The sequence below is a fragment of the Lytechinus variegatus genome, chromosome 4 (genome assembly GCF_018143015.1).
Source record: "Lytechinus variegatus isolate NC3 chromosome 4, Lvar_3.0, whole genome shotgun sequence".
Lineage (NCBI taxonomy): Eukaryota > Metazoa > Echinodermata > Echinoidea > Temnopleuroida > Toxopneustidae > Lytechinus > Lytechinus variegatus.
Window position 1 is genome coordinate 43,392,165 of NC_054743.1, and position 117,599 is coordinate 43,509,763.

Sequence of the window (117,599 nt, forward strand, 5' to 3'; positions counted from 1 at the left end):
TTTTTAATTTCCCAATGATTACTAACTACTAGTATTCGGTCAAACGTATCTCCATCTTGCTCTTGCTCCGTGTACATGGGCTTCCACGTAGTCATACAACGTCGCGTGTCAAGCTAGTTTGAGAGTAACCACTCTTCGTTATCAATACTCTTTCTTTAGTGATGATCACTGCTCAAAAAGTGGGTGGTTCCCTGACCCCCCCCCCCCCACACACACACCCATCACTCATTTTTTTTTTACATATTGGATATCCTCCCAAAAATGATAATGACATGTCCACACTTTTGGAATACAATTAGGATAAACCTAAACCCCAAAAAAGGAAAACTTAAATCTAAACATGATAAACGCGGCAATAGGCCTGTACGATCCTACAGTTGCTTGCTTAAAACATTCTTGCTTTCTTAGCAGTCAGCTTAAAAATCACCACCATTTAACATTTACCAAAGTACAGAACTAAAAACCACTCCATGGCGGGTGCCGATCACGGGGACCCCCCCCCCCCTCCGATATTTCAGGTGGGGAATTTCCTGCGGTATATTCCCCGAAAATTCCAGGTTGAACATCATAATATTTTTATAAGATGAATCATATGACTAGTATATAATAATAATGATAATAACAACAATAATAATAACCATAGTTGATGGTAGGGATATCTATCATATTTTCTCATTATAAATTACTATTGAGATTGTTTGTTTTTCAAAAAAAAAATCATATTTTTATTACTGTTTTATGAAACCATTCATTTTTATTACGAACAGGTGGATAGAGAAAAAAAATCATGATAACTTTTTTTTTTAATTCACCCGAGTCCGCAACCAAGCACATGTGATGTGGTCCGGTTATATACCACACTTTTGAATATCACTTCATTTTTGTTAATTTTCTTTATTCAGGTTAATGATGATTTTAAAAAAGCGGAGAACATAAAAATTATCATTTAATGATCTGTAGGCTATACTGAAGAGAAATAACCATTAAAACAGATAAGAAACTTCAAAATGGCTCATTTTCCGTGTCATTTTTTTTTATTAGCTCGCGCGCTTCGCGCTCGCCTTATACTTATGAAGGACCTTGTCTTGTAAATATACTAAAATTACTTAAAATTCGGTCATAAAGACTACCCCCACACACACACACACCTATAGTGGCGTACAAATGGAGCTTGGGCCCCCGCTTGGGCCATGGTCTCTGAGCTCGATCAAAATATTCCATGGCCAAGCAAGAACAAGGAGAAAAGAAAGAAAGGAAAAGAAGAAGGGTCTAATGTAGGCCTAAATTAAAGATTTTGTATGTATTAAAAATGAAGGAGAGGAAGAAGAAGGAAAAAAAGAAGAAGAGGAGGAGGAAAGAATAAGATGAAAGTAAAAGAAGATGATGAAGAAGAAGAAGTAGAAGAAGAAGAAGAAGAGAAGGAGGAAGAGAAAGAAGAAGAAATGGAGGAGCTAGGAGGAGGAGTAGAAGAGGGAAAAGACGAAGACAGGGTGAAGAAATGTGCACCAAATCATTCTACCCATCATTTAAGACAGGCCAATACTTGATTTGTATAATGATAGGTTCAATTAAGTCATGTATTTCATAATGATTAAAAAAAATCTAAAATCTTTGTAATCCATTATCTTTAATTTCAAACACTGCAGAATGTTTATGTATGTTTCTGTTTATAGTATAGGCCGACTTGACATTTCAGTTTCCGGAAATTGCATAGTGTTTTTTTTTGTTTTGCTTTGTGTTTATTTTAGAGCTAATTGCAAGGGCGCCGTCTTATGGTCGAATTTTTTTTGAAAAATAATGCCCATTATGAATGTGATTATGGCAAAGAATAAAAACATAGAAAATCAAACCCGAGGTATTCCAGCAACCTTTATCGATTGATCAATCAAACTTGATAAATTTGATCAATACATTAACTTACGACCCACTCAACCAAAGGTTTATAAGCAAAACACCCTAGGGGTGGATCTATTTCAAACATGGTCGCCTTTGCAGCGCGGGGGGGGGGGGGCAAGGAGGCAGTCGTCCCCCCCCCCCCCCCGAAAATTTTGAAAACTTACAGTTTTTTACTGATCATTTTCACAAAATTAACCAAATGGACGCAATCCTTCAATTTTACAAAATGCAAAAGCGCCTCAATGACAAGCCCAGGTTTTGAGTTTTTTTTTTAAGTTTACACGTGCTCCCCCCCCCCCCCCCGCTTGGAAAAAAAATTGCGTAAGGCCATGATATCCGATTTTCCAATCGTCTGCTCCATCGAAAAGCAAAGAGCCTGTTATAGAAAAGGGAGGGGTATTCGTAATTAATGATTGCAGTTAATTGATTCTTCATTTTCACACAACAAAATAAGGTATTCACACAATCATGTGGACAGTCAAGTAGCTATTCCCGGAACGTCAATTGGCCCACTTTCAGAGCCCCATGCAGCTGATCATTCATTCAATAAATCAACCAACCAATCAATCAATCATCCAACCAACCGATCCACCAATCAACTAACCAATCAATCAGCTATATATAATCAAACCAACTAACCAATCAATCAAGCAACCAATCTATCAAGCAATCAATCAACTAATCAATCACCCAACCAACCAATCAATCAATTGACCAACCAACCAACCAATCAATCAATCACCCAATCAATCAATCAAGCAACCAATCTATCAACCAATCAATCAACCAATCAAGCAACCAACCAATCAATCAATCAATCACCCAATCAATCAACCAACCAATCAATCAATCAATCAGCCAATCAATCAACCAGCCAACCAATCAATCAACCAACTAACCAACCAATTAGTAATATATCCATCCATCAATCAACCAACCGATCCATCAATCAACTATCCAATCAATCAGCTAATCAATAAAGAAACCAATCAATCAATTAAACCAACCAATCAATCAACGAACTAATCAACCAACAAATCAATAAACCGCTTGATCAATCAATCAGTAAATCAATGAACCAATCAATCAACCAATATTAACCAATCAATCAAATAATCACATAATAACTCATGCAACCTGTAACAAGAAGAAACCATCCAATCAACCATCAATTAACCAAATAAATAAATCAACCAACCAAATAGAACAATCAATCAATCTTCCAACCTATCAATCAATCAATAGACCAACGAAGTCATAATCAATGGAGGGGGTCAAGAACTATGAATTAAATGAACCTATTGAAATACCTAATATATAAATAAATCAGGACTTCTGCTCATTAAACGAATATAAAGAGAAACAAACAATAGGTAGGGAGGGAGTTGTATAACTGTTAGAAAAGTTAAGCATGAAGTGAATGAAATAGAATAGGAAAAAGTTACCTAGAAGATATAAAAGAATTTTGATATTTTTCCAATAATGCATGGTTAATTTCAAGTATTTGTATCAAATTAGGTCAAAGCTATATACTGAAAGTATCTTTGAACTGTAAGCATTTTGTCCATTCAACATCTGCTAATGCAATCAACAATGAGAGAGAATGGCATTTTTGCGTGTGTTCTTGCAATCGCAAGTGTCAATTCCTAAAGTCAATGTATAAAAATACAAACACCCATAACATTTCATTAAATTGGCTTTAATTGTTCAACAATAAACCTCTTTCTCATATTTCAAAGAATACAAATTATCTACATGTACACAACAGAAAATATTGGAGCTCTCAAAAAATAATTTAAACTAGGTAAGGAATGTTCTATTTCATTTCTCTAAATCAAACTGCAGTATATTACAAACCAATTCATTAATATGTACAAAATAATAGGTCTGGCAGGGGAGAGGGATACCGAGGCTTGCGACTAAGACACAGAGTCATCCAGAAGAAAATGCATGAAGAATGAATACCCAGATTTGTGTGTCCAGACAGTTTATGTACATCTGACCAATTTAGAGATTAGAAATGGCAATGGGAAAATGTTTATATTTCAGAGTATTCTCGGCTGTAATTGTTCACCAGTTCTTTTAATTTTGTTTATCTGGCGGTAAAATGTACATATGCTATGCCAGTTTAAATCAAAGAGAATAATAAATCCTGAATCAGGATTTATATGTAGTTAATTCCTTCATTCTTTCTTTCTGGCATATACACTTTGAAATGACACCAAAAATTATACAATAGTAAACTAAGATATCCATTGGATTTTTTTTTTACTGTTGTTCTTCTGGGTGACCTTCAAGAAATGTTAACCTTGATATTAACTGTTAAACTCTTAATCAAAACAGGAATATAAAATGTATAAACAAGTGAATACTACAAAAAAGGGAACAAAATTACAAGTTTTGAATTTTGCAAATTCATGGATTGAATGGGATAGATCTTATTTATTTGGGGCAGTTTTTTTTTAAGGCAATTTTTTTCTGGCAAATATTAGTCTCGAGATCTGACACCGAAATCAAACCCCTCACATTGCTGTACATTGGCAATAAAGTGATAAAAGAGATATTTAACAAAAACTGTTGATTTCGCTCAAAATGGGAAAGGAATAGCATTTCTCATATGAGTACAGAGAGAAATTAACAAGAAATTCATTCAACATAGAAGACAAGTACACTAGGCCCAAATAAGATATAGCTTGCCGATTAATTGTAGAGCCGACCTTTACGTTTGATGATATACAAATAGCGAATAGGCATGAGTGCGATGGTGCGAGATTTCGCATGAGGTGAAAGAAAGATGCTCTATTCAACGAGGCGTTAGCCGAGTTGAATAGAGCGTTTCTTTCTTTCACCGAATGCGAAATCGCTATTTGTGTTGTACAGCGCCTCGGAATCTAGTGAAAATTTGAAAAAAAACATGAGTTTCCCCTCCAGTAATCTATGAAAAGGGAGCAAAAATATTGAAAGCGAAAAGCAAATCCCACAAGCGCACATGATCTTGGACAGCATTGTGCATTTAGACAGCGGAATGTACGCGCATTTTACTCCTAAAGCCGTGCAATGGTACATTTTGGATGGTACGTCTTGTGTGCAACGGTACGAATGTGTGACATTCAGCCTCCCATTTGATCGCGTACAACAAGCTAAGTAGGCGTTGTACAATACAAAATGGTCAATGAAATCAGACCAATAATCAATCATTGATCTTTAAAAGGTCAAGTCCATCCCTGAAAAAATCTTGATTTAAATAAATAGAGAAAAATCACACAAGCATAATGCTGAAAATGTTACTAGTATTCAAATTGAATTCAAAATAAGTTATATTTTAAAGTTTCGCTTATTTATCACAAAACAGCTATTGCACAACTCAGTGATATGTAAATGAGGATTGATGATGTCCTTCACTATTTCTTTGTATTTCATTATTTGAATTATACAATATTTCAAATTTTACAGATTTGACAATAAGGAAAAACTTGCCTGAACCGTAAAAATAATAATTCCACATGTTAAGGGAAAAATAAAACTTTGTTTCACAGGACAATGAGGACGAAATTAGAATATTTCATATTTCACATAATAAAATACAACAGAAATAGTGAGTGATGTCATCAGTTCCCTCATTTGCATATCGACCAGGATGTGCATATAACTGTTTTATGAAAATTAAGCAAAACTGTAAAATATCATAACTTTCATATTTTACATCCGATTTTGATGAAATTTTCAGTGTTGTGCTTGTTAGATTTTTCTCTTTTTATTTAAAAAAAAACCAAGAATCTGTTGGGGTGGACTTGTCCTATAATCATACTACAGGACCAATAATTTTCATATAAAATTGGTAGTGACTTGCAACCTCTTTCCATTTAGAGGGCAGGCAAATTCACTTCTGACCTGGTAATGTCCTCTTATCCATGTAGCTCTCTTAAGTTTTCTTCTAAGACCTGTTCCTGATCTGTTTTTCTGATTGTTGGCTTTAATATTCTTTTAAAATCCAAATTAATTTTTGTGGTCCTCACAATATAACACAAAATAATAAGTGACTTTAAATATATAAAGGCAAGCATTTCTATGCAAATTTAATAAAATCTCAATCATTTATGTACAAATATATTTACAAAATAGGGTAAATTATCTAATCTATAATATATTGCCACATACTATAAATGTACAAATATTTCAACAAATCAATTGAAACAAAAGATTTGAAAATGATGTAAGTTACAACAAGAACAAAAAAAGGAATAAAATTTTGATATTTTCTGAGGCACCATCCATCAAATTTGAAAGCCCAGTCGGGTGACCATTTGCATGGCAGTAAAAATAATTCATATCATTTAACACTGGTGTTCCCAAATGAACTTTCACATCATTTCCCAATTATGTACAAATTATTTTCAAACTGAAAAGTATACAAGATAAGTATTATCAAGATGCTGATGAAACATAATTAATATTGCACTGTAGTTATCACCTGAAGACACACACTGGTTTTCAAAACACATCAAATATTTGTTTAATGCTGTTGTTGCTGTTGTTTTTAATTCCTTTACAGGTACAAATTACGATAATAAAGTGCATTTTTTTTCTCCAATATTTGCATCATGTAACTAGGAGGAGAAATTCATTTTTCTTCAATGAATGAAAACAAGATCAAAACAGGGGAATACTGTACACAAGGAAATAAACTGAATGCTTCCTGTAATATTCTAAATGCATAACTTAAGGTGGATGTGAAAATGAATGATTCAAAAAATTTGTAATTGTTTTTAGCAAACTTGAGAATCAACCTCAACTATATGGAAATCCTTCAATGACATAATTTATTCTACGAAAAATTTGTACAATGTCCTTCGGAAACAGAGAAGCACAACTGATATTCAAGAAAACAATGAATGTATGAATATACATCATATCTAGAAATATGTCTGAACAAACGTGCATTTGCTGGCTTTCCAGAGTTGTGAATGATCGGATTGAACGCAACTCAGGGTCCCGTCTTACAAAAAGTTACGATTGATCTGATCAACCACAAGCCAGCAACATCAACATATAATTGACTTGTATAATTGTTCTAAATGTTTTCTAGATATGATTTATATTCCTACATTCATCATTTACTTGATAATCCAGAATACACCTCTTGTTTACAAAAGACCATTGTGTAAATTCTCTGTAGGGAAAGCTATACCATTGATGGATTTCCATATATTTGAGTTTGATTGGATAAATAACAACTCTTTTTAAGACAGGACCCTCATATATGTGAAACTAAACTGAAAGGATGGAAATAATGCATGCTTTGCATGTTCTGGTCTGAAAAATTGCTTTCACTTATCCAATCATATGACTTAAGAAGATAACTGTACATTTTACAGTTTGGGAAAAAAATCATTACACCACTTTCCTACCAAGCTCCCATATGGTATGGCCTAATGATTATTTTCCAAGCTTTACATATCATTGAAGAATGGTAAACTACACAGCAAAATTTTAAACCAGGTGGGTGTTTCATTTAGCTGTTCATAAGATACAATGACTTTATGCACGACTGGTAACCTTTCTCATGCCAAGTGATATATCCCTAGACAATTGAGTTAGGACCTAAGATTCTGTTCAAGTCGTGCGTAATAGGTGTAAGTAATTGTACGAACAGCTTAATGAAAAGCTCACCAGAAAGAATGAGTTTATCCTATCCATGAATCTCTTTGGTACCATACCAGGGTCCAATTTTACAAAGACTTGCAATCATGGTAACTTTGCTATCATTGTAACTACCATGATAACAGGGTTTAGCAGCCAATCAAAACCCAAGTTTTCCATGGTAGTTAGAAACAATTGCAAGCAAAGTTACTATGAGTCTTCATGAAACAGGCCCAGAACCAGAGCGGGAAGTGCACTTATTGAAAGACTACACACACCATCAGCCTTCACCTCATGCAAGCATTGTAAGTCCCTAAACATTGACTATATTCAACATTGAACTTTTGAAAAAACAAATTTTGCATAGTGTGTATCATGCTAAGGGCATGATACACCTTATCATGTCAACGGCACTTGTGGCATAAATTGTACAATTTTGGGAATTATGTATGATTCATAAAACACTCACTGAAGCCTCATTCAGGTGCAAAAAAAATCCCCCAACATTGCATCAGGAATAGACATATGTTTTCACCATAAACGTGTGAGTACAAACAAACTTTTAAACTTGATAGCTAAAGCTCAAAGTATCAAAGTAGGCACAAAATTATACTTCCGGTTGGTGAATAATGAAGTTGTCCTCAACATTACAATAGCGAATCAGTAGCATCATTGTATAGGGTACTGTTGCTTGAAGTTCCGCTCACGAAGTCATTACAATTGTTGTTATTATTGGCATTGTCTTCATTATTTTTCAATTCCTTCTTGTGCAGATTGCGATACATCTTGGCCATCTTGCTCAGTTTCCCAGTGCACTCGTCACTGTTGCTGTTATTGGCATTGCTCACACTGCTTGCAGGCATCTTCATCCCTGCAGTTGGAGACATCACCTGCTTGGTGCGCGGTGTCCTACCCGGGCTGATGGCTCGATTCTTGGAAGAAGGGCCAGGACTGGTGCCTCGCTGAGGTTTAGTGGGACCGGGACTGGTGCCACGTTTTGTCGGGCCTGGACTGGTGCCTCGCTTGTTGGTCCTGCCTGGGCTAGTGCCACGCTTGCTTGGGCCGGGACTGGTGGCTCGTTTGGCTGCAGCGGTAGCGACGGAAGAAGAAGAAGATGAAGAGCTGGAGGAGGATGAGGAACTCCTGGAGGATCCGTTCATACTGAGGTTTTGGGTGGAGGTGCTGTGTTTAATTGGGAGCTTAGAGGATCCACCTCCAGGAGGGGAGATCCTGTTGGAGCCAGGAGATATCAAACGGGATTGCTTGTTACTGCTAGCCTGTGATCCAGCAGAACCTCTCCGCTGTTTGATTGGAGAACTGCCATCTAGGGGAGAGAACAGAACCAAGAAATTAATTTTTTTTATTTTTAGTGTATACATTAAAAGTGTCAACAACAACATGTAAAACTAAAAAGGCTTCCTTTCATTACTTTTATACAGGACATGGGGTAATCTTCCAAAACAGGGGTACTTTTTCTCATCTCCTAATATTAAAATGAAAACTGCCCCTTTGTCTATTGATATTTTTTTTTCAACTTGGGGAATCTGCTAATCTTTCTCAGGAAAAAGTAAGGTGAATTAAGGAGTATTTATCATACATTGTTTGCCTCCCCCTTTTGAAAATTGATAATCTCTTAATGTACCAAACTTTCATTCAGATTTCAATGCAAGCATGATGAATACATTGCAGTTAGCAAGACATCAACTTAGGTGTAACCTCCAATTATCTTGTAGAGCATGCAAGTGCTAAGGTCTTTCTTCCAGTTGCATCATATTTATCATGCTTCCTCTAATGCCTTTTTGCCAGGTGGGAAACAATCAGGCAGGTAATAAAGTAAGCACCAGCCCTTATATAAAATCTCAATTTCTCAAAGAAATAGGAAAGGGAAAAGAATTATGGAATTCGGGAGAATCCATTTTTCAGGGAAAACACAATTCTTAGTACCAAAATAATTTGAAATTCATGAATATCAAAGCAAAATCCAATGAAAAAAAAGATGTGCATCAGTGAATTATCTGCTGAACAAACCTGTTTGAAGTGTTTAGCATGTATCTGTCGAGCTTTTCATTGTGTATCATTATGCAGCGAGTACATAATGGCAACTTATACATGTTTCCAAGATTTTTACTATTTTAACTCCTTTTCCATATTATTGTTACTTGTAAGTCATCAAAGAAACACAGGATTTGTTGTTCAGAACATCCCAGAATATAGGTTTTTTGCATTTTTGAAAACTGGGGACCTTATAATACTTCTGAAAAACCCCACCTGCTTCCGATTGCATCTCCAGCTCATCCTCTGCTTCCAGCTGCTTCTGAAGGTAAAGATTAGGCTCGGAGCCACTTCTCTTGATCTGGGGTACCTTGCTGCCCTTCTTCCCGGCCTTGATGCGCCCCTTACAGGCGCTCTGCCCCCCTCCGCTGGGGCTAGATAGGGTGGTTCCACCGCTCTTGGAGCGAGACCTGGCAAAGAGAGGCTGTTGAGGCTGGCTGTCAGTGGATGGGGATTCAGGCTTTGTCTTATTCTGAAAGAAAGATCAATAGAGGTACAGTGACCTTAATGTTACACTCTTGACATCATTTCTTGACAAAAACACAAATTTTGTAAACTGTCTGATGTTTTATATTTAAGTCAGACTTCTATCAAAGTCATCCCTTTAAAAAACAATAATAGGTAGGGCTTTTCTTACTTCAGTTTGGGCAGCACAAAATGACATCTGCTAGAGTTACACATACTTTTTGTGAAATACATATTTATAATCTTAATGTCACATCAGCCACCTTTGTTCTCCAAGGGGAAGCTCACCCTCACAACAAGTTGACTTTAAATTCAATAATAGCACAAATATTACAAAATTCCTGCATAGTAGTTTAAAAAAAACACACCAAAGAACATCATAGTTACGAATATGATACATATTTTTGCATTGTAATGTCACATGCAGGTGTAACCAAAAATATCGTTTCATACTTCTATGCTCAAAAGTTAGTGAACACCACAAAATGCACTCCTTCATGCCGAGCGTTGGATAGAGACAACAATACAACAATGTTCGGTGGGTCCAGAGAAACAAACTGTAATATTTCATCATCTGACTTCACAATATCCAACACACCTTTGAATTATTTATTTTCTGGACGGGTTCACTGACTTTTCAGCACCACTGTACATGCAAAAACTGCCATGGGTTTGACAAAATGCATGTATTCATATTAGCATGCCACCAAGTTAGTACCGGTCTTTTGTTTAATATGAGTATTTCAAGTGTGAGAAATGAGAACAAAATCAACGTAATCCACAGGAAAGGTAATGACTGATTGTAATTTGCATTGTACACACATGTTGTGTTTCAATGCCAAGTACAAATCTGGGATAGGTAGTTTCGGAGTGCATGCATACACTAAATGAATAAGCAGCTTTAAACTTCTACCAGAGGGGTCAGAGTCAAGTGGATCCCACACTCTATTCAAAGTGATCAAAACCCGGGGCCAGTTTCACAAAACAGCTAATTTGCCATTGTCAGTGGCAACCAGCATGGTAATGTGGCTCAACAGCCAATCAAAATCAAGGTTTCCGTAGTATTTGCAATAATGAAAAACTACATGTACCATCTTTGCATGAAGCCTTTATGAAATGAGCCCCAGATGCAAGTATTCCCAGATAATATCAATCTATACAGGAATTTCGGAATCAAGAAGGGAGTAACTTATTCATTAAGACAAGAAATGCATGGAGGCATCTGTATTGTGAATTAGTTCTGACTCCTGTCACTTAATCAGAGAGGTGTTAGGATTCAAAAACTACTCCTGGAGAACGTTTCATGAAAGAACTTGAAGATCCGACAAGTCCTGTTTTATCCGACAGTTACCATAGTAACAATGCTTCTCAGCCAATCAAAATCAATGAAAGTTATCACATCTGACAACTAGTTAAAACCTTTTTTTTTTGGTTGTCATTTTTTTTTGGGGGGGGGGGGTTACGAAGAGACGTAATTTTTCTCTCTTTTTTTGGTGAAAACCTTTTTTTTTTTTTTTTACATTTGCTTGTCAAATTTTCATTGAACTCTACCCCCCTCCTTCAAAAATCCTGCGTACTCTACTGGTACCACCCCTGCAGGCACTGTATCGTTTTCACTGGAAATGGTACTGGTCATATTGATTTTATTTTTCACACGTCATGGTGCCAATCTGACGTAATTTAGCTCACCGCAAAATTTCCATTCGGGTACTAGTCTCCACTAGTGGCGTGCGATTGAAAACAATGGCTCTACAAATCTGTTGTTTTAACTTGGCACTACAAAAATGTGAACCTTTGCTTTCAAGTTACATACTCATATTACATGTAGATTCAAGAAGGGTACTAATATGGGAGACACATTTGTTCATGCAACAATTGCTACAGGCTTTATTTCTTTGCAATAGGGTTTTATGTTACGTTTAGGGCAGGGTGCTACATATCTTTTTAGGAGCAGTTTCCGGTCGTGCAAGTGAATTATCAAATAGTTGGAATATGCTTGCCCCAAAATCTTTTTCACTTGCATGTAAAAATCCTTGAAAAAAAAAGTTTTACCTCTTCAAAAGTAAGTATTGCAGTTTTATAAACCATTGACCTTTTTTTCTCTCTTTTGACATGAACTGATGTACCTTGTTACTGCATTTCTTTTTCCAAAGTGAGTTTATCTTGCCCGCCATGACCAAATTTAGGGTCGATAAATTGTATAGACCCTAAGTTTGGTCATTCTACTGTGAGAATTTTGCTTGCCCAATTCGGGCAAGTAGCGTTGGTCTTAACTTCAAAACACTTGCCCGATTCTAACTTTTACTTGCCCCAGGCAATCGGGCAAGTGTTAATTAGCACCCTGGTTAGGGTTAGGTTTAGGGTATGGTATAGTGATAAATTCAAAGTTGAAATTTATAGTTATTCAATAAGTGTGTGGAATTCATAAAGGAGCAAATATCATGAACCACTAGTATGATATAAATCTGGTTGAGCAGTTTAATTTTTTTCAAATAACATAATGATCTAACACTGACTAAATATTGCATCAATCTATTATCTTAATATTTATTGAGTTCTATTATCTTACTATTTATCAAGTTATCAAACATCTTGATATAATTAAGCCATCTTTTCATTCGCATTTAAATCACAATCCAAGGCCTTGAAAATGTTGGAGGGTGTGAAACAAAAATATCAAACTAAGATTAAAGTCTCTGGCAAATCATGTATCCCCAAAAATGTACAATTGATTGAATATGGTCCTTTTTCCTAACAATTCTGAAGTTTCCTCAATCAGTATTCTAGGCATCCTTGCCCTCTACATCTGTTCCATCCGACAACACACGAAAAGGGCATAACTGTGTACAAAGGCCAGTCAAAGGATAACAAGAAAAGTGGTATTTATAAGCAGGTTCTACTGCTTGTATTTGCATTCCTTTGGTATACACCACAAGAAGAACTGTATTCAAGGGGACTAGATAAATGCAGCCTTTAAAACCCGATGGAAGGCTGATGAAAGTATGACTGTATATTTATATCCTTATGCATAAGGTCTGATGCTACTGCACGACCGCTCTCCCCGGAAGTTCACAGCTTGGGGAAGTACGGGAGATAGAAAGATGTTAGGATTATCACAGTATTTGCTGTATGACTATAGGGCTCAAGGACACAGAGCCGACACCTTGCAACACAATGTGGCAAAAATCAATCTCTGCAGCATCCCCTTCAGAAAAATAATCAATAGGAATTCTACAAGTCCTCATAAATATGCTGTATGCTGAAAATAATCCATGCTTGGTCAAGTGGCATAATATTTATGATTGTTTCACCTTGCCATATCTGTGGCTTCGTTTGTTGTTTCGTTATAAAGACGGAGCTACAGTATATTCAAAGCAAAGGCTTGACTGGAATTATACATGTGTCCTCATAGTACAGTGATGTGGATGTAGGGTTATCAGAGATAATTTGCTGGATTCTTGGAAATTGAATAGAAAGGTAATTATTGGCATAAGAGGAGAGGAGAGAGATTGGAAAAGTATTGGTCAGGTTGAGGCCATGATGGAGTACAAGGATCTGGGATTTGTCCTAGTCCTCTTCCTCTCGATCTGCCATGGTGGGGGGCTGCCGGGGGTCACAGGGCAGTGGACCAACTTTGCAAGGGGCAATTTCTTTCAAGATAAGTTCTGTGAAATCTTCTGCCCGAAAGACGACACTCGGCCAAGGCTTACTTTAACGGACGAACAGATTGAGACCATTCTCAACAGCGAAGAGGTGAGGTTTAAACCAGTGGGGGTCCTGTAACACAAAGCTTAGCAATCGTCATAGAAGAATATCTGTATAATTGATTGCACTGACCACAATGTATAATCGATCATGAAAATGAAGCATGTGATTGATCGTTAACATTTGTGTTACAGGACCCAGGTCATAGTTCCATTCTGTGGTTTAATATTGAACGAGATTAGCATTATCTAATGAGATATTTCGCATATTATTTTGAATTGTGCTTTTCATTAGATCCATTGTCAAGCATTAACGTGTCCATTAGTAAATGGTATTTTACAGTTGGTTGAGAACATTGCAATTGCAATATGCATTCTCAGTAGAAATGCAATAAATACAAGAGCATTTATTGAAATGCTATTCTTATCACCTGGTTTAGGCAAATTCTGAATCCTATCCTAATCGAAAAAAGAAAGGTTATTTGAGAAAACTTGCCAATGAAATAACTCCAAGCTGGTCTATTCAGACGATGAAGTTACTTGAAAACCTTGATATTTGATCAGCTTTCATCATTTGATTTTTGCCAAAATTTGAATTTTTCTTTCATTTTTATCCTTTGAAATTTAAGCATCATAAATTAATAAAGATTGCTAATGTGTACCTTTGAAGCTAAATGTACATAAAACATTACCAATCTTAGGATTTATATCTTAATCTAATATTCTACTCTGTGTAGAATATCGCACTGACTAATAAAATGAAATGTTGACATTCAGGATTTTTTTACATATAAGCTTTCAAACTTGTAATTGGCTGTAATTGTAAAAGTACAGAAGTAGTGGATATATAGAAATTTGTAAAGAATGTATGTCCCAGTGCGCAAATATCAATCTTTTATCAATTTGGCCACCCTAACTCTATGCCAATGCCATACAGATTATCAAGATGCTGGAAGAAAACCCAGAGCTACTGCATGGTGATGAAGAGCTAGAAGGGGCCTGCGTGATCCAATTCAATAGAGACCAGAGGGACTCCATACTGGCCCAGTACGGGGGGTTCTTCTCCACCAGGAAAGAGGCAAATGAGCTGGAGGAAACAGCAACACGGGTCAACGTCCCTTCAAAGCCACTTTTAGACCCGGCGGATCAAGAGAAACTGGACGATTTTCTGGAGAATAATCCGGGAAGAACAGCTGATGAGGATGCAGGTGCGATGCGAATGAGTGCGGTACCAGAAGTCGGTAAACATTTTCATTGATAGAATTCTCATGACATGCAGTAACACATTTCTTATTAAAGATGATCATAATACTCAGGTTTCTTCATGGGAAAAAATAATGTGTAAAAATGAAGGAATGCACAGGTATATACATGAAGGCACTTTTTGGAGGGGGATTTGTTTTTGCTTTCTAAATCTCAAAGTAACATGGTTATGTTTCCTTTAGAATTTCACATTTCTGCTTCAGATTTTTTAAACAATTTTTCTTAGTAGCTTTGTCTTCAAAGATACTCTCAATGAAGTAGAATGTAAGTGTGCAGGTAAGTTATTCCACAATTTGGGACCACATCCTGTGAAATCCGCTCTTTATTTTTAAAACTACTCTTGGAAAAAATATCAAACGATCATTAAAATGAGGATGATTTCCACAAATACATGAGATACAAGATGTTTTTAAACCTAAATTCTGTAACTGCAAAGTCTCTGCTCAAGCTTGTTAAAGCTCTGCAATTCTTTCATGATTCATCTTCACCAGGTACTTCTGGTGAACAACAGGAAAAGACCCATGACAGTATCTTGAGTTATTACAGAGGTAGCAGTAGCAGTGGCAGTGGCAGCTACGAATGGAGTAATTCTGGCTCTTCTGGTAGCAGTGGAAGCGACTCAAGGCGGCGGAGAAAGAGACGAGGTGCTAACACTGTTGGGGATTCCCACAAGACACTCAAAGACCAGCCTCGAGATGTGAAATTGCTAAGTGATATCAGCGTGAAAAATTCAATAAGGTTGGGTTGGTTTAGCATATATGTGCATTCTATTAAATGTATCCGTACCAAAATAAAAAGTTCAAGAAGACAACCTTTGGGCCCCATTTCATAAATTTGCAACAACAGTTGAAAGCTACTAAAATTGTTCAATCTGATTGGCTGATAGAAAATTTGTTATGGAAATCATGCATTTGTTAGTATATCAAGTCTTTATGAAACAGGACCTTTGTTCTTTGCTCAAACAACTATTCTTTGCACCCATGAGTGCATTGCATGTTCCGCAGCGTTCCTGATGGACGAACCCACAGGTCATCCTTGAATTCAATGAGATATTTTCTTAGAATTTTAAATGGTGGGAGGTGTGCAATAAAGCTGCAAACAATTTCTGAAGTGTGTGCATATCATTTTCGGAAAAGTTTAAATAATGTCAAAATCAAAACACACACACACACTGAAATCCGGTCTAAATGAAGCATACTTGAATATTCCACCATGGAAAACTGTTCCTGGAATGTTCACAGAGGAAAATGGATACACCATGTGCAGGCAAGTAAAGATTAAATCATTCTAATGCAGAATATCATTTTGAAAGTCTGCATAAATTGGTCTACTCTTAATTTGAATAATTGCCTAAAGTCAAAGCAATATTCTTGACCAAATTGTGCAGAGCATGTGTCATTCAATGTCGTCTAAGCCAAACATATTTTTTGTGACCAGTCTAAAAATAAAATGACTATAATGGGCAAATTCACATGTCCTTGCAAAGTGCAATTTATAGAAATTGATTTGTTATGAAAAATCAAAGTCTGGAAACAACCATCATTGTGGTTGGTTTAAGCAAGTGTGCGCCTAACAGGCTGCTTGAAATGCTATGAATCCAGTGACCAGGTAATAATTGTAAGTGCTTTGAGCAGTCGTAGATTTATAAAGCGCTACACAAATGCCAATTATTATCATTATTATTATTATTCAGGAAAAGATCCCTAAGGAGCAGGACCCGGTCAAATGGTGCAGCTCGAGTCAAGAGGGGCCCTACTTCTGCTCCTCTGTGTGAAAGTATAATAGATGCAAAGGCCATTGACATTGCATTAACATCGGACAATAAGCTGGTACAACTTCCTCAGGTAATAGTACAAACATTAGCTAACAAGTGGAATGCCTCTGGCCGTCTCACCTGCATCACGCAGTTCAATATAGCAGCAGTGCTGACTTTGAAAACTACTCTAACTCGCACAAGATGTTTAGTGATATATGGTTACTCTTATGTCCACTTTTATGAACTAGACCAATAAACTTACAGAGATATGATGGTTATTCAACAAAAAAACCCAACATGGCCAAAGTTCATTGACCTTACACGACCTTTGACCTTGATCATGTGACCTGAAACTCGCACAGGATGTTCAGTGATACTTGATTACTCTTATGTACAAGTTTCATGAATCAGATCCATAAACTTTCAAAGTTATGATGGTAATTCAACAGATAACCCAATTCGGCCAAAGTTCATTGACCTTTGACCTTGGTCATGTGACCTGAAACGCGCACAGGATGTTCAGTGATACTTGATTACTTTAATGTCCAAGTTTAATGAACTAGATCAATAAAATTTCAAAGTTATGATGGTAATTCAACAGATACCCACAATTCGGCCAAAGTTCATTGACCCTAAATGACCTTTGACCTTAATCATGAGACCTGAAACTTGCACAAAATGTTCAGTGATGCTTGGTTACTATTATGTCCAAGTTTCATGAATCAGATCCATAAACTTTCAAAGTTATGATGGGAATTCAACAGATATCCCCAATTCGGCCAAAGTTCATTGACCCTAAATGACCTTTGACCTTGGTCATGTGACATGAAACTCTAATAGGATGTTCAGTAATACTTGATTAACCTTATGGCCAAGTTTCATGAACTAGGTCCATATACTTTCTAAGTTATGATGTCATTTCAAAAACTTAACCTCAGGTTAAGATTTGATGTTGACGCCGCCACCGCCGCCGCCGTCGGAAAAGCGGCGCCTATAGTCTCACTCTGCTATGCAGGTGAGACAAAAACATACATAGGGATGAAAAAGCCCATTCTTTACAGGGAAACATAACACAAGGCTTTGGGCAAAATCACCCTGAAATTCTCAAAAAAACCCTAGGAAATAAAAAAAGAGCCGAAAAATCTCCCTTCCCTACAATGTTAAAGCTTATAAAATCTAATGTTTTGGATTTAGGCAGTAGTCGGTGAAAAGTAGCCCCTGAAAAAAAAGGTGAGGCCCATTTGCCCCAAAATATCAACAAAATATCCCTTGAGCACTATAACAGGACCCCTATGATTTTCAATTTTTTTTATTGTTGATACCATAACATGGTTAAAGATCATTTACCCCCAATAGAACCCTTTGAATTGTTGATTTAAGAATGAAACACGGTTCTAGAAATCTTCATGCATTTCAATGCAAAAACTCTGTATCAAACACATGTTACTCACAAGCAGTTATTACTTTAGAACCCAATGGCTGGGGTAATATGTGCAGAGCTAGAGACACCATTCCAATGCAAGAAATCAAGATGGATCATCATTATTGACGTCACTATTATAGCCTTCCAACAATTTTTTCCTTGACAGTTCAGCGAGATTGGACTGAACCAGTGGTTCCTGACGGAAACCTGTAAATACCCATATTCCCTGGTCCATGAGGATGTGGGCTGCTACAGTACAACCCGCGGCCACAAGGCCCTCGCAGTGGATCTATCGGTGGACCCCACGGAAAACAACTCCACGATCTTTGAGGGCATCATTATGGTAGAGAGCTGCAAGGCTTTTATTTCCGGAGCAGAGGAAGTAAATGTCCAAGAGGGTACCAGCAGCAATAGCAGCAGCACTAACAGCACCACCACCTAAAGTCCTCAACTTCTCAAATCTAGCCAGGTTCCTTCCCCATAATGCATTGTTCTCAGCAGTGTAGTCTTGTAGTATATAATTCACTACTTAAACCATTCGTATCACAGTAATTATGTTTCCAAGTATGATTCAAACATGTTCTTCTCATGAACATTTTGGTTTCTCTATACAAATAAGGCTTATTTATTCTCTGTATTATTAATGGTTATCTCAAAAGGTTTATTGTAGGACTAGCAATTAAAGGTCAAGTCCATCTCAGAAAAATATAGGGAAAAAATCAGACAAGCATAACATTGAATATTTCATCAAATCAGATGTAAAATAAGAAAGTTATGACATTTTAAAGTTTTTCTTATTTTTCACATAACATTTATATGCACAACTTGGTGACATGCAAATGAGAGAGTCGATGATGTCTCTCACTCACTATTTTTGTTTTTCACTGTTTGAATGATATGATATTGTAATCATTACAGATTTTACAATTAGGACCAACCTGACTGAACCATAAAATGTTAAAGTAATGGTAGCTTGACATACAATGATAAAATTAGAATATTTCATATTACAAATAATAAAATACAAAAGGAATAGTGAGTGGGCGATGTCATCAATTCCATTTGCACCCAACCATCATCTGCATATAACTATTTTGTGAAATTAAGCATGAAGAATGTTGTAAATTTCTTATTTTGTAATTTGCATCTGATTTTGATGAAATTTTCAGTGATATGCTTGTTAGATTTTTCTCTTTTTATTCAAATCAACTTTTCGTTGGGATGGACTTGTCCTTCAATAACATGCCAATGAGAGACCACTCAGTGTTGGTCAGTTTGCTGCCCCTTTTAACGCCAATACATGTATATTGATATCCTCTGCTGTAGGCATACATAGAGGTCTGTTCGAAGGATACAATCAATTTGTTGGAATCATTTTTATCATACTGTCAGGAACAGGTGCAATTCTGCAACATGGCCCATTGCATTGGTAGCATACAAACCAATCACTGTCATATTCTAGAGACAACGCCTGCAGAAAGAAATCAAATCAATCCTGAAGAGACCGGGGGCTGATTTATCCTCCCCCCATAATAGGTTTTTGAATAAATCTGTATCACAAGAAACTCTTGCCAGGAAACTTAATTACTGTTTTGCCCGGATACATTGTTTCGAAGTTACAAATAATATTGTAATTGTATGAAGGACCAAAAACTACTAAAAGATGTAATTTAATGCAACACAAGGTAAAAAATGACATGGGTAAAAAATGAGTTACAATTCATGTACAACTCAAACAAAGCAATAAAATATGAAGTGACTTAGGAAGGAAAAATACTAATGTGTATTGTGTGATCTTTGAATCAATCAAAATTGAATGAAATAGAATAAAACTTGACTATGGAGGCCTATCTAAATTTGAATCTTGATCATTTGCATTTGGTAATGATTTGGATTTGGACTTGACTTTTGATTTTGAATATGATTTTCATCTTCATTTAGAATTCAATTTGAATAATTGGATATAAATGTAAATTGGAAGTGAAAGAGAAATTGAAAATGAAATAAAATTTGACATTGAAAGTAAAATTGATACTAAAATTTCAATCAATGTCATTGTCTATGATAGACATCAATTTAAATTGGATAGGGATTATGATTAAACTACATGTACATGACTTGACTCGGAAAGCGGTGTGTTGGTAAACTAGTCATCTTCTGTAGATCTATTTGAAAAATACCTAGGTCCTGTAACATGAAGGTTAGTGATTAATCATACACTTGATTTTCATGATTGATTGTACAGTGTAGTGTAGTCAATGCAATCAATCGTAGAAAAATGCCCTATGATCGATTGCTAAGCTTTGAGGGGCCCAGGGCTCTGTAACATCATGGAGGTAGGAAGGATGGAGTGACAACGAAATGCAAATTTTTTCACGTTGCTTTCAATTTCTTAAGAAGTACAAAACAATACACAGGTTCACTATAGCCCTTGGTTGGAACTTGTCATGCCACCAGTTTCATGGAAAAACTGAAAAGTGTCGTTTTAGAAATAGATAATTGTGAATATTTCCAATTTTATTTGATCACAAAAGGTGGATATTAACCACATGACGAAATATATCTCAAAGTCGTATTATGTCCTGAAATTGGGTGAAAGATTGCATAACAGTTTCAAAATAAGAAAAAACATCAGAATTTGACAATTTGTAAATCAACATTTTACAAATTTCCACACACTTCCTCATTATGAAACATGTTGAGATTAAAGGTAAGTGCTAGTATTGGTAATAATATCAAAATGAGTTCGTACAGAATCCAATGAAATGACTACCAAAGTGTCTGTTTGTATAAATAAAACGCATTTACCAAAAGATTCTGGAAGAAATTGTGTAATTTCCGAGAAATCAGCAAATAACCACAGGATTCGGGTAGAGCGTCGGGCCCGACGCTCTAAGCAATAATTATACATTGTCCCACATGCGCTTATCTGTGTTGGTGATCTTTGGTGTGAACATTTTTTCAGCGTAGATTTCAAGATTCACAAAGTTCAGTTAATGTATCTGTACCAGATCTAGATCCTTTGATGATATACTGACAATTAAGCCTGGTTTTACAGACTTTCTCATGAAATCAGTGTTTACTGCTACTGGAATTTCTCTTTAATTACAGTCGCCCATTTGTGATGCACCCAGTCAAGTAATTTCAAATCCTATTTCAACAAAAATTGCAACATTTATTTTGCTTTCCCCGTAAAAGTTAGCAATGTGTCTGCTCATAATATCTGACCAGAGGCAGCGAAAAGTGACCATCATTACAAAGGCATATTTCCTATTGTATCTGGCCAGTAAGTCTGTAGTTAGGTAGGAATCTTTTGTCTACAATCTGCAAGAATGCAAGAAAGAGTCAATGAAACACATGCCCAACGTATTTTATCTCTGCAGCATCAAAAGTGGCTTTAAATGAAACAAATGAGATGGTACTTGTACTCCTTCCTTTTTTAACCTCCATGGTAACATAAAGATAGCAATAGACTTCTATGATTATTTGCATAGAGTATTGTGTATGATCATTCGTAAAATTCAGCTCCGTGATTACCGTAATCACTAAGCTTTATATTTTAGGGGGCCAAAGACTACATTCAGGACACAAAGAAAAAGGCATCTGCATCAATACACACACATGATGGACCAAGTCATGTCTGGTGGCTGAGTTAACCCATGAGCCAGGTACCCCTAGTAAAGTTCACCCTTCTTCTTCTTCAGGACCTTACCACAATAAAAAATATCCAGGGGTTGTTTCACAAACAGTTAAATGTCACCTTGAAATCATCCTTGGTGCCGACAAACGCTTTCATAATTGATATGCTGTAGCGCGCATCCTCTGAGCATAATTTGATCAATGCTTTGATGCATTTTATACCACATGCAACTACAAATTATACGTTATATCTTTATGAAACACCCCGGGTTGGGTTTACCAGTGAACCTATCTAGAAAGGGATTAGTGGTCTAGTATTCATGCTCAACAATGCGACATTCAAATTTAAGACAACTTCTCTTGCAACAAATGTTTTCATTCAATCTTAGACTATTCATGCATCCTATCAAAAGTTAGAGCTACAACTTGAACAAGAATTCTCAATCCATCTTTTTACTGCCATCCCTCAAAATTTATCATAAACAAAACACGGAATATGGGAATGCCGCCTGAAAAGGACATACAGGCCTGTGTTCTGAAAAGAGGTTTCAATTGTACCATGGTACATGACCATGGACTACGCAGATGTTTGTGTCCACAATTACGCTTGTTCCGTCGTGTACACTCAGAAAAGTCCAGTTATAAGTGTGTACTTTTGGCAGAGGGGGCTATATTCAAGCTTGAATGAAGTAGGATAACACAAGAAATATGCATAATCCATGGTTTTGTACCACGGTCAAAGTCAAACTTCTAAGAATACAGGCCAAAATAACTTTATAGCAGGATTCATCTGTGCTGTGTATCTTTCATGGCAACATTCTTGTATTTCCAAATGTGTTTTAGAATGAGGATTAAACATCTAAGTTCATGCTTTTGCATTCAGTACGGTGCCTTAAAACCATTCTATCCTACTGTTCATTTTTTTACATTGATTTCCATCTAGTTGAGTGTTCAGTCAATTTGCATGTTATTGAACGTTCATGTCATCTGGGGCCCGTCTCACAAAGAGTTGTGAGTGATCTGATCTATCACAACTATGGAAAGCCATCAACATCTAAAATACATGTTTGTTCAAAATAATTACTACAAATGATGGTTATCCATATATCATCTGTTTTCTTCACAATACAGTATGCTTCTTTTTGTTTTCAAAGGACATCAAACAAATTTCTGAAAGAAAGAAATTATGACATTGTTGGATTTCCATATACTTGAGATTGATCAGATCAATTGTAACTCTTTGTAAGACGGGGCCCTGGTCTGTAGCTTTGTTATTAACCTGTAGCAGTGCATTCTTTAATTAAAAAAAAAAAATTATTTCTTTTCATTAAGAATTCCTAGAAATAGTGAGCAATTTATCATTTTGAAGCTGGTATGTAGTCGATTTCTCTCCTTTTAAACTGTTTTGTCACATAGTTTGGGGCTTTGTGTTACAGTTAGTTATCATTCATTTGCTGAATCAAGCTAGTTTGATCTATTTTCATGCCAAGATTGAATTCTGTATCACGAAAAGGGAAAATCCAACAGCCACATATATGCATATGTACCATATCCATGGAATAGTCTGTAACAATACTGGCTGTACAGAGATCAATGTGCAAACTAAAGACAAGTTCATAGCTAAAGGTAGTAAGCCTACGACATGCGCATTCATACAAATGCACTGGGTTTATGATTCCAATTTGTGATACTTTATCATGCATTGATGGTGTTACCTGGCCATTGCCATTTCCATTTGATCCATTTCCCCCCAGGACTCTTCACGATCTCTAAGGATGGGGTACTAGTGGTACGGTGGACACCGCCACCAAGCCTCAAGAAACCTTTGGTTGGAGAGGGTACTCGGACCATCGGAATCCCTGACCCACCATTACTCCTAGACTTGTGCTGCATCATTGGGGAGTTTATAGGGCTGAGGATTGTCTTGATGTTGGTAGGTCGTGTGGCTCTGCTTGGCCTATCATCAAATTTGTTCTGTTCTGTGCCATCTCCTGCTTTGGAGCGGCTGTTCGTCTTGGCTTCCTCGCTGTGTTTGGCAGAAACAGGAGCCTCTTTTGGTTTGGGCTTGTTGGGCTTTGGAGCCAGAGAGAATGAGACAGTCTGCTTGGAAGATTTGTTGGAGGAAGCACTGTGGTCGCTAGGAGATGCTTCATCTGAGGACATTCTGCTGTCTTCAAGGCTTGATGAACTCACCACTCTCTTAGCTTTGCCCTCACCCAATCTCAAATTGACTGTCCTATCTTCACTGTCATCACAATCACTCACAGGCAAGGACTCTTCAAAGTCCACTGAAAAAGGATCATGACCTACACTCACCCTGTGTGATTCATCCATTTCGCTTATCTCAGTCATTGTATTTGCACCATTACTGCTGGCTGATTTTGAAGTGAAATTGGCTGCCAGTTTGGACAAACGAGGGCTGGGTTTGGGCTTTGGACTTTTGACAGGAGCATCCTTCTGTTCAGACACAACTAACAACTTTTCTGAGGTGGCAATCTCTGTTATTCCTGTTGGGGATTGAGGGTAGGGGATCCCACCCTGGAAGTCAAAATTAAACACTGTTTCTTCTGTCGCTTTCGTGGAGGACTGTTCAACTATTTTAGAAGATTCAGCAACACTCCCTAAACTCTGATTTGGCTCTGACCCATTCCCTGCTGATTCAGGCTGAGGCGTGCTTTCTTTCATTTGTAATTCTGAGTTGGAAGGAGAATCAGTGTGTGTATTGTTCTTATTGCAATGTAAAGATTGATTATTGCCACTACCCTGTGAGTCCCCATTACACAAAGGGTTTATGCCTGAGGTATCATCTAAACCCTGAACACCATTACACTTGCTTGCTTCATTTACATTTTCATTCCCTATACCGGCTTCACAAACAATACCTTTCTGACACTCACCCGACCCCTCTTTCACTATCTTAGACAAACCCTGCACATCATTTGCTTTCTCACCAATATGTCCGTCTACTAAGCTACTTTGCTTAACCACCAGTGGACCTTCCTTTTGGGACGACACTTCAAGTTGTTGGACAGGAACAACTTCAATTGCTCCACCACCTCCATTTTTCTTGTCTTCCTCAATGGAATTGGCTCCTTCCACATCAGGACCAACATCAATAAGAGCAATGATGGCCATCTGGATAGCAGTGTCAATTATCTGTTGACTCATCTCAACTCCAACAGACTTGGCAATGGCCACTTTCAAACCGTCCTCAAGGTCCACAACTGAGGGCTCAGCATCGATGTCCGTTTCTCTTTTTGATTTGACAGAAGCAGGCTGCATAACTTGCTTTCCATTCCCTGCTTTAGTAGATTCTCTTGCTGACTTAGCATCATTCTTTGCATTCTGACTGCCGATGTTGGACTTGTCCTTCAAAGCATCTCCTCTGCTTGAAGAGCCACTGGATTTCTTACTCAAAGACTTCTTGGGGGAGTCCTTGGAAGCTTCAGAGGAAGTCTTTGAGCTGGATTTCTTTTGGTTCTCCTTGCTGCTCCTCGGACTGGCTACTGGACGTTGCTTTGCTGGACTTGTTTTCTGAGTTTCTGCAGGGGATGCCTTCTTGGCCGGTGGAGATTGAGGCAATGTCACCTCGGCTGTGTTTGAATCATCAGACTCAGTGTTTGGTCCAACTCCCCGAACAGAAAATCTAGAAATGAAAAAGCACCAAACAAAAGTCATTTGCAAGTCTGTGTAGATATTAAAAGAACCTATACAACCTTAACATTTTATCTTTCAATTTGAATAGATGCAATACAAAATATAAAATATAGAATTAATGATATGTAAATATATTTAAAGATTATTTTAATCAATGAGCTCAGTCCTGTACAGATAATCACAAAGAAATGTAAAAAAAAAACCTTCAATGGATAAATAACATTCAACGTACATTAACATATTTCATCAAGATAAGATCCTTGCCAAATACATTAGTTTGTGATGATTTACTGAGATAAACCAAACTGTACAGGACATGAATATGACTTATTGAAAGGGTTGGACTTACAATTTAGGTTCAAATTCATTTCATACAATTCTTTTAAAACCATTCAACTGAAGAAAAAAACAATATAGAAAGAATGAAAAAAATATTAACATACATAGTTGTCCAAACAAATCAATACAGCTGATCAAAAATGGGACAGAACTGCAGATACTTTGGCCTTCATATCAGAACCCAAATTAATTATAATATTGTACCTCAAATGAAAAAAACACATATATATTTAACCAAATATAATATAAATAAACACTGTAAGAGCAACATGTGCAAAATGGAGAAGAAATAGACTGTGAAATGTTCCTGACCTGTAACTTCCTGGAGTAAGTCCTCCCAGGATGGCCTGAGGATAGGGCACATCCATCACTTCCCTGTGATTCTCCCCTAGCTGAATGAAGAGCTTGTAACCCTTGATAGGACTGATGAGCTGCCTTGCCCCGCCCTCCTTCTCACCAGGCATGGACGACGGCTTCCACTTCAGGGCAATGCTTGTATCGGAGCGAGCTGTGGCGACTAGCTCCGTGGGGGCTGTTGGCTGTAGGGAAGACAGGGAAAGGGTTACACAAGGCACAGTACTATCACCCATCATTATCTGTAACTCTTAACTAAAAAGAAGGGGGTCCGGTAGCATATGTGAGCATTGCTTGGTAGCATATGTGAGCATTGCTTTTGAAAGAACAATATTCAGTAAGGAACTGGATCGCTTTTGTGGTAATTCATGTATGGATGAAATGTGGGTTGTAGAAAACGGAACGGTTCATGTTATTGTATTTAAAAGCAAAGTTCATATCAAATTCAAAAGTTTGGGATATAAATGAAGTGAAGTATTTTGGCAATATCTTTTAAGATCTCGGACAATTTCAACATGTTTTCAATGGATTAAAAAAAATACAACATGACGATTACCTTTGGTTCAGCATCTTCCTGGTCCTTCTCATCTGGTAGGAAATGTCCAGCCTGGATTACTGAAGGGGCAGCTTGAGTAGCCTGGTTGGTGGCATCTGCGTTGCTGCTTCCTCCACCTGCTCCTGCCCCGTTACCTGCAATACCTGCCTGCTCCGACATCCACTTTGCTGCGCTGATTAGAAGCTGTTGCACATCTAATGGATGCAGACCTTCTGGAAGGTTGTTCAGTGCCTGGTTGATCATCGCTCCCTCCCATGGTGCAGGCAGGGTGACCCCTTGAGTCGCTCCAACGCTACCAGCAGTAGCTGGTACTGCGTTGTTGGTATTGATATTTCCCGGTGGGCTCTTCTTCCCATCCGAGAATGGCTTGGAGGTGATCTGAGACGGACTTGACTTTGATGCTACCAACAAGGGTTTGTCTTTGGATGAAGCCTGTGAAGGTGGCTGGGTGAGCGATTGGTCTTTAGCAGGAAGAGGGGTGGCAGGGAAGGGTGCGGAAGGAGATGAAGGGTTGGTCACATATCCGGAGGTGATGAAGGTTGTGATGCTGTTAATCGATTCCTGAAGGCGACCAACCTGTCTCAAGAACAAAGAAGTGCTAAGATAAATTCAACTTGCACACCACATGAATAACATATTGACAGAAATTGTGACAATTTTTTTTTCTCAAATATCAGATAGAGGCAATACTCTCAATACAATTCATTGAATTCACATTTCAAATATGTGCACCAACAATAGGAATAAATGAAGTAAGCAAAAGATAAAGGTGATTTATAGAATATGACTACCGGTAAGTCTGCACTTTTGTAATGCTCATAGAAGTATCAGTTTTATTCAATTAATTCCCACTATCCCCATTTCCTGAAAACTTGGTAAATGCTAAAACATTGATCAGATATAGAGCATTTCATAAAACAAATACTAGTAGATTCTCACTGACCATTTGTTATAAACTACTAAAATCCTTGTATCTGATTGGCTCAGAGCAAAATAATCAGTGAAAATCACTATTTCTCATGACATATTCCTAATGATCCTACAATATTCCTTGATCGGATGGGTGTTTCATAAAGCTGCCTGTAAGAGCGACTTTACGAATGACTGGTGATCTTTTCTTGTAGTAATGGTATAAACCAAAATGTTCATAGGCTATGGTTAAGCACAGAAGAAAGGTTCTAAACAAAACAAATGGAGATTGTCCACAAATCTGCAATTCTGAAGCATGGTAGCCAATTTGAGGATCCCCACAGAAAGTACAAGACTTTTTAAATGTCCATAACTTGATTATTTCATAACCGATTTTGATGAAATTTTTACTCATTTTACTCTTTCCAATAAAATTGGATCTCTTCTTGGGTTTTGTTTGATAATACCTGCTTCTGTAAGCTGCTACAGGTCTTCTCCAGTTGGACTTCCCGTACGGTCGAGGCAGGCGTGTCAAAGAGATCCTGGGCATCCTTGAACTGGGATCCTGGACCACTGGGATCACCCTGGGAGGGTGAGGGGATGATGGAGGGAGTGGTAGGGGGTACAGGGAGGGGTCCACCAGAGGGGGGTACGTCCCTGCCATCCACATCTTGCTTCCACTCCTGCAGGGTTTTCACCTACACAATTGAATTTAGAGTTTAATGAGCAGAGAAGGGGATATTTCATAAGAAATTAAGACTGACTAAAAGTCACATTTAAGTTTCCAGTTGTGTTTTGTACATCATAAACTGCATCGCTGCATTGTTCTAATCATCTTCAGAGGAGAAGCACTACTGCATATTAATCAAGAAGTTGCGAGTTAAATATCATCTTCTCATACGCAGATTAAGTTGCACACAACTCTTTGAGAAACACCCCTTGGCATACATAACAGAATTGAAACAAATCACATGTGATTTGTTTCAAATCACATTACAATTTACCTGTATATTAATCATGAAAATGTGTATTGAATATAATGTACACACACATGTAGGCACTAAGTGTGACTTTGTGACTCACAACTTACATTTTGTGAAACAATGCCCTGGTATGTATAGTGAAACTGAAACAAATTACACTATCCTACATGTATGTCTTGTGACTGTTTCAAATTATTTTTAGTTTGATTCACAATTATACATAACCACAATCTGAGAATAATAATAATAACGCAATTCTTGTATAGCACATATCACATTATGACATAGTATCTCTACGCGCTTCCAAAGGACTTGGATATAATTACCCTGGCTTTAGCCCTCACCTGGAAACTCAACGCGAACAAATAATTTGCAAATTGAAAAGCAAACTTGAGAAGCAAATGTGTATGACAGTATGTACACGTTTACACATGTACATTATGAGCATTCTGAATTTCAGAATTATCTTAAATAGAAAATATAAAAATTTGAAATATTGAGACATGATGGAATAAGCAAACTCTACAATATCAGTACATTTTTGTAATTGTATTTATAAAAACAATGAGAATTAGGGAAAGTATAAAAAGTTGAATTGACAGAATGTGATAAAATTATTAACACCACAAATCACCACTTTTTTGTAATTGAAATCATAAAAATTTTACTATGGTTCATTAGGAATTGTTCTCTTCAAAACAAAAGATTTTCAAACAGATGAGAATGAAAGGGTCCAAAAGAGCCCGTATGCCACTAAACATGAAACTCCATGCTGAATATGAGGATGGAATCAAACACCACAAAATAAGTTCTTGAATTCTTTTACTATGTATTGCTTCATTCTCAATGATTTTTGTGTCCAAGGCAATACCACTGCATGCAATGCAAATATTTTTTAATCTAATATTCTAAGAGTCAAAGAATCAGGAAAGCAGCACGTAAGAGTGTTTCAAGAAGCAAGGATCTGCAAAATATTGTTTACCAATTGATCATAGGGGTGATTGCATAATTGACTATTGTGCATGATCAATCACAAAAATCAGCTCCATGTTCAATCACTAAGCTTTAATGTTACAGGGTCCCATATAACAAAGGTTATTGATTAATAGTACACTTGATTTTCACGATTGATTGTACATTGTAGAACATTGTTCTACGATCATTGCCTAGCTTTGTGTTACGACCCCTGGTAGTACAAGTGTAAATGGCGATGTAAATAGAAGATAAACTCCATGTGCACCATAATTATCAAGAGATCACTGCTAGATACGCTAATTTGATATCACTCTGTAGGAAAAGGGGTACTAAATCTAGGCCTAGGTGGGTCCTTGGGGAATTATTTAAAGGTCATGAGTGCCTAACAAGATTATATCTGCCAGAAATTATAATTAGGGATCGATTATATATAGATGGACTGCGGCTTGGAGGAGCAGTAAAAATGTTTGTGGCCATTTCCCCCCTGAGAGTGAAGGCATTTCCTGGACAAGAGTCAGCAGTTTTGGGTTAGCACTAACCTCTCTGTTACTCTCTCAATCTCTTTTCCTCTATTTCTCAATTACATGTATTTTTCCTCTATCTCTATCCATTTCTTCCCCTACCCAAATTGGGAATAGGAATCAACTCTTCATCACTCTCTCCATCTCTTCTTTTCTTCATTTCTCCTACATTTCTCTCCTGTCTATCTACCTTCTATCTCTCTCTCTCTCTTTTCATTATACTTCCTTATTCTCCTTATACTTCCTTATGTTCTTTCTGCTTCTCCTCCTCCTCCAACTATCATTCTGTCACCCTCCCAAAATTAACAAGCGATCCCCCCAAACTCCCCTCCTCCACTCTCTCTTTATATCCAACAAACAACAGCCTCCCACCCCTTTCTCTCTTACGCTCTCTGAAGTGCTTTACCTGATTCCAAAGTAGTTTCAGGGCCTCCATTTGCAGTTCTCTTAGATGTTTCTCTTGTTCGTACATCTGACGTGTCCTGCACACATCAACAAAATTCAAAGGGTAATCTTAACATGGTACATCACATTGGGTCTGGTGATGGACATACACGTATGTTGAATGGTGGGATTGAAAATGCAAATGTGCTTTGGGAATGTTGATTCTAGAGTAAAAGCACTTCATTGAAATAGTGAATTCGAATCAATATAAGATTGGCAAGGATATCAAACCTAAAAATTGTTTTGAGGACAATATCAATTCTAGTTACTCACTCCCGTGGATTTGTGAAGTGTAAAATATTTGGCATGCACAAAAGTATAGTCTGTATTGACATCTGAATGATGAATTAAATATGTTCAAAGCAGATGCTGAGAAAGAGAGGAAAACCTGTTCAACACAGTTTTAATGAACAAGAGTTCATAGGCCCTGGCCACGTCATACAAAGTTATGCTTACGTTTTGCTTTTATAGCAATCAGAATTCAGATTGGAGAAGGGTTACTAATAACATGTTATATTTCATATGCTGGTAGAGCAGTTTCACAACTCAAATGGCTACACATTATAAAGAAATGTTATTTTTATTATGAATACCATCCTAAATTAATAGGGCTAATTAGCTTATTAAAACACTTTAAGATCCAAGTGACATACCTATCAAGCTCCATGTTGAGGTACTTGATATGTTCTTCCACCCTCTGTTCTTGCATCTGTTTCTGGGCGCGGCCAGCCTTCTCGTCCCCTTTGCGGGCGTGGTGGCCCCTCCAGCTGGCCTGTATGGTGCTGGCGGCCCTGTCCTTGCTCTCCTCCTTACCCCCACCTGCCCAGGCCTCCTGAGCGGTCATCTGTTCCGCTTCAGGTCTGCTAGAGAGATTAATGACATTGAAAATGAATAGAGTAAAATAATATTCATATTACGGATATTGTTGACGATGGTAATGATCAATGTGATGGTGATATCAATGATCATAATGATGATAATGGTGGTGATGATGATAATTATGAATTACGGATAATGATGATGATGATGACAATGGCCATTACAATGATTAGGAAAATGAGAATGTATATTACACAGGCTTACAATATCAGTAGGGCATACTTTTCCATGTACATTAAAGCAGAAACGGGGAAAACAGAAATGGGACAACAAAGTTCCAAGGCCAGTCAAAAGAGCTTTTACATCAATGGCCTTCCTGGCTTTGGAAGTTAAAATTACTAGTAATTTTTATCCCTCTGTATGTATGCTCAAACATGTTGTTTCAAAATATTACAGAGGACTTAAATCTTGAGGCACAAATATTGAGATATTTGTTGGGAGCAAAGAGATCTTGGAATGGTCATTACATTTTGGTGGGAAAAGATACTCTTGCTACTCCATCAGATCTTGGAAGCGCCTTGAGAGATGGTTCTTCTAAAATTTCATGAATACAAGCAGTCATTCTTGTATAATGATTCAGGTCTTTATTCTACTCATTAATGAAATCTAACTCCATTTAACTTCTAATTTACTGATATTTTCCTAATTCAAATAGCCAAATGATATGAAATTTCAACCAATAATCCCTCTCTCCTCTCCGCTTCTTTCTCAATCATAGAGAGTGTTATTTCAAAGAGAACACACAGTCATCATATGATTAGCTCTCTCTGCTTTCCCTTCCTCTCAAATAAAAAGTGTTATTCCAAAGAGAGCAAAGAGACGTCATGTTATCACAATGTGCTCTTCTCTCATCGCCTGCATCTCAGCAAAGGAACAAGAAGATTAGAGACCGCAAACATCCCGCTGGCCAACAACAACATGGCTTTCAGGGGCATCCTCTCTGCACCACAATCAGGATATACACAAGCTTCCAGTATGGCCAAAGGCAAGGTGGCAGCTATCTTCCTTTTCCAGACCCCCAAAATATCACATTCTCATCTTAGTTTATCATTGAAATTTTTCTGCCGAGGTATAGGGTACATGGACAAGGAAACGATTCCCTGCTCGCTGAAATAATGTGTGTTTGGATTGTACTTATACAGTATACACACTTGATTTGATAAGGACAACACCCTGAACACAGATTTATTCCCTAACTCAAAGAGGATGTTGTATATATGCTTTCTGCAATCCAAAATGGCAGAGCTGAAATAATACAAGTCTGATTAATAACTTGAAGAAAAGCAAATTAGAACAGAAACAAGTCATTTATTCTAAAAACAATGTCTCCCATTTGTATTTTTTCTTCTATTTTCTCAAGATTATCATCATGAATTCAAGCATTCTCGGGTATTTTAACACTCATTCACATAGCCAAGAATCTGCATATTCAACTTTTTTCTTCACAGAAATGCAAGGGGAAAATATTGTTTCTTAAACTATCGTAATCTGATTTTATTTTTTTTTCTTGATTTTTGTTGCATAATTTGATTAACCAAAAAATATATACATGTACATGTAGATTCTTAAAATGAATGAATCATAGCATTCCACATTATTTAAATCAAAATCTAAAACCAATGACTGCTCATGGAAATGTTGCCCCAAATCTTTCTCTGGTTACAAAATGAGTGTTGACCTCGCCCTAAGGCAATTTCTAAAGGTAAGTTTATACTCCAGACTGATCTTATCAAGGTCTTGAATACATACCTCTCAAAGTCTGGGTTGCCGTTGACCTCCCAATGTCTACCACTCTGACCTTTCCCCTGCTTCCTGGAGCTGGTTGTGTCTTTGCCATGTTTGCCATCACTCTTTGATCCTGAGGACGATCCCCTGAGATCCCCACTGCTTCCCCCTCCCGCTCGTTTCCCAAGATGTCCCCTGCCCTTCTCCCTTCCTGCCTTGGACGAGTGGTGGAAGTCATGTGGGCTGCGAGGCGTGGGGGTACTGGGGAGACTGGAGGATGAGTGTCTCGGGGTCGGGGTCGAGGGGAGGCTCGATGACTGCCGAGGAGTCGGTGTGCTCGCCTTCTTCGTGACCCTCCCGTGGCCTGACCCGTTCCCTTCCAGCTGCATCTTGAGCATGTTCGTTGCCAGAGGTTTAACAGGGCGGTCCTCGTATGCCTGGAACTTGGATACGGGGGAGGACGCGTCGCCCCCGCTCTGGGTCTTCTCCAACTGGGTTCTAACATGGGATGCAAAGGATGCTGTGTCTGTGATACCATGAGACTGTCTGGTCGGAGGTACATCCGTGTATTCTTCCGACACGTTAGCTTTGGCCTTGCTATGCTTGGTGGTATGTTGGTGCTGTGCCTGTTGGGCTGAGGCTGTGTTGGGTCTGGTCTGTTGGGCTTCTCTGGGCATTGGATGGTGTGGGAGGAAGGATGCCTCGGAGGCAAGGGGTCCTAGCTGATCAACTTCGCCATCTACACAGAACACAATCAAGATAATTCATGTGAGAGTAATATGTAGAAACTGGTAATTCATTCAAAGAGTTACATTAAAAGTAGCGAGAATGCAAAGTGATGGCAGTACATACAGCACATTCAATTGAATTTAAAATAGTTCAGTATACTTTGCATGAGCATATTGACTCTAGTCATCGACTCTAGTCAAATTTTACATACACTGAACAAGTTAAACTTAGTTCCTGTCACTCAAATAAAAGAATTTGAAGCTTCATTCTTCTCACAAAGGATACAAATTCAAATGACAAAACAACAACAAATATAACCTCATCTAATAATTATAAAATATAACTGCATGTTCAATGGGTACAACATCTAATGATGGGTGTTTACACTTCATATCAAGTTTATAATATAATCCTCTCTTCATTTCAACTCTGACCGACTGAAGAACAACTTTCATGACTTTATACAAGCATCAAGATATGAGGCAATAACATGAATTCATTAATAACCAAAGAAAAAAGGTCCCTCTAAAAATTTAATAGATAGAATAAATCCATGGATAGGGAATCATTTATTTTCAGGGGCTATTTCTTTCATTTGAAGGGATACGTTTTTTTTAACGCCAAAAGGACTGGGCTATTTGAGATGTATTGAGGACCGGGGGGGGGGGGGGGGGGGGGGGTGGGGGGGGGTTGGAGTCCTTTTAGGGTTAAATAATGATTGATTCTGTGCCAAATGAAGAATCATTTTTCTGGTGTATGTACAATATTGATTTTCTAAATGTTCTTGATATTCTTAAAGACTGTTTGTGGAAGATCTAGGGCAACTCAAGAAAAGATAGTCACCGAAAGCATTACACTTGGGGAATTTGGGGGCAATCGGGCTGTGATTGGAGTTATATCATCTGTTGCTGTCATGAATAATACAGATATTGACTAATGGGGTGTGTAATATAAACATTCTTTGGACCGCCGGATTAATATTTTCCCGAGGGGTTATATTTTCCTGACGCGCGCAGCGCTGAGGGAAAATATGATCACGAGGGAAAATATTAATCCTTTAGGCGGTCCAAAGAATGTTTTTTTACACATCCCATCAGTCAATATCTGTTATATTAGATAGCCTTTCATGATGAAGAGAAAAATGGCCTAACGATTCGTGCAGCCTGTTGTTTACGATAGTCACAGTGATTGATGGAACTGGTATAGATCTAGATGTAACTTTAGTCTACTACTACTCTAATGCAGTGAATGGCCCTTTTCTAATCAAATCAAGTTTGTTTTAGGCCTAGCCCTAGATCTAAGTTAGAGTCCAGTCCAGATACTTTAGTCCCACATATTTTATTTCCGTGTAGTTGGTAACATCTAATCCACAAGAGGGCGCCATACACGTAGAAAAATATATTCACGGACCGGTTGGTCAATATATTCATCGAAGGTGGACCGGCTGGGAAAATAGACGGATTTCGATCATATCACATGACGCGCAATTGACCAATCGCGCTTGGCTATCTAATATTTCCTGATAGAGCCTTGTATGAAGCAGAAATCTGTGGCATACCTTCAATATCTTGTAGGAAGACATCGGCAGTCCCAGATGGAGGAGAGTTCTCTCCCACCGGTTTGAAGTTACGATGAAGCTGTGAGTTCTCATTCCTGTCTGAAGGCCATGCACTACCGGGGCTCAGCACCTGAAAGATCAATATAAAACACCCATGCTTATTTTAGCTTATGTATTGATTATCTACTGGACAATCGTATGGTGAGTTGTTACTTAAAACCTGGCGGATGTTTCATAAAATTGTCAGTACTTGATTTTATACAAAAAGTGACCCTTTTCTCATTTGCTAAAATCAGATTTTCATTTTTTATTTCAGTTCGCTAAAATTGAAAAAAAAATACAAATTATCGATGATTAAAAAAAAGCATCTGAAATTGAACACGATATTTTACAAAGTTTACATACTGTCATGTATGTTGGTTTATGAGAAATGCACTCTGATTATATGAACACATGAAAAACTTGGGTTATATACTTGAGCAAAATAATACCCTATCACTTATGAATTCATCTGTGTGTGAAGTTGTGCACAACTTAAGAACAGTTATAGGTAGTTATCACAATGCTCAGTACTAAAGGGCTCCACAAACAGTTTGCAATAATACTCTCATGGTATTTTATGAACTTTAACTGAAATTGTGGCATGTGCTTCAGTCTTTCAAGAATAACTTGATAGTGTGCTATCTTCTATTAACAGAGTAAATGATAATTATTCTTCAGTTCTAAATTTTCTTCTGCTGTTTTAAAAAAATAAAATCTGTGAATACTACACAGAAATCTCTCTTTTAATCAAAAAGCTAATAAAAACAAGTATCTTCCTTCAAAGAGTGGCTAATATGTGACCCAAATCATGAACAAATCCACAGAAACTCACCTTGGAGGGAGAAGGGCTCCTCAGAGGCGAAGGCATCCTCTTGGTAGGAGACTTCTGACCACCGTTGCCACCCTTCTGACCGGGCATTGAGGGGGTCAGTTTGGTAGGCGAGAGCCGGGTGGGGCGCATGGCGGACCCAGCAGGGGCATTGCCTACCGGTGTAGACGGGAGAGACGATGGGGTGGATGGCGCATGTGCCCCACCCTGGGCCTGGGCTTGGGGTGGGTTTGAAGGGGATGGAGACGGAAGCTGTGCCTGGGTGGAGTCAGGACCACCTATGGCTACTGGGAAGGGGTGTTGCTGTTGTTGGTATTTCTTCTGTTGTTGGAGGATCCTCATCAACCTTTCATCTTCTTTTGCCTGTGTCTGATCAATACAAATAATAAAACAACCATTACACACCCATTAAATGCAATATATAACCGCAAAAACTGGAGACATTCGTATCACCCTTCAATACAGATACAGATCCGAAGATTACTTAAGGAAAAGATAATTAGTATGTTTAGTCAGATTCAGTTCAGAGAAGTGACAGTGAACAAGACCAAACATCAAATGTAAAAGATAGGCCTATACTTGCAGATATTCCTTTTAATACTACAAAATCAAATCATCATTATCACTAACGTCCTTTTAACAAACACTACAATCTTTCCCACTGCTATCACAACCATCAGCAAACCCCTACTTCAAACACTGACGACCATCATAACAATCACTCCCAATATCTTTACTATTGCAGCAATAACCACCACTTCCTTGACCACCAACTGATCCCTCTCTATTGCTAACACCACCATCATCATCAATCACTCCAGCTATCTCATTCACAACCTTCACAATAATTATCGCCACCACCACAACCATCATCATAACCATCACTCCAACTTCCAGCATGAACCATCTCCATAATCACTTTTACCATCTCCACAATCACAAAAACATCCACTAGTACCAACACCTTCATTGCTACCATCAAGGAAATTCTTGAATCTTTCTTTAATAATACCTCAGACACCACTGTGAGAGGGCATGTGTTGCCGAGGTATTGCACAAGTTGTAGGTGTTGTCCTGGGTGGTACCATCTTCCTTTGCCTTGACTGTACAGCCACTCAGCCTTCAAGCTGCAGGAAATAGAAGATAACAGTACACTATGTCAGATACAAATATCAAAGGTACATCAAGGTAAAATGTAATTGCATAAATAGAGTCTGCATCTTCAACCACAACATGTATCAAATGTAGGGGAGACCGGGGTTAGTTGGAACATGGGGTAAGTTGAAACATTGTAATTTTCTTTAAAGCCTGTAAAATAAACTTATGCAATACTACCCTCAATTTATTGCTATTGATAATACAACAGTGTTAAATTATTATTGCAATAAATCGAGGGCAGTATTGCATAAATTTATTTTACAGGCGTTAAAGAAAATTACAATGTTTCAACTTACCCCATGTTCCAACTAACCCCGGTCTCCCCTACTATTCAAATTTACATACTGTAAACAAATACACAAGTACAGATTCCAAAATACATCATCACATTTGTACAAACATCAGGTAATGTACATTAGTCTGAAAAGGATGTCTGAATTTCAATATTGTCCTTGCTCCCAATACTTGAAATGAGCAGAAAAGAACTGCACCTCTACAGAAAATGGAGCAGCAATGGCAGCTGATGCCTCAGTGCGTGACAGAGTTAAGAGGAAAGGGAAGGGGTAATTTGCAATGCCGGTGACAGGCAAATCACCTTAATTATAGCACAAGCTGCAACAACGAGAGACTTGAAGAGATACGTGTGTTCATACCTGTTTGAATGGTAGAATGGAGAGGTCAATGGTACACATTGGTGTGAAACTACAGTATCAGTATGAACAGTATAGCAAATACACATATCATATGGTACGAGATTTCACATGATGTGAAAGAAATATGCTTTATTCCACGAGGCACAGCCGACTTGAATAGAGTGTTTGGGTCATTCCGTGTCAAATTACCCAAAAATAAATTAAAATTAAATCGCACCATCTCAGAATTCGTTCATTTTTGGTATATAGGGAGTTTGACATGGCCCATGTCCACATATTTTTTTTTAGCGCAATCGGATGCACGGTTTTCCCGTTATGACACGCCCAATATCGGTGATTTGACCAAAAATGGGCGCGGCCGCCAAGTTTTAAATGACCGTGGCTCGGTAACCGATGCACCAAAATCAGTAAAAATGGTATCATTGGATAGGAAATTGAATGAACTATATGAAAAATGTGTTATTTTTTATGTAGGGGCAATATAATGAGTGATGACCTTTTGACCTTTGCATTGACCTTGAATTTGACCCCCGGGGTCACACTATTTTGAGTAAATATTTCAATATATGAATACCTTACATTATTTCTATATAATATTAAAAAACTGGAGGTGTATTATTTTTTGTTTTTGTTCCAACTTCTCTCGAAGAAGGCATACTTTTTGCAAATATTTTTACTACAGTCCCACACATACTAATTTCTGTATTGTATAGTGAATACACATAATGTATGTTGATACGAAGTATCTCAAAACTTGTATGTAATGATGTGCATGCCTGCAAATCAGCATTATGAGGTAGGTCCATGAGAAACATGAATTACACTACCTTAATACATTTTACCAATCTTCCGGGGGGCAGTCAAATATATTGCTGTACACACGTGTGACAAAAAAATGCATTTAAAGGTGTGGTTTTACAGTTTTGGATGCAAGCCACGCATGCACTCGTTAAGGATGTCAAAAACACCAATTTTCAAAAAAGGGGTAGTTTTGAAAGACTGGTCAATGGTGAAGGGTGAAGCGCATTTAGGGTATTTTTTCCCAAAGCTTTGTTATTAGACTGGCCAAACGTGTTTAGGGTATGTTTTTTTTCCCCGAGGTCATATTCTGGCGACGACTTGTTTAGGGGCCAAAAGTGTAAATAGTAAATAAAGCCCGTGAAAAACTTGTTTACGGGGTTATTTTGCACACAGAGAAAAACTCGTTTAGGTGGTGTTTGGAAATAATTTGGCCTCGCGTGTGTAACTGTACAGTGCTACATTTGACTGCCCCCCCCCCCCCTACCCCAGGACCAATCTTGTACTGATCAGAGCTCAAGAGAATGTGTCCAATGTGGGTATATTTTTGCAATATAAGTTTCTTAGATGACATATTTCTGAGATGATGATGAAAAGACGGAGCATTAATCTAGCACAATGTTTTCTTCTCCGACCCAACACATATCTTCCTTTGCTAGCCCATGAGGATGCATAAATTTGACAGGATAGTCTCCAAACTCTTTGGAGATCTCATCTACCGTACTAATCCAGGGTTAATCATTTTAACTATTATAATGTTTTATACCCTCGCAAATTGGACTGTAAACACGTAGCTTTCCTAGCGAAATAAATACATGTACCCTGTTTTCGTTATTTAAGTGTTTTTGACACCCTTATTACTCATGTAAGTAACATGCAATATCTTGAAAAAGAGATCTATATTTTTTTACGTTTTTTGGTTGCGCATGTTATCTACTTGTCAATGGAAGTCCCCCCCCCCCCCCCCCCCCGTCTAACTTCTGATCACTAACCAATGTGTTCCCTCGATAAGTTGGACAAATTACGTACAAAACATGTGCTATCTGAATAGTCACTCATGAAATGGTACATCTATAGCATAAGATATCTAGGCAGGTGTCCAAGCAAAAAACAAACTGCTGTAAGTTGAGGAAAGAGCTGGTTCAGCAGGAACAAGTGTCTATCTTATCAGTGAATCTGGTTACATGTAATTCTACATACATTACAATTTATGAGATGCCTTTTTGGTGGGGGGGAGGGGCTCAGCTCAATGGATCAATTTGTATACATTGTACACTTTGGGAACAATCCAGTACATGAAACCCACACAGTGAAAATTTGTTTACATTACAAAGAAATTACAGTGGGTCATACATGTATCTGCCTCATATGGTAATTATGGGCAGGGAACTATTCCTCCATGATAAAACATGTTATTACTGTTTACTGAGTTTGGCTGGACATAAACTATATGTTTAAGAACAGTGGAAAGACATGAATTGTACAGCTTCAGTAAAAGAGTGCATCCATCCCTTATTGCATCACAAGTATTGAATGCACGTTCACTGACCCAGCACAAATAGATATGTGTGGGACTGTAATGAGAATTTTTGCAGTAAGAAAGCATATTTTGAGAGTGGTTTTAAGACAGAGAAAAAATAATACACTTCCAATTTTTTGATATTGTGTAAAAATAATGTTAGGAATTCAGATATAAAAATATTGACTAAAAATAGTGTGACCCCGGGGGTCAAATTCAAGGTCAATGCAAAGGTCAAAAGGTCATCACTCATTATATTACCCCTACATAAAAAATAACACATTTTTCAGATAGTTCATTCAATTTTCTATCCACTGATACCTTTTTTACTGATTTTGGTCCATCAGTTACCGAGCTATGGTCGCTTAAAACTTGGCGGCCACGCCCATTTTCAGCCAAATCAATGAAATTGGGCGTGTCATGACGGGAAAATCGTGCATCCGATTGCGCTAAAAAAAAATATGTGGACATGGGCCATGTCAAACTCCCTATATACCAAAAATGAACGAATTCTGAGACGGTGCGATTTAACTCGTTGGGTGAATTGACATGGAATGACCCGTTTCTATCTTTCGCTGAATGAGAAATGTTGTATCAATGAAGGAATGAGAATACTCACTTATTGTGTTGTACAATGCACGATGCAAGAGTGCTGAAAGGCAGCTCGTGCTAAGGCCCTGGTAATAATAACGCGCCTCGGAATAGATTGTTTCTAGATAGATGGCGCTATACGATGCTTATTATCATTATTACAATGCCTTGGAAGTTATCACAAATATGATCAATTATTGATTATTGCTATGTTAGTTTATGAAAATGAGGAAAAATTGAAAACAAAAAGCAACATCCCATTCATGGGCGATTCATATCCACAGCAGCAGTGCACATTTTGCAAGTTGGTCCTACACATGTTGCACCAGAATTTAAAGCACAATGAATTGAAATGCACTTATGGTCTATCACCTGGGGTAGGTGTTGATCTTCTAGAAGGATATGGTAACAGTGTGTTATCTTTTGAACTACATAGGATATGTAAGATGCTTGAGCTGATGACTTTGAAACAATTAGGGCTCTTGTTTATATGTGCTATCTTCAGTTTCTATATATTCTTGGAGATAATGATTACCGGAAGCAGAGAAAAGTTTTATATATCTGAGGATATTAGTGTTGAATATGGTAAAGGTATCAGCTAGAAATAAAGGAGTACTAGTATATTAACATTGTAATGCAGTCATGCAGATGTACATGCAATGTTATCTTCATGGTTGACATTCTTCCCAACGTGTATGTGTATAAATATCCTGAAGTGCTACAACACTGGAACTATCACTGTAATGTTTCAGCAATAGAGAGTAGATTAAAGCCTTGTGTGTCCTTGAAAAAAGAGTAGCATGATGTGATATATAGAGCTTGATTGAATCATGTATACCCTTAATCCCTTCATACACTTTTAGGGCGGAGGACGGGCTTGGTCCCACATACCTAATCCTCTGTGGGTAAGTCTCCCTGAGCCTTCTTGCCCACGATCAATGGCAATGGCAGCCACCAGCGTTTCTTCGCAAAGTGAAATACATGTAGATCCACCATCATTAAAAGTCTCTGTTGCTAGATAGAGCTATCTCTTTTCTTCTATCTATACTTCCATACTGCATCTACGTATGTCTGTTTGTATAAGTCTGTATGTTGGTGCTCTCTCTCCCTCTTTCTCTCTACCTCTTCACATGTAGGTGGATGTCTTCCTTTTGTATTTCCTTTCTCCATATCTCTATCGCAAAATAGCTTTTTGTTCTCTTCCCTCCCCACCCCCTCACCACTATATATATCTGCCTCTCTCTATATCTTTCAGATATTCTCTCACTTTTCATTTACAATGTACCTTAATATCTTTTCTGCCATGAACTTTCAATATTATGGTAGCCCTATCTTTCTCTCTCACTCTCTTCTACCTCAGACAGTCACTCTGTCTCCCAGTGTCTAGCATGTACATGTATCTCTTTTGCTCTGTCTCTCTCTCTCTCTCCCTGCTGTTGTCACACTGTCAATTCCCTATGAATCACCCAGTAAATTGGGGTCCCACGGCTCAGAACGATCGCATCAATTGTTTCCTGCATTTGACCGCAAACAACAACAGTCTACGGAGAGAGATCGAGACCGGCAGTGATTGACAGACTGGAACAGGTCTACTGGGATAGGCCTGGCAACACCAAAATTCTGTTGAACATCCAGGGTTCTGTTCAGAGTTGATTGGTATATGCAGAGAGTCAATTGAGCTGTCACATGCTGATGCTGGTGGATGTTTCATAAAGCTGTTCATAAGTTAAAATTGACTTTAAGAACGACTGGTGCCCTATCTTGTGGTAAATGATAGACACCTGGAGCCCCATAACACAAAGATTAGCAATCAATCACAAAATGAACTGACCAATCAATGTTACATTCACATTTTAGTTAAAAATACTGACCAGGAACCAATCAGAAGCGTTCTTTCATATTTGCTATTCATCGCTAAGCTTTGTGTTAAGGGGCCGTGGAGCCCATCTACGATTGATGCCATTGACTACAGTGTACACTCATTCATGAAAATTGAGTGTTCGATTAATCGCTAACTTTTATCTTACAGGACCCAGATTTTCATAGGTGTTGATTTAGTTTCTAAGAAAGGATCACCTGTTGTTTGTATAGTCGCATATAACTTACAAACAGCTTTATGAAACATCCACCAGGATCAAGCAACGTCTAATTGCATACTGCAATGCTCCTTAAACATAAATAAAATTACTTCTCTCTACCCCATGGCAAACTGATATATTGAAAAATGAGAGATCAAGGGTCAGTACAGCCAAAGCAAACTTATCAAGGTATCTTAGACAAATGACATCAATTTTTACAAATGATAATCATTTTCATTGCAGCCAATATCAATCATAATGGGAAGAACTGTCAGTTTCCTATACATAGAAAGTCCTTTCAGTGCTGTGTACAATGATCAGCAGTCAGTGCAAGCATTGTTACAGGTCTGTCTGAAGAAACAGTGACTAAGAATAGGCAATGGTCAGTACGTTCTATGACACATACTCCATGACACCTGTTGGTCACAACTGCTAGCTGTGTAGTTTTCTCATTTACATACAAAGATCCAAGAACAAATGACCATTCTGACAGGTGGTTACACACACCAATGGACATTTGTCTAGCAGTCATTGTTGGCAGAAACAGTGACCATGGTGATAAGGCCTTGTGAAGCATGAAACATGGTCTTCTGTGTCTTATGATACAACTGCACTGTGGTTAATATCTTGGAAACCCATATCCTATGACATACGACTACTTGGAACGTGGTTTCACATAAAGTTATGTATAGAAGCAACCAAGACATTGACCAAAGATTGTCAAAAAGACTGGAAGCTTTTAGATCAGTGCCCATACTCACAAGTCCAGTCGTCACCTACTACATGGGCCACAGTATACATGTGAGTACTAGATATTTTTAGGTTTTATGAATACAGGCCTAAACATACATGTAGTGGACTATATTACCTGTTGACTTCCTCTTAGGACAATGCGCATTTGTCACATCCTCTCATCTTCCACAATTAAAATCTGGAACATTGCAACAAAAATTCTATCAAACCTACAAATAGATCATGCATCAGTTTCCAAATCTGCAACATCATCATAGGCCAACTTTCCATAGCCTAAGTGTGATCTAAGAACTTGTCACCTGTTGTCCATGTAGCCACTGGACTACGTTTAATACTTGGAATCATTGGACTGGAATACAGCTCTCATCCACACAATCTAAAACTCCCTTTTCACTAGTGACATCACTAAAAACATTCCCTGACAAATTCGGCTTGAAAAAAAAATGGCATTACGTTCAATGACTGCATAGGAACAACGACCGCAGCTACGTCACCAACACTACTTACTTTGGTTTCATGACACAATCATGCTTTTCAAGTAACTACCCTTTGGTCAATTACCAAAGTCAAAGAACAAGGACAAGTGCAAGGTCATTACCCAAATCAAATAAAGCAGGCTCTGTGTCACTGACAGGAGCTTGTCTGCAGAATGATGAAGACATCATGGTCAGTAGCTTCCCTGACATATAGAGAACCAGTACCAAAGTAATCATGTCAATCATTTATTTACTTTTGGCCTGGTCCTAAACAACAAAACCAGGCCAACAGACCTAAATGAGGCTAATTAGGTATTCATCTGGTCATACATGTATCTCGGATCCCTGTTAAACTGATGCCTACCAAATTCTGACTGTGGATGTTTTTCATCATGCTACTCCAAGATATGACAATAGATATAAAATTAGAAATGCAAATTCTGTTTTATGATGACATCACACTTCTGTAATCTATATTTCTACTACAACAATTTTGCCATTGGAGAGTATCTAGTTCATGCCTTCTTGAAGAACAGCATACACATTGCCATCATGAAAGCTGGTGTAACTTCCTAGGAACATTCTTGACAAAAAAAATATTCTAGTACTTACTTTTCTTTATGTGTGATTGCATAACCGTCTAGGATGTGTAGCGTTGGACACCAATTGACGATGTAGGGCCTGTAGTCAAACCCGCTGTTGAAAGGTGATCTGAAGTTGGAGTTAAGAAATTCTTTGGAAACTACAAATAATTTCAAAAGATAATACTCATTTCATACCTGAATTGGTGCATTCATTGTCAAGTCTTAGATTTGACAGTGCATCAACGTTCTAAATATCTACTACTCTGCAGACAGTAAAAAGGTCAAAGGAAAAAAAAAGAACATCTCCTGACCTGTCCACATGCCATATTAACCCATTCTTAATGGGGCAAAGTCTTAAAAGTGAACACAATATGGCATTCACTCTGGCAACATGTACCATTTATTTGAACAAGAATGATAGAGGAATTAAAAACAACTCCTACTTACATACATGAACATGCAATGGGTCATTGCATGTATGTGTCTTGAACTGAATTATACTCTTTGTCTACTTTCTGAAACAGAAATCAAATTATTTCAACCACTGAAGGCACTGATGGTATCTGTCAAGCTGCATTTGTAATGAACCAAAAATAACTACTCCCTTTATTAACTAAATCCATTTAGATGGTTGTGCCTTTCTGGGTTAGGATTTAATCTGCTCTGGTGTGTCTGTAATTGGGATTTCTGGTCTCGCTCGTGAGCACAGACATCTAGACTGGTGAGAGAGATAGACCACGATAAAAACAGACGCAGAAAGATAGAGAGATAGAGAGCAGTTAGAGGGGAAGGGGAGATATAAAAGCAAATCAAAATGCAGCAACATTCTGTTGGGCAGAGATGAATATCGTCATTACAGAGAGTGAAGAGAAATTAAGGAAAGAAAGAGTGTGATAGACACAGAAATGAAAGAGAGGGGAATAGAAAAAATATAGGGCAGGATAAAAATAAAATAAATAGAGTTGTAGATAGAGATGTACATGTATGCATCGTCTTTAACATCAATAGTTGTAACAAACTTTAATCAATCCTTGTTTGTAGTTCCCTATCCCAAGAATAATTGTAAACTGCAGATTATTGAAGTTGAAATTATCACTACTGTGTATAGCAAGAAAGAACCAATTTTTACAAAAAGTAATATGGACAGGAATGATAAAAAACATAAATACAAAAGATCATCAAGAGAGAGGCCATGTTAGAAATCCACCAAATTTGTATGTGTACAACCTGTTTTTGGTTTTTTTTTCATTTTTCTATATGAATCAAACCCCCTCATTGTGATATCTCTGCAAACATCACAACTGTTCCAAAAATGAAGACCTCTTCAGCCGAACAGTGCCTTTGGGGCTGTCATAGATACCTTAAAAACTCTGTGTGGGTTTGCTTTTTCCGCTGATCAGCCCTCGTAAGTATCAGGTGTAAATATGCATCATATCCATAGCAACAAACTCTCTTGTCTAAATGTTTTCATGACTTTTCCTCTCTGCGCTCATCGCATGGTTTCAAACATATGATCTTCTACATCAGGAATTACCTCCTTGCGTTGCTATGGTAACTTTCTTTAAATGATTCTTAAGGGAAGGCAGCAAAGGCAATCTTGTTTCATCTATCTCTTGCGTCAGTAACACTTGACACGTTGAACTAATTTCTTTTGGCTTTTAATAATCATATGTGCAATACCCCCCCCCTTCCACTCAAATTATTTCCATTTCTGACATGCACCTCCACTCTCTTGTTCCATTTCTTAACTTTTAAAATAATTTTTTACAGTATTTCTTATTTTATTTTATCTGGTATAAATTCAAATGATTACTTGATTCAAATAATATGTTTTCATATTCCCTTGATTTGTTAAACCTTAATAGCAACCAATCTCATAATAATCTCAACAATTTAATTAAACCCTAATCTCCACAATAACAGCATATTTAACTACAATTCTAATATATTTTTTAATATATGAACCTCTCTATGGCAAAAAAATGAAACTGTGGATTTTTTTTTACATAATCAGCTACATGTACATATTAAAGGCAAAACTAGTTATGTTTAAACTTGGGTATCAAGTTGCATACTAAAACAAGGCATTATCAATACAGAAGAAAATATTATCCATAACACATGTAAAAAATGAAAAGTTTCACAGAGATTTTCCACAGAACATGTTCCTCCCCACAGCCCTGCTAAAAATAGAAAGACAGTGTGGCGATCAATGCCAAACCTCATTTACGTCATGCAGTGTTGGCTCAAGACTGCGCCCTTGCAAAATCAAGTTTTACACATTGTCTTCCGTCTACATGTCAAAGTTTGAGATAAGACAATGCAGCAATGTGACGAAAATAAGGTCGTCAGTGCAAGGCAGTTGAGTATTCAAAGCCTATTTAAAATGTATTCATATCTCAAAGGCCTGTTCAGACACAGCATTTCAGGGACTCTTTTTTAGGCATTTCCAGGATGATATTCATTCCCATCCCGCAGCATTTGTTTTACTCCAGGGCCCCATCTACAAAGAGTTATGATTGGTCCAATCAATCCTAACTCTATGGAAATCCACCAGTGTCATAATTTGTTTCTACAGGAAATTTGCATAATGTCCTTTGTAAACGAAGAGAAGCACAGTGAATTTTCAAATAAACAATGAATGCAAGAACATTCATCATAGTTAAAAAATATCTTGAACGAACATGCATAATGGATGCTGACATTGCTGGCCGTCCATAGTTGTGATTGTTCGGAACCAATCGCAACTCTTATTAAGACGGGCCCCTGATGAACATCCCTACATGCACAGTATATTAGTGGAATACAAAATGTATCTTCTGGTAAGCAGCCAAGAAGTTCTATCATTCTAGCCTCACAGTTTTGTCCCATGAGACATTCAAGTAGCATGCTACCGTCATCCTTTTGTCAATCACTTCAGCCTTTTCTACATTTCTGTGTAAAGCAACAAAACGTTGAAGAGATGGCATTCAATGACGTTGCCCTTTTCCAGAGAAAATAGTGTTTCATCATATTTTCCTGGGGCCATGCCTAGATCTGTTACGTGACCAATTGAAATGAAGACAGGCAGGGATGGAATGAATTATACAGGCTTGAAAATGGATGAGGCGCATACATGTACATGTATGACAATGCACTGTTCTATGCATATATAGAAACTGAATTATTAATATCTCCAGAGGATTAATTCTCTCTGATTCATCTACCTTATTCACAAAAATGCAAAAATCCAGATGTACATGTATTTGACCAATCTTTTCACCCAAAGGAAATCCATGCAAGCTGTATCATAGCCTATAGTCTAGGCGGAAACTGCAGTAACAGGTGTATCTTTGCTGTTACACTTAACTTAAGCAATGAGTCTGATACATCAAGACTACAATGGGTACAACCACGGCCTACATGTACATGTATACATTCTCGTCTTACATCAGCCGTTGTTTTCATCTTATTGACTACTGTATGATGCAGGTTTTTTTCATACAGAAACTGCCATCAGACATTCAGAGATACAAGGAAAACAATGACTATGAAGCATGAAGAGAGTGTACAGGGAGTGGCTGCTTCACTGTCTGAAGTCTCGCTGAATTTCGTGTGTAACAGCATCAGACTCGTAAAAGCAAAGGCAATAGTTGCACCCCCTGCCTGCCTGCCTGCCTACCATTTAGATTATGAGCTTGCTGTATCATAATAACATAATACATGTAAGACTGAACTCCTGGCATTAGCTAAATTTGGGAAGGAATGAAGGATGATATTTCCAGTGAACTTGCACATTACACTTTTTATTTTTTTTTAATGTGAAGATGTTTGGTTGATATATTTTTTGATGCATTGAATTTCAATAGGATGTCAGCATAACTCTACTCCAATCCAGGCCTCAATACACCTTGATTGAATTGAGGTTGCATTTCACTGTGTGGGATACGAGTTTACAAGCAAGACGGAACTCCCCTCTAATTAACTCGGGGATGGGGGTGGGGGATGACTTTCCTGTATCAAGATTGGTTGCTAAGCAGCCATCATCTTTGGGGAATAAGCTGGGCCGAGGGAGGGACAGTCATGGAAGATGCAAGATGAATTGAAGGAGGAGGGACTAATTTGCATCTTATGTTGGCATGAAACCCACTTATTCACAAAGTAATTTTTTTACCTAATCAAAGGAAAAATTAAACAATTATAAAACCTATTGCCTGTTTCATCAAGAAGTTAGACCATAAAAAGTAACGGTAATTGTATTAAAGCTATCACGACCAACATTCCTAAGGTAGGCTTATATTTTCTATGTTACCATGTAGCGGTAAGCCTTGTGAAATTGGTCCTTATGGAGAAAGAAAACAATATTCTAACAAGAAAAAGCCTTGAGCAAATATACACTGTATAGACTGCACAGACTTCAAAACTAGTATTCTTACATTTATCCATATATCCATTTTTTTAATTCAATTTTAATTTTAAATGTAGGTATGATTTGAAGTCTTTTTTTATTTACTTATTATATGGTATTCACTTTTTTTAAGAGGCATTTCTATTGACCTTATTCAATCAGAGTAAACAAGAATTGAGTGTAATTTCATCCATGAAAAAACTCTTATCTTAAATCTGATAAAACCTGATGATTTTTCAGTTGAAAAGTATCCTCTAAGCAGTGCATATTAATCTGTCTGAAATAGACAAGAATTATGAAATGAAATGCGCTTTGACGGCACACCTAACCATCACATGTCGTTTGTATACAGGGTTGGACATTCAGTACGGGAACGATTATAAAAGAATAGATATGTGGCTTGTAGATGGGCAACTAGGGATGTTATCATAGTGAAGGTAATAATTATTCAATTACATAGTAGCATTGTGACAATGCTTAATTTTTTTTCTTAATTTGGATGTCATCTTGTTTTATTTAATATCTCAGTAGAGCATAATGGAATATACATGTATATCCACAGCCCAAATTTGGTAGGAATCAGCTCAACAGGGCCCAAGATATGACCATATAATTTGCCCCACTGAAATAAATGTACCATTGGCCTGGGTCGAAGCATTTCCTATCAGATATTTAATATACATGCAGACTGTGGATGTTCTTCATCATGCTCCTCTAGGATATCAAATAAAAATGGGAAAACTGACAAAAATAAAAAGCAAAATCTGTTGTTTTTTAATGACATCACACTTCGGTGCTCTGTATAAGGCAAGATTATAATCATGCTTACTGCTATGTATTTGAATCTAATCACAGTTTAGAATATTTTCTGTCAAGCATTTTGTAATCATCTGACATCTACGTCCCCCTTGAGTAGACTCTATTGCACAAATGTCTATGACTGGGAACTTCACAGGACATCCTACACTGCCAAACAGATGCAGATGATGATGATAACGAATTTATGATGATGATGTGATGACGATAATGATGATGAAGGCAATAATGATGATGAGGATGATGATGATGATAATGAATTGATGATGAATATAATGTTGATGTTAGCAATGATGACAATGATGATGATAATAATGATGGCAATGATGATGATGATGATGATGGCGATGATGATGAGGAAGATAATGATAACAATAACACATAGCAAGTTTATAATTATCATTAGCAGTCATAGGATTGAATGTGAAAAGGATACGCATTGGATGAGCAGGGTGTGGCCATGAGAACGCAGGGGTTGTTCATGACAGACAGCTGCTGTAGACTATTTAGACAAGAGAGATATGACACCTGAGGATGAGAACAGACAAATAAATTTCAAGATTAAAAAGGTATTCATTCCCCGAGATTCAAGAGGGGGATGTTGGACAGTTTTGTTGCATGCTGTACTTGCCACCATCTTCATGACAAAGATCATCAAATATACACTACATTGTATACCCCTAGTGTGCTGTATGTCGACTTAATATCAGACCCTACAATATTTGAAGGGCGGAGCAACTTTTCAAAGGGCAGATTTTTATTCAAATACACACATGGAAAACGTTTTTTTTAAAGGGCGCCACACTCTCCAAGGGAAATGAGATAAAGCACTATGGCCATCAATAGAACATCTATGGCATTGCCGTGGGTGGCATTAGATTAATGTAATCCAAGAAATATAAATGCCTTCATGAACATACTGTACGTGTACACACAACACACTATAGTGTTCATTCAAAGCTGTGAAAAATAAGCACACACAAACATGTATACAAATATATGCACATTAGGTTTTTATTACTACATGTGCAGAGCGTGTCAGGAAAAACAAATTAAATACTGTATGTTTCTGATCTTCATACTGATTACTGATAGGCTATGAAGGTGACAGTAAGGTCAATAAGTACAGAAATCCATACGATGACTAGTATACAATATGCCAAATCATGGAATTATGAATGAGGGGGTCTACTTATCAGACAGACTCTTTCAATTAGTAGTGTGTCTAAAAGAGGCCTAGTCTAAAGTAGTAAGTTTACACCGTACATATGAAGGGACACAATAGTTTCTAATGTCCATTTCTTTGAATATATACACATACAAGAAATAATTACTTGATTCTCGATGGCAAAACTGCCATTGTCATCAAGTAATGATCATGGTGACAGGCCCTTTCAATCATAAATATGCGCATGTTTATTTTTCTTTCTATAAATGTTTTAATATTTTTCACTGATTTATAATTAACTGTAAAAATCAATCATATGATCTGAAGTATAAATAAATTCAAACTCAAACTGAGTAGTTTGCTTGTCTGTTATGTTTGAATTTGGTGGGGTTTTTTTCTCTCTGCACTTGTGAGAATCAATTTCCATATTTTATTCTGAACCTTCAATTTGAAATAACTGAACAAGTGATGCAAACGTGTTTGTTTATCTTTGAACAGGGCCCCATCTTCGCAAGTTACACTTTTCTCGGGGTTATAACTCAAGGTTTTTAATGGAAAACAAATGAACTGAATTGAATTAAAATGAAAAAGTGTGAATAATAATAGATTAAGTGTATGTGACATGTACATGAAGACAAAAAAGGAAATGTACACAATTAAGTCTCAAATAATTCCAAGAGAATATGATGATGAGTCACAAACACTGTATGGATTATGCTTGAACAATATCTTGGCAAAGAAAGGATATCATGATAATCTCAACTAAATAACATGAAGGTCGCCACGTCATTCAGGTGAGAAATGTATGGAAGGGAGGATTAAAAATGGAAGGTCTGCTTTGTTAAGTTATTCAATAAAGTTTAAAATTATACATGTATGTGCCCAATAGGCCATATCATACTCAGTGAAATAATGTAACTTCATTTTGTGCCCGGTTGTTTGGTGGGTTTCTTTAAGGAAAAAAAATCTATCAAGGTGAACACGATTTTTCTTCAGGAGGGGATGGGGGAGATACTAGCCAAAAATCATAGTTGAGCATCAGTAAATCTATGCTGTGAAGGATACCTACATTAAAAAAGAAAGAATAATAATATGTAATGAAACACTACACTAGCATGTTACTGATGACTGTGCATTATTTGCAGTTATGAAGTACAGTGTACGATGCTAAAACATACATTTTATCATCTGTAATAACATTTTTGCATAACTGTTATATATATCTGTACTATAAAGAGGGTTCAAGTAGATTTTAGAGCAAAATAATGAGTAAACTTATTTCTAAAGATGATCTTTGAGCTCAAATATCATGGATGTGTGAATGATTAATACATACAACTGAAACATGCATGATGATATCCGGAATTATAATCAAGGCCATCACCAAAAAAGAGCTTCAGGGCTCTGTAACACAAAACTTAGCAACTGATCGCATAGTTGATTTGGATAACTGATTGCAAATAATAATTAATGCAATCAAACATAAAAATAAGCCCTAAGATCAAATGCTAAGCTTAGTGTCACCGGGCCTAGAATGGGCTTATTGATCTTGCTAGTTTCTAGGGAAAACAATCTGCCTGCCACTCACAAGTATATGATCTTTACGAACTGATATGGGCATACACCAATGTAGCAGCAGTCAGTCAGTCATCAAACATGGATTAGCAGCAATACACTGTTTCTAACATGCATACGAATGCATACAAACACAAGTTCAAAAGAATACATGTATGTACACTGCTTCGCGTAAATGTCACAAAATTTGTTCTACACTCACATAAAAAGTGTAGATAGTATCTCACACAGATAATTTTGATGTACATGTATTGCATATATAAAGTATAGATTTATGATTGAATGGGGATCTAATATCTTAATCACTATTATGAAATTGCATGTTGTGTGTCTCACAATTTTAAAGATAATACATTCATGTAATTCTAAAGGGCGGCTAAACAAAGGGCACGTATTTAACTCTGGTCTAAGTGGTTAAGAGGGATAGCTGATCGTGACACTTGTCTCTACGAGTAGAGGTTCCATTGGTCAGCAAATATGATGCTCGATCCATTCCCGACTGTCTGTGGATAATGTGCAAAATAGTTTTCTTCGCCATTAAAGCATGGGGAAACAATATAGGAAACATAATAAAAATAAAACTTTAAAGGTCAAGTCCACCCCAGAAAAAAAAGTTGATTTAAATAAATAGAGAAAAATCAAACATGAATAACGCTGAAAATTTCATCAAAATCGGATGTAAAATGAGAAAATTATGACATTTTAAAGTTTCGCTTATTTTTCACTAAACAGTTCTATGCTCAACTCAGTGATATGCAAATGAAGGAGTTGATGTCACTCACTCTAGTGCTGCAAGTCAGGCGGCATGTTCGGGTTCGGTTCGGCAATTTTTTTCCGAACTTTGGTTCGGTTCGGGGTTCGGCAATAAATGCCAAATTAATTTTAACATATAAAAAATAAAGATCGCCGACCCACTAACAAGTAATCTATCGGATGATCTGTCATATATTTATAATAAATTTTGTTTCTAAAAAGAATAGTTATGAAAATTGTTGAACTTTCTTTTGTTTTAATCTTTAAACAAAAAAATAAGTCATTTCTACTTTCATTTTTAAAATGAAAATTAAAAAAAATCAAAAGAAAAAAATATTGATAACGAGAGAATCAGGACAGAAACAGAATTACAAAGATCAGAATATTTTTTTTTCATGATTATTTCATGTAGCTATGATCATGATCGATTACGATGTCATTGCCAACGCAGCTTCTCAAATTAGAAAGTGTTGATCGGGAATGTCGAAACAGTAGAAAAACAACCTCCACTCAAATGTTATTATACCGGTAAAATTCACATTCCAAAGAATATGAGTGTTTTAGAAAGTCCCTATTTTCTGAAAAGTGGTAAAATCTGGTCAATGAATTACTTTAAAAAGATAAAATATCAGTCCATTCTTGGTCCAGAAAGATCGACGCTACGTGACTTCAAACATATTTCCAACACGAAAATGAGTACATGGGACTGTACTGTGTATTTTACTGTTGTGAAATCACTCGGCGTTGATCGTCAGAACTAAGACGGAACTGATACTTTATCATTTCATTTTCAGTAATTGACCAGATTAAACCACTTTTAAGAAAATATTGACGGAAAAACGTTTCAAGTTCGGAATACGAATTTTACCTGTATAATAGCAACCGAGAGCAGGTTGTTTGGACTTCCTGTTTCAACTTTCCTTACCAACCATTTCCGGAACATCGATCAGGGAACATGCGTTGATTTGGTTTGAATTTTTATCTTTTCTGTTTTTTCACCCTCATTCCTTCATCTCTTATTTATTTATCTTATATTAATATGGAAATTTCAGAAGGTGGAATATATATACTTTACCATTACTTTGTCAGTCACAAGGAATTAATTTATGTCTTGTCTTTTTCTTTTTTAAATACAAAACAATTAAATGTACGTCCGATTACAGCAATACGTAATTCAACTACACTTTTTAACGGAGTTAAGCTTAAAATGTCCCCACATTTTTTAAGGAAAAAATATATTCATGTTTATAAAAAAAATTGAAAATGATAAAAATTTAATCAAACACGAGACCGAAACTGTCATACTTTGTCATTTACGAGGAATGAATTTATGTCTGGTTCTTTTTCTTTATTAAATACAAAATGATTAGGTCCGATTACGATCACGATCAATTACGGCAATACGTAATTACACCACACTTTTATACCGAGTTTAGCTTCAAAATGTCCCCTCATTTTATCAAGAAAAAACATATTTACGTTTATAAAATATTCTTAAGTTGATAACAGTTCATTCAAAGACGAGATGGGAGCTATCATTGTGGATTTTAAAAATATATTGAGTGGAATTCTCTTTGTGCACAATCACTAACCAATACTTTTTAAAATAATTTTATACTTAAATCTATGTAGTCATCTTATTGCATATTAACATACTTTTTTTTTACCGAACTTCCGAACCAGGCCTTTGTGTTCGGTCCGGTTCGGAAGTGCCAAGTTCGGCGAACTTCCGTTCGGTTCGGCTGCAGCACTAACTCACTATTTTTTTGTTTTTTATTGTTTAAATTAAACAATATATCAATTTTTACGAATTTGACAATTTTGCTTGAACCACAAAATGTTAAGAAAATTGAATTCCACGTGTTCAGGGAGGAATGAAACTTTGTTTCACATGACAATGATAAGAAAATCAAAGTATTTCATATTTCATATAATAAAATAAAAAAGAAATAGTGAGTGGGTGATGTCATCGGTCCCCTCATTTGCATACCGAACAGGATGTCCATATAACTCTTTTCAGAAATGAGGCGAAACTTTAAAATGTCATTACTTTCTTATTTTACATCCAATTTTGATGAAATTTTCAGTGTTATACTTGTTTGATTTTTCATTTTCTATTAAAATCAGTTTTTTGTTGGGGTGAATTTGTCCTTTAACAGCATTTTTATATTTTTTGCTTCCCATAATTCTAAGACAGAGATAAACTCTGGCCCAATTTAAACTGACTTCAGAATACAATCAACTTCAGAATACATATTCAAGAACTGTAATAGCATAAACACTTTCATCTGTTATTCTACAGTATGATAACCCTACCTCTGTGAGATCTGATATCTCATTCTCTGCGAGTGAGAGGATCTCAAGTGAGTGTGGTATGCAGCTGGGTATACTGCGTAGCGTCGTTAGGATGTTGCCATGGAGAAGTAATGTCTGGAAACAAAACAACATAAAGGAAACGATTCATTAAAATACAATATCAACAGATTAGTGAATTGATCATTTAACAATGCTACTATACATATGGCAATCCACCACAGGCCATATGTTATGAGCAACTTTACAATTAAATCTATTCTTCAACATAAATACTGACAGAGTAGCCATTTACAAGTATTGTGAACTGTAATATAGGATTTTCCTTTACATCTTTGAATGCATACATGCATGGGTTCTGGATGACAAATTATGGCATGATTGGTTTTCTAGAGTTGTGATTAATTTGCATCAACTGCCTTTTTTAAAATAAACTTTACAAGATAGAACCCATTAAAATGATTTAATACAGTCCTCTCACAGCACACAAAAGGAAGAGAATCCCTCTGCATGTCTGTGTGTGATTGACTTTTTAGAAGAGAATCAATATGACCTTTCTATGTTTGGGCTTGACATTTAATCTCACCAGCTCTTCATAACATCCCCATGTAGCTTGGATAACATGAGCATGCCACAACGCCCAGTTGCATTTCTATATATTGAAGTTGTTCTGAATCAAAAAAGAAATGTCTAAAACAGTGAACACCACCCCCTGGACAGTGAAAAAGGTAATTTGGTCTATGCTGCAACAGAACACAAACATCACCATACACTGAGCCTATGCAAGTGTCATACTGCAAGGTTAGAGGTTCAATACCCACCTTAAGGTTGCTGAGCATCGAGATGTCCATGATCGACGAGACGCTGTTGTCCGACAGGTCAAGGTGACGTAGCTTCAGGTTACTGCTGAGATGGTCAATACTCTACGGGTCAAACGTCATAGAAGAATAATGTAAATAAACGGGGCTATTCATGTGTTAGTTGGGCAGGTGCCCCAAATATAGGTATCTTGTATAGTAATTGAAAATTTGTGAATAAAAAAGTGAAAATTGTGAGCCATCTTAAATATCCAGTCAGCAAACAGTTGTGTTTAGCTTTGGAAATCTGTGGCAGTTTATTGCTACTGTGCTATGCTCTTTATCTCAAAACACCTACAACAATGTATGTGTGAGTATGGATGCATATCCCTAGAGCTTATACCTGTATTTGATCTTCAAACACTGTACAGAATCTTCAATCAAAGCTTTCAGGATGTGATCAGCTCTTTGTTGAAACTTGACAAGCTTTGCCAATGCTACATAAGTGCAGTGATATAACCCAACACCATAAGTTCTCAAAATATAAAAAAAGAATCTCTGAAACTACATGTAATGGCCGTTTCACTTAACTTTGCATTACACTTCACAAAGTGAGAGTGAAATTTAGAGATCATTTGCACATGTCCATGTAATCAGTTTGAGCACATCTCAATACTGAAGTTCAGTGTACAACCTTTATTCTTAATGCAGACATACCCCCCCCCCCTTCCCACCTCCCAAAATCAGGTTGCACTGCAAAGGTGCAAATTGAGTATTGCAGTGTTCCAGGTCACATGCCATACTAGATTTTCAGCTCAATTCTACAGAGCTCCAGCTGGCTTAGCTAATTTCCGTTTTCATTCAAGCTTGTATTAACCACAGTTTGCTCTGTGGTCATAGAAAATTGGCAGTAGACAATGTCAAAAATTGCAACAATTATCCTGGGTCCAATTTCATAAAGACTTGTTACAACAACAGATTATAAACAATTTCTAAAACAAGTTTACAATTAGCCAATCAACTTGAACAGTTTCAGTAGCTTTAAACTGTAAATTGCAAATTTGTTATTATAAAAAGTATGATGAAATGGGCCCATGGAGTTGTAATTGCAGATACTGTTGTATTTATACCAAGTTTGTGCCATGTAAAATCAAATAAATCAGTCATAAAAAATGCAAAAAAAAAAGTTTAAAAAGTTTGTGCCATGTGCATAAGATGTACTGGAGATTAGTAAATTGCTACAGGTTTGTACTACTATACCACGATGTACACTAGTATTAATTTGTTTATCTGGGCTTCTGATTTAACTTAAGAGAAAATGAAATTCATTATTGGAGAGCGAGAAACTGCTGAATTAAAATAACTACCCCGATCTGGCTGGTTCCAGGGACAAGCAATCAAGTATTTAAACATAAAATTAATCAATAATCATAGGGAATATATAATTGTCTAGATTTGCTTATGCACAATGTATTTATGTTAAATTTTGTTCAACATACACACATTATTTTAGTAGGTATGTGTGTGTGTCCTGCAGGTTGCTTGTCTAAGAACATATTTTCTTCCTTGTTTTATATCTTTTCATTGTTTGTACTTGTTAATATATGTATGTATTTGATATTTGTATGCAGGGCCCCCAAGAAAAACAGTGCTTAGTCCACTGATGGGGTTACCCTGGGTAAACAAAACGAAATAAATAAATAATGAATAAATTTGGTATGTTTTATCCCTGCACCCTTCTCACTGCTCACCAATTCCCTTTCTACACCAACTTTAGTCACTGAATCAATAAAACCATTGTACACTGCATTGTATCCTTTGGTACAAGCATCAATCGTTCCCCCAAATCAGGAAAAAATAATGAAAAGTCTGCAATTGGAAGCTTGTATTTGCTTTAGGTTGTATAACGATGCCACACTATGCTTTTAGAAGCTAAAAACTTGCAAAAATCTTTGATAAGCTCACTTATTTGGATTTTGATGTATAACTCACTGTATCACAAACTTTGAATTTTATTGCCATGGCTGTCATTTGGCATCCAATTCTGAAAGAAATTGTTTTGCTGATTTGAGTTGCCTTTTTTAAAGTAATTTAATCTCAAGGATTATTCCCAAAGTTAAGTGACCATACAATTTCTTTCATTAAAAAAAAAAACCCTGGTATAATATTGCAATTTGCTATGCATTTATTTTTTTAATGTTAATACCGGTATTTTATTTTAACTACTACACAGGATTTCTTTTCCAAAAAGATTTCATTTTCATCTTGAATACTGTATAGAACTGTTGAAATCTTTTCTGATATGACCAAAATTGTTTATAAAATTTAAGTATTCAATTGATTCCCAACTTTCACTGTTAATACTCAAAGCAAAAATACTGCCTTTAATACAGGTATGTAGGAAAGACCAATATAAATCGTAACTTTTTACCCTTTTCGCTTTATAAAAGTGTATCCTTCTTCTTGTCAATATCACTATATACCTTGGAGACAAATTAATTTATACAGTAAATTGCATGCTTGCAGGTCACACTGTCAGATAGGGTTTTAGCCTAGGGTTGTTGAGCTCTGCTTCTGACCTCGCCAATTTCCCCCTTCCTTCCTTCAAGCGGCTTCTTATAAATTCTTATTAAAGTGTAACAATCACCACAAAAATACAGTGCGTAGCAGGCACCTGACTGAATGGATGAAGGTTTCTGAGAATAGCAGTACTCCCAGATCATATTTCAATTAGCCAGCAGACAGATATAGAAAAACTATGTGTAAATGTATCCTTATAGCCTGTGTATAGCTTTGGTAAAGGGTCAATAATGTGATTGATAATCGAATATCATCTAATATGACAGTCTTTAATACTGAAGCGTAGAGACCGTTAGATATTTTTCCAACTGCATTTCTCTGAGAAAATTTCAAATATTCAAATCTTGGATATATAGCGCCCTCTCTCGGCGATGCTTGTTTTAAATTAAAAAATGGGCATTCAAGCACTTATCTTATAAATTTAGTGATTAGATATCCAAAAGTTACAGACAAAGAACATATCTTGAAAGTTTCAGCCCATTCCATGATTTGGAATAGGATTTAATTGAAAGACAAAAACACACAGATATTTTAATTTGATCGGGTGACACGATCAAGTTAAATTTCCATGTAAAATCGCAAAATTTATCCTGTAAAACACATTTTCATTTCATATCCTCCACATCATAACTGTTATAGGGCATATCCATTCATATTAGCTAGCAATGAATTGGAATAGTGATAGGTGCATTTTGGTGGATTTACCAAAACTATCACAAGCTTTAAATCAATGAAAGTAGAGTAGCAGGGTTCGGCTCACTGCTATATGCACATATAATGGTACATAATGTATTCAACTGCTATATGACGAAGTATCAGGTCACTCTATTTTGTAATATTAATGCCTAATATGTTTCATAGTCTGGGCTTGCCTTGTCATGACTGGCTTGTCCTGAACAACTTTCAATGTCTATGTATCTGATAACAGAATACAGTGGCCCGTATTCTTAAGTCGGGTTTAATATAGACTCTGGTCTTAAATTGTGGTTTAACTATGGATAGCAAATCGCGACATGAATCTCTAATAGTACCAGCTCATTTGACTCTGATATCATTCTGAACTGTTTGGGAAGGCTAAGTAAGATAACTGTCTTCACCATTAAAGAATTTAGCAGCTCAGTAAACAAAAGAAACAAACCATGTGAACAAATTTTGACATGTTTGGATTCCCATAATTTAGCAGAGTTATACCACTGTCTAGGTTAAACCCGAGTTCAGAATACGGGCCTGTGTGTATGCAAAAGTTCTTTTCATTCTCTTCCAATAATTAACTCACATTTTCCCACTTTAATCAACTACATAATTATAATAGGAAGGTAATAGACAAGGTCATAGTCTCTCTAACTTGGCTCTACATTGTAGTGTTTTTCTGTTGTTTATACACTACATGTATAAACAACAGAAACCTTATAATAATGCAGGCCTACTGTACATACAGACAAGGGAAAGAAGGAGAGGAGGAAGAGACAGAGAAAATGGAGCAAGAGAGAATGAGAGACTGAAAGATACATAGAAATAGGGCTATAAGTGAAGATAAACTGAGAGAGAGATAACAAAATAGTGTACATGTAAAATAGAGAGGAAAAGATGAAATTAGAAAGAGAAAAGAGGAAAAAAGGAAAAGATAAAGGGAGAAAGAGAAAAAGAGAGACGGAGCAAGAGAGAAGCAAAGACTGAGAAATGTACAGGAGGGACATTGAGAAAGTAGAGAAAGGAGAGAGAGTGAGAAAAAAGGGAGAAAGGAGAGAGAGAAAAAAACAGATGGAGGCAGGAAGGAGCCATCACTCAGCTCCTAGCAGGGCTGAGTCTAGCTGATAAGGGGGATCAAGCACAACTCGTCATCTATTCATGCGCTCTTCATGTCGTCATTACGTACAAACCACACTGCTATCGCTTTGAGTTCGCTTGCCAAGTGTTATTCAAATGGATTACGAGAGACAAAGGAGAGTTTGCAGGACTACTGTGCATGGAACTGCCATGCAACCATTGCTGAATTATTTCTGCATGTCATCGTCCAGTTATGAACTCTGTCCTTTTCCTTGTGTGGATGTAAAGGTGGACACAGCCATACATCTTTTACTGTGTGTAAAACTTCATGCGGACCAAATTCTGTAATAGTCCTTAACATATGAAAATTGAAAACATTAAGTACAATAAAAAGATGATGAAGATCATTCTTTGCTGCTGGCTTTTAATAGCATGTTCAACTCTCAAAGAATTTGTGGGATGAACAATCTTTCACTTATGGATGACTAGCCCAATGGAATTTGCTTCTTCAGGATTCCTAGTATACACGTAGGCCTACACAGTATCTCTAAGCCCCATTTCTTTGGAGAATGTCTGAATAACAGATATTTTTCTGGGTATTTTCCTTCCTTTAAAGCACAAATTTAATGAATTTGCCTCTTGAAATGTCATAAATATATGAAAAGTACTATCAAAGGTCCTTTCTGCCACGGACAAGGACCTTTTTCCTTTTCCTGGCTAACAACAATGGATTTCCAACAGATTTTATTCAAAGTTATCACAGGCTAGGCATCCAGACTCCTGGACCTGCATGCTTTGTCACCAACAAAGACCCAATTACAAACAGCTTCCTGTATGTATTATACCCAGACAGATTACGTCACAAACATTTTGGGAGGCCTCTCAGCCCTCTGACCATCTACATGCTGTAGCCATACATGTGTATTGGAAACTCCATTCAATCTCTGACAAACCTGCAAACGACAGACTTAAAGCTAACATGATTTCTCAAATAAACCACCATTGTTAGGCAACTTTTCAAAAGTCTGTGCCGTATCTTTTATAGCAGGAATCAAGCTATAAGGCTGCAATGTGTCTTTCCATTGCACCTTTCCTGCAGTCCCCGTTATTTTGTCTCTGGTGACTGTGGTGATTTGTAAAGAAAAGCTTCTAGCAGGATTCCTGCTGAGTGTTTCATAAAGCTGTTCGCAAGTTAAAGGAGAATGAAACCATTGGAACAAGATAGCTTGTGTGAAAACAGAAAAATCAAAGAAACAGATCAACGAAAGTTTGAGAAAAATCCGACAAATAATGAGAAAGTTATGAGCATTTGAATATTGCGATCACTAATGCTATGGAGATTGCAAATTGGCAATGCGACAAAGATGTGTGATGTCACTTGTGAACAACTCTCCCCATTACTTTATTATATATTTCACTTGAATTGCCTCTTTTATCACATCTATCCATAAATCATACTGCTCTTTCTACATGAGGGCATGTAATACATATGTTTTAAGAATACATCATGGATAAAGAGTTTGTATCATCATAAGAAAAAGCAAAGAGTCATTTTGAGGGTATTCTATAGTCCACCAAAGGGAAAGTTGTTCATCAGTGACATCACACATCCTTGTCGCATTGCCAATATGAGGATCTCCATAGCATTAGTGATTGCAATATTCAAATGCTCATAACTTTCTCACTATTTGACCGATTTTTCTCAAACTTCCTGTATTCTTATTGTTAAATTTTTCTGTTTCTACAAAAGCATATTTGTTCCAAAGGTTTCATTCCCCTTTAAGAGCGACTTTGAGAATGACTGGTGATCCTTTCGTGTGGTAAATGGTCTACACTAGAATGTTCATTGGTGATGGCTTAGCGCATAAGAAAGGTTCACCAGTCGCTCTTAACTTATGAACAGCTTCATGAAACAGCCCCCTGCACTATGTTACCTTCAAAGTTGGGATGATTTTGTCAAGAATATTGGTAACCCATAATTCAAGAATTCAAAGTCTTAAAGACTGGTAGTAAATTTATTTGCCATGTACAACAATATTGCTGATCTTACAGTTGACCTTGCAAACTGTTTCTCTAATTTCCCTAAAGATGTTGAGTGAAGTACTGTGTATGAGGTTGGTAGGGTTTAGGGTCATTACAATGTGGATAGGGGTTGGTGTCAAGGTTTAAGATTCAGCAGTTAAAGTCTAATAATGTGCCAATATCTAGAGGAGAAATAGCTATTAAACCAAATTTTAATTGATTCATTATCAGATCCTTTATTTCTTGGTCTTATCCAAGATGAAGGGGAAAAAGTTTTACCACCATTACTGTACCTTGATACTGTTTCCTGACAGATTTAGCCATTCAAGTTCTGGAAGGTCCCTCAGACCTTCTATGGTCTGGATACTGTTGTTCGGCAAGTTGAGGACTCTGATGGTTGGCAGCCTTGAGATTCCGTTCATACGCACCAAACGATTGTGCCCAATTGACAGCTGTCCAGGAAGACAAGCAACAAGATAAGAATGTACTTGGTCTACAAATGGTTATTTTACTGGCTAAACCTGTTTGGTCTACTATCAACTTTGGTAATTGCTGTTAGTTTTTGTCTAATACCCACTTTCAAGTCATCAATCAGTCTAATGACTAATTTGTCAACTTTCCACTTCATTTTATTTTATTCATTTTGAATCTTGTCAAATCAAAATTTGGGTTATTCACAATTTAACTAACCATACATGTAGGCTAAAATGGTGTTAGGCAAAGTGGATATCTAATGAAATGGGTATAACCTATTAAATTGTAAATTAAACAAAGCAGTATGATGCTAAATGAATATTAGACCAATTGTAAGGTTGACAAACTGATTGGAAACGAGGTAGGATTAGTCCATGTGAGACCAAAAAGAAAGTTGTGGAAGAGGGTGTAAACCCATCGGCAGTTGTAATACCAAAGAAATATTCAACATCTTGCAGGATTCCCTTTCTTTGAAGACTTGCAGACGGCAATTAAGAACAAGTGGGTGTATTACATGTACATTGTATCTGCAATATATTCAATTTCATTGAATACACCAAATTTTGGTTGAGAAAGTTTTTTACCAAGCTCCATCGAAACATGGTATGAAAAATTTTAAAAAATACTGAAAGGCACAAAGAAAATCCTACTGAAGTGTTTCATCAATATCTTTGTCTGAGAAATCGTCGGATATGACAACTTTTCTTGATTTTCAAAATAACTTTTACTATGGCAACTGTTGGATTGAACAAGATTTGTCAGATTAAATGTCCACCAAGTCCTTTATGAAGCATGCCCGCGAACTTCAATCTATAAAACTAAATTTTCCAGGCTAAGACCTGACAAGTAGCATCATGGTAATATCCATACCTGTTGAAGGTTCTTGAATTCCTGAAGATTGTCAATGCGTGATAGTCCATTATGATCCAGTATAAGGGTTGTGCATGTTGCGTGGGTCTCTGACGTGGGCAGGGACTCAAGCTTCTTCAGCCCCCTTCCGGCAAGGTCTACAATCACCATGTTTTCTGTCAGGAAATTAGAAGATAACCTACAGTCAGAATAATTATTTAATGATAATAATATAGAGTAATTCTAAAGCGCCAAATCCACATTGATTATGTGCTCAAGGTGCTGAAACTTTCATCCTGAGGTTGTTCTAATTTATTTGAAATAGAATGGGAAAATATCACTGGGTTGCCATTTCCCTGTAATATCAAGAGGTACATATATTCAGTCTTACAATCTATCACTTATAAGGTATATGCTAAGTATCAGTTTCAAGATTTATCCACAGAGGTCCTTAAATATGACTAACAAATGTGACATGAATTTTGTTCAAGAGACATCTTTTACCAGAAAAGAAAATATATTTACAAGTAAAACACTATCCTCTAGTAAAATAAACCCAAAAAAGTTATTCCAACTGAATTTTAATTCTTCACGTTTATTAAATTGAAGGGCTTGTTGTATGAGCAATCATCTCTTACACCTGTACATGGTACATTCCCTTATAATGTACAAATTGATCTATAACTATGTTAATGTTGTTAATATGGATAAGCTAAAACTGGGAAAGAACTTAACCTAAACATTAAGTCACAAATGTAGAAACTACACACATACATGTACATGTATACAATGAATAACTTGATGAATGAGAAATATGCTTTATGGCGATAGGCACTATTACAAAATAGCCCAAAAATGAATGTTTCCTATCACATATTAATGCACCTGTTAAACTGTGGCCAAACTATTTAACCAGTGGTCACTGACTGATGGAAGGCAAGATTCAAATCACTGGTCATTGACCTATGATGAGGCATCTGGCAAGTCAATATCATCAATCCGAAATCAGAATGACCAGAATCACAGCTGATCATCAACAAGAATTTATCAAGTATCAAATGGGTTCCTGAATCTGTCACAAACCATTCGAACAAATGATAGCCTGGAGCAAAACAGTGAATCAGGTTTGTTTTCAGTTATATTTTTTGTTCTACATTAGCCTCTACAGGTGTAAAAATCTGAAGGAAAGGTGTAATGAAAATCAAAGCCAAAGTAAAACAAGTGGAACGCCTCAGGCAGTCTCGCCTGCATTACATGATTCAATATAGCAGCAGTGTCGACTTTGAAAACAGCTATTGAATTATTATTCAATGTCCATTGTGCCAACATGACCTTTAGCCATAATCATATGACTTTAAGACGTATTCAAAACATACTTGATAACCCTTACATGTATGTCTACGTTTCATGAAATACTTGTGTAGATCCATAAACTTTTAAAGTTATGATGCCAATTCAGCAAATAACCCCAGCACAGCCAAAGTTAATTGACCTTAAATGACCTTTGATCTTGGTCATGTGACCTGAAACGCACACAGAATATTCAGGGATACATGGTTACTCTTGTGTCCAAGTTTCATGAACTAGATCCATAAACTTTTCATTAAAGTTATGAAAACTCCACAAAAACCCAACATTATCAGAGTTCATTGACCCTAAATTACCTTTGACCTTGGTCATGTGACCTGAAACTCAGGCAGGATCTTTAGTGATACAGTATTACCCTTAATATGTCTTTGTTTCATGAACTAGGTCCAATACTAATTTATGCTATGCAGACGAAACAATAAACTGTAATTGATTTAGTTAGTTGAGTGATGCACATACATGATCTGAAGGCGAATCAAGCCTCACCAAAGATTACTAATTTTAGAATCACATTGTCTTTATACCTCAGAAACCCTCCAGCTACATGGCAGATAAAAGTTGTACATAACATTAATTTTAACTTGGATTAACTTTGAATACAATATACTTGAATTTAGATAATAGCTATGCAGTAATCAAGTTTTAAAAAAAAATACAAGAGAAACATTACGTCTTCTGTGGCTAAAATAGACCCTCTCCACAGATACAAACTCCATCTTGAAGCACTTTCCAAAAACAGTCAGGCCAAGAAAACCTGATGAAGGACTGCTAACATCAACTGTTGTCTAGAATTCAGATGACATACATGTAGCAAGAATAAATAAATTCTGCAGCATCTTGACCATGTTCAAGGTGAATAAATGGTTGATTTCAATATACAGATCAGAGTTTTAGGATTGAATCAATACACCTGTGTCCCAAGTAATTGGCATTAATTTTGTATACTCTATACGAATGGTCCAACGTTCATATAGTAGTTCAGCAAATATCAGAATCCTAGATGACATAAACCTCATTGGCCAATTCATGAAGCAAAGACCTAATATGGTACAAGTACATGTGATCCAGAGTTCATAGTTGATGAAAGGAAAAGACCTTGATAATTTGTCCAACTCAAGAAGTGAAAAAAATTAGTCTTCTTGACATCATGACTGACATTCAGAGATCTCACAATGAATCGCTGAATGACTATTTATTTCAAAGTCCTTGTTCAAAGTGTGTCCATTTGTGGCACTTGTCCATCCTGTTGCACTTATCATAGAGAGAAAAGAATAAATGTCTTGTACATAACTATTTCGACTACTTTGTTCGCAACATCATCACTTTCTGAGTTTCATGTGTCAAGTATGGCAACGACCCACTTTGATGGCATGAACCATGACAGAATCTCCAGCACAGATCATCACCTGCTCAACACAAGCAGGAACGACGATAGTCATCATCCGTAAACCTCCATGGACCAACGTCACATCAACATCTTGGTAACGGGTGTCATGTCCCCAGAAAGGTACTACCGATATCGGTCGCTATCTTCGACCCATGTCTCTGCATGGCATGGAGGCGGCTTCCTGGACTGAAGATAGCGATCGATGCAGAGATGATAAACATCTTAATCCCGATTCAGGTAGCAATGGATTGCCCCTTGAGGAATGCAGATCCTGAACTGTTGCCACAAACGGCTTTAAAGGCTACAAACACCAAGTGCGCATACAGCAGTTGAACCCATCTCGGATGTTCCACAATGATGAAACCATCATGTGAAATATAATAGTCTAAACCAACTCGATTTAACCTATTTTGCTTCTATTTTTGTCATCAAGTCCTGTCATCGTTCAGTGAAACTATTGAGTGGCTAATAATCTTTTCCAACAGATTCTAAGCATTTCTTGACAGGTGTTAAGACTCAGTATTGCCATGGGACATGTTAGAGATGTTAAAGGCAATGTCTGTCACATGATACATGCAGATCCATACAGGTACCCGAAATACATGTAATAGTAAACAAAACTTTGGCACAATGTACTTCGGGTTCTGCATTTTCAAGAGGAAATACTAAACTTTCTTCTCAAATGTGCATATTGCTTAAAATATGAGAGAATGTAAATATGACTCCAAATTATCTTCATTTTTGCGCACTCTGGTAAATTTGCTATTCAATTAAAATCGTTATCTTTTTTATTCCTATACTTCATTTTTAAATAATTTACAAACATCATTATCACACACCCCCCCCCCCACCCCCATTTTCTAATTCACTTGAAGCAATACAGACTTGAAAACCATGGACTTGATGAACCTTTCTCAAATCCCATATTTCCAAGGCAATGTTGAACAAGGTCAAAGTTCATTGATGAATCAACCTCACAGGGACAACATACACCTGACCTTAGAGGGGGAGAGGGAAATTTGACAGGAGGGGGGTAAATCAAGAACATCCTGAAGAGTAATGGGTGCTAGATAGTGTCAGGTAAAATAGCCCTAATTGCATACCTAAAGTGCAATACCAAATATAACATACATGGTTTAATCTAGATGAATACTGTAGGTACAAGTACAAATCTAACTTGCTGAAGAAATAATGTAAATATATAGGCCTACCTGGCTTGCAACAAATAGATGCTTGATATTAGTGTAGCTTCCTCATTAAGACTTAACATATTTAAATGAATACACAGTATAATCATTAAACCATATGTACAGCAATATAATCAAGCTTGTATAATTGACTCAATATGAGAGCTACTGTAACAGTGAATGACTATATTGCATTTTAATACCGGTATATTGATTATATTGAATCCATTGTACATGACGGATTAAAAGATTGAAGGATTTTTTAATAGCTGATTTAATTACAATTGATATTAAAGAGTGGATTGAAGTCCTCAGCTACAGTTGTTAAAGGAGAATGAAACCTTTGGAACAAGATCACTTGTGTGAAAACAGAAAAATCAAAGAAACAGATCAACGAAAGTTTGAGAAAAATCGGACAAATAATGAGAAAGTTATGAGCATTTGAATATTGCGATCACTTGGCAATGCGACCAAGATGTGTGATGTCACTTGTGAACAACCCTCCCCATTACTTTAGTATATATTTCACTAGAATTGCCTCTTTTATCACATCTACCCATAAATCATGTGTTCTGTCTACATGAGGGCATGTAATACATATTTTTTAAGAATACATCATGGATGATTTGTATCATCATAACAAAAAGCAAAGAGACATTTTGAGGGTATTTTATAGTCCACCAAAGGGAAAGTTGTTCATCAGTGACATCACACATCCTTGTCGCATTGCTAACGATCTCCATAGCATTAGTGATTGCAATATTCAAATGCTCATAACTTTCTCACTATTTGTCTGATTTTTCTCAAACTTTCTTTATTCTTATTCTTTGATTTTTCTGTTTCTACACAAGCCCATTTGTTCAAAAGTTTTCATTCCCCTTTAAGTGTATTTATTGTTAAAGTATTATAATAAGAATTGATTCATTTGGAGGTTGTTTAGCAAGAGTGTAATGATGGTAATTCCAGATAATTTATTGAAACAAAAAGTATTACACTCTATGAACAGTATCATAGAAGCGCTTGTATTGATAATACCTACCTGGGTCCCATAACAAAGATTAGCGACTAATCGTACGCTTGAATTTCACGATTGATTGTACATTATAGTCAATGGAATCAATCACAGAAAAATGTTCTAGATCATTGCTAAACTTTGTGCTGCGGGCCTCTGGACAAATCATTTTTTCACTCCATAACTCAAGTTATTTTTCATTGATTGGATTGTTCCATTTATTTGTTATATAATCATTTATTCATGAATTATTAATTTACTACTATGATTGATATCCACCTATTATTTACCTATTGGCTCATCATTTAAATATTTCATTATATATACAGTATAGATAGCTACATATTCATTGACCTACCTACTATAATTTACATATCATATTCCATCGACATATTAAAATGTATCTGTTTACCAACTTATGGATCTACATATATTTACTGTGCATACTGTATTTAATTAATTCATTCATTTGTTTATTTCTTCATTTTTATTAAATTGGTCATACATGTACTTTAAAAAAAGATAATTTGTCAAGTAATTAATTCATTCAATTACCCACTTTTAGCACTTTTCATCTCATACAAATCATTTTTTTTCCAGACTGATTAATAGATGAAAACTTCAATCCCCCCCCAAAAAAAAAGAAGGCTATTGTAACTTGAACTTTATATACATGTGCATTGTTTTCTTGTTCTCTAATCAAATTAATACATACATGTACATGTACATGTTCTAAACTATGCAATTAAACATTTTCATAAAAGTGGAAATGATCATTTTATTTTGATTTGACCAGTTTGACAGATATTTCCCCCCCCCCTCCCTTTACTTCATGTTGAAAGAAATACTCTACTGTATACCTACATTTGTAAAGTCAGTTGCAAAATGTACATTTTTCTTCTGCAAGAGTATCAAACTACCACGCATATATTCCCAAGTATGTGTACTGTCGAGAGATATTGATCCTTATTGAAGCCTGTATTTTTCTCATGACTGGGATTAATAGTAGGCCTAATGCATACATCTACATATTCAGCATAACACAGCTGAGCGATGCACATCAGCCAGCCACCCCACCCCATACAGGAAGTGTTTAATCTCTTGTAAATACCCCTATCCTTGTCAAAGTGGGCGTCGTCCCCACCCCTGTACTAAAAAATTAAAAAATACTTGTGTGGAATGCTTCCTGTCATGTAATTAATAGACTCCACTCATGTCAGTACTTGTACATGTACGTTTCACTCATTTCTGCCCTGGTAAAATTGCAAATATTTCTCTGGCCAACACTTTTCAGAAGCAACAACGCATCCACAGACTCTGACGTGCACTTGTTGGGACAAACTGAAAGTCAAGTATTTCAGACCCGCTAAAGAGTTCATTTGATGGTTAATTTGTCAAATTTTGTTACCGTTGGTAAGACGTCTAAATTTGTCTCTCAATAATATTTAGGCAAATTACAAAGTCAAAGTGGACGTGTATATAGGCCTACATTGTAAATCCCAACACTTTTGAAAGAAGTGAATGATAAGGACATCTAATACAAAACACTTGTTCTCATAATCTCTAATTTGACTTTTGATTTGTGGAATTCATATCAGTTTTGACACAGGCATGGGTATTTCAATCTAAAGACTAGTGACATGATCAACGATACAGAGTATACTGATATTTCAAAAGTAAATGCCACCCTCCACTGCATAGTTCAAATTTTATTTAAATGTTTTATGACAAAGAAGGAAGATAGAAGGTACTTATCTATAATACTTCCATTGAACATTTTTTTCAAGCATATATGCCTTTTGACATTTTCAGTATTGAAATTGCATAATCTGGACAGATGCACACTTTGGATTGCTTTTTCAAGCACATTTTTCAGTCAAAAAGATGGTAAGTTTTTTTTCTTGCTCTTTTTAGAGAGAGTAATTCCTTCCCTGTATGGCCTTGAAAATATGTATATACTGTACAGTAGTGCAGTCCTCATTGTGCACACTTCACACATATCGAGAACTACCAATTAACAGAACTGCCAACCTTAATTATGATTTGTGAAAAAAACAGAATTTCTTTTTATCCTATTTTCAAGCCTAAACCCCTATTATTCTTAAGAATTATGAGGAAAGAAAACAACAAAAATCATCATTCAACATGTTTCATAATAATTTCCAGGGGGAAAATCATATTAAGTGTCCCTTTCCCCTTAAAAATCATAATAATAGAATGCAATCCTACTACTTGGCATTCCTACATTAATAAATTTCTTGCTCAACACAGACCCATAAAGTCCTCGCTGTGCACACCTATTCAAAACTACCATTAATCAAGGAGCTTCCTATTTCTGGTGAAACAAAAATCCCAAAAGGTTTATTTCTTTAAAGGACAAGTCCACCCCAACAAAAATTTGATTTGAATAAAAAGAGAAAAATCCAACAAGCATAACACTGACAATTTCATCAAAATCGGATATAAAATACGAAACTTATGAATTTTTTAAATTTCGCTTCATTTCACAAAACAGTCATATGCACATCCTGGCTGGTATGCAAATGAGGTGACTATGACGCCATCCACTCACTATTTATTTTGTATAATTTTATTATATATATGAAATATTCTAATATTCTCCTCATTGTCAAGTGATACAACAATTAATTCCTCCTTGAACATGTGGAATTAGCATTGTTTTAATACTACATTATATGGTTCAGTCAAGTTGGTCCTTCTTGTCAAATCTATAAAAAATGAAATATTGTATAATTCAAACAATAAAAAACAAAAGAAATAGTGAGTGATGGACATCATCGATTGACTCACCTAGTTGTGCTTATCACTGTTTTGAGAAAAATATGCAAAACTTTAAAATGTCATAACTTTCTTATTTTACATCCGATTTGATGAAATTTTCAGCACTATGCTACTTTGATTTTTCTCTATTTATTCAAGTCAATATTTTCCTGGGGTGGAATTGACCTTTAAATAAACTGCAATTATTACCTACTTCTCGCACCCTGCATCCTACAAAAAACTCTGTACACCCTCAACTGACACCCCATGTTAAGGAAATGTCAAATTTAAGATGCATTACACACGAGACATGAGAAAACACTCATTGGCAATGTCTCATGCACATCTGGTAGCTAGAGCCCTCTCATCCTATTCAAACATACTTCCTTCATGATTCTCAATCCAATCCACCATACATCATTGCATCCATAGGAAGATATTTTCCTCTCTTTTTTCAGTGGGATTTTGAGAAGAAAAGGGTGGAAAACGGTGGAAAGTTGAGAAAATCTGCAGCTAAGTCACGGCTTCCTGCTCGTAATCTGCCCCAGGAAATCAGGAGTGAGGTGGGGATGCTACTAACCCATGACACTTGACTAGGGCACGTTCACATCGGGTGTGAAATTTTGTAGACCATTCACAGTACATCAGGGCTCCATAACTGTTATTGTCGTTAAAAGCTACTGAAATCCTTCTATCTGATTGGCTAATGGTAAATTTGTTATAGAAATTTTGCATTTGACATGTCTTTAATATGAAACATGACTCTGGTCTTGATACCATGTATAATATATTTAACTACATGTAGGGCCCTCCATCATGTTATTTTGTTTTTGTGCAGTTTTATATTCTGAGTACATTTACAGCAACAAAATTTACAATCAGGGGAGCCTGGTTGTAAATTTTCCATCTGACAGGTTGTCAAAACTGACACCTTTCCTTGATTTTGATTGGCTGAGCACAGTTACTATGGAAACTGTCACATAAAACAGGACTATATTTGAAAATATATCTGACAAGTCCTTTTATGAAATGCTCCTCTGAAAAAAATATTGGTTTACATTCATTTGAGGGTTTCCAAATCAGGAGGAAAATTACACAGGGGTTCTGGATAAATTCGCCCCTAAAGAGCCCCATATAAGAGCCCTGAAAAAATCTTAATAGAATCCCTGAAATTCCCATTAATAACAATATTTGAAATTTATATTAAATGGTGCTTTAATTTAGTAAAAAGTCTCTCTATAAGCTTCACAAATATTAACTTATTAAATTATACTTTAAACCTAATTTAAATTATCCATTCAACGTAAACCTCACACCTTGTTAATGATTGTCAATTGAGCCTCAAAACTTGATAAATCAACAATTGTTTCATTGACATCAGCTGCATGAAACTCCCAAATGTTTTACTAAAATTCAAGTTCGACCTTGCTTCTATTGTTCTGTCTATCAACCTAAGGTTAAGTGAACCATTAATTTAAAAATCAGGTTTAAGAATGTTATTTATACTTAGAGAATGGTACGCTGCCAGGGATTTTAAAATTGAATATAAAATCTTTTGACAGTCTTTGAGATAAAAGAGTCTGCATGATTCAAGCCAATTACTTGTGTAAGTTTTAAACCCTAAACTGCCTACATGAAATTTCCACATAACCCATAGCTGGCTACTAGTCTGGTCTCAGAGCAAAGTTGGATCTTACAGAAATAATTATTATTTGAAGGAGGTGGACATAACTAGACTAACGTGTAAATGGAGTATACAGAGTTCAAAACCCAAGCAAACAATAATTAATTGGCTAAACTCCAACTGAAGCTGTTAGATTTATGTGGCTGTTCTGGTTCAAATATATCCTTGCCTTTATCAGATTTGCTTGAAGCTATTAGAAAGCAGCTGTCTTTTATTATCTTGCCAAAATAAAAAAATAATAATTTGTGTTTCTCTACCCCCTCCCCCAAAATATATATATTTTTTTTGTATAATGACAAAAAATATATATTATCAGTTTTATTAGATTCCATCATGTCAAATGCCAGATTAGCCTATATGCGTCAGGCTAGTGGGCAAACTACTGACAGGCCGTCAGTCTCCTTCGCGCGATCAGTAACTTGCCCGCTAGCCCGGCGCATATCCGATAATAGTAGGCTAATGCCAGATATGCAAGTAGGGGGAAGGGGCTTTAGAGGATCTAAAAGTAGTATGTACTGTACCAACAGAACGAGAACACCCAGAAAAATCTTCGGAGAGCCCATGGATTTCAACAATTAAAACAGCTATTGAAGTAATTGAACCCACATAAACCCTATTGCTTCTGAGTGCGCCTCCCAGAAAAAGTGATGCTTCACATAAAGAGTGTATGATTGGACTGTGTCCCACTCAAAGAAAGATGAAAGGAATTCTTGAACAAATGTTTACAATTTCATTTATCTGCAAATAGCCATTTTTATATTAATTAGTAAACAAGACTGAGAACAGGTACAAAAAATTAAGAAACATCTCCAAGTTCAAAACATCAAAATTGAATGTCTATTAAAATTGATAATCTAGTAGCAAAATACATGTACAAACACATCTTTGAGGTGTCTCTATTTGGAGTCTCCTTCTTTGAGCTTGATTGAAATAAAAGGACAAACCTTCATTCTCTCCTTTCTCTTCACTTTCCGACCAACGGACAGAATCTGAGTTCATTCCACTGGAAGCTGCTGAATCCATACTTCCGGAACTACAATCCATTATACTTCACAGTTAAAGAAAGAAACTCTCATGACGATTTTAACCCAAACTTTCCCCTTTTCCCCTGAAAGGAAAAGTTTAACAAATCAAGAACTAGAAGGATCAATAAAGATGAACGGGTTCAACATGTATCACAGTCCATGTAACACGAAAAGTTTCCAAAGCACAAGAGGTTATTAATAACTTTCAACTGTGCGAACAATAATCAACAGATGACGATACTATGTTTACACTGTACCGAAGTAGATCTACTCCTGCTGCGGTAAAAAAAAAAAGCTTGGGAATTTAGAACGCCCCACGAACAAACACTGCAGAGTCAAACTGATCGTATCAGCAGCCAAAGGATAAGCTCACTCGACCTCCGTTTGTCTACCCAGCATGCACTTCACTTGCGTGTCCTATGATTGAATAAGGGGCAGAAGGGAAATCAGACATTACGCGCAGCGATGTTGTCTAGCGCCTTGAAGCACTGCTCCCAGTAGCTGTATAGTCTTTAGAATCAGACTTCAACAGAGAAAGTAAAGTACTTTGAGTTTAATAGATGATCAATCATATTCATTACTCGAACAGGAGCAGGACATTAAATTGTTATAAGAATTTCAGAATTCAAATGGCACTCTTCTGGTGAAAGACTGAAAGCCCATACCAATTACGAGCATCCACTCTGCACATTTCAATACACAACTTGGAACAGGGTCTTTATAGCAGACTAGCTAGACCTTAGGAAGTTCTTACTCACTGCTGCTTCTCCTCTCATAGGAACTGGCAAATTTTGATGAATCTTTGGCAAGGATTACTTTTCATTTCCCCAAATTTAATTAGCCTTTTTGAATACCTACACACATACATTGTACATGCATGGCAAGCATAGTTTTTATGGGGGTTTTTCATTACACTGCAATTTGAGGTGAAGAGTTTGAACCTTTTACAATGTTCATGTACATGTACATGAAAGTAGCAAGAAACAAACTTTATAGCATCATCATGGGGAAACAGTGTCTGCCCTACAAGACTACATGTATATATTCAACCTATATTTTGCCATTGCAATCCTGAAAATACAGCCTAAACCGACAAATCTTGTCTCCGCTCAAGTCTCAACACCATGGGAACTCTGAAGCATCATTGCGCTTGAGGCCCATTGTAAGAATATGAAGGAAAATGGAGCTGGCTTAAAAGAGGAAGATGTCTTAAAACCTGGTCTGGGTACAATCGGGTTGCTATCAAAAGGAACATAGTAAAGGAATAACACAGTTTCTGTTATCCTTTTGAAAGTTTGACAGAGTTGCTTTCTTTCTTTATTTTGAGAGACAAATTGACAATGTTGAAAACTCTGCCTTTGAACCACCTGCAAACAAAAACCATAAATCTTTATCTAGATCATCTGTTTAAAGACCACATTTCTGAGTCCCGTAACTGAACAATGCAGTTGAGCTGAAATAGGTTCAATTTTACTCCTTGGTGGTCCCCTTGGTCACCGACTGCCTACATGCCATACCATACACATATCGATCTTCTTGCAAATGAATAAAGGTTTCACTACAAAATTTATATTAAATAGGATTTACTATGAAATAAACAGCAAGGGACCTGTGGCAATTTAGCCCAGGAAAAATGTCCAAAATAGCCAAGTTGCAAACACCCCTGTATGGAAATAATAATACTTAATAATGCTATGATTTGCAACATAAACTAATTAAGTGCAATATTATATATACATAACTTAGGAAGTTATTACAGTTTACATGTAAGTTATTCCCAATTCAAATTCTAAGATTATGAACATGGTGAAGCAGTGGTGTTCCCAATAAATGATGTACATGTGCTTTAAATAACTTATGATCATATAACTCAAATACTGTCCATTCTGCATACACTTGCAATTTATTTATATATATAGGGTCGCATTTCATAAGTTGGGTATGCAAAAAGGGTGGCGTATGAACAATTTTCCACACGGTGCCATGGATAAATTGTTGCTACATCACAGCATCTTGGCCAAATTTATTGAGTAATATCTCATTTTGAAGCTAGAACTATAGGCTAAATATATTACTATGAATTAGATCAATACAATATCAGGAACAAAAACTATAGCACATTAAGTTTGAAGTAACAGGGGTGGCGGAGCCGGTGGATGCGGTAAATGATGAAATATTAATTAAACCTAATTAACAACTTACTATAATATGTAATATGACTGATATCCTCATATTTCTGGGCGTTTTAAAGCAGGGAACTACTAAATGTCATAAAAATTTGACAATTTTGAAAATATGCAGCAATGGAATACATGTGTATGCAAGCTCTGATCTACAACCTTATCAATTAGTAAACCGGAGAGATTTGGTGAATTATCTAATTTGTAATCTTAATTTTTCGTACAAATGATGTGTATCATTGCAACAAACATTTCTACCCATGTTGTTGTCATTTTGCCAAGCATACAAATACAGTGACAGGTATTTTGGGGGCCAAAATGTGAAATTAAATACTGTTAATTAATTAGTATAATTAACATGCATAAAATAATAGATAATTATTTTATTTTTGGTACAGATTTAATCATTGATGTTTCAAGATTATAACTACAAAATACTAGGATGATCCAATGTTGCATTAACTTTTGACACCATTTTATGTGCAGCAGGTCCAATTTGTGAAAAACGCATTTCAAAATTCACATTTACATAGACATCTATGTAATAATTAGCTGTTAATTAGTCATTTTAAGGAAAAATAACAGTATTTGAGACTTAAAACTTTCTCATTATTTAGAGAATGGTAATAGCTATGACATATCAAAAATAAAATTTTTGATCATTTTTACCCTGTTCGCAAAATTGGACCACCTTATGACATGCGACCTTAGATAAAATAGTATTTAGATCTTCCGTGCATCTTGCCGGATTGCCGGTTCAATTTACTTCCACTGACTTGCCATCCATACAATACAATACAATACAGTCAGCTGCAGGACTCGCATGTTTTATAAGGCTTATTTCTGGTATTTTTTTTTTTTTTTTTTTTTGTTTTAGGAATTCTGTCACTGTCCCATGACTTTCTGTTCCTGTGCCAGTTACAGAATTCCTTGCTCTCTATTTAACGTCACATAATTTAATTTATTCGTACTACATTATTTATCTGGATTTTTCAGTATTCTCTGGCTCGCCGCACTGGTGCTGTGGCGCGGATTCGCTAAATCTGTTGTTATGCGCATCTGCAGTGGTGTGGGCGTGCTAGAGAATGCTGAAAATTGATTATTTATGTCTGTATTTTGTATGTAATGTTGAATAAGTGTTGTCATGTAAATTGTAGTGCCAGCGGAGGCCGAATTTCTGTGTTTTTACAGACAATAAATATTTGAATCTTGTATCAAAAGTACTATGATTAACTACCAAAGGAAAAAATATGCTAACTGCAACCAAGTCAGCCACTCTTGTCATATATGGGTATCTCAACCCTAAAGGCTGAATAAATATAGGGATTAAAGAACACATCAAAGAAAAGTTTATTGAAATCGGCTTCGGAGTGGGTGGAATCATTTTATTAAGGGTACATGTATGACCTTGGTGAGATATTAAACAAGAACAACAAGAAATTTGCATTTATAGAATACCACTCAAGGGTTCTGGCAACAGACTGTCAACAGCTCCCTCTTTACTCAATTTACAGAATAGGTTGGGAACTCTCTGCATTTCAGCATAAGGGCAAGTCCAAGAAAAGGTCACCCTAGAAGGCAAAATTTCATCTTTAATTTAAAAAGTTATCTTTGGTGGGGTAAGAAAGCCCAATGTTGAATTTTAAAATTTCAGTAATAAAAATTTGCAAATATGCATATTTATGCTAATTTGGGGCACCTAATTTGCATAATTGGTAAAATGGGCGTTACGTATGGGACAATTATAAAAACTCATAGAAAATAAAAACAAAACTTGTGAGATTTAGTCATAGGTGGGACATGGACCCCCTAACATCTTATTACTTTTGGGGGAAAAGAAGTGATGTCATCTAATTAATTATGCAAATTAGGTCTTGTCCAAGGATGGAATGTCCCATACGTAACATTTTGAGGATGTTTTTTTAAGTTATTTCTCATAATACAATACTTGTATTGTTGCATCTCTGGGAAGTTCTAATTTATAAAGTATGAAAATGTTATACCAAAAAAAGTTTCAAAAATAGAGTTTACTTTTTAATCAAAAGTTAATTAAAAAATTGTTACGTATGGGACAACATGTTACGTACATGTATGGGACATTTACACACTATGTCAATGGGGAGATTTGTGTACAAAGTGAATGGAGAAAAACAAATTTCAAGAGTGCTCTAAAAAGTGATTATTTACCTTTTCTTTAGTTTTTAAAGACTGATTTGTTATGAATACTGATTAATGAAAACAATTGAAGTGAAAAAATGTGAAAATGGAAAAATATGAATAAAATAAAAAACAATAGAAATACATAAGAAATTCATGAAACCATGAAAAACAAGAAAAAAAATGTTGAAATGGCTAATTTCCTTTTCAGTCATATCAAATATGTCTCAATAGAACATTTTAAAAGACAGAAACTCTTTTGTTATTTCCATATTTTAAATTATTTCAATTTTCAAATTATGGGAGAAATTGTGTACATTCTCTATGGGGACAAAATGTCCCATACGTAACTGTCCCATACGTAACATGTCATTAATTTGTTTAATTATAGTCTGTAATTAGAGGGATTTGGCTTATGACATGAAACTTGCCTTAGATATACTAGAGCATTGTGACTTCTATCACACTGAGTTACAAGTTGTCAAATGAAATACTTTCAGAGAATTCTCAACTTGTAAAAATTGTTTTAAAAATTGTCTTTTCTGCGTCCCATACGTAACGGCCCATCTTTTCTCTCTAAAAGGTCAAGGTCATATGCCACCATTTTTTCCATGATTATTCTTCTCCTAGATGTCTACCATCATGAGGGTATTCAATCTATCTAATAAAAGTCAATTAACACTATTTTTCAGGTCATTGAAGCGTCTGAAATGTCCCATACGTAACGCGCGCAAATTCTTGGACTTGCCCATAATTGAAGAACTGCGTGAATGTATCTATCGTTTTCCCATATTTTAAGAACAGGGGTCTTGATATTTTTTCTTGAAGGAGGTACCATTACTGTGAAGGAGCAAAACAACCTACATATAGCTCATGCTCATAGGGTGGACCATTTTCAGTTTTGCTATTTAGCCAATATCCCCCTCTTATTATTTCTTCTCTTTTTCTTCTTTCTTTATCCTTTCCTCTTTTCCTTATCATTTTTCTCTACTCCATGATTGCAGTTTAAACAGGAGGGGGCTGCTCCTGGATCTGTCTATGGGGGGGGGGGTGATTGCAGGGTCATTCCATGTCAAATCACCCAAAAAAAATAAAAATTTTAACCCGACCATTTTTTACTTTGATCAAAATTGGTATACTTGTTAAGTGTGATCCCACAGTACCAAATTTCAAATTTTAGGTCAATCGGACCAGGGGTTCGCGAGATACGGCCCGTTGAATTTTGAGATTTTCGGCAAAAATGGGCGTGGCCGGCTACCTTTGAATCCTCGTATCTCAAAAACCACTGGGCCAATCTTTACAAAATGGGTATCATTGGAAAGGGAATTGAATAAGGATTCTAATTCTGCCATTACTTTTAAGATTGGAACATATTGAGGTGTTTTGACACTTTGACCTAAGTTTTGACCTTGAAATTGACCTTGTGGATCATGTGAACTTGACATTATTTTTCGTGAAATTTAAGCCCCAACATGTTCTTTACGGTATATAAAAGTTTCAGAGATGCAATATTTTTTCTTAAGGAGCACGCAAGCATCCTTATCGTAGGTGAAGAATAGAAAACAAGATGGCGGCGTAAACATCGGGTAAGTCACTTCCATCTTTTCATGACCTTTTTTCTCATTTTTTTTAATGAATTCTTGTTTAAAAATAAAATCCATAGCGTAGAAATGTCGGAAATGAAGTTGTATCCCATGTACATGATTTAGGGCTAGATCTTTTAGAAAGAAGGTAGAAATCTCGGGGGCGAAAGTTTCAGGTTTTTTGTGGTACACACAAATGAATAGAAAGGAGGACCTGGCTTCGATGAGAGTAACCTTACGCTAGTAAATGATTTTTACTCTCTAGAAAAGAAGCCTCCTGGCTAATTGCCATTACTAGGAGTGGATCTATCTAGAATCTAGACCATGTAGACTAGTTGCTGAAGCTGAAGCTACAACTCCCGACATGTCCATGCGCCCACTGCACAGTTTAGTTGTTTTTTAAGCTCAGCTTCTGAAAAGATGGTATTATCCTTCTTTAAGTTTTAACAGTTAAGTCACCACTCCATTATTACTGCAGTCAGGGTTCCCACAGAAATTTGAAAAAAGAATTCCATGACTTTTCCATGACTAAATTGCTGCTTTCCATGGCTTGCTTTCTGGCGCCGTTTCCAAAATCAGACACATTATGATGGCCTCCATAACCTCCCCTCACAGTCATCCACTCCACCTACTACCTTACTCATGACATGTACATCTACATCTACATGTATATCATTGGTATGGTCTGTTTCTGACCAGGGTACAGTACCATTTTCGTTTCACCAACATCAAGATTCAAAATTGTCTTGAACACAAACTCATGTAATTTCTTGAACTGACAGATTTCCATGAACTATTTCCAAATTTTCAGAGCATAGCATGCAGATCTTGTCACAAAAGTGAACTATACAATACAACTGTAGATGTAAATGTCAAATGTTCCAGGCACATTGAAATTAGGATCCTGAATTCACCTTTACTACAAAAAGTAATGGAATTATGTTTTCAAATTTCTGGGGAACCCTGAATTATATGGAGATGAAACACTTTACATATGTCACACATGAGCCAATTATTACAAAAGAGTGACATTTAGGTTTTACAATAAGGTGACATGAAAAGGGCTAACAAAGACATCCTCATCCTAAAATTATCAACATAGTGCTGCATTTCACTCTACATTCAACAAAAATGAGGCCATTTGTGATACAACTTGAGGACACCAGCTATATTAACAAGTGTATTTCTCTATATGCTCAAAAAATAAAGAGGATATCTTGGAAATTGGACATTTGGGGCCCGTTTCTCAACACCGTCATAAGTCTAACTTCTTGACTAAATCGGAGATAGTGAGCTACTTGTCCGCTAACCGTTTCACGAAGCCCTCTTTACCAAGATCGGGTACAACAACCTCACTAAATATTTATGACACCTCCGAACCTGTCACAACTTCTTTCTAATAATGACGTAGTGGCATCACGTGGGTAGACTATGACATGCAAAAGTGCCTAGAAATGTGAAAATTATAATCTTACGTAATCAATCAAAGATGTTGAAATTACATCAAAAAACAAGTTGGATAATGCATTCTATGATCATGGTAATACAAAGAATCTACAAAAACTGTTGGTAATACTCCACAAAACCATTCATTTTGAAATAGTAAAATAATTCATTTGATAAAGATTCTACCACGTCAGGCCATCCATAAATGGACTCGTATTTGTCGTTTTCAGACCCCTATTAACATTTTGATAAATTCTATCTCTAATTTATGCATAGAATTTGTCAAATAGTAAGTTTCAGTATCTAAGATTTAAAAGAAAATTGTTAAACTATATTTTGATGTTTGGAATCGTAAAATACCATATAATTATCATCATTTTACAACGAAAACCGTTATGGTTTTACTTTCGTAAACTATTAAAATTGGATATCCCGGGGGTACCCATCTCAACGTCCACATGTGATTTTTTAGTCACGAGATCAATTATTCATAATTCCATTTTCTCAGCAATTGAATGCTCAAGTCTTCATGGTCTAAGTATGTATGGTGCATAATATACCTGTGCTATTATTCTTAAAAGATGAAATTCCCAATTCATCACAATATTTGCAATTTTGTTATAATTTTTCTTTTTGAAAATTATGCTATTTTGTGACTAAGGCTACGTCTCGTCTGCTCTTTTTACCGATAATATCGATATCAAGGTATTTTAGTTAGGAAGCCTTTCGAGAAACGGGTTTAGTAAGATTGGAACTAACTCCGTGGTTGGTGGATAAAGATATAACTAACTTGTCCAGGTGTTGAGAAACGGGCCCCTGGTGCCTACATTTCATTAAACTTCATTTTCAAGTAACTTTTGCAGAGAGGACACATTATTTGATGCAAAATACCAATTAAAACATCTTGTGTAACTAAGAGATTCAGAACCTTTTGAATGTATAATGTTCTGAAAGCCATGCTGGTAGTGCTTGATCAGTTCAACCGCGTAGCCAGGATTTCATTTTGGAGGGGGCGGTAAATGCACGCAAAGTGTGCCAACACTTACAGAGCGCGCGAAGCGCGCTCCCTAGGGGGTGGGTGCAGGGAGGGGGAGTTTCCCCCTCCCGCGCGAAGCGCGAAGCTTTTAGTGTTTCATAAATTAAAATGAAAAGGAGCCGTTTCTCTTGTCTCTAGTACCTCCAATTCGGTTGACTATATTGCGATTTTGAACCTTGTTTTCAAAAGTGATTGTGAACGCACAAAAGAGGTATACAATGGAGGAAATTAAAATGATAATAACTCTGCGCGAAGCGCGGAAGCTAAAGTGTTTTATCAATTTTTCTTGCCATAAAAAGGGTCCCGAGAAAAGGGTATTCTCAAAGATATATTGAAACTTTCTTTGGAAAGATCAGATTTGATTACAAACAATTTAGCATCAGTGCATTTTTTTAACTAGCAAAACAGAGGAGAAGATTGGTAGAGGAAGATATTCCTCCCCGCGCAGAGCAATGAAACTCTGAAATTTCAAAGGGCGGACGTTTCATCAATATCTCTAATACCCAATCGTCTCTAATTCAATTGAATTTCTAAGATTATTGAACTTCATTACAAGGAAAATAGTGCGCATAAAGTTGAAACTTCTGTGATTTATTGAAATTATCTATCTATATAATAAAGGATGATTAATTTTTTTGACTTATCCTGAAGCGCTTCATTTTTAATATAAAGAAACTTAAGTGTCATTCAAAATTTCAAACTGAGGGCGCAAAACAGGACAGGAGATGAATGTATACAGGGAAATGACATGAAGTTTAATACAATTTGATAAAAAAATATTGTACTTTTTTATTTAATACGACACGAATTCCATACCTTCCTCTTTTTAAATTGCTGTTTGCCCCCAAATTATGGTTGTTTATAGTAATGAGCTGAAAAGCGGGAGAAGCTGACTTTATGGAGATGACGGTAGAAACTGATATAAAGATTTTACCCGCTCGGAGCCGACCAGACCAGAAGTTGCGCGATCAATTGAAAAAAAAGATAACTTCATATATTTACTTCGGCCTAACCTTACTCAAATTCATGCCCTAATGTATACAATTTTAACTTCAACTGGCAAGAAGCACATAGCTGAGGTGGAAAAACAGGGTTAGAGAAAAGGTGGGGGAACAATGGAGAACTTCAATATTGTCATTTAACCGCGCGCAGCGCGGAAGCAAAATTCATATATGAATTTAGAGCAAGAAGAGTGAAGGAGTTTCTCTTTTGAGAAAAAATAAAGAATAAAAAGAAAAAAACACAAAGCTACCTTTCTTCCCTTTCCTCCCTTCCCTTTTCCTTTTCTCCTCTCTCTTTTCCCTTCTTTTTTTTTCTTTTTAGGGACGTTTTTTGGGGGGGCGACCGCCCCCACCGCCCCCCCTGGCTACGCGCCTGACCTGGATCAGTTATGACTTATATGTCAACTAATTGCCATGAATGTGTGTAAAATTGTACAAAACTTGAAATTTAAATTCTCTAAAAACAACTGAGAACGCAAAACTGGTTACAAAATGTGATATATTAAAAATACATTGACTGATTGGCATCTTATATCATTGCAAATAAGATGAAATTTTCTGTAGTCTGGTTGTCCGAATTTAATGTCAGGAGCAATCAATTTATTCATGGCCATGAGTATTTTGAGTGAGGAATGTGGATTGTGGCTGTGTTATACATGTATTCACAAAAACCTTTATTAAATGTTATTTCAACCTTGCTAGCCCTAACACTAAGTCATCTTGGATTTTTGAACATACAGACAACTGACTGGTCTTGTAACTAACCCTAGTGTATTACTTGACCCTTTAAACCATGGTTTAGACACCAAACTCATATTCCCCAGACAGATATTGAACAAACTATGTCCTTTTATAAAAAAAAAAGTAACATCAGACATTTTGTAGTTTGTACTCCACTTTTGGAAGCCATCTTGGAATTTTGAACATACTAGACCAATGAGTGTCATTGTAACTTGTCCTTGTATATAGTTTGACCCTTGAAACCATAGTTTAGACAACAAAATCATTTATCAGCGGTGGATATAATTAAGTTAAGTATGAGAGAACTTTGCGAGACATGACAAAACAGAAAGCCGAGACTGAGTCAGTGAGTGCCATATCCATGAGGTAAATGCAATTCCATGACTTTTCCATAACTTTTCACAAATTTTCCAAATTACCTGACTTTTCCCTGATTTTCCAGGAACACAAATTTTTCCAGGATTTTCCCGGACCGTGGGAACCCTGTGCAGTTCATTTCGTCACCGCCCAGCACAGGCACAGCCATGCCAGTGCCCAGTGCCAGTGGTGACTTCTTTCCTCTCCCATTATTAACTTTTAATTGTACACAACAGGGTTGGCGATTTTTTTGATTTTTTAAAAAAAATCAAAAAAATCGGATTTATTTGATTTAAATCAGATTTTTTTTATTTAAATCAGATTTTTTTTATTTTTTTGATTTTTTTAAAGTTCCTTCGAAAAAAAGGGTAATTATCCCCCCCTTACTCTTACAATGACATCAATATTGATGTTATACATTTCACCCCTAATATTGTTCTTAACCACATATTTTGTAATTAAAATCCAGTAAAAATGGACAATTAAAAATAAATTTGAGGAATCATGTATCTGAACTTAATTCTATCATACATAGGCCTATGAAGGAATATTCCATAGGGAATTCCCAGTGAGTAGAGAAAATTCCCCTCTGGGATTTTTCATTCAAATATTTAAAAAATCCCTTATCAAAACTGCCAACAAACCCTTTGCCAATTACTAGTATTCATGTATATTGTAAGAGAAATAATTCAAATCAATGATTTTTTTCAATTAGTCACAGCTTTACAATAGTCAAAGAGAGACTACAACTGTATATGTTTAGGATCTTTTGTATAAAAAGCTCTTCTCTTGCTACAGATATACATGTAGATGCAAAACTCTCAGTTTTGGAGAACAATATAGGAGATAGCTTAGTCAAAGGGTGACTATACTACATTCTGTTACTGTGATTTTTTTTACATTAATCTACAATTTTTATTCCCATATTCTCTACAAAAAAATCTGTTTGATCCATGAAGTATGAAAAAAAATCTACTTACTTTTAACTTAAAGGATAAAAACTGCAAAACTGCTTAAATTACAACATATGTATTACAAAAAGAAGTATTTTATTTTAAATGAGACACAGCTTACAACTGCCAATGATTGTAACTGAAGTACCTGCATCTTAACATTAAAATGCAGTGTTAAATGTTTATTCTGAGTTTTGCAAATTGTTGTTATAGAGCTCTTTCCATTATTACATGCAGATACAAAACTTCCATTATTTGTAGCACTGAACATAAAATGGGCTGCAGTGACTTAAAAGGTTTATAAGAGAAAGCTTCTCAACAGTCAAATTATGACTGTACTACATTATGTTAATGTGATTTTTATAATTATGTTATTCAAAACATCAAATGTATGATAAATGTAACAATACGAAATAAGAGGCATGTTAAATATGTTGATTACATGCAGGTATCATTTTTTTATTTTACATGACAGAAGTAGTTGTGTAGGCGAAGGATCAAAACTGGAAAACTGCCAACAAACCTTTTCTCATTGACTTTTATATATTATATATTTTTTTTACAAACTGCTCTCTGAAAAGTCTTTGGATTATGTGAAAACTTTACGTTAATAAAGAAATTGACTAATAATAACTGACAAAGAATGTAAAATTTCAGAAGAAAAACTCGACATAATTTACAAAAAATGAGTACCTATTGACAACATACATCTGTAGTTTTTAAGGAATTACCTGATTTTATTAATTTGATTTTAATTTGTTTTAAGTAGATATGAAGACTTTGTTGATCTTTTATTGATATAAAGTTAATTCAAAGTTTTTCAGTTGACTTGAAGAATTAAAACTGCATTGAACAAATACTTTGTCCATGATTTGTACATTTTTCAATGGAAGTGATTTAAATCAATGATTTTTTTAAAAAATCATGGTGATTTAAATCGCGATTTAAATCACGATTTAAATCAACGTGATTTAAATCCGCCAACCCTGGTATAGTGAGTGATTGTATTACCGACCGGCCTTGTATTACCGAACGCGCGCATCAGATGCGTCAGAAAATAATCAAATACGCTCAAACCTTTGCAACTTCCAAAGGGAACTTAAATAGAAAAATTATCAAAAATTATCAAAAACACAATTTCGAAGTCTTTATATACTCAAAACAATAAAGAATGGTCAAAATAGCTCATCAGTGACTTTGTTGTTTTCCCAACTTTTCCCATAGAAAACACACGTTCGGTAATACGATACCTTTTCAAGTGACCAAAATATTTCACTTTCGAAGAGGGGTCCGATTGGAAGCTGATGTCGTAAAAAGGAAAAACAATTTGGGCAAAATTTCTGCATATTTATATTTTGTAGGTATTTGTGTATTTATGGTGAAAGTTTGGTGAATTTTATTGGAATAATGTGTTTGATATGATCAAATTCATGAAAAGTGTTCGGTAATACGATCCACTACCATACACAACGGGCGCACGCGCACACACAAGAGGAAAGAGGAGACTTTATTTCAGGATAAGGCCGAATAGATCTAATAAACGTTTCAATAGCCTAGATTCTATAGAAAATATTATTCGCCCCCGGCCCCGCGCCCCAGCAAGCGATCGCCTCCGAGTTTGACTTGTGACTCTCCCCGGCCCCGGCTCCCCCGTAGATTCGGCGAAAGATGGGTCAGAGTTGCCGCTGAAAAAATGACAACTCACACTGCACTGCAGCAGACGTCATCTCGCCTCGGTCTCGACGCTCACCCCAAAATTCACACAGTAAAATCGGATTCGAAATAATAGAAAACTTTAAAAAATACCAATAAACAACCAGCAAGGCTGTCCATTTATTAATACTCTTTTCAATCCACGTAAATCACTAAATTTCTTACCCTTTTTATGATATTGAGTTGAGGTCGCCATTTTGAAAAGCGCGCTTAGGAAATTATTCGATATCGTTCCGATATATCTCGATCGATCCGAAAGAAGTTAGGTTTTTTTTTTTCTTTTTTTTCTTTATTACCATTATTATTATTCTTTATTTGTAGTTTATGGGGTAGGGGAGTTAAGTGTAGCTAAGGGTCTGGCTTTAAATTGTGTGTATGTTTTTTTTTTATTAATATAACTTCCTCATTAATCAGTTTGATTGAAGAGTATGGAGAATCTTGAGTTTTATATACAGATTATAAGTTTATTTCCGTAATTTAGATTTTTGCTGTTGTACCCGAATTCTGTTCTGTATTTATCCCTTCGTGATTATAAGTTGTTAAAGAAATGTGAGCAGATTAATTTTAAGTTTACATTTGAAATTCATATATATTCCTTTTCTCACCATGTTAAAATGTTAATGTGTTAACTTGAAACAATTAAGTTTTAATGATGTCATGTTATATACCGTATATATATTTTTTTACATGTGATATGAGGAAGAAATAAATATGATTTTAAAAAAAAAGAAAGAAAGGCCAAGGTTTATGAAGAAAAATGGAAATTTGAATATTTTATGAGATGTGGTGAGATGAAAACGGAATGAAAAGATGTAACAATGTTACATTGTATTTTTGCAAGGAAGGAGTATGAAAAGACTGGACTTTTAAACCTTTGGTCAAGCCAGTTTAATATGAAAAGGCCCTCTAATTTGTTCACCAAGTAAAATTAGAAAATTAAATGCTGAGGTGATTAATCCAAATAAAACAGTTTCACATGAATGGAAATAATTAGGATTAAAATCAGTCACTCCCATACACAACACATTCCAAAGGGCGCTATTTTAGGGAATGCAACAAATGATCCACTGTCTCGGGTGTCGCAATGCATAAAGAGCATATAATGCACTGGTTTTCTTTCCTTATTTTTGTGAGCCATCATCATTTATTAATTTTGTAGGTACAGTATTAAGTTATTTAAAATCTATAGTGTGTCAATAGTGATTCGTGTTGGAAGAGTTAACAATTTGGAAGTCTGTTGTCTATCGATGTTGTAAAGTTGATACGAGTAAACACCTTGGAGGTTTCGGGGTTTAAAAAAAGGTAGGAAGGGGGGTCGGGTGTCCGGACACTTTATATTTTTGAAGCCTTCTTTTTCGTCTTTGGATTACACTAAAAATCATGAATTCAATACTTATAATCATCTTCTATTTTGTTCTTTCTAATATTTCCTAACATTTTGTACTAAAAAATGATGAAAATTCGTTTGTAAATCTTTCTAAATGACTTTCTAAAATTGATCGTCCGGACACACAACCTGTCCGGACACACAACAACTGGGTATATACTTGAATTGTTGTGTCGATTTATTCTGAATTTCTCCCGGAATTTCTGAAATGCAGGTTAACAGAAAAGAGAAGGGAAATACCAAGGATCCTTCACAAGATGGTGGTAGTTTTGTTAAAAAAAGAATACTTTCCTGGCATTATGATAGCAATCTAACAATTCAAAATACTGAAACTTTAACCCCTCAGTTTCTTTCGCCTTCCTCCCGAGCGTATGAAAATCAAGTTACGCATGATTTTTAGAATTGCGTTTGATTGCAACTCTTTCTGCAACGGGCCCCTGGGCTCCGTAACACAAAGATTAGCGATCAATCGCTAAATGAACTGACCAATCAATATCAATGTTACAACGCTCATTTGTTTTTAAATACTGACCAGGAACCAATCAGTGCGGTTCTTTCATATTTGCAATCCATCGCAAACTTTGTGTTACGGACCCCGGAACGGGAACCTTAATTAAACTACTGTCCAACATGAAGGAAAATGTAAAAATACAATACTCCGAGAACGCGAAGTGCGAGCTCATTTTTTTTGTCCTTAAACCTGGAACATACTTATCACTATTGAATTAGTTGCGCGGGCTGATTACTCCGATTTTACAACGTGGTAATTGAACATTCTTAACATTTTTTTTTGTAATCTTGAGCACGATGGATATTAAATCATAATGCCAGCGCGATGCGCGAGGGAGTTTTTTTTTTTTTTTTTTATTTAGACTTAAAATCGGACATTCCGTGCGATTTTTGTAATCATGAAAAAGAAGAGTATCAATGAATAATACGAGCGCGAGCTGATTTTTTTTTATATTTTGACTTGAAATCTAAATCATTTACACGATTTTATATAAACAACAAACTCGGCCGTTCCACATCCGTAATTGGACATGCTGTGTATCTCAATTCGAGCTGAAATGACGCGAAAGGGAACTTCTTAAGCACTTTGCAAAGACATGGAGACAAATTGTGAAGAGAATATGGATCTTATTAAATATACCGTATAGGCGGATCCAGGGGGAGGAGCCCCCTCTCCCCCCCCCCCCCATTGGCGAAGCAAAAAAGGGATAAAAAGGAAAGAAAGGAAAAGAAAAAAAAAAAAAAAAAACAGAGGAAAAAAGGAGAGGAGGAAGACGAGTAAATAAAATAAGATGAGGGGAAGATTTAGAAAATAAAGAGATTCTTTCATGTCACTATATAAGATTTTCGCTCGCGCTTCGCGCTCGCATTGGCTGGTAGGTGATTTTCATGTCTTGTTTAATATGGAGTTTAGATATCAAGTTTGGAAGTCAATATACAAAAAATATTTCATCTCAGAAAGTGCTTTGTATAAATGTCAGTTTTATGGTCTGAATATCAACATTTTCTGCTCAGTGCGCTTTCAAATTTTGACTTATCAGATATCTAATATATTCGTGTATTCCATAAAGTTTTCAAAATATCCCTTTTCAGATCTGATTGTCAAAACGTATCAGCTAGCGCTGCACGCTCGCATTTTGATTGGCGAGTTATGTATGTCTCAATGTTGATTATACAACAAACTACTTAAAATCCCCTTTTCATGAGTATATAAAAAAAATTAGGCTCGCAATTTTCACTCGCACTAATGGTTAAGAATAAATAAAATGATGCATGCTATTCATAATTACAAAAGTGCATGAAATGTCCATTTTTCAGGCCATAATAACATCAGATTTCGCGCATTCATTCAGTCATGAATAAGATATTAGTTTAATAATGAAATTGTCCCTTTTGTTTTATCTTGCGCTTATTTTGGCAAGAGAAATAGGAAGACAGTGATCATTTTCATATGATGACATGTGCTGGCATCAATTACATATTCTGTTTAAGTTACAAAAAGTGCTTAGAATCTCCATTCTTTAGGTAGAATTGTCAAATAAAACAAAAATCAGATCGCGCTTCACGCTCGCATTATTTGATTTTTTCTAAATATGAAACGCGTCTTCATGGCTAACTGTATGCAGTCTTTAACACAGGTACCAGCTGTTCTTTTCTGCTTCCGTTTCGCGTTCGTGGTAATTATTTAGTTGCATAATGCGCATCTTTTCAGGATGCTCAAATATTAGGAAAAAATACAAAAGATTTAAAAAAAAAATTAGTTCGTGCTTCGCATTATATAAATATGGATTATGATATCATATACTGTAGTTATGTTGATTTCTAAGAATAAAGCTAAGAAGTGACTATTAGGACTACCCCTACAAAGAAACAAACAAAAATCATCTTCGAGCGTCCGATCGGGGAAAAATTGGGTGAAACAAAACTCCGCCCCCCCCCCCCCCTATTGGCGAAGGCTGGATCCGCCCCTGAATGAATGATGCAAGCGCCAAGCACGAGATGATTTCGTTTAAGATTTAGACCCTTAATTAACCTGGACATACTGGTCAGTACAGATCTAGACGTGCGATGTGCAAACTTGTAAACTTAACATCCTCCTTGTGTTAAAAAAAAACAAAACAAACTCAGATTCCTAATGTAATTGAACAAGCTGTGGGTTTCATATGCGAGTGCAAAGCGCGAGCTGAAATATTTGATACCTTATATAGGCCTACTGACCCGACAGTAATTAGCTTTTGAAGTACTGTCCAAATTGAAGGATAAATGTGGAGAGCATTTGGATCACTATGAATCGAGCGCGAAGCGCGAGCTTGGAAAGTCTTGAAATAAACACTTCAAATCAGTACATTCTAATCAATGTCGATAAAGAGGGCACACGTTCACATTACAAAAAATGACAACTTACAATAATTAATTTTGATATTTCATCGACAAAATAAAAAATACTGAGCAAGGACAAGGTACAGTTGGAATAGCTTTGCGTTACCCGACAGTTAGTCAGTTAGTCAAATAACTACGTATTTCGAATAAGTAACTACGTATTTCGAATAAGTAACTACGTATTTCGAATAAGTAACTACGTATTTCGAATAAGTAACTACGTATTTCAAATAAGTAACTACGTATTTCGAATAAGTCTTGAAATCAAGACTTCAAATCAGTACATTTTAATCAATGTCGATAAAGAGGGCTCATGTTCACATTGCAAAAAATGACTACTTACGATAATTCAATTTGATATTTCATCGACAAAATTAAAAATACTGAGCAAGGACAAGGTACAGTTGGAATAGCTTTGCGTTACCCGATAGTTAGTCAGTTAGTCAAGTAACTACGCATGGGTGTCGATCGGTATTCTTGGTTGGGGGGATGATTGACACAAATGTTCTTGTGGATGGGGATATTTCAACATTACCCCCACTAAAATCACAAGTTAGGACATTTGGGAGTGGTTGATATGCATGGTGTTCTTGGAAATTCCTTCATTGTTGTAGTGTACTATACTTGTATAATTTTTTTTGAAAATTCAATTTGTGTTACAAGTTAGCCTATTCTAAACTCATACCGAGAAACAAATGACAAAAATTGACTGGACCATGTACATAGTGATCTGTTTATTGAGCATGACGTATACACAGGGGCGTCGATCCATTTTTTAGATGGGGGGGGGGGGCAAAATTATGAATCAAAGGCGCTCGATCACAATATATACATACATATATATATATATATATATATATATATATATATATATATATGTATATAACTCATGAGAAAGAGACACATATCTCACCTTCACCAACAATGCGAGCGCGAAGCGCGAGCCAATTTTTTTTAGTATGTCATGAAAACAGGAAAAATGTACCTGTTCAGGTTTGTTTGTAGTAAATCATGAGGAGGGTCGATACAAGTATCTCACTATAGAGAGCGAGCTGAAATTTCTTTATATTCTGACCTGAAAGCTTGATATTCTAAGCATTTTTGGTACCAATGATTAAGATGGGTATCTAGAAGAACAATAGATGCGAGCGCGAGCTGAAAATTTTGATATTTTGATCTGGAAAAAAGAACACTTTATTGGAAGATATATATCCAACAAAAGATTATTGCAAAATCAAAGTTCTTTTGAGGTTTAGAATTGAAAACGGGAAATTATATTCACCTATAGATATAATCATGAAAAGTATGGGTTTTTGGTACATGATGCGAGCGCGAAGCGCGAGCTGAAAATTTTTATATTCCAATCTGAAAAGCAGACATTTTGAGCACGATTTTAAATCAAAATCGAGTTGGTATCTCAATCTCGCTTGCTGATTTCAGTGTAGCATTACAATCTTATTTTATTTTTAGTTGCACATGCGGAATTATGGGGGGGGGGGCAAAACGATATGTTTGCCCCCCAATATTTTCATTGGTGGGGCGATCGCCCCCCCCCCCATCCAGGATCGACTTCTCTGTGTATACAACTTCTCTCCTAAATCTAACCTGACTGGCAATATCTTTATTCTTCTTAACTGCTTAATGCATGATGATAAAATGCAGATTCGGACCAATTAAGACCAGCACAAATTACAACCTGTGTGGCTTCTCGTGCGCCATCGGGCTTACCGTCATTCCTTTATTTATCTTGCCACCCTTTTACTCCCGTTTATTTTTCCACCCTTTTGAGTCAATGATTTATTTAAATTAATTTATTCACCACTGGTGGGATGGAACACCCTATCAACAAAAGTTGATTTTCGTTGGGGTCCTTTTATGTCATGTGTTAAAAAATATCAGATACATAAACATTTCATTCTTTTTCATCTTGAACCTCCACCCATCTGTTTAATAGTCCTGAAAAAGAATGTTTTTATTTAATAAAAATATACACAAATTGCGAGGGAAACAAACTGATTGATGGCATACTATAATCATCATGATCAAACTTTTCATTTTTTCATCATCATTATTATAATTTTTCTACCCTAAATTATTGGGGGGATGATAATACAGGCCATCCCCCAATTGAAATATTGGGGGATATATCCCCCCATCCCCCCCGTGAGAATGCTTCGACACCCATGTAACTACGTATTTTGAATAAGTAACTACGTATTTCAAATAAGTAACAACGTATTTTGAATAAGTAACTACGTTTTTCGAATAAGTAAATACGTATGTCGAATAAGTAACTATGTATTTCAAATAAGTAACTACGTATATTTCGAATAAGTAACTACGTATGTCGAATAAGTAACTACATATTTCGAATAAGTAACAACGTATTTAGAATAAGAAACTACGCATTTGAATAAACTATGTTTTTTAATTGGTAACTATGTATTTCGAATAAGTAACTACGTATTTCGAATAAGTAACTACGTATTTTGAATAAGTAACTACGTTTTTCGAATAAGTAACTATGTATGTCGAATAAGTAACTACGTATTTCAAATATACGTTTAATTCGAATAAGTAACTTTTCGAATAAGTATACATATGTCGAATAAGTAACTACATATTTCGAATAAGTAACTACGTATTTAGAATAAGAAACTACGTATTTGAATAAACTATGTTTTTTAATTAGTAACTATGTATTTCGAATAAGTAACTACGTATTTCGAATAAGTAACTACGTATTTTGAATAAGTAACTACGTTTTTCGAATAAGTAACTATGTATGTCGAATAAGTAACTACGTATTTCAAATATACGTATAATTCGAATAAGTAACTTTTCGAATAAATATACATATGTCGAATAAGTAACTACATATTTCGAATAAGTAACTACGTATTTCGAATAAGTAACTACGTATTTCGAATAAGTAACTACGTATTTCGAATAAGTAACTACGTATTTCGAATAAGTAAATACCTATTTTTAAAAAAGTAACTACGTATAATGTCAAATAAGTAAATACGTATTTCGAATAATAACTACGTATTTTGAATAAGTAACTATGTATTTGAATAAGTAACTACGTATGTCGAATAAGTAACTACGTATTTCGAATAAGTAACTACGTATTTCGAATAAGTAACTTATACGTATTTGAATAAGTAACTATATGTTTTTCGAATTAGTAACTACTATTTCGAATAAGTAACTACGTATGTCGAATAAGTAACTACGTATTTTGAATAAGTAACTACGTATTTTGCCCATATTTCGAATAAGTAACTATTACGAATAAGTAACTAACTTCACGGACCTTAAAGGCAGTTGTTTTGTTCAGAATCTCTCAATCAGAAAAGTAAGAGTAAGAGGCTAGGGCGTTGTACGCGTCTTCTCGTTGAACTATTTACTAATAGGCATTTATATAACACTATCTATATTCCGAGGTGTGCTGTTTTTTACCCCGGCTTTATTTCGAGCTGCCTGTCAGCGCTCAGCGCATTCAATGATTCAATGAAATAATCCTGCCGGATACCCCATTCACCTCACCTGGGTCGAGTGCAGCACAATGTGGATGATTTTTTTGCGGAAGGAAATTACGCAATGGCTGGGATTTATCCCCACGACCCTCTGTTTCAAAGATTCTTGGTTAAAACAGATTCAGCGATTATTTTTTTTATTGGCCAAAAATCGTCGGACTTTCCCACAAATTGTACAAGTGAGGGACATCCTAATATGAAGAAATGTCTTCATTGACGAAATGGTTGTCAGCTAGAGTTAATAAGGTGGCGGTTTTAGACAAAACCGAACAACAGTTTTCAAAACGATGCGGGGGGTGTGTGTGTTGTTTTACTGTTAAACTGAAAAGGCACTGGATTTCAAACGACAGAAAACGGGATAATAAGGAAAGGAATTACGACATCAATGCATCTTGATGCTGCTGATGTCAAGACTCGTAATATATACACACAGTGCCAACACGTATACCCCCCCCCCTCACTAGGTAAGCCGCTATTGTGGGAGACAAAAAGAAGATATTATTATTTCTTATTTTTGCCTATAGGCTACTATAGGCACAACGTGCAGACTGGGGGTGGGGGTGCATCCCTTTATTTTCCGAGTGTGAGGGGGAAGCTGTGTGCACCCCCCCTCCCGTTTCAAGAACGAAAAAAAATCATGATATTCTTTGTTATAAACTGAAGTTTAGTATCATTATAATAATAATAATAATAGGCATTTATATAGCGCCATCTATCTAGAAATTTTCTATTCCGAGGCGCATTGTTATTATCATTATTACCCAGGTTTTAGCTCGAGCTGCCTCTCAGCGCTCATGCATTCAAGGAATTAATCCTGCCTGGTACCCATTATCATATAGTTATCGTTGTTACGTGCATAACTACCATTACAGTTTTATATCAATAAGGCCTAATGCGATCAATTCAATTAAGTCCATTATGATCCAAAGAATAATGTGTCTACAGTGAGTCAATAAAGCACTTCTTTTATTATGTATAAACTTTCGAGTAAGATATTTTGTTAAGATGTGAACCTGATGGTTAGGCGTCAGTAAAAGCGATCATTTTAACGACATCAAATGTTATGTAATCTTACGTATTTTAATGGTATATATTTTCACTTTAAAATTGCGAGACAGGAAAATTAATAAAAAATATCACTCACTTATTAACAGTAATAAAGATAGTAATGGACTCTATTTTAGTACTTCGACAATGAGGCGACTGTATTAAAAGAACTTAGGCTTATACTTTTTTGCCTAGAAAAGGAGTTATGAGTGCAATTAAAGTACAGTATTATTGTAGATAATTACCAAGCAGATCGCATAATGAAAGAACACAGGAAGATACGTTGTGAAGCAATTGCCAAAGATATTACACATTGATGCAGGCGCAGCTAGCTGCGCGGCGAGACTAGGATTTGCATCTCATTAACGACCCTTTTAATCGTGATGGTCAAATATCTTGCTCCTCTCATTGCGTCGCTTTGACGGCATTTCATGGGCTGAAATTTCCCACATGAACTAACATTTTCATGAACTTAATCTTACGTGAAAAAAATGTTTAATTCCATGAGGTTAACTTAAGATTTTAGAATGTTTTCAAACGAGACTAGGCTGCCTATTTATAGTTGTTGACACAACCCTCATGTATGCATGAATATTCCGCATACATTCGTAATTCCGAAGCTTCGTAATTCCGAAGGTTCGGTTATTCCGAAGGTTCGTATTTCCGAAGGTTCGTATTTCCGAAGGTTCGTATTTCCGAAGGTTCGTAATTCCGAAGGTTCGTCAATCCGAAAACGAAATAAGGTTCGTAATTCCGAAGGTTCGTTAATCCGAAAACGAAATAAGGTTCGTAATTCCGAAGGTTCGTTAATCCGAAAACAAAATAAGGTTCGTAATTCCGAAGGTTCGTTAATCCGAAAACGAAATAAGGTTCGTAATTCCGAAGGTTCGTTAATCCGAAAACGAAATAAGGTTCGTTAATCCGAAAACGAAATAAGGTTCGTTAATCCGAAAATTAAATATGGTTCGTATTTCCGAAAATGAAAATAATTCATTTTGGTAACAAAAACGATGTTGTCATTACAAGATTACACGATATTATGCAATGATAGTAATAACGATCGATTATGTGTGTTGGGGCCAAAGCATGTATTTCATTAAGAATGGCGCCCTGATCAAGCATAGGCTAATTTCGATTTTATCTGAGCAATTGATGCCTATAAGCAAATGGTTTAATTAAAGATGCAGGGGATCAAGTGTGTTGGAAGCGTGCGAGCAACCTCTAGATAATAGGATTTGTATTGGAGGGGATGTCATTTTTAATAACAGCTTCTGCTGGTAATAAAAATAAAAATAATACTAATAATGATCCATGTGAGATGTTGAAAGCGCGAATCGCAAGCTGAAACTAGTAGACATTTCATGTAACAAGACGTGAAGTGAGCATTCGGAGCATTTTTGTAATCATGAGAAAGATGTGTATCTTTCTAAAGAATTAATGCGAGGGCGAGTTGTAATTTGTTTATATATACTGACCTGGGGCCCGTTGCATGAAACTTTTTACCTGAGAAAACTCAGGTTGTTTTTACAGGAGTTTTTGCCCTGTGCTAAAGTAATTGGCGGAAATCAGACTAACCTTAGTTTTCAGTTTTTACCAGAGTTTTATCAGGTAAAAAGTTTTATGCAACAGGCTTCAGAAAGTAATCTTTTAAGGACTGCATTTAGTGACTCATGAATAGAATATATATCTCACGAACTATATAATGAGAGCGCGAACCGCAAGCTTAAAATTTGTGATATTCCAACCTGAAAACTGGACATTTCATACTTCTTTTTTGTAACCAGGAATAGAATGAGTTCCTCAATAAACAATACTTGATGCGAGCGAGAAACGTGAGCCAAATTTTTTCCGATTTTCCAACCTGAAAACTGGACATTCTATAGCATTCTAAATATCCGTTTGCACCAAATACCCCTATTGGCCCCTTTTTTTTACTTTGCCCCCCCCCCCCCCAAAAAAAAAATACGTTCCGCCGCCATTGGCTAAAACACGCATCGTCTTCATGGCTAACTGCAAAAAGTTCTTAAAATGTCCCCTTTAGATCAGATCAGAGCTTATATATTTAAAAATTCTGTTCGCGCTTCTTGCTAGCAGTTATTATCTAAATTTAGTTACATAGGCATCTCGCTTTGAAGATCACAAACATATTGCCCATCATATTAACAAAAATATAGCTCGCGCTCGCATTATTTAAAAAGGGTTTATCATGTTATTACATATTTACTTTATTTTATAAGGATAAAGCTAATTATTGACTGTTAGGACTACCCTTTCAAAGAAACAAACAAAAATAAACTTTAAACTGCCGATCAAGGAAAATATGGCAAAAAAAATCCCCCCCCCCTCTATTTGACGAAAGTTGGATCCGCCGGGAGGGAGGCAGGGGGCATCAAAAATGTAATAAAAAACAGGGGAATTAATATTTTCCAAAATGGGAAAGTTCCTTTTTCAAAAATAAATATGCCGTTTTTCATGTTTTTTCGAAATAAAATACTCTTTTTAAAGTATACAAGTTAAGTTAAGTTTTCAGGCTGGAATATTGAAAATTTTCAGCTTGCGCTTCGCACTCTCATTCGATTGGTGAAATATGCATCCTAAAGAGGTCACTAAATGCTTTCTTTAACAGGTTCCTTTTCTGGTCAGTATGTTTAAGCTCGCGTTTTGCGCTCGTGTTAATTCTTTAGTTAGATGCACATCTTTTTAATGACAGCAGAAATCTGCTCGGATTTTTAAAAACTAATTTTCATTTTTTATTGAAATAAACAAAAGTTTTAGCTTGTGATTCACGCTCGCAACACCTCGCAATAATGCCATTTTAAGAATAACTGACCACAAAAAACGTTATACAACTTCACCTTTGAATTTGTTTTACCAAGCCGCTCGCTCATTATACTCTCTCCCGAAAAATAAAGCCTAAATATACATTTTGCCATAATAAGAAGTCACTTCAAAAAAGTTATTCTCTACTTAATCACTATCAAACAGGCAATGACTTCAAGCAGATGATAATCTTAAGGTGAAAATATCACCACAGTCCCAATTTTGACGTATGAGTTTCATTTTTTGGCTTTACCCCCAACGAAAATTCGTTCGGAAGGCCCTTGCCTTCCCATCCTCATATGATAATTGAACGGCAACAGTGTCCCCCGCTCCCCTCCCCTTGCCTCTGCTTTCCCGGTTTTCATTTTTCGGATTAACGAACCTTATTTTGTTTTCGGATTAACGAACCTTATTTTGTTTTCGGATTAACGAACCTTATTTCGTTTTCGGATTAACGAACCTTCGGAAAAACGAACCTTATTTCGTTTTCGGATTAACGAACCTTCGGAACAACGAACCTTATTTCGTTTTCGGATTAACGAACCTTCGGAACAACGAACCTTATTTCGTTTTCGGATTATCGAACCTTCGGAATAACGAATCGTCGGAATTACGCCACAAATGTTCGGATTAACGAACCCTTTTTCGTTTTCGGATTAACGAACATCGAGGTATAGGCAATTTACGTGTTTCGGAATTACGAACCTTCGGAATAAAGAACCTTCGGAATTACGAAGCTTCGGAAATACGAAGTGTAACCGAATATTCATGATGCTTCACTCTGGTTGGGCTTCTAAATTTGCTTACTTTATTTCACACTGTTCAGCAGGGGCGGATCCAGGATTTTGAAATAGGGGGGGGGGCGCCAGTGGCGAGGAAGCGAAGCGATCGAGCGGGGGGAGGGTGTGGGAGGGGGGATACCCCCCTCCCACGGCAAGGACTTTTTCAAAAAATCATGTCCAATAGTCGTATTTTGAGAGCACCTTTAGAAGAAAAATGCACACTTAAATCACTGTAACTTCATGAATAAAAGACATATACTGACTCAATTAGGAGCTGGTTTCCAGTCACACACCGTATAAGCGGTCATTCAAAACATACATTTGGCAAAGGCTCTTCACTTGCTTGCATCGTGTGATTGAAACGTCAAATTTAAATGATACGAAACTGAGACTTGTAATCGATAATTTCCGAATAATCCATTCTGTTTATTGTCATTTGTGTATTTACATTGTGTGTTTCAAACGAGAATTGTTTAGTCGTATGGCAACATGCATAAAATTTGGTTCTTTTTTTCCCCAAAATGCACAGTAAATTGTTACAAACTACAGAAAAAAACGACATCATCTTCTGGTAATCAACCTTTTCCCAGAGGTCGTCCCCCCTAGATTTTTAAAACTATTTTTTTTTTCGATTTTGCTGGCAATTTTTTTTAAAGATATATTGTAATCAGCAAACCTATAGATTATCAAACATTAAAAATGGGGTAAGGGGGGGGGGGGGGTAATGTCAAAATTTTTACTTTTTAACAATACACAATGTGTCCTCGGGACGTTTTTCCCCAGCACGAAAGTATTTTTTTCTCCCCCACCCCCCACCCCCCCCCCCCCCCGTCACATAAAATCTTCGCTCCTTACGCTGACATATAGCTGCCTATACACAGCAAACGCGGAGTAGGGTCGACTGGTGATTGAGAATATACAATTTTGCTCCTTGATCAGTGGCGTACCGTGGGTCACAGCATTGGGGGGCACCAGTAAACTGACCTAATAGAGATATTTTAAGGACATGCAGTGCCATCAAACGGATAGGTATCTCACTGATTAAATAATGCGAGCGCGAAGCGCGAGCTGAAAATTTTTGACATTGAGGGCTAAAAATCACATTATAAGCAAATTGTTTTGTAATCATGATACTTTACTGTCTCGCTAAACAAACAATGCGAGCGCGAAGCGCGAGGTAAAATTTTTGTATATACTGACCCTAAACAAGGAAATTTTAAGGATTATATTTTAGAATCCATTAAGAGTATAAATATCTCACCATAGTCATCTAATGCTATTGCCATCCTTTGCTGATTTTGTTAGAATTACATCTAAACACAGTCATGAAGCACCTTTTGTAGTCATGTAATCATGATTATCATACGCATCTTACTAATCAAATACTGCAAGCGCAAAAGCGCGAGCTGAAAATTTAGGAAATATAGACCTGAAGAGGGGCATTGTAAGGGTTGTTTGTAGAAATACTCTAAGACCCTACGTATTTGACTAACCAAATGATGCGAGCGCGAAGCGCGAGCTGAAATTTTTGTATATATTGACCACAAACATGGATATTTTAAGGACTATAGTTACGAATCCATTAAGTCAGAGTATACACATCTCACTATAGTCATCTAATGCGAGTGCCAAGCGCTTGCTGATTTTGTTAAAATTACATCTTAACACATGGATCACTTTTTGAAGTCATTGTAATCATGATTATTATACGCATCTCACTAATGAAATACTGCGAGCGCGAAGCGCGAGCTGAAAATATAGGAAATAAAGAGGGGCATTCCAAGGCTTGTTTGTAGGAATTCACTAAGACCTCACGTATTTCACTAACCAAATGATGCGAGCGCGAAGCGCGAGCTAAATTTTTTTATATTCAGATCAGAAAAATTGACATTCTAAGGACTGATTTTAGGAGTTCATGAAGAGCAGAAATCTCACCAATCCACTAATGCGAACGTTAGCACGGACAGGAAATGTTTTATATTAAGACCTTAAAATAACTTTCAGTAGTCATGAAAAAGAAGAATATATCCCTACTTATAACAATAATAGCTCTAATTGTGAGGAAATATATTATTTTGTTGTATATTGATTTGAAAGCGGGAGGCTTTAGTACAGCAGGTATCTCGTTAAAAAGTCTATGCGAGCGCCAGGAACAATGAAGACACAATTGAGCAAATAATGTTTCATGAAGTTGTGAAAAAATGCTTCTTATGTTATATAACATAATATAATATAACACTATGATCAACAACAATTTCTTCTTTCCCCCACTACGTTTCTCTTCCTTTTTCCCTCGTTTTCTTCTTTTCCCCGTTTTTTTTTGGCCAGCCGATTGGGGGGGCATGTGCCCCCCCATGCCCCCCCCCGTAGTTACGCCTCTGTCCTTGATAATTCGTTGGAATGATTGCTTCGGCGAAACTTAGTTGGGGCGCCCTGGATAATATGCCTCTGAATCTACCAGAAAGTGTAAAAGTTAGTTTACATATGTCTGACCTATACATTTCAGTGAAAACGTACATGACCAAGGCAGAATGATAATGCTGCGCACGTGGCGCCCGATATAGGGCTTCATCTTTGAGTGAAGAATAATCTCGGGGATAGACATTATCATTCGCATCGTTGACACTTTCTCTCGCGATCTGTTACTTACAATTTACATGTATTTGCCATAAAGACGGACAAACGCATGTTACGAAAAACACAAAATTTCGGGAAAAAATGATATCCAATCCAACATCTTCACACTGGTCACTGCACTGCATATCCCGATTACAAGTGGTGCAACTTTCCAACCAATCGACTTGCGCGCCCTGGAATTCCGGAATTTACATATTGCAATACAGTATGACAGAGGTGCATTTGTGCGAACACAAAGGCCATGAGCGTAAGTTAAAATATAGTTTTGACTAGATCTAGCCCTTGAAATTGACTACATTGTACCAATCCAGTAAATATAACCATCCAAAAAAAAAAAAATCCGGCGAAAATAGGGGGGGGCGCGCGCCCGGGGCGCCCCCCTCTGGATCTGCCACTGTTCAGATACTCTTGTTCATATCATGCAAATCAAGTGAGCTCGTAAACGATGAGAAGATCGTCGATTGGGGCTGAAGCGCCGTGCCTGGCTTAGGATGATATATATGCAGGACTTCTTGAAGTATGATGAATACTTTCATCGGAGAGACTGGGGGTAATAGACCTAGCATCTGACACTATAACGACAACAATAATATTTAAGCACTGGATATGGATATTCTGATCATGTTGTTTCGGTCATATATTCTTTCCCGCACTGCATGTGCGCTATTGTCCATTGGTTCGAATGGTAAATATAGGCCTACATTTTAATTCTATATTTTGCCAAACAGCGTTGCCATCTTGAGATTTTTTAAACATTTTGACATTTTGGAAATTTGGGAATTTTAAGAAGCTTTCAGAGATAATATATATATATATATATATATATATGGGGATTAAAATAAAGTTAAGGATTTGAAACTGATATCAGCCTGGTATTGGATCGACGAATGGCGTACGAAGGGGGCAAATGCAGATCGAAAAAAGGAGTTTTCTGGTATCCTTTGTTGTTTGAAAGTGAAGAGATTCAATTATTGTTAATTGCTATTACCCCCATCTTTCATGTTTGTTACAAACAGAAGGGGCCAAAATGCGCCTGACCTGCCCTTCATCAGGTGAAGCACATCGAGTCCAGCATGTCCAAGTGAGTCCAGCCTCAACGATGGGGAAGCTTCTTGATAGATATGACATTCCTATCAAGTCAGAAGCAATCGCTTGCACCGACCAAGGTAGATGGGCCACGTTGGGTTGATCCAATTCAATTTTTTATTCAATTTATTTCACATTTGCATAAAATAGACAATACATACAATTACAATGATAAAAGGCATACAGTACATGAGATCACACAAAATACCGGGCATACAGATGTGAGGAATTTAACAAAGGTCAATGGCCTATCAACAGTCAGTCTAATGTCATAAATATATTTTTTCTACACGAAATTGCACATACTATGTCCTTTGATTGACAAAGAGAATTGTACTGATTGTTGTCCAGAAAATGTTTGAAAGTATGAGTATACATCATCGTACGGCGTGTTGGAAACAGAAACAAATTGAATTGAACAAACATTTTTTTCTTTCAATCTACATTTTGAATAAACATGCATTTGTATATGTTGCCATTGCTGGCTTTCCATAGTTGTGGTTGACTGGATCAATCATAACTCTTGTAAGACGGGGTTCTGTTTTGTTACGGTTACAGTTCCTTGTGAAAACGGAGGGAAGCCAAACATTACACAAGGATACGTTGCATCGTGTGATTGTCCTTTCGGATTTAGTACTCGTTACTGTGAATGTAAGTATATTTCATCGCGCTAAATGTGGAAAAATAATATGCAGATATTGCCTACCTAGAGTTTGAATAACTTCCCCGGCAGAGGAAACTATACTCCTGAGGGAAAATTTAGCTTCTGGGAGGGGGTTGAATGTTATTCATAAAAAAAAGATAGGACAGGCAATACATGTTATGTACAGACCAGGGGTCCGTTGCAGAAAGGGTTGCGTTTAAACGCAAGTCAAAAAATCAATCGCAAGTCCCAAATGCGCGCTGTTGATTGGTTGAAAATCAAGTTGCGCGTGATTTTTAGAGTTGCGATCGATTGCAACTCTTTCTGCAACGGGTCCCAGTTCGTATAGTTACTTCATGGGCAATTTTGGTCAAATGACCTTTCATTTCTTTCATCATGATAGGCAGATTTCAAAGCAAGATATTACGTAATCTTGCCTTACATAGCACTCTAAATTACAGGGATTTAAAATAAGTCCACATGGACTGTAGTTAGGGACCAATCGAATTCCGGATTTAGTTTGAATCCTTAAGATTCATTTTTAAATCTGGAAAGTTTTAAATCTAAATCATTTGAGATTAAAATTTAAGTCTTTAGGACTAAAACTAAATCCAGAAATCGACTGGTCCCTAACTACAGTCCATCTGGACTTATTTTTAAATCCCTGTAATTTAGAGTGTAGCAGGATGAAGATATTGAATAGAACATGTGAATAGCACACCGATGAACACTTAATGAAGGTATTTGTTGCATTCTTACTTTGAATGCATATCTTAGCATGTTGCACAATGTACTTGACAAACTGTGAAATACCAGTCGTTCGTGGAAGCATTGTTGTTTTTTGTGGATGTATAAAAACGACAATTCAAATAAATATATGAATAATCAAAACATCAAAGTTGGTGCTTATCTCATTAGATTTTAAAGCACCATGTCACTTTAGTACAAATGACCTTCTTCTGATCATGCGTAGAATCTTTTGATCATGCGCAGAAAGGAACTACGAACTGGCTTATATAGGTTATGTAGATTGGAATCAGTGATAGGTCAGTACGCCACCACGTGACCAGAGCTGCGAGGATCACATTATTTTTTGTTATATTCTAGATTTTGACGTTACTTCAGTGAATTACCGCGTTGTATTGTAAACTGCGGCGTTTATATTCATGAAGGTAAAGTCACTCGATTTCTATAAGTTGCGTAATCGGGTAATTATTTAATGTATTACGCGTAGATCGCATCGATTGCACTTCAAACATACCCCCCCCCCCCTAATTTGGCGAAAGCTGGATCCGCCCCTCAAAATAAATAGAAGGGAAAAAATGCAAATCGGCTCGCCGCTTCGCAGTCCGCGGGTGATGGTAATTCTGGCCAACCCACCCACCCCCCCCCCCCTGGAAAAAAGTTAGATCCGACCCTGAACAGTAGGGGAAGGCGGGGTAAGTTAAGCATAGGGGCAAGTTGAGCCACCAGCCCCAGGCCAATAATGAATGAGTCAGACATTGTGGTGGTGTCATTTATTGATGACCCATAGCATAACCACTAACCCCACCACATTGTTTTCAACTTCAAAACAAAAAGTAGTTTGTTAGGGTAAAATATGAATTTCAGCCAAAAAAGAGTGTGAAATAGACAAGTGCTTTATAAACACACACGTCTTTAAATATAATAAACACATGATAACAACATTAATAGTCCAGGTATGGATCTTCATTCTTGTCATAGTCTTCTATATGATGGATGCATAATAAATGTGTGGATACAAAATTATCGCACTAAGTTCGGACTAGGGTAAGCCTGGCCAAGTACAGCATGGGGCAATTTGAGCCATGGTAATTCATATGGTAATGTAATTAAAAAACAAACAAACCATAAAAATTGATTGAAATGCAGGCTGAAAGGAGCAAATTTACATGACTGCTCTTTTCCTTTTAAAGGATGTTAGTATTTATTGAGAATTAGCAAGTGAAAAGACTTTAAAAAAAAAATTGACATGCTGGTTCTCCCCCCATACATTTTGTACATAGTTTTTGTGGCTCAACTTACCCCAGATGGGGCAAGTTGAGCCATTTGACACCTCTTTTATCAAAGGTGACAATGACTTTCAGTGTGGGGGTAGAAAGTTATATATAGCTGGAAAATATTTCAGAAGAAATAAATTTCAAGGCAAGGTACTTATTTCGACAAGATTATTCATCATATCAATTCTAACATGCAAAAAGCAAAAACTGTCAAAACTTACCCCGCCTTCCCCTACTGATAATTTATGTGATCTTTACATTATTCATCATTCTGCACAGATCAATGCATGGTAATTCGAGGTAAAATTAAACATTTCCCAATTAAGAAGATTGATAGCTCTAGAACTCGAATCGCATTCACACATACTGGTCAAAACCTCGTCATCATTCTAGCTGCAAATGAACATGATGAACGGAAGGAAGTTGCGGTATTCGGTGAGTATGACGCGTCGTAATGTGCAGCAACACTGTGAGCAGCGATTTCTGGGAACAACAGACCATCTCGCCTCCCCCGGGCCCCTCCCTTAATTTTCGAAATTTGCCCAGAGGCAGAAGGTAGAGGATAATCTCGTCTTTCCTCGAGGGATCAAAAAATCCCGAGATTCTTACCTTGCATGCTTGACATAACCTCTGCGACACATTTGGTTCTTTCATGTTAATTTAAAAAAAAAATGAAATCCTATAAAGCCAGGCTGACACTTGCACGACTTTTGGCCACGGTTTAATTTGTCGTGGCAAGTCGTGCCATTTTGGGGGCACGAATTGGGAGGCTCCCGCACTGTTTACGACTTGTTCACGCATAGTTCACGACAAGTCCACGAGGAGTTTACGAATTCTTCACGAATGCGGCGTCAGTGTCCACATTGACACGAACTGGCACGACGAGTTCACGCATAGTTTGCGCATAGTTTACGCATTTCCCGCATTGGCAAGACGAGTTTGCGCAATTCGGACGTTGTCGTGTTGAACTATTCGTGAACACGACGTGAGCTGTTCGTGAACTATTCGTGACAGTCGTGGCATGGCGCGCACTGCCATGCACTGGCACGCATCGTCCCGACGAGTTCACGAACAGTTTGCGCATAGTTCACGACCCGGTCGCTAAATTTTGTCGTGACCAAAATTTTGAACATTTCAAAATCCTCGTCCCGATATGGCACGCAGTCACGACGTGTTTACGCACACTTCACGCCAGTTTACGACTATTTTGCGCACTGGCACGGCTTGAGTCGTGCCAATGCGTGACACAAAATCGTGCAAGTGTCAGGCTGGCATATGGCTTCGACATTGACACTTAAAGATAAATTCCAGTTCTGGTAACGATCTCAAAATGACTTTTTTTACAGAATCTGATATAATGACCACCCAAGTGTCTGTTTGTATGAATAAAAATATGTGCCAAAGGATTCTGGAAGAAATTGTGTAATTGCTGAGAAATAAGCAAAATAAGCGCGGATTCGGTCACTTCCGCGGGCTTCCGTCGGGTCTTTATTCCATCAAACAATAATACACTGTCCCACATGTGGCTATCTGTGTTGGTGATCTTCAGTTTGAACATTTTTCAGCGTAGATTTCAAGATTTCACAAAGCTCAGTTTATGTAACTGTACCGGATCTAGATCCTCGATGATATACTGACAATTAAGCCCGGTTTTACATTCATACGCAACTCGACAAAGTATATTTTATCATCTACCACTCACTCGAACAACCTTTGCTCAGAAACATTACTTTCTCAGGACCGAAGTACTGGAACTGACTATCCAAAGATATTTCAGACTCCAATTCATTGTTTATATTCAAACGTAAACTTAAACATACGTTTCTGAATGATAATGCAGTTCAGGCAGCAGTAGATATCTAAACCTTTCAGCAGCTCCATTTTACCACCATACCCCCTTTAAAATATTACTTTCCTTCCCGGGCGTGCTACAGATGTGATTAAACTAATTGGTTCACTATACCTGTATAAACTTTTGATTTTCTTTTTACCTTGTTATTGTTAATAACTATATAGCCTTATATCTTATCTCCTTCCATTGGGGCCTATAACTCACAAGCCCTGCTTTCAAATTAGGCCCCTCCATTTTCCACTGATTTAAATTCTTACTGCGTATAATTTCTGTCTCAAAAACCATTTATTTCAACTCAAGATTTGTTTTCTCTCTTTGCCTCTTCCTTGAGGATTTATTGTTTCAAAATTATATCTTTTCATTTACCTTTACATATAACTTGTTGAACATATAAAATACCAACTTCTTTCCATTCCTTGAAATTTAAAGGTTGTCCATTTATTGTAATATTACTATTATTCCATAATATTTCACGATATATATTTTCAACATTCTGATCACCTAAATAACGTAATTGAGCCCATGTATATAGAAATTCAATATAAAACATTGATAAACTTTTTTTCTACAAAGCTTTAACATGTGTTTTGGATAACAGTTCATTTGAAAACAGTAAGGGATTTCTCCTATGTAGCTTAACCAAAACGAGAAAAGTGTTTTCCAGACTGCATCATAATGGTTAAAAAAGAATTTATCCAAGACAATATAGGTGATTTTGATTTCGAATATAGATCGATCATACCAAGACCACCTTCAACTATCGGTCTGACACAAATATTACGTTTAACTTTCTCACGCTTGAATTCCATAAAAAGCAATATATGATCTTATGTAAACCCTTGCTGATATAGTCTGGCATTGAAATAACCGTACCAACATAAACGATTTGAGGCACAATTAAACATTTTATAATAATTATTTTACCATAACATGTAAGATGTCTCATTTTCCATGTTTTTAATCTGATATAGACCTTTTCAATTTTCCCTTCCCAATTTAGCTTTCGTATATGCTCTTCATTTTTTCCCCACAAATATTCCTAAATACTTAGCAGGATCATCTGTAAAATCGAACTCGCTTCTTTCTAAGTTAAATATCCCTATTTTAAACATATTTGTCTTATTCCAATTTACTTTTGGACCTACAATATTATCGAAATTATTTATCTCTTTCATAACATAATGAAGGGATTTAATCGAATTAATAAATATCGTCGTAATTTTTCGCGAACTGTGTTATTTTTTCTCTCTGTTTGGTAAGCATAAACCATTTCATCATTCATGGAAGACAATGCTTTTATACATTCTGTTTCAGTAAGCTAACCTTCACAACTTTCTGCTTCTTCCCGAGATAAGTATGGTACCTGTACATGAGTTTAAAGGCTTAAATAATCTAAAATAGACTAAAAAGCCTTTAAGCATAAAAAAAATAAAATATTTATCATATACTTTATATCTAATCTCCTTCTTCCATTGGGGCCTATAACTCACAAGCCCTGATTTAAAATTCTTACTGCGTATAATTTCTGTCTCAAGAACAGTGGCGTACCGTGGGTCACGGCATGGGGGGGGGGGCACCAGCAAAAAATTGAGTCACCTAGTGAGCATGCGATGATCAATGATCATCATAGAGGGCGCTTTGAGGTGTTACGACGCCTCTTTTCTCTCCTCCGTTCAATTCGAACTTAAATCTTTGGAAATCGACTTTTGCTATATATTATCATTTTTCTGTCGTATTGAAGGACTTTTACAAAGGAATATCATAGGACATTTACATCGTAAGTATAATTTGGATTATTGTTCCGTTTCCGAGATGTTTGCGGAGAAAGCTACGCCACTCCCTTCATTTCTTCCACAAGGTCCCAAACCCGTATTTCTACGTTCAACCGACATCCGCAACGTAGACAAGAAATCACTTTCGGGAGAGGAACTTTACAAGAGTATCTTAAAGGTCGTTGAACCTGAAAATATCTCAGGTATTCAAGAAATTCGTCACCTATGGAGAATCTACCTAATCTCATCCGAGGATAGGGTTTCATTGATTTCAAACGGCCTTGATCTACGTGGATCTTTTGTTGCTATCCATGACGTCAATCCTTTTACAAAGGCGAGGGATGAGCATCTTACCAGGGTTGTAGTGAAAGATATCCCCCTTTCTTTAAGTGATGATGTCATCAGAGGAGAGATCTTGGCACGAAAGCAAGAAATAAAAGGAGATATTCATCGGCAGAGGTTGCGGGTCAACGGTCAGCTGACCAATTGTTTGAATGGGGATAGGATCATCTTCATCACCCCACCAACCCACCCACTCCCAAGAAAGATGAGCTTCGGCAACTTGTTCACCGGTAGAGTTTACCACGATGGCCAACCACAGCAATTCAGCAGGGGTCAAGTGAAATATGCTCAAGATGCTTAGAAGTTGGTCACCATGCATCCACCTGTTAGTGAAGTAAAGTGCATAAGGTGCAGCAAGTTTGGGCACATGAAAAGTGCTTGCCCTGGCAACGAAAGTATAGATGAGTTACGTAATATCGCGGCATCTAGTGATACCATGGATACAGCGTGTGCTCCCGACCCCGAAGCGGCAACTCAACACAAAGTCTTCTTCGAGTCATCAAGAAGCGAAACGTCAAACCAGCCTCGACGAAACCACAGCAAAGCGATCGTAGTGGCGCGAGTACATCTTCACTTCCTCCTCGTAATGCTGCAAATCGTCAGACATCTTACGCATCAGACGGAGCGATCTCCACCAACCGAGAGCAGCGACTACAGAGAAGGCAGTTGAATAAGGACTTAGAAGCACAAGTAAGCAGCAGCGAAAGCGAAGTTGACTCACCTTCAACATCATCTTCATCTGAAGTTCCAAAAGCTGTTTCGAAAGGTAAAAAACCCGCAAAAAGAAGGCGAAAGGGATCAAATAAAATCAAATATATTTTGAATACGTTCCTGGATAAAGTTGATCTTATCCTCTACTTTAAATGACCGGTGCTTTAGTGCACTTTATATCCTTGAATGTGAGAGGGCTTCGGGATCATCTGAAGCGAAGTAAGATTTTTCTTTGGTTAAATCAACAGAAAAGTGATGTCGTGTTTTTACAAGAAACGTACTGGACAAGTGATCTAGAACCTAAAATTAGAAATGAATGGAAAGGTCAATGTTATTTTAATCATGGAACGAACCATTCAAAAGGGGTTGCAGTTCTGATTAAAAATAATCTTCATATTGAAAACATACGTAGTAAAGCTAAAGGAGATGGTAGAATACTAAATTTGTCTTTCACATGTCAAGGTGAATCTTTTAATTGTATTAACATTTATGCACCCACCAAACGATCTGAAAAGGGTTCCTTTTATAAAAAATTTATGAGTTGGATTAAAAACTTTGTAAATCCAAATGAGAAAATGATTTTTGGTGGAGATTGGAATTATGCTCAAAACAAAAAATTAGACACACAAGGAATTTTATATACATATGGTGCAGATGATTATATCTTAAAGTTAAAAAACAATACTTATTGTTAGATATCTGGAGAAAGTTATATCCAGCATGTAAGCAGTTTACATGGAGACAAATTTCCCTCAATTTATTTTCTCGTTTGGATTATTGGCTAATTTCAAGAGACCTTAGCCAATATGTTCTTTCTACGGATATCAGACCATGTCTCAGTTGTGACCACAATACTATTTCATTGAAATTAAAACTTTTTAACGACGTACGAGGAAGGGGTTACTGGAAATTTAATAGTGATCTACTTAAAGATGATAGATATAGGTTGAATATTGAAAATGTAATATTTAAATGTAAATTGAAATATGAAAAACTTGATGCTCAAGCAAAGTGGGAAATGTGTAAAGTTGGAATAAAAGAATATACAATTAAATATGCTATAGATGTACAACGAAAAAAGAGAGAAAAACTTGTTCAATTGGAAAAACGATATTTTTTATTAAACAAAGAAATGGACAGTAGTCCTAATGATAGAAATATCGAAGAAATCAATCATATAAGGAAGGATATCGATGATTTGTATAACTATAAATGTAAAGGAGCTTACATAAGATCGAGAGAGAAGTGGATGGAGGAAGGTGAAAAATCAACAGTACTTTCTTGGCCTTGAAAAAAGAAACGGAAAAAAGAAAGAAGTTGATTGCCTAGAATACAAGGGTAAAACCATCAATGATAAGGTGAAAATATTACAGAGATTACGTGAATATTATGATGATTTATATAAAAACCTTAATTGTAAAAGTGATTTGGATTACGAAAAATATTTATTACATACAAATATACAAATCCTAAATGAAAATGAAGCATCGAGTTGTGAAGATGATATAACCGAAAAGGAATGTGCTGAGGCTCTGTCTAGAATGCAGAATAATAAATCACCAGGTAGCGACGGCCTCACAGTCGAGTTTTATAAATGCTTTTGGAGCAAGATAAAAGATATGTTAATGAACAGTTTAAATGAAGGACATAGAAAGCAACAATTGTCTCCAAGTCAAAACATGGCCATGTTGGCGTTATTGTTTAAAAAAGGAAATAAAAACCTTATTCATAACTGGAGACCGATATCAATCCTAAATGTGGATTACAAAATTCTTGCACAAGTTCTTGCCAGACGACTACAAAATGTAATAACAAGCATAGTATCACCCGATCAAAATGGTTTTATTAAGGAAAGGTCTTCAGCCGAAAATATACGTCTGGTGCAAGATATAATTGATTATTATCAGGGCATGAAAGCTCCGGGCATTATAATGTTTTTGGATTTTGAAAAAGCATATGACAATATAAGTCATAATTTTCTATTTTACCTTTTAAAAAAGATTAAATTTTGGAAATTCATTCATTCAGTGGATTCAAACAATGTATAACAACGCAAAAGGCCGTGTATTAAATCATGGCTGGATCTCTGAACCTTTTCAAATTAAAAAAGGTGTAAGGCAGGGGTGCCCGTCTCATCACTACTTTTTATAATTGTTGCAGAAGTTTTGGCGACTAAAATTAAACAGAATCATAAAATTGAAGGTCTCAGTTTACCGATTTCTCAGATGTATGTTGATCAAGTAGATGTAAAAATATCCCAATTTGCGGATGATACAACTATATTTATGAAAAATGAAAATTCTTTTTATACTTTGATGGAAGAACTAAGACTTTTTGGTTCACATGCTGGGCCAAAGATTAATTTGCAAAAAACAAAACTGCTGAAGTTTAATATTGATATTATCCCCGGACAAATAGAATGCACTAAAGAACCGATAAAATATTTAGGTATATATGTTGGGAAAAATGAGAAAGTTGTTGTTGAAGATTATTATTGGCAAAATAAACTAGATAAGATACAAAATATCATTAGCGTATGGAAGCTAAGAAATCTAACATTTTTCGGAAAAATTATTATCATCAAAACTTTGTTGGTCTCGCAAATTGTGTATCCTGCAAAAGTAATTATAGTTCCCCCCAAAAATAATCAAATCTCTAAATAAAATGTTATATACTTTTATTTGGAATTCTTCAAAAGAAAAGGTTAAAAGAAATGTATAAATAAAACAAACGAAGGTGGTCTCGGTATGGTCCACTTAGAATCGAAAATTGAATCACTTAAGATTTCGTGGATAAGCAAGCTGTTAGAGCAAAGCAAACGTAGTTGGAAATTTCTTTTTAATTATTGGTTATCAAAGATTGGTGAAATTCCTCTATGTTTTGAATACAATATTTCAACAAAAGATATGCATTTTCTTTGTACAAAAGCAAATATGCCCAGTTTTTACTATGTTTTTTTTGTAGCTGGTCTAAGTTAAGATATATTGGTATATTTGGAGTAAAAGACATTGAAAATGAAATTATTTGGAATAACAGCAATATAACTTTTAATAAACGTATGTTGATATTTGAGAAATGGAAGCATGCAGGTATAATTAGGGTAAAAGATGTTATTAGAAATCGTCAGTGGTTATCACCAATTATTTTGAATAAATCTGTCTATTCTTCTCAGCTTTTATTTTATTTAGAATATGTTAAGTTAAAAAAGTCTTTTCCTGTTTGTTGGTTGAATAAGTTGTTTAAGGAAAATCGTGTACTAGAATTAAAGAAAAGTGAACGAATTTTAATTTCATTAAAAAGTGGAGTACAAATAACTCTAGATTCATTACCAACAAGAAAGATATATTCTTTATTGTGTTCAGAGGTATCCGAAGAACCAGTCATTGTATCTTTTTGGTCTAATCTGTTCTCATTACCAATTTCCTTTAATTGGAGCCATGTATTTTATTTCAAGTTCCATTTAATTGTGGATAACAGAGTTAGACAGTTTAGTTTTAAATTTTTAAACAAGATTTTACCATCAAGAGACAATTTATTTAAGTGGCATGTATTAGAAAGCAACACATGTAACATTTGTGGAGAAGTTGATACCACTTTTCATTTCATACTGTATTGTAAATATGTTCGATTATTTTGGAAAGTTATAGAAAGGTTGGTATTTTATATTTTCAAGATTACTATTTCTATAGATGAAAAAACATTAATTATAGGTTATGATCTGCAAAATGCCAGCAATATTATGTGTAATCTATTTTGTGTTATTGCCCAATTTGTTATTTATCGAAATTACATAAAAAGCATATTCAAAGGAAAAAGATATAATGCGAATTCTTTATGGATTGAATTCAACTTATTATGATTATTTATTTAGAAAATTTATGTAAACAAAAAAACAAGTTCGGAATTTTGAAAAAATGTGATATCCAAAAAATTATTGCATTATTGAATTGAATTGTTTTTTTTTTTTTATTGTTTGTATATAAATGTACATGTTATTGTGAATAAATACCTCGATTAAGAGGATAAGAGAAAAAAATGGTACCTGTACATGAGTTTAAAGGCTTAAATAATCTAAAATAGACTAAAAAGCCTTTAAGCATAAAAAAACTAAAATATCTATCATATACCTTATATCTAATCTCCTTCTTCCATTGGGGCCTATAACTCACAAACCCTGATTTAAATTCTTACTGCGTATAATTTCTGTCTCAAGAACAGTGGCGTACCGTGGGTCACGGCATGGGGGGGCACCAGCAAAAAATTGAGTCACCTAGTGAGCACGCGTAGCGCGCTCAGTTGCTAGGTATGCAGACCTAATAGAGACATTTTAAGCCTTAAAATGTCTCTATTAGGTCAGCAATGACACTGTCCCTAGGATAGTGTCATGTCACGTAATGCGAGCGCGGAAAAATTTTTGATATTCAGACCTAAAAAGGGACATTATAAGCAAAGTTTTGTAATCATGATATGTACCTGTATCGCTAAACAAACAATGCGAGCGCGAAGCGCGAGCTGAAATTTTTGTATACATTGACCCCAAACGGACATTTTAAGGACTATATTTTAGGAATTTACATATCTCACCATAGTAATCTAATGCGAGTGCCAAGCGCTTGCTGAGTTTGTTAGAATTTTATGCATCCAAACACATATAGCACTTGTTATTATTGTAATCATGATTAACATGCGCATCTCACTAATCAAATATTGAGAGCGCGAAGCGCGAGCTGAAAATTTAGTAAATTCAGACTTGAAGAGGGACATTTTAAGGCTTGTTTGTAGGAATTCACGAAGACCAAACGTATTTTATAACTATAATTATAATTTTTATATATAAAAAATCCATATTTCATATTGACCCAAAACATTTTTTTTAAAGAATCCATTAAGAGTACAAATATATTACCAGTCATCTAATGCGAGTGCCAAGCGCATGCTGATTTTGTTAGAATTACACCTAAAGATATACTTTTTGTAGTCATTGTAGTCATATCATACGCATCTCACTAGTCAAATTTAGCGAGCGCGAAGCGCGAGCTGAAAAATTAGGAAATTCACACCTAAAGAGGGACATTTTAAGGCTTGTTTGTAGGAATCCACGTAGACTATGCGTATTTCACTAACCAATTGATGCGAGCGCAAGCTGACATTGTTGATATTCAGATCAGAAAAAGGGACATTTCAAGGACTGATTTAAGAATTCATGAAGAGCAGACATATCTCACTAATCCACTAATGCGAAAGTAAGCACGGACGGGAAATGATTTTTATCAAGACTTTAAAATGATATGTCACCACATAAAACAACAATAATTCGAAGTGCGAGGAAATATATTTGGTGTATATTGACTTGAAAACCGGAGGTTTTAGTACAACAGGAGTACATTTCTCGTTAAACAGACTATGCGAGCATCAGGAAATGAAGACATAGGCCCTGAGCAAATTATGTTCATAAAGTTATATTTTTTCGTTTCTATGTAATATAACATAACATAATTATATAATATAACATAATTAATGATAATTTATTCCTTCCCATCACGTTTATCTCACTTTCTCCCTCTTTTTCTCCTTTTCCCCGTTTTTTTTTTTTTTTTTTTTGCCAGCCGTAGTTACGCCACTGCTCAAGAACCATTTGTCAAGCATGTAAATGTCTTTATATGAAATATGAAGATAAACTAAACTGAACTAAAAAAGTATGATATTTATCGAAATAATTATAAGGAAAATATTCATTTTCGAAAATTGCTGGGACTGGTCCAGTGTATTGTCATTACGAAATGGAGGCACTCACCTATTAAAATGTTTCTCCGCTATGTCGTCAATATTTACACAGTGGTATGCCGATATAACAGGGACGTGGCCGTGGGAGAGTCGAAATTTAATACAGGAACTCTTATAGATGACAGAGTTGAGGATAAACAGATGAGATGTGATGGCAGCGGAGAAAACCGATATTGGATCGATTTCAAGAACCAGTCTTACAAGTTGGGCCGCATCGGCGATTC

General features: G+C 36.2%; 2 protein-coding genes across 3 annotated transcripts; one reads left to right on the forward strand and one right to left on the reverse strand.

Moving 5' to 3' along the window:
• Nucleotides 1-8,009: 8,009 nt before the first annotated feature.
• On the reverse strand, nt 8,010-75,344 carry LOC121414121 (serine-rich adhesin for platelets-like). The gene is given in 20 exon segments (XM_041607186.1): nt 8,010-8,860; nt 9,805-10,060; nt 23,554-23,589; nt 23,591-25,484; nt 26,147-26,373; nt 26,745-27,320; nt 28,121-28,351; nt 30,539-30,614; nt 31,230-31,439; nt 33,205-33,919; nt 35,468-35,597; nt 36,342-36,707; nt 37,351-37,465; nt 44,977-45,075; nt 50,588-50,679; nt 55,964-56,077; nt 56,782-56,883; nt 63,420-63,578; nt 64,471-64,625; nt 74,813-75,344. Coding segments are annotated over 20 exon segments (6,330 nt in total). The 5' UTR covers nt 74,913-75,344; the 3' UTR covers nt 8,010-8,183.
• Nucleotides 13,059-18,951, forward strand: LOC121414123. Of its 2 annotated transcripts, none has more exons than XM_041607187.1 (5): nt 13,059-13,806; nt 14,695-14,998; nt 15,512-15,758; nt 16,714-16,864; nt 18,366-18,951. In XM_041607187.1, exons 1-5 carry the CDS (start codon nt 13,591-13,593, stop codon nt 18,639-18,641), a joined length of 1,194 nt encoding a protein of 397 aa, XP_041463121.1. In that variant the 5' UTR covers nt 13,059-13,590; the 3' UTR covers nt 18,642-18,951. The 2 variants fall into 2 exon arrangements, with proteins under 2 accessions (XP_041463121.1, XP_041463122.1); XM_041607188.1 differs by having other exon boundaries at nt 14,695-14,965.
• Nucleotides 75,345-117,599: the final 42,255 nt, after the last annotated feature.

Excerpts from the sequence above, each read along its gene's own strand:
- LOC121414123 (XM_041607187.1), top strand. The coding sequence starts at position 13,591 with ATGATGGAGTACAAGGATCTGGGATTTGTCCTAGTCCTCTTCCTCTCG. Across the intron at positions 14,999-15,511 it reads GAGTGCGGTACCAGAAGTCG|GTACTTCTGGTGAACAACAG; the intron begins GTAAACATTTTC and ends CATCTTCACCAG. Across the intron at positions 15,759-16,713 it reads AGCGTGAAAAATTCAATAAG|GAAAAGATCCCTAAGGAGCA; the intron begins GTTGGGTTGGTT and ends ATTATTATTCAG.